The 144,179-nt window shown below is 44.8% G+C and overlaps 1 protein-coding gene across 1 annotated transcript; it reads right to left on the reverse strand.

Moving 5' to 3' along the window:
- Nucleotides 1–3,098: 3,098 nt before the first annotated feature.
- ONECUT3 (one cut homeobox 3) lies at nucleotides 3,099–82,171 on the reverse strand. Its single transcript, XM_058163368.1, has 2 exons — nucleotides 81,097–82,171; nucleotides 3,099–3,391 (listed from the first exon to the last, which is right to left on the reverse strand). Exons 1-2 carry the CDS (start codon nucleotides 82,169–82,171, stop codon nucleotides 3,099–3,101), a joined length of 1,368 nt encoding a protein of 455 aa, XP_058019351.1.
- Nucleotides 82,172–144,179: the final 62,008 nt, after the last annotated feature.

The raw sequence follows: 144,179 nt of genomic DNA on the forward strand, positions 1-144,179 counted from the left end.
GCATGTTCGGGGTCGTTCCTTTGATAGAATTATTCCTTTTCTTTCCTTTTATTTTTTTTCCTCCCCCTCCCTTTGGTTCTTCTACTAAGTTCAGGCCCCATTATTTCATTTCATTATTTCATTTCATTATTTTTTTCTTTTTTTTTCCTTTAGTGAGGCTTCTCAGCCCTTCAAATACTTCACAAAAATCAGGTAGGGAAATCCACCAGAGTCCTTCTCCATCATTCTTTAGCATCGACAACTCACAACAAGACAAGGTGATGCGGTAGGTTGGGGTAGATTTGAAGGGGATGGACACTCAGGGGGTCTGAGAGAGGTAATGAAGGGGCTGTTGTCCTCCTGGAGTATTCCCCCCCCACCTCTCTCTGTATGCATGTTTTGATAAAACATATCTCAGCATTTGCTATTTTCCCTTTTCCAGTTTTTTTTGGTTGGTCCAAGTAAGTTCCCACTCCATCCCACACCTTGATTGGCCGCACCCAACAGTCAAGACTGGGACAAAATGTTTTGCTGAAGATAGGAAATATTAACAGAGTCATTTAATTCTTCTTTTTTTCCTTCTTCCTTTTCCGCTCAAAGAATAAACTTTTGATGGTTCTGGGTTGTTGGTTTCTTTTTTCTCCTCTCTCTTTCTTTTTTTCTTTCTTTTTGTTCCATTCCCAAAGGTGCCTAAGGGTCGCTCAACACATTGTCTTCAACATAAAGTGAACGCATAAACCATTGCGCAAGGATGGTGCTCTATTACCCGCATCGATTTGATAGTGTCCCGTTAAAAAATAAAACAAAGAAACGACACACACACACAGACACACACGTACAAAGAATCCCACATTTAGCACGGAGAGGGCGAGGCTGCATTTCTGCCACCTCTCTACCCCCCCAAACGCCTTTTCTCTGGCTTCGTTGGCAAAAGGGAGGGGCTTCAACTTTGCCAGCCAGACATACAGGTTTAACTGGTGATGCTATTTCTCATCAAGCTGACCGTGTCTTTCTTTTTCTTTCTTTCTCTCTCTCTCTCTCTCTTTTTGCCTTGCAAACGCTCCTGATTCATGGCGCCAGACGCTGCTGAAGTCAAGTCCTCCTTTCCAAGCGAAAGGGGACGATCATCTGGTATCCATCTTCTATTTTTAAGGCAAGCTGTTAATTGGCACACACACAAAAAATAGTCACTTATCTTTCGTACGTTGCCAGGATTCCTTTTTTTTTTTAGTTTTTCTTTCTTTCTTTTTTTGTGTAGTTTGTTATTTTTAACAGGGAGGGTATGAAGCTGGGGCTGGAAAAGGATTGGGGGGGGCGCGCATGTCTTCCCCTTGTCAATCTATTGATCCATTTAGAAAACAGATTCATAATTTATCCCCCCTCTCAACTCAACTTGCCCAATCTGATTCCTATCACATATACTACCATGGTTTCTCTCCCCTTCTGCCATCCTGTATGTATTGGAGGCAGAAAATGGGGATAATAAGAGGCAAAGAAGAGGAGTGAGGATGGAAATCATTCAGCTGGGGCTGGCCTTTGGAATGAAACCAACATCGGATGGAAGGTCAGCTGCCGATCCAGTGTCCAGGAAATAAAAATTCAGCTCCTGCACTGTTTTGCTTTGATTTCTTTAAAGCTTTTTTTTTTTTTAATTACCCGATTTATGTACGTAAAATGTGCTTCATGACCCGCTTTTTCTCTAGGTGACACAGTGCAATTTCGCTTTGGATTCCACGTGACTAATTCAAGGGAGAAAAGAGGGGATCGTTTTTCGTCAGAGTTTCTGGTTTCCCCCTTGACACTTTGGCTTGGAATTCCTTGGAGAGGAATCGTCAAAAAAGAAAAGAAAAAAAAAAGTCGTCTTTTGAGAGTTGAAATTGGTTTTGGTAACTTTCAGACCGTGCCGTGATGCGCTTTGGCAACACCTCTGGTGGATTTTCACAGGGACCGCTTGGAGTGTGAAGACTTTTGTGGAGGACAGGAGATGGGAAAAAAGAGGGCTGAGCTGTAGGAAATGTATATGAGGACAACATGACAACATTTTGAAGATGTTTTTTTTTCCCTGGAATGGATTTTCATGCCTTTTCCCATTGTTACTAGGATGAAGGATATCGGTGGGACTGTGTGGTTTTTTTTTTTAAATCTCAGGCCCTGTATGCATCCTTGGCTTGCAAACTGAGCAACCCCCTAATCTACATTCACACATGTCATCGTCGCTGACTCTCATTTCAAGATAAACAATTACAGCTTGTCTCTGTATAAAGGCTAAATGATTCCCACATGATCCTCTCGTATGCCTTTTCCCATATCAGAGGCAGGCCATTCTCAGCTTCACAATAAATGACCTTTCTTTGAAATAGGAAGGTGAGACAGAATTGGATGTTAACGGGTCTTGGTATGAGTCTTAAAAATATCCCACAATTCACTTCTATCTCAGTGGTGAAAGATAACCCCAGTAGGAACGATTAGTCTGGAATTTAAAACCCAGGAATTAGACGAAGTCCAGTTACATGGACAGGTATCTAGAAATACATCTGAGGGAGCTGAATCAGCTTCACAGATTAATAAGTTGCTTGTGTCTTGCCCTCCCTTCAATTTTCCAGTGCTGGGCTTTTTTTTAAGGCATACACCACACATTTGCTCCTCAGATAACCAGGGCCTCTGGGATAAGCATTTTGTTCCCACGATGACAGCTTTCAAACCAACTTCCATGAAAGCTTCTGCTCTTAAACTGCTCCTTACAGATCCCTCCCCCTCAGGACCATATAATTACTCACTGGCTGAAACTTCTGGGGAGGAAAGACATCCCTCAGCTAAACCCAAGTCTAGGGAGAAGGTTGCTCACCAAATGAGGAGATGAAATGACCCTTTCACAAATGGGAAGGTCTGAGGGAGGTCAAAGACGGAGGCTGCTACGGGATGCCTCTGGAAGATCTGGGATATCCCAGAAGCATCCAACCGTGGATGGTTGTGAAGTGGGCACGGTGCGTTGTCGTTGCTCAACGTATATGCATATGCAGGTGAGGGGAGCACACACAGAGAAGGGTATGGACTCTCTTCTGGGTGAAGTTCAGGGGGGATGCAAGGGTTATGATAGGTGTATGAAAAATTAAGAGAAATCATGCTTTGGAAAAAGTGCTTGTGGATGAAGAGGGGACTCCGGGGTTGGTGCCTGGCTCCTCTTGCCAACGGTTCATACACCGCCGGCGAGCATTCATGAAGAAGTTGCTGACGGTGTTGAGCTCCAGGCCCAGCTGCTGCGAAATGGTCATCTGCATCTCCTTGGAAGGTCGCTTGTTCTCTTTGAAGATGGCAATCAGGGTGCGGCGTTGAAGGTCGGTGAAGACCAGGCGCTGTTTTTTCGGTTGCAGATTCCGGTCCTTTTGCTGCTCCTGCTCTTTACGTTTGCAGGCTACACAGGTGGTTTTTAAAGGAAAAGAGGGGGAAGGGAGGTGGGGGGAAAAAGAGAGAGAGAGAGAGAGAGAGAGAGAAGAAAATAACATGGCTATCAAATTCATGCACATCAAGCTCGTTTTCCATTTTTCTCCTCCCCACCGCCTCCGCCCCATACAACATTTGCAATGCCCCATCTCCAGATAAAGGAATACACCAAAGGGATTTCGTTAGCATTTTTTTTCCCCATCCGTTCAATTGTGTTAGATTCTCAGACAAATCCCTGAAGTTTTTTCCTGGCAAGGCTTTTCAGAAATAGTTTGCCATTGCTCCTTCCTAGGGCTGAGAGAGAGTGACTGGCCCCCAAGGTCATCCAGCTAGCCTTGTGCCTAAGGCAGGACTAGAACTAGAACTAGTCTTCCAGTTTCTAGTCTAATGCCTTATCCACGACTACACCAAACTAGCTCTCATTCATTAGCACTTCTTCCATTCAAAATTTTGTAATTTTTTTTTTCAAAAAACATAACCAGTGTACAGATAGTCCTTGACTTACGATCCCGATTGAGCTCCCAATTTTTGTTGATAAGCAAGATAGCTGTTGTCAATCTTGCCCCATTTCATGACCTTTCTTGCCATAGTTTTTAAGTGAATCACTGCAGGTGTTCAGTTAGCAACATGGCTGTTAAGTGAATCTGGCTTCCCCATTGTCTTTGTTTGTCAGAAGGTCGCGAAAAGTGATCACGTGACCCCAGAACCACACTGCAACTGTCATAAATAAAGAGTCAATTGCCTAGCGTCTGAATTTTGATCATGGGGATGCTGCAACGGTCGTAAGTGTGAAAAATGATCACAAGTCACTTTTTTCATTGCCATTGTAGCTTCAAACGGTCACTAAATGAACTTTTGTAAGTCAAGGGCTATCTGTATAGCGTCAGTGTGATGGAAGTGTCTTATTTGTGTAAAATATTCTGATTCCATTCCTCAAGCAGAAATTTAAGGTGAGATTTAAGGTAACAATCTCTGATCTCCCTCTGGACTGTAAGATTGCAACACTGCAACTATCCATCTGCTTTTTGTTGTTGTGAAGAGGGCTAGAAATGAGGTTTTTATACCTAAAAACCCAAATAGCAAAATGTCTGCACTCAAATTCTGTATTCATTTATCATGATTAGTTCACAGAGCTTTGTCTGAATCGAATCATTATGGCTTCCCATTGATATCACATGTTCCCTGACTGGCTACCCTGTGAGAGAGAATCATTAGTATTTAAATCGATTAAACGGTAAATCCTGCCTTGAGCTGAGACAGGCATAGTGAGTCCTGAAGGGAAGTCTGGAAAATCATGATTTTTTTTTCTTTAAAAAAAATAATGTTATGTACATTTGTGCATTTAAATTGGGGAGATGCTTTATGGCAGTTTTGAAATGCACTTCACTCCACCTGCTCCATTCAGGAGAATGGGTTGGAGGATGAAGGGTGGCAAAAAAAAAATCATCTTAGAGACACTTTAGCACAGGGGTTTCCAACCTTGGGAAAGCTGGCTGAGGAATTCTGGGAGTTGAAGTCCACAAGTCTTAAAGTTGCCAAGGTTGGAGACCCCTGCTTTAGCAGATCCTGTACTGGGGAGTTGCTAGACTTGATGATCTCTATGGGCCCTTTCAACTCTTAAGATTTTATGAAAACAGGAGGAATTGATCAGATACACCACCCCTGAAGGTCCCAATTAGCCCAGTAGCTAGTTTTGGACTACATTTCCCATCAACTCTGAATATGGCCAATAGTCAAAGATGATGGAAATTGTAATCCCCAACCTATGGAGGGTCAGGCTGAGAAAGGCTGGTTCAGGTGAGCGCCAGGCCCATTGGTGCAGAATGCATGATTTTGGCATAACATTGCTCAGAAAACAATCCAACTTAGGATAAAACCCAGAAATGGAGTCTCTGTTTTTTTGGGGTTTTTTTGCTTTGAAAAGTGTCATCGATCAGGCATCAGGAAAACGCCATGAAGAAGTATTAATACTAGTGGAAGAGAATATTTGCAGCTCAGGGTTGAACTGTGGAGTTTTTGATGTTCTCTGAGCTTGCTTGTTTTGTGGCAGATGTTTCATTACCCAGCTACTCAGTACTAGGGAAGTGTTAGTACCGAAGATGTTATCTAGCTGTGGCGCAGTGATTAAAATGCAGTATTGCAGGTTAATTCTGCCAACTGCCGGTTGCCGGCAGTTTGGCAGTTCAAATCCCATCAGGCTCAAGGATGACTCAGCCTTCCGAGGCCAATAAAATGAGGACCCAGGTTGTTTGGGACAATATGCTGACTCTGTAACCTGCTTAGAGAGGGCTGTAAAAGAACTGTGAAGGGATATATACAGTAGTGTCCAAAATTATGGAAACCTTTTGGGAAAAGTGTATTTTTGAGGTTTGATGGCTAATAACACCACTGTTTTTTTTTGGAGTTTCAAGATAATCATATTCCACTGCTGGAATGGCCTGGGAATAGGCCAGACCTTAACCCAATTGAAAATCTATGGAGCCGACTAAAGAAACTTGTTAGTCAGAAGCGACCCAGCAATAAAACCCAGTTAACAGAAGCAATCATTCAATCTTGGTTTCAAATTATAACAGCGGCAGAACTAAAAGACTTGGTTCACTCCATGGGAAGATGTTGTAAGGCTGTAATTTATGCTAAAGGTTACCCAAATAAGTATTCACTGACATGGTGATAATTTTTGTCTATCTCGTTTTTTCTATGGTGATAATTTTTGTATGTCTTGTTTTTTCCTACGTGTTTCACTTTTCTTCTTTATACTATAATTGCTATTCTAATAGCAAATCCTTCATAAAAGTTATTGCATTACATTCTTGATTCAATTATCTTTCCATTGGTATATAATTTTACGGTACTACTTCAAAAAAAAAAAAGTGGTGTTATTAGCTAATTTTAGAAAATACACTTTTCCCAAAAGGTTTCCACAATTTGGGCCACTACTTGTAAGTCTAAGTGCTGTTGCTATCTAGTTGGGTAATGAAATGTCTGGGGGGGAAAAACCAACCAAGCTCAAAGGGCACCAAGGACTCCACCAAGTATTAATACTAGGAAAAATGTCTCCAGAAGTCAATTCGCCTTTTGAACCCTCCCAAGCCCATACAGGAACGCTCTTAGAAAAAAAAAGAACCCACAATTTCTACATTTTGAAAATGAGATGGCTACTTCCCACAGTCTGCATCTGGCCATCATTCATGACAGGTTTAGTAGGTTTTTTGCATTGCACCAAAAACCCAGGAAATCAGTTTGATTAGGTACAACAGGAGACATCAGCATGGACAGGGGAAGACATTTTTGCCAAAGGCCTTGATATTCTCTTTCCGACTTCATGTGTCTCAACTGACATTTAATTCATGTAAAGATTAAAAATGTGGGCTGTGTACCTCCATCAAAACCCCCAGCAGATGAATGAACCACCTACCCTATGACCATCAGATGCTTGCAAGGAAAACAAACAAAAATAAGCCTTTTTTTTTTTTTTGGCACAAAAACATTAATATTTTCTCTTTCAATTTTTTTGTTTAAAAAGATAGATACCAACATTTTTAAAGGAAATTAAAACCAAAGAAAAATAAACCAATAGCAACGACATAGATTTGCAAATCAAAATTTGGATCAAAGCATTCACTACAATATTTTTTTTTTAAAAAAACACCCTTTCATTTCCCCCTTCCTTTCCCCTTCCTTTCCCTTGCTGGCTTCCCACTGCACAAAATTGATTCGGTCTGCAAATACATTGATGCTGTAGAAGCCAAGCCAAAAACAAAAATCCACCCAATAAATTCAGCCTGTGGCAGGTGATGAGCAGAAAACAGACATGAGAATCACACAAGATTTAGTTTGAGAGCGTTCATACCGGCAGAGGTCAATACTCTTCGGAGAAGGGCGGGATATAAATGTAAATAAATAAAAAAAAATACTGAAGTCCAGGCAGGGTTGAAAGAACAAAGGGGTAGAATCTATTCTGCAATATTTTAGGTTATAGACCAGTGGTGGGTTTCTACCAGTTCGGCCTGGTTTGGATGAACCGGTAGCGACGATGGTTAGCTGAGAGTGAACTGATTCTCTCTGACAGTTAGGTTGCCCTGCACCCTCCGCCCGCCCCTGCGTTATACATATCTTATATTTAGTCTTTTTTAGGCCAGCTGAAAGGCGTGGCAGAGTGGATTGCCACGTCTCAGCTGCTCCGTAATACACTGCGCTTGCATGAAGCTCAAATTTGGCGTGCGAGCGAGTGAGGCAAAGCGCGTGCATGAAACGAACCGGTGGTAACATCAGTTGAAACCCACCACTGTTATAGACACAATTGGAACCAGCAAGAAGCTGCCAAGGAGCTGACTTCCAGAAGTGGTATTCAGCCGGTTCGGATCGGTTCAGGTGAACCGGTAGTGCTGACCTGCAGGTGGCCACCCCCGCCCACCCGCCGGAGCACAATCCCATCCTATATCACTGTGTTTTTGACGCTGCATGTATGTGTGGACGGCACGCGTGTGTTAATTGCCATGTTTTGTGATGCTGCACGCGTTTGCGGATGACGTGCACAAGAGCAAAGCAAGCCCACATTTCCAGTGGTCGGTGAACCAGTTGCTACAGTAGGTGAAGGCCACCTCTGCTGACTTTGCCAGGCTTCTGAGCCAACATTTGCAGGTGTGCCGATCTGCTAGTATCTGAACCAGCCGGGAAGCTTTTGAGTTCATTTAAATCAGAGGGCAACAGAACGGCTCAAGAACAAGAGAGGCCCCATTGCCATGTTTAGAGATTGTTCAAAGTTACAATGGTGATGAAAAAGTAACTTTACCACAGTCCTCACATTTATGACCTTCACATGTCTGTGTAAAGCAAAGGAAGGCTGAAATAAGATTATAAACCCAGTTTCACTTAATGACTGAGTTGCTCGTTGGAATTGTGGTCGCTAAATGAGCATTACCTGTGCTTTAATTATTCTTGTGGCTATTCTATTCTATTCTATTCTATTCTATTCTATTCTATTCTATTCTATTCTATTCTATTCTATTCTATTCTAATTCCATTCCATTCCATTCTGATTTGAAAGAGGATGCAGTACCCTAATGGTGGCAAAGGCAGTTTCAGTTCAAGGAAAAAAGAACCATGAAAAACTGTTCGCAAGCTGCTAAGCAGAACCTCCATGTTCCAAGGTAGTATACCTTAGAATATCTGATGTTGTTGTCCCTTCCCAAACATTTGGTAACTCCTGCTAGAAAGGGGGTAGTAAATTCATTGGGTCTTTGCCCCAACCAGCAGGACTCTTCCACGTGGAGCCTAGATCTTTCAGATTTGCACAATCATACCACATTCATACCCACACATATGAAGATAGGGAGAGGTTGTTAACGTACAGAGAGGGGTGTGTGCTTTTGAGTCCCCAGTTAAGCTTTGCTGCGTGTTAAACCAAGACAGAGGGATAAACAGAGGGATAGAATCAAGATCACGTGAAGTGTTAATACCACTTTATAATGCCTTGGTAAGGCCACACTTGGAATATTGCATTCAGTTTTGGTCACCATGATGTAAAAAAGATGTTGAGACTCCAGAAAGAGTGCAGAGAAGAGCAACAAAGATGATTAGGGGACTGGGGGCTAAAACATATGAAGAACAGTTGCAGGAATTGAGTCTGTCTAGTTTAATGAAAAGAAAGACCAGGGGAGACATGTTAGCAGTGTTCTGATATCCCAGGGCTTGCCACAAAGAAGAGGGAGTCAAACTATTCTCCAAAGAAGGTAGAACAAGAAGCAATGGGTGGAAACTAATCAAGGAGAGAAGCAAGTTAGAATTAAGGAAAAATTTCCTGACAGTTAGAGCTGTCAGTGTAACAATCAGTGTAACAATCACTGTACAATCAGTGTAACAACTTGCCTGCAGAAGTTGTGAATGCTCCAACACTGGAAATTTTTAAGAAGATGTTGAATAACCAATTGTCTGAAGTGGTATAGGATTTCCTGCCTGGGTAGGGGGTTGGACTAGAAGACCTCCAAGGTCCCTTCCAACTCTGTTGTTGCTGTTGTTGTTGTTGTTGTTGTTGTTGTTATTAAGAGCTTGAGAGCATGTGCATCCCCCCGTTAATAAAACGGCCATTATTCTCTGTGTGTAACACTGATAAATACACATTTTAAAGAGATTCTTCATTTCTTTTAAAAGGTAAAAAAAAAAAAAACACGAAGGAGAAGAGAAAGCTTTCCGCAGCTTAACATGTCTGTTCACAGTTCAATATAATTACTGTTCCACAGAGTAGGAATCAATAGCTGCTGTACTTGAATTTACTACATACTGTGGATCTCCAGAGCGGCAACAGATGGGGCTATTTCATATGCTCCTCTCCCCACGGATGATTGCCTAGGCGGTCTCCATCTCATCATCAGGTGAGAGGGATGGGGGTTGGGAGGCAGCGATGTTTCTCCAGATGGAACCATGCAGGTAGGCCTTGGATTACCATCGCAATTGGGGCCTGAATTTCCATGGCTAAGCAAGGTGGTTGTTAAGGGAGCCCTGTCTAATTTTACGATCTTTTTTTTTTTTTGCCATGGCTGCTAAGCGAGTCATGTGGTCGTTAAGCACATACGGCTTCCCTTTGGAGTTTGCTAGTATGGGAAGCCAGATGGGAAGATCGCAAATGGAAATCATATGACCTGGGACGCGCAACTGCTGGAAATACATGCCAGCTGCCAAACAACCAAATTTTGATCACGTGACCATGGGGATGGGATGGGGTGGGGTGGGGTAGGGTGGAGTGGAGTGCAGTGGAATAGAATAGAATAGAATAGAATAGAATAGAATAGAATAGAATAGAATAGAATAGAATAGAATAACAGAGTTGGAAAAGACCTTGGAGGTTTTCTAGTTCAACTCACTGCTCAGGCAGAAAATCATATACTGAGGTGAAGTCCAGCAGGTTCTGATAAGTTTTGGAGAACCAGTAGTAGAAATTTTGAGCAGTTTGGAGAACCGACAAATACCATCTCTGGCTGTCCCCAGAGTGGGGTGGGAATGGAGATTTTGCAATATCCTTTCCCAGGAGTGGGGTGGGAATGGAGATTTTGCAGTATCCTTCCTCTGCCACGCCCAACAAGCCACACCCACCAAGCCACACCCACAGAACCGGTAGTTAAAAAAATTGGATTTCACCACTGCCTTATAACCTTTCAGACAAATGGTTGTTCAATCTCTTCTTAAAAACTTCCAGTGTTGGAGAATTCACAACTTCTAGAGGCAAGTTGTTCCCCTGGTTAATTGTTTCTCCTTAGTTCTAGGTTGCTTCTCTCCTTGATTAGTTTCCATCTGTTGCTTCTTGCACTGCCCTCAGGTGCTTTGGAGAATAGCGTGATCTCCTCTTCTTTGATGCTATATGCTGTAATGGTTTGAAGTGCGGGCAACATAATTTCATTTTTAGTTTGCCAGTGTAGTCAAAGTAAAAAATGACAACAAAGATTCACTTATCTTATCTAAGTGCAAGGAGCGGTTTATAAATCATTTTTGTCAGTGTCAGTGTCACTTTTAACAATAATTAAACTAATGGTTGTAAGTCTAGGACTACCTGTACTGGATTTCAGTTGTGATTGGCATCTTTCACCAGTACAGGTAGTCCTTGGCTTATGACCACAATCAAGCCCAAAATGTATGTTAAGTGAGAAATTTGTTAAGTGGGTTTTGCCTCATTTTACGACCTTTTTTGCCACTTTTGTTAAGTGAATCACTGTATTATTGGATTATTAACATGGTTGTTAAGTGAATCTGTTCCCCCATTAACTTTGCTTGTCAGAAGGTGCCAAAAGGGGATCACATGACCTTGGAATAGTGTAACCGTCATAAATACGAGTCAGTTGCCAAGCACCCGAGTTTTACTCACATGGCCGTGGGGATGCTGCAACGGTCATAAGTGTGAAAACTAGTCATAAATCACCTTTTTCAGTGCCGTTGTAACTTTGAATGGTCACTAAACAAACTGTTGTAAGTTGAGGACTATCTGTACTGTCTACTCTGACAACAACCCAGAAGCTGAGTTTTGACTAAGAGCAACTTCTTATTGGGATTCTTAGAATGAGCTACTAAGACGCTGGAACAATTTTTCTCAACCTCAGCCATACAAGAAGTATGTGGATTTCAACTCCCAGAATCCCCCAGCCCATGAATGGACTGGAATGGATTCTGGGAGTTGCAGTCCACATACTTCTTGAAATTCTGGGATTCTGGGAGTTGAAATCTGCACATCTTAAATTCACTGAGGTTGAGAATCAGAGATTTAGGAAATGACAGGAATGCTGTTGGTGCAGGCCCCAAATTTGCCCTGTTTAGTGTTCAAGTCATGTATCGAATAGAACAGCTATAAAAATCAATCAATCAAACCAGGGGTTCTTAAACTTGGAGTTTTCAGGAGTATGGACTTCCGCTCCCAGAATTCAATAGCCAGCCTGACCATTGATGAGAATTCTGGGAATGGAAGTCCACATTCCTGGAAGCACTGAAACAAAATCCAGCCATATGTCTCCAGGAAGCCTACAAGCTGGAGTTGATAGTCCCATGTTTGATCTTTGGTAGCATCATCATCGTGGTTGCCATTGTCGTCAACATCATCGTATATTGAAAACCTCATCCTCCATAGATTTATCTAATTCCCTTTTACTGTATTCATTGAGGGCCGCATCAGGGTTGTTTTTGACCTCAGGGGGCCAAGTGAGGGGATCCAGGTGGGCGTGGCCACAGTGAGCGTGGCCAGCTTGACGTCACTCATGTCGGGGGCACCTCTTGTGGCCTGGACAGGGCTGGCGGGATCCACTTTTGCTAGTAGTTTCTTTTGTTAGCATTCCTGCCAGTAAAAATGGAGCTCAGGGGTGCCCACGCACCCCTGCCCGGGTTCCATTTTCAGCTGTGATGACCTCCTGCAGCCCTCTGCCAGCAAAAAGGATCACCACCCGCATCCCTCCCAAGCTCCGTTTTCGCTGGCAAAGGCATCGCGGGTTGGTCCTTCACTGTTTCCAGGGTGGCCCCTTGGGCCAGATCTAAGCACCCCGAGGGCTATATCTGGCCCGCAGGCCTCAAGTTTTACCCCCCTGGGCTAGATCTTTAAGGCATTTGTAAAGGCTGTTATCTTTGTACTGAATCCTGGTGTGAAAGAGACAGTGGTGGGATTCAAATAATTTAATAACCTGTTCTCTGCCCAAATGACCAGCTGGGTGGGCGTGGCCATGTGACAGGGGGTGTGACAGGCAGCACTCGACCACCTGCACCCCCCTGGGAGCGAAAACAGGCTCGGGGGGAGGAGACGCTGCACCCCCCACACTCCATTTTGGGTCTAGTAGGCCTTCCTGAAGCCTCCTGGGAGTGGAAACGGGCCACAGGGAGACTCCTGGAAGGGGAGGGGAGGGGCCAGCCAGCAATTTAACTACTGGTTCGCCCGAACCGGCCGAAACTGGCTGAATTTCATCACTGGAAAGGGATCAAGGTCATTGGTTTCCTCCAGGAACCTCTGGTGCTGCATCTTGATCATCTTTTCCAGAACCTTCTCCACAATGGGAAAGTTGGAAAAACGCTAACATACAGTAGTTGGTCCCAGTGGTAGCCTTTTGAGAAGGAAACAGACCACCACTTCCTTCGAGGCATGCAGAAGCACCCTCTCACACAAGGATACTTCGCCTCTGCTTGGACCCAACCATATGCTCTTCCGTAGGAGGCCGTCAACAGTTAGGAGAGGCATACAGGTGACCATCCAAATATACAGGTGACCGAATATACAGGTGACCATCCAGGTGACATACAGGTGACCATCCAAACAGCTCCTGTCCATCTCCTTTAGCTTTATAGAATAATTCTGCCAGATGTCAGAGCAAGGCTGTGCCTCATCCAGCTGTCATAAATTGAGGACTATTCTGTAATGTAATCCCTAATATAGGCTCTAGCATGTGTTGGGTCAGATTCAATCTTTGTCTTTTTCCATATCCTCTGTTGAGTTCCTCAACAAACCCCAAAGCTTTTGGGTCAATGTACAGGAAGAGGTCACTCAGGAGCCATCTGATCCTCCTTCTCCCTCACTTCCCTTCACCTGCCTTTCTTTTCAATGAGAGAAGTCCCTAGACCTTATGACCTTTCCTTATAGAGGGGTTACTTCAGCTTCCCAACCATCTGGCCCCATAGTCCGAGATCCTTCCCCCTTCTGAGAATCTGAATGTATAAAACATGCCATACATACTGGCTCACTCATGTTTACACCCACTGTAAGATAAATGCAGACTTAATGGGGATTTGGAAGGCAAAAGATATACCAGTCATAGTCTAAAGTTTCTACAGAAGTGGATTTGTGAGAGCCATCAAAACAAACTCCAGCGTAATAGAGCTAGTCCTTGATTTACAGCATTCATTTAGTGACAGTTTGAAGTTACAACAGAAAAAGTAGCTTGCAACCATGAGGACCCAGATTGTTGGGGGCAATATGCTGACTCTGTAAACTACTTAGAGTGGGCTGTAAAGCACTGTTAAGCGGTATATAAGTTTAAGTGCTATTACTATCATGACTCATCAAGCAAATGAAGCTTACCGTGTTATCTGAGGAATCTTCTGTCTCAAATTGTGTGGCGGAAAGTAGTCTGGATTCCCAGGAGAGAGGGGCTGCATTCCAGAGCAGGGGTCCCCAACCTTGGCAACTTTAAGCCTGGTGGACTTCAACTCCCAGAATTCTGGGAGTTGAAGTCCTCCAGGCTTAAAGTTGCCAAGGTTGGAGATTCCTGTTCCAGAGGACCAAGAGACACGGGTCATGTGGATCACCCTCTTTGACCTTGTGACAAGCAAAGCCAGATTGACTTAACAACGGTGTTATTAACTTAACTCAGTGGTGGGATTCAAATAATTTTACAACTGGTTCTCTGCCCTAATGATTTCTTCCAACAACCAGTTCACCAAACTGCTCAGAAAATTAACAACCGGTTCTCCCGAAGTGGTGCAAACTGGTTGAATCCCACCACTGACTTAACTGCAGGGATTCACTTAACAACCGTGGCAAGAAAAGTCGTACAATGAGGGCAAACTCCACTTAACAACCACCTTGCTTAACAACGGAGCTCTTGGGCTCAATTGTGGTCGTAAGTCGAGGACCATCTGCCATTGCAACCTGAATGGGCGGTTCTTTCAAGAAAAAGCCTGATTATGATTCACTATTACCAATTGCCCGGATTGTTTCTCTTTCAGGTTTTATGGCAAGCAAAAAAAACCCCACAAAACCACCCTAAGCCTCCCTGGAATTGTTTCTAAAAGAGAAGGATGGTATAATAGAGACAATCAAGAGTCTGGCTGTTGAGAGGACGATTATCTCCCTGCGGGATCCCTTCTAAGCATTCCACTAAATAGCCCTGATTTTAAGGGCAAAGCAATTTTTCCATTGTGCCTGCCTAGGCGCTTGTGGTGGTGGGTTTTTTTTCCCCCTCCCTCTCCCCCCTTGAGGCAACCAAAACCTGTAATTTTTTTCTTCCTCCCCCCTCTTTTATTTAAGTGCTGGTGGCTTGGAGCAGATACAAAGGATAGCCAGGGAGGGGAGCGTTGAGTTCACACCTGCTGATGGTAACTGGGACGAGGGAGCGACAGGCAGGAACAGGCCTCATCTTTCACTCTGTAGATTGACAAAAAGAAAAAGAAAACCGGGGCAGAATAAGAGGGAAAATGGAGGATCCTTTTTGGATAGTCCACATTTTAGACAGAGAGAGGGGGGTTTGAAAGAGGGCTAAAAGCAGGGGTGAAATGCTCCCGGTTCGGACTGGATCGTCTGATCCGGTAGCGATGGCAGCGGGTGATTCGAAGAACCGGTAGCAAAAATCTCTGCCCCCCCCCCGCCCAGCTGAGCCACGCAATCATCAGAGTTTTGGGTTTTTTTTACTTTTAAAAGCATTTTTTCTTCGGCTGAAAAAATGCTTTTAAAAATAAAAAAAAAGGCTCTGATGATCGCGCGGCTCAGCTGGGATCGTCAGAACCTTTTAAAAGCATTTTTAATACAACCTCTTCGTCCGAAGAGGTTGTAAAAAAAATGCTTTTAAAAATAATTTTTTAAAAAGTTGGCCATGCCCACCCAGTCACATTACCCCCACCCCCACCAAGCCACAGAACCAGTAGTAACAAATTTTACAATTTCACCGCTGGCTAAAAGAATCCGTGTTAGAATTGAACACACTTCTCTCAACAATGAGGGAGGAATAAGACACCGCCTATCTCCAGTTTACAATGCAGCCCTTGTAACAGTTCCACAACCAATGGCACCTTGATTCAGGAGACCCTGAGGGCATAAATAAACCCCCAAATGGCCTCAAAGAGCTCTCAGGGAGAGTGCTAACGACCAGATGACTGCAAAGAAATACAATTAGGCTGTTGGTTTGAGCTTGGCAATTTGATTGTAAACCAGTGCTGGGTTTTGACCGGTTCGCCCCAAACCGGTAGCGGTGGTGAGAGGCTCCGCCCACCTGCCTGGATGTCATCACAGACGCTCTGCACATGCGCAGAAGCACTGCGTGCAAGTGAAGCACACACACACCCCGCACGTGCTGAGAGTTCCAAATTGGTAGCGAAGGTAAGTGAAACCCACTAGTATTTCAAACGTTTCGTCACCATTCGAGAAGATATCGTCAGTGTGTTTTGAATTGTGCTCATCTGCCATCTGGACAAGTTACAAAAATATAATTTAAATACTATATATCTATAGTATAGTATTTGGGGAGGAAGGTGGGAAGAAGAGAGAGAGAGGGAGACAAAGCAAGAGAGAGGGGATGTCCCAAAAGTCAGGCTTGTGAATTGTGCTCATCTGTGCTTGAATTGTGCTCACCTGCTATCAGAAAGATAATCCTTCCATTCCCTCCTCCACCCTATCAGAACCTACCCTTCCAGCCCCCCACATCAGAACTGATGAAGCTTCTTGGATGAGAAGCAAAATGTCTTCTGCCTCAAGAAAAAAAAACACAACCCAGTTGCCTTTTGAAGAAAAAACAAAAACTATGATCTAGATCGGGGGTCTGCAAACTTGGCTCTTTTAAGACTTGTGGACCAACTCCTAGAATTCCTCAGCCAGCTTTGCTGGCTGAAGAATTCTGGGAGTCGAAGTCCACAAGTCTTAAAAGAGCCAAGTTTGCAAACCCCTGACCTAGATGACTGAAAATCTCCACAGACAAATATCCAAGGCAGAAGTTCGCAGTGTGGTAAAAGAGTTAAATTGACTGCCTGGAGCAAATAAATTGCAGATCAGGTCTGAATTTATGAGCTTCACAATTCGCCCAATCAGCTCGGGCCTATATTTCTGAATTCTGTCAATAGATACAGCAGAGGAGTGGAAGGGTCATGGAACATATTTTTAACCAGGTTAAAGAATCTAGCAGGTACAAACACACCAATGTGAAATGTGGCTAGTGTTAACCTTTTTTTTTTTTAATGGTGTGGCATGTGAGAGTCCCAAGTGGCTTGATTAGAGAACGATTCAAAAGGTTGCAGAAAAACCAGATTTATTCAGTTGGATTTATGCAGGACCAACAGGCACAAGCCTACCTTGTAAAATCACCAACCGCAATGCCATCTGGTCTTTAAAAAGAAAAGAAGTTTCTCTGATAGGTGGGAGAAATTCAAGGCAAAGACCAGGATATCAACAGAGGTGTACTAACAGTCAGGGTCCATACACAGTTTATCATATAAATCAGGGGTCTCCAATCTTGGCAACTTTAAGCCTGGAAGACTTCAACTCCCAGAATTCCCCAACCAGCAAAGCTGGCTGAGGAATTCTGGGAGTTGAAGTCCTCCAGGCTTAAAGTTGCCAAGGTTGGAGACCCCTGATAGAAATCATATTCAGTGTCCAATGTTGCCATTTTTTCCTAAATACTTCTTTACTTCTTGATGATACCTTTGAATATTCCTAAATAGTTATATATTTTTTTAAAAAAAAACATATTAATTAATAAAACATAGTGATTCGACCCTGGTGCCTGACTTTTGGGACGTCCCCTCTCTTGGTCTCTCTCCTTACCCCCTACCCCCTCTCTCTGTGTATAAATATAGTATTTAAATTATATGCTATTTTTTTGTAACTTGTTCAGAACAAACCTGGGCATTTTATAGCCTTTGGGACACATCTGGCCCCTTCACCATCCCTGTCCAGCCCAGATGAGGTCAATAGGAAATTAAAAATGCAAATAAATTAAAAATCAGCTGCATTGATTTTATTTTGAAGGCCACTGCCATTCCCACACCCACACCCCAATTTATGTAGGAGCATGCACGCATGCCTCCCTTTGCAGTCCCAATTTCTCAGGAAAATTAATTGCCCACCCCTGATCCAGAGTCACACTGGTGAGATGGCAGCCATATGTATCTACATAAATAAGTAAAATTTGGATTGCAAACATCTTTTTCAAAAAGTTATGACTTCTGTATTTTTGCTGCCATCTAGTGATCACCGACAGCATCGCACCCCAGATCAGGTAACTAGTCTAATGAGTCTCAAAATGTGGCCTGTGGACTCTTGGAGTCTCTCTGAGACCTTTCAAAAGGGTCTACACAATCAAAAATCTTTTCATAATAATGCTAAGATATTAATTGTGTTTTTTCCACTCTAATTCTCTTGCAAGGATGCAGTGGAGTTTCCCAGAGGCTGCGTGATATCATCGCTCTGAAAGCTAATAGAATGCATGCTTGTGCATTTTAAGATAGTAGATTTAAGGCGAGAGTATTCAAACTTGGTAATTTTAAGACTTGTGGACTTTGATTCCCAGAATTCTTCAGCCAATCATTCTGGTTGGGGAATTCTGGGAATTGAAGTCCACAAGTCTTAAAGTTGCCAAAGTTGGACACCCCTGGTTTAGGGTATGCACATTTTCAGAGATTTTTCTGTTTTAGAGTTAGATCTGTTTATCTGTGAGGGAAGTCACCCCTCCTAGAAGAATGAAATATTTTGAGGAATATTTTAAAAGGCACAATATTGTATTTCCCTAAAGGAGAAAAATGCTCTTTCTTAATAGCCCTTGCAGGACTGGGCCAGCCTATCTACAAGACAAAAGACCTTCAGCTCCAGAGTGATGGAATTAAGACATGATCCTCCAGGACATAATAGGATTAACCCTCTACCATCTAGCGGCAGAGCTCACCACATGGCACAACAAGCCCCTTCACAGCATCACCCAGCAAGCTTCAAACAAGCTTGACTCAGAAAACCTACAAGGTTAGCTATGACCCTTACTACAGCCAATAGCTTGCATGGGAACAGGAAGCTCAAGTTCAAATCTCATGTCGTGTCCCACTCCTCCGCTGACGGCCGTGTCAGGGAAATCCAAATCAGGCTTGCCTCTGCAGCTCTGCCCAAAGTCCTAGCAAAGTCCTCAGAGCAGGCAGGAGACCAGAAAGTGACTTCAGCAAGATAAGTTCGACTTTGCCTGACTCAGAGACTGCCAGAAAGCAGATCCTTTATATAGGCCATGGGGTGTGGCTCCATGACTCAGCACTCATTAAGGCCTGCCCCTCCCTTCCTTCTGTTGCCTCCGCCTATCCAGTCTTCTGATGCGAGGGTCACTCCAATCAGCAGCTGTTGGAAATAAACTTTCCTCAGGCTCACATGCTGTGGAGGAGGGGGAGGGGTCTAGCTGCTCCGTTTGCCTGGGCATGGAGCCAGGGCTGGGGCCGGGGGGTGCTCCCTCCTCTGCAGCCTGCTTGGGCATGGAGCCAGGGCTGGGGCCGGGAGATGCCCCCTCCTCAGCCTGTCTGGGCATGGAGCCAGGGCTGGGGCCGGGAGGACATTCTTCAGCGTTCGGAAGCAGATAAGCAGACCCCGGCTGTGGTGAGAGCGGGCAAGACACAACATCTCAAGAGAGGGTATAAATAACCCTCTCTCAACTCCACATGGTCAACTGCACCAAGACCATGTGCTTGATGGTTCTGCTTCATTAAATCACCTTTCCAATCCGCCTCCACGTTTCCAGTGTCTTTCTCCCCACTTGGAACTGAACCAGATGGACATTTCTTCCAGCATCTGTAATGAGTTCATTGATATTTTTAAATTAACTAATAAATACATATTTTTAAAATATCTCCCTTTTAATATCTAACGTGGTAAACATTGATAGATATATATCCCATATAAACAGAAATTCCTTGTGGTCTTCATCTATTTTTAAGAGTCTAAAGAGGTCCTGAGACCAAAACATCTGAGAACCGCTATCCTGGATGAACAGTTTTGTTCACTGTTTTACCTCAAGAGTCGAATTCTTTCCTGATGTTTCAATGAGGGACAAATTAACTGTGAGATCTCCTTAGCTTGGCTTGCCCTCCCTCCCCACCAGGCCTCACCTGGAGATGAGAAAGTCAAACACTGCTCCTTGCTTGGATTGGTACAGGAGAGACAGATTATTCTACCACCTTTCAGGTTGGTGGTCGGCTTAACATTGCTGTTGGCTTTACCTGTTTTTTTTTTTAAATATATCATGTTTCCCTGAAAATAAGACCCCGTCTTATATATATATATTTGCCACCAAAAAAAAAGGCACCAGGTCTTATTTTCAGGAGGGATGTCGTCCACTGACTCATCTCACTTGCATGCCCCCAGCCCAGTGGTGAAATCCAAATTTTTTTACTACCGGTTCTGTGGGTGTGGCTTGGTGGGCGTGGTGTGGCTTGGTGGACGTGGCAGGGGAAAGCTACTGCAAAATCTCCATTCCCACCCCACTCCTGGAGGAAGGATATTGCAAAATCTCCATTCCCACCCCACTCCTGGGGGAAGGATATTGCAAAATCTCCATTCCTACCCCACTCTGGAACCAGCCAGAGGTGGTATTTGCTGGTTCTCCGAACTGCTCAAAATTTCCGCTACCAGTTCTCCAGAACCTGTCAGAACCTGCTGGATTTCACCCCTGCCCCAGCCTCCTTTTCGTTGTCAGAGGCCTTCAGGAACTTCTTCTATGGCCAGCAAGTCTTTCCTGCAGACCTCTGCAGCAAATAACAGAGCTCCAGGCTTCAGAAAAGCCTTGCTGGCCATAGAAGAAATGGGTCGGCAAGGCAGGTGTCGAGGTGTGCGAGGCCTGGCTGCAACTGTCTGAAGGTAAGTAGTAGGGCAGCTCCACCACCCCCATCCCCACCCTAGCTTAATTTTTACCTGTGCACCCTGGAGTGGGTGGGGTCTTAATTAGGGCTTATTTTGAGGGTAGGGCTTATATTGGGTGCATGTGTAAAATCAAACTGGAACTTACTTTCAGGGTAGGCTGTATTTTCGGGGAAACACAGTGATGGATAGATGTTAGGTCAGATTGGTTGGGTAAACAGAATTGTAGAAGTCCATAAATTGAAGGCCTGCTTTGCAAGGTGGGGGGTGGGGAAGGACTATTATTCTTAAAATATATTTATCAGTATTCAAGTGGGAGGGATAACCTAGGTGTATGAGGTTTTTTTTCCCCATGCACATTTTTGTTTAATGTCTTGTTTAGTTTTGCTTTGTTCTTATGTATTTTTTTTCCTCTTTTTTTGTAGTTTGTATTTTAACGTTGTGAATAAAATTTAAAGCATTATTTTTTAAAAAAAATCCCAGTTGACAGTGAAGATATCAGAGTGGTATACAGCGTCTGCCTTTTAGGGTCAAGGAACAAGCAGTCAAGAAATACACCACAGACCAACACTGGGTACAGCAGCCATGAAGGCCTTAGGAAAGATAGTTAGTTGGAGTGATCAGTGTTCCAATATTTAAGGAGCTGCCACAAAGAACAAAGCACCAGAAGGCAGAACAAGCCGTGGATGGAAACTAATCAAGAAGAGATACAACCTGGAACTAAGGAGAAATTTCCTGACAGGGGAAATCAGTGGAACGGCTTGCCTTCAGAAGCTATGGGTGCTCCATCACTGAAGGCTTTTAAAAAGAACTGGACAACCATTTGTTTGAAATAGTATAGGGCCGTGATGGCGAACCTATAGTACACGTGCCACAGGCAACACGCGGAGCCATATCTGTGGGCACGCAAGCATTGCCCTAGCTCAGCTCCAGTGTGCATTTGTGTGCCAGCCAGCTAATTTTCGATCCTTCTGGGCCCACCTGAAGATGGGAAACGGGATATTTCCAGCCTCCAGAGGGCCTCTGGAGGGGGGGAAGGCCGTTTTCGCCCTCCCCAGGCTCCTAGAAAGCCTCTGGAGCCTGGGGAGAGAGAAAAACGGGCCTTCCGGGCCCACCATGCCATCGCGTGCCAAAAGCAGGGGAACATGAGAGGGGTCGCGTGTGCATGCGCGGGGGCGGGTCGCATTGAATTATCGGTGTGGGCACGAGTGTGCGTGCCCCCCCCCCGCGCTCTGACTTTTGGCATGCAATGGCAAAAAGGTTAGCCATCACTGGTATAGGGTCTCCTGCCTGAGCAGGAGGATGAACTAGAAGGTCTACAAGGTCCCTTCCAACTCTGTTATTTCTGTTACTCTGAATATCATGGATAAGCAAAGAAATGAACCGATGGATCACTGAACAAATCAACTCAGAGTTCTCACTCAAGCACAAATCTCCAGGCTTAAATTATTCTTAAATTATAAATTAAATTACAAATTAAATTAAATTATAAGGGGCGTGCATAAGAGCACCAACGTGCCTACCATTCCTCTCCTACCGTTCCCTTTGATTGTATCCAATTTTATATAATCATTACATTATTATGATTATATATATGCTTATATATCGTATAGGTATTTCATGCTTATGCTTATATATACAGTTGTGACAAAAATAAATAAATAAATAAATAAATAAATAAATAAATAAATAAATAAATAATTCTATTTCAGACACGTTATGGAGAGACCCAGCACTCTGGAAAAGGCCCTGATGCTGGGAAAGATGGAAGGAAAGAGAAGAAAAGGAAAGACCAGGAGCAAGATGGATGGATTCAGTAACAGAGGCAATGAGTACACCATTGGGAGATGTGAAATAACAGGTTAGGCCTAGATCGTCTTGGAGAAAAATCTATCTATGCGGTTGCTAGGAGTCGAAAACGAATTGATGGCACATAATCAATCAATCAAAATGTTAGTTTGGGAAAAGAAATAGCATCACTCACCCTGCTCTATTATAGCTTATTCTAGTGGCGGCTGTTGGGATCTAGGAAGCACAATGGAAAACAGGCCATACCCATTTACTTTACATGCAACAATACGATTTTAATACCAATTTGAAACAAGAGTGGGGGGAAAACAAATCCAATTGCTATATATGCTCTTGGCCAGTAGGGGGCAGAATGGCTTCACAGACGCGCAATTATTATTATTTTCTTTTTTCACACCCAATCCGTCCTTCTCTTACACAAAGAGAGCTGTTGTACATTTAAATTTAAATTTTTAACTCAGTAGAAATAATACCTTTTAATAAAACTCCTGCACCTCTGAACCTCTACATCCCCCTTATTTTGCTGGATTGGCCCAGATGTTACTGCTGCTGTTTCAAAGGGACTTCTCAGGGCAAACCACCCTTAACAAAGTTATTTTTTCTTTCATCTCCAATCCTTTTTTTTTTTTTGGTAAAGATGCTCAGTGAGGGCCCAATGTTACATCCAAGTTCTAGAACTGCATTTCTCTTGGAAATCAACCATTCAGAAGGAAACCAGTAGCACCTTTTCAGAGTACCTCAGAGTATTCATATCAAATGATCTAAGTGCCAAAGCCCACTGTAACAACATCGCCAAAAAGGCATTAATCTTGTGTAGCTTCTTCTCCAGTAATATTACACTACTAACCAGAGCATACAAAACATTTGCTAGACCAATTCTTGAATACAGTTCATCTGTCTGGAACCCGCACTGCATATCGGATGTTAATACAATTGAACGCATCCAGAAATATTTCACAAGAAGGGTCTTCCACTCCTCTGCTCGCAACAAAATACCTTATGCCACCAGACTTGAAATTCTGGGTTTAGAAAATTTAGAACTACGCCGCCTTCGGTCTGATCTGAGCATAGCTCATAAAATCATCTGCTACAATGTCCTACCTGTCAATGACTACTTCACCTTCAACCACAACAATACATGAGCACGCAATAGATTCAAATTTGAAGTGAACCGCTCCTATCTTGATTGCAGAAAATATGACTTCAGGAACAGAGTGGTCAATGCCTGGAATGCACTACCAGACTCTGTGGTCTCATCCCAACCCCCCCAAAAATCTTTAACCTTTAAGACTGTCTACTGTTGACCTCACCCCATTCCTAAGAGGTCTGTAAGGGGCGTGCATAAGAGCACCAACGTGCCTACCGTCCCTGTCCTAATGTTTTCTTGTATTCGTATCCTTTACATATATTTATAATTATGTTTACACTTGTATCTGTCATAAAATACATGCTTGATGAAATAAATAAATAAAATAAAATAAAATAAATTGGCAGTGGTGAGTTGGCCATGGCAAGATGGCCGTGAATTCTGGCTCCTGTCCGAGTCTCGTTATCCACTGAGGCAGAGTGAGCAACCTGTCCAGCCTGGGTCTCCAAAGGCCCTTGGGCTAATTGCAGCAGCCCTCTGAGAGCAATCAGTGAAGACCCCAGGCACTTGGGAGCTGCCATCTGCCTTTTCCTTAATCAACTGTGGGGGGGAGGGGAATGATTTGGAAGGAAAGAGAGAAATATCCTTTCTCAGCAAAAAAAAAGTTTCTTGCCTTTGATTAAGAACTGTACAGTAGACTGAAAGGCAGCAGAACGTTTTCCTTGCTTGAGTTGCAACCGATCAACACATTGGGAAACACGTGTGGGAAGCTTTATTTCGCCCCCTTACACACTCAGGGCACGCTCCCCACACACCCCTATTAGCTTTGTGCTTGACACAGCAAGAGCAGCCTCTGGAGAATCGCCTGTGGTTCTTTATAGCGCGATGCCATTCTGCTTGCGGTTAAAGCTAGAAACTCTTTGTTGGCTCCTGCACAGCATTCCTGAAACTGACCCGGGAAATATTCTTAGCCTCAAAACTAAGGGAGGGAAAGTGGGAGAGCATGGATGAAGCAAAATTATTATTATTATTTTTTAAGCAGATGTTTAACCCTTGATAGAAGGGGATCCAGGAAAGGCTTGGAGGGGACAGATGTGTGATGTGTGCAGAATTGAAAAAGAGATTGTGGTTTTGTAGCCACAAAGATTTTACCAACAGAATTTATTTTGATAATATATACCAGGGGTCTCCAACCTTGGTCCCTTTAAGACTTGTGGACTTCAACTTCCAGAGTCCCTCAGCCAGCAACCCCGTACTCTTCCTCCATACTCTGAATTGTCAGTCAGGCCAGTTGGCACAAAAGTGAAATGGAAGGGAGGTTTGGTCTGTGACTTCTGCTGCAAGGGTACGGTTGAGCTAGCAGTGAATGGCCACCATTTTTAGTTGACAGAAATAGTGCATTGGGGGTGGGGGGACAGTACAGTACATTGTCCAACCTTGGCAACTTTAAGATTTGTGGATTTCGACTCCCAGAATTCCCCAGCCAGCATGGCTGGCTGGGGAATTCTGGGAGTCGAAGTCCACAAGTGCCCATAGTTGCCTACTCCTGCCTTACGCTGTCCACTATCTACTCTGTTTCTACCTCCATCGGAATTTGACTCTCCTTATTGAAAGAATGTAATCCTGACCCAGGGGTGAAATGCTCCCTGTTCGGACTGGATCACCTGATCCGGTAGTGATGGTGGTGGGTGGTTCGGAGAACTGGTAGCAGAAATCCCTCCCCTCCCCCGCATGCCCAGCTGAGCCGCACGATCATCAGAGGGGTTTTTTTACTTTTAAAAGCATTTTTTCTTCGGCCGAAAAAATGCTTTTAAAAGTTAAAAAAAAAGTCTCTGATGATCGCTCAGCTGGGATTGTCAGAACGCTTTCAAAGCATTTTTTCTACAAGCTCTTCGGCTGAAGGAGCTGTAAAAAAATGCTTTGAAAGGGTTCTGACGATCAGGCAACTCACCCGGGATCATCAGAATCCTTTCAAAGCATTTTTTCTACAAGCTCTTCGGCTTTACTTTTAAAAGTTTTTTTTTTAAAGTTGGCCACGCCCACCCAGTCACATTACCCACCCCCCAAGCCATGCCCACAGAACTGGTAGTAAAAAAAATTACATTTCACCCCTGTCCTGACCTATAACCAAAGTCATACCAACTTGAATGAAAAAGGATTTCCATTTCAGTGGGATGATCCCGGAATGTCAGAATGTTGCAGGTTCTTAGGAGGCTTCATGCCCCGCTGGGTTGGGCTAATTGTGCCACATTATCTGCCCCCAGGAGCAAGTAAAGAAATCCAATCAAAGGGGAAAGTGGAAGAAATAGGACATGGAGTCTCTTCTTCCTAATCTCTCTGGGAGGCAGGAAACTGGGTTTGAAGCCCTCTGCCTGGCTATGGGGACTGGCTCCAGTAGAAAGGCAGCTGAAGATGGGCTTTCTATGTCCAGTAGTTATTAGTATGCAGCTGGTATGCCCTGAGAAAGCCCCGCTTGCCCAAGCAGACTGTCTGCCGCAAAGCAAATTAAATCTTCCTTTGAACTCAGCAAATTAGGATATAAGACAATACAAAAAGCTCCTGAGCCTATGGGCTGCCCTCTTGATCTAGGCTTATTTTGAAAGGAACTCGGTTGAAGATGGATGGATGGAAGGAAGGAAGGAAGGAGAAAAATAGAATAGAATAACAGAATTGGAAGGAACCTTGGAGGTCTTCTAGTCCAACCCCCTGCTTAGGTAGGGAATTCTATACCATTTCAGACAAAAAGAATGAAGGAAGATGGGAGGGAGGGAGAGAAGAAAGAAGGAAGATAATAGTAGAAAAAGGATGGCGGGAGGGAGGGAAGTGGCATCTAGGAAGGGAGGGAGGGAGGAAGGAAGGAAGAAAGGAAAGAAGGTGAAAAATAGAATAGATTAAGAGAATTGGAAGGAACCTTGGAGGTCTTCTAGTCCAACCCTCTGCTTAGGTAGGGAATCCTATACCATTTCAGACAAAAAGAATGAAGGAAGGTGGGAGGAAGGAAAGAAGGAAGATGATAGTAGAAAAAGGATGGCGGGAGGGAGGGAAGTGGCATTTAGGGAGGGAGGGAGGGAGGGAGGGAGGGAGGCTGGTAAGAATGGAAAAGAAGAAAGTAAATGGTAAAAATACACAAAGTCTTTCTTCTCTTCCCACTCAATATCTAATTCTTCTGAGTCAGCCTCAGTTAATACAACATGAAGCAAATACTCCTAATAAACTCCCACGGTGACACAACCTGGCAGTTGAAGTCCGCCTGGGTGCCAGAGGGTACCTGGAGAAATGTCTGACAGCTCAATTTATACCTGGTGCAAGGAGAAAGAGTGACTGGGGCTGGAGGGGAACATACTGTGGATGCAAGAGAAAGGCTGGATGGGGAGGAGCTGAGGGCCAAAACCTGAGCTGAGGAAAAAGGAAGGAAGGTTTGCGGCTTGAAGACTACATTCCACACCTGATTAATTACCTACACACACGAACAAACAAAAACACTTTTTAAAACAAAATCGTGCACATTTGACATAAAGCTATTTTAGCAATGGGGGAGAGAATTAAGTTGTTTTATGTGAAATAAAAAGAAGGACTAGGGGAGACATGATAGCAGTGTTCCAATATCTCAGGGGTTGCCACAAAGAAGAGGGAGTCACGCTGTTCTCCAAAGCACCTGAGGGTAGAACAAGAAGCAACAGGTGGAAACTAATCAAGGAGAGAAGCAACTTAGAACTAAGCAGAAATTTCCTGACAGAACAATTAATAAGTGGAACAACAGTTGCATTTTACAACTGTTTTTGCAATGGTCCTAAAGTAAACCCTAAGCAAATCAATTGAGGACCCAGATTGTTGGGGGCAGTAAAAGTTGACTTTGTATATAATATACAAATGGATGAAGACTATTGCTTAACACAATGTAAGCCGCCCTGAGTCTTCGGAGAAGGGCGGGATATAAATTCAAATTTTAAAAAAAATTGTTCGCTATCAGCCAGTTTTGTCAAAAACTGGAAGCAAATACCGGTTTTCTGCAAAAATAACACAAAACATGGTCATGTGACTATAGGACACTGCAAACAGTTGTGCATGTGGTCTGGCTGCCAAGTGCCTGATATGTAATCACACGACGGAGGTGTGTGGCCATCAGAACTGGGTCATAAGCTCCCCTAAGGAGGTCCATTGGAACTTTGAACAGTTGCTAAGCAACCAATCGTAAATCGAGGATTACCTAGATTGGCAATTCTTGGGAAGGCTTCCACCCTCCATCATTAAATCAATCAGGATTGTGACCGCGGCTGACTGTTGGGGGTGAGTCATTGGCCCCAATGGAGAGGGTGCGCAACTTGGGCGTTCTCCTGGATGGACGGCTGTCTTTTGAAGACCACTTGACGGCTGTCTCCAGGAGAGCTTTTTACCAGGTTCGCCTGGTTCGCCAGTTGCGCCCCTTTCTAGACCGGGATGCCCTATGCATGGTCACTCACGCTCTCGTGACGTCTCGTCTGGATTACTGCAATGCTCTCTACATGAGGCTCTCCTTGAGGAGCACCCGGAGGCTCCAGGTGGTTCAGAATGCAGCTGCGTGGGTGATAGAGGGAGCCCCTTGTGGCTCCCATGTGACACCTCTCCTGCGCAGACTGCACTGGCTACCTGTGGCCTTTCGGGTGCGCTTCAAGGTTTTGGTAACTATCTTCAAAGCGCTCCATGGCATTGGGCCGGGATACTTACGGGACCATCTACTGCCACCGATTGCCTCCCACCGACCCGTACGCTCTCACAGGGAGGGACTCCTCAGGGTGCCGTCAGCCAGGCAGTGCCGGCTGGCGACGCCCAGGGGAAGGGCCTTTTCTGTGGGGGCTCCCACCCTCTGGAACGAACTTCCCCCAGGACTTTGCCAACTTCCTGACCTTCGAACCTTTTGCTGCGAGCTTAAGACACATCTTTTTATCTGCGCAGGACTGGACTAGAATTTTAAATTTTAAATTTGGTTTTAATGGGGTTTTACTATTTTATTGTGGTTTTAATATTCGGCCGTATTTAATAAGTTTTTTAAATTGGGGTTTTAACTTGTATTTATGTTTATGTTTTACTTGGCTGTAAACCGCCCTGAGTCCCTTGGGAGATAGGGCGGTATAAAAATATGATTAAATAAATAAATAAATTTCTGATTTCACTGCTGGTTCACTGTTGACTCTACTTCAGGGATCCCCAACTGTGAGGTTTTAGGCCACAACTGGGCCGAGGGCCTATTCAAAATTGGGCCACGCGAGTGGCGGGCTGGAGCGTGCGCACACAACTCAACTTGTGCGAGTGGCAGGCCAGTGGCCACGGGTTGTGCAAGTTGAGCTGTGCACATGCCCATTGGCCCGCCACTCACACAAGGGCTGTGCATGCATGTGTCCATGGGCCCCACTGTGCTCATGCAGCCCTGTTTTCCACTCCCCCACTTGTCCCCCCATTTGTCAGAAATCGTCTATGAAATGTGCAAACAGTGATCACGTGGTGACTGTGGGATGCTACAATGGTTGCAAATGCAAAAACTGGTCATAGAGTTACTTTTTCAGCACCAGATTTTGAGGTCATTAAACAGGGCAGTTGTTAAGTGAGGACTGGCTGTATTCTTCCTCCCTTAACAAGTAGAATACTCGTGAATACAGGTGGACCCTCTTTTAATGCTCCAAATTAAAAGTGTCCCCTTTCTTGATCCCATGTGGCGGCTTAGAGACTTCTCGCTGAGTTTCATTTTTGCCAAATACAGGTAGTCCTTAACTTACGACCACAATTGAGCCCAAACTTTCTGTTGCTAAGTGGGACCTTTGTTAAGTGAGTTTTGCCCCATTTTATGACCTCTCTTGCCACAGTTGTTAAATGAATCACTGCAGTTGATAAGTTAGTCACGCAATTGTTAAGCGAATTTGACTTCCCCGTTGACTAAGAGTCATGGTGGCTCTGTGGTTAGAGTGCAGTACTGCAGGCTACTTCCACTGACTGCCAGCTGCCTGCAATTTGGCAGTTCGAATCTCACCAGGCTCAAGGTTGACTTTGCTTGTCAGAAGGTCCCAAAAAGTGATCACATGATCTTGGGACACAGCGACCTTCATGAGTATGGTATGAACCAGTTGCCAAGCATCTGCATTTTGGCCACATGACCATGGGGATGCTGCAAAAGTTGCAACTGTGAAAAACGGTCATAAGTCAGGTTTTTTTTCAGTGCCGTGGTAACGTTGAACTGTCACTAAACGAACTGTCGTAAGTCGAGGACTAACTGTAACCCCATCCTGGGAATAGACAGCTGAGTTTTTTTAAAACAAAACAAAACACCACAGATTTTCACTTCTGCTTTGGCACACAGCCTCAGCAGCCAGGGATTCTGATTACAGTTGGCACCGTCAGCCGGTGTGAACGTCCAGAAACAATAATTTTTACATGGATTGGCAAAGCCAAGGCTGACTGTGCTTTCACACCGTCTAACAAGTCATTTGGAGATATATAACAAGCCACAGGCGGTTGGGGTGAGGTTCTGATCGTCCTCAAGTGTTTGGCTCCAAACTCTGGAAGGCAGATTGATGGAGAAATATTTCCTCTTGGCACAGCCAAGCGAGCGAGCCCCAGCCACTGGGGCTTCCCAATAAATCTACTCGTGGCACGGGCCTCCAACTAGAAATACCCCAAGCCAAAGCTATTCATTAGAGAGACCAATCGATGGGCTTTTTCAAATTTATTATTATTATTATTCATTCGCCAAGTACATTCCAAGGCCGAGGAAATTTGACAGCGTAATTAGAAGCAGAGCTTAGAGTGTCTGCCCTGCGCTGTCGTTGAACTGGTATATGGGAAGCCATATGCAGAATCATTCCTATTTATCCTATTTTAGCAGAGAATGCTAAATGTTGCCATTAACAGTTCGGCCTTACCTGGGAAATGCCTGTCATACCTGATAAATATACCTCGAGCTCTCTCTGTTATGCTCCGTGCAGTTTCACATTGATCAACAAGAGTGTCATGGGAAGAAGATGGCATTTTGTGCACCCAATGGAACAATATTTCTCAACCTTGGCAACTCTTAAGATGTATGGACTTCAACTCCCAGAATTCCCTAGCCAGCAGAGCTGGCTAGGGAATTCTGGGAGTTGAACTCCACACATCTTAAAGTTGCCAAGGTTAAAAAAAACCCTGCTATAGAGTTACTTTCATTCTAAGCTACTGAAGTGAAATGATATTAAGTCAAAATGCTCTAGCATCACTGGCTCAACAAATCCATATTTTTCTGAACCATAAACCTTCGTGATGTCAGTATTCTGAAGCTTCAAAAAGAAGTATCTGTCAATTCAAGCAGAAAAGCGAGGGTCTTTTCATTTAATCTTTGAAACAGCATCAGAATTTTAGCCTACCCTCCCCCTCAGTATTTACTCATTTCTATTTTTATTCTCAGAGCGGGTTTTTTGGGGGTTGGGAAGGAGTGTAATATCCACAAATGCCAACTTGGTTTCCTTTTTCAGCAATGAAAGGGCAGGAGGGAGATCAAAAATTTGTTTTACTTCACAGATTACTAATTGCAGAACTTACGGAATATAGGACAATTGTTTATCGGCAAAATGGCAATGATTTTTTTTGTTAAAAAAATTAAATATTTTTTTAAATGGGGCAGACATCTTAGATTTTATGAGAAAAGAAGATGGAGAGAAACATTGTTTTTCAGCTTGATTTTCCTCTGTGTCTATTTAGAGAAAATTTAAGATTATCACAAATTCCTTGTGTGTCCAATCACACTTGGCCAATATAGAATTCTATTCTATTCTATTCTATTCTATTCTGTTCTATTCTATTCTATTCTTTAGTGCCTCAAAAGAGTGCTCTTGGACTCGCCAAAGAACACACTCAAGAAGGAGAATATGAACATAACAGCCATTTCTTGCCTTTATTTAAACTCCCAGCAACATATACTGAGAGGAAATTTTGGGAACTATTTATAGACATTCTAACAGGTAGCCAGACCCAAAGGCCAAGTTCCGTCTAGCCAAAATATCTCAGCAGCTTAATGAGACCAACCTGGGAATCATAAAAGAATACAGATAGTCCTCAACCTACAACAGTTAATTTAATGACCATCTGAAGTTACAACGGCATTGAAAAAAGGGATTGATGACCATTTTTCACACTTCTAATTGTTGCAGCAGCTCCACGGCCATGTGATCAAAATTCGGATGCTTGGCAACTGGCATGTATTTATGATCCTGGCATCATGGGATCACCTTTTGTGACCTTCTGACAAGCAAAGTCAATGGGGAAGCCAGATTCACTTAATAACCGTGTTACTATTTAAGAACTGCAGTGATTCACTTAACAACTGTGGCAAGAAAGGTTGTAAAATGGGGCAAAATCCACTTAACAACTGTCTCACTTAGCAACATAATTTTTGGGCTCAATTGTGGTTGTAAGTCGACTACCTGTATTGCGATACATATAAAAATGGCCAGTCCTCTCTCTGAACTGTACGAAGGAGAAAAGAGCAAACTACTTTTTAAAACACTTGCCCAAAAAACTGCAAACATTGATCTAGACAGTTTCCAGGAGTCAAAAATTGACTCGAAAACACAAGTAAAAAAAACCCCCCAAAAACGAAAGCACTGTATCAGCTGGAATCTGGTAGAAAAAAAATGAAGAGAAACTGAACTGCCTTTTTAAAGGCGTTCACAACTAACCTGTCTCTCTTATCTCTTGTTTTTTTAAACGGTAAAATCTAGTTTGAGTCATTTGATTGCCAGTGACTTCATGGAGACACCCAGGTAATTTCTTGGCAACAAGATAAGAAAATTGGTATGCATTTGAGTTTGGTTTATGTTTCTAGAATTGATTTATGATGTTATTATTATGTTTTTCTTTGTATGATGTATGTTTCCAAGAGTCCTACAGCACTGTAGATGCTGTAGATGTTGTAGACGTAGATGTTTCTCCCTCTCTCTCTTTCTTCCCCCCTTCCTTCCTTCCTTCTTTCCTTCCTTCCTTCTTTCCTTCCTTCTTTCTTTTCCTTTCCATTCCTTCCCTTCCCTTCCCTTCCCTTCTTTCCTTTTCTTTCATGGCTAGCTGGGAAATACTGGGAGTTGAAGTCCACTTAACTAAAAGTTGCCAAGGTTGAGAAACACTGGCATTGAGAAAGGATGTTTCAATAAAAAGGAGTTCCTTAGTTCTAAGTTGCTTCTTTCCTTGAAACTAATCAAGGAGAGAAGCAACTTAGAACTAAGGAGAAATTTGCTGACAGTTAGAACAATTAATCAGTGGAACAACTTGCCTGCAGAAGTTGTGAATGCTCCAACACTGGAAGTTTATAAGAAAATATTGGATAACCATCTGTCTGAGATGATGTAGGATTTCCTGCCTGGGCAGGGGGTTGGACTAGAAGACCTCCAAGGTCCCTTCCAACTCTGTTGTTGTTGTTGTTGTTGTTGTTGTTGTTGTTATTATTATTATCATCATTATTAAACATGGATAGAGTTTACCCTGCAGGACAGGAAACCTCTGTTTTTTATAGCTGGGAAAATCAGGAGGTTGAGAAAGTAAACATCTGAGCAGGTTCAGTCTTGAATTCTCCCTACCTCTATATTATTATCCCAATCCACCCTGGAAACCTCCAAAATTGCATTATAGCAGTTCGTTCCAAGTGAACTAAAATATACTTCCCCTTAGAGATGTCCTTCAAAACTGATTGTAGGTCTTATCCCCCCCTTCAGCCCCCCCCGCCCCCAAAATCTTGAAACTGGTTTCGAAGGTTGCATGGATCAAGCTGAGAACTGTAGATGGCTTGAGGATTTCCTAGTCCCTCAACAGTCTGATGGCAGGTTTACTCTAGCTTGAAATGAGCATCTTTTGAGCATCTCTTAATACACCGTCAGATGTTATTTAGCTCTTCTCCCTGCGGCATTTTCAAGAGTTAATTGTGGAGAACTGGGAGGAATTTGGTGGGGGGCAGGGCCAAGCAGGGCCTGTATTATATAATTGATGATGGTTTGGAGATGTTAAAGAGCTGGAAATGTAAATTTAAAGGGTGCAAAAGGCAGGCTCTTGTCTTCAAGTGTCAAATCTGTAGTGTCTGTAAGAGCGGCCTCAAAATGAGGCATGCTTTCTGGATGCAAAAATCGTTGAGAATCAGGGGTGCTACCAAGAAGATTCCTAACATAAGGAAGATGGCGAGGGGGAGGGGGTTCTACATATTTTTTTTCCTTGATAAGCACGTGCTAAAACAAGCTTTCCATCTCATTGTATTGCAAAAGCCTCCCACTATAGTGTATGTGTGTGAGGGGGGGAGGGAGGGAGAGAGAGAAAGGGAGAAAGAGAGGGAGGGAGAGAGAGAGAAAGAAAGCTAGAAGGGGGCAGAGAGAGGGAGAGAGAGAGAAGAGGAGAGAGGGAGGGAGGGAGAGAGAGAGAAAGGGAAGGGACAGAGGGAGGGAGGAAGAGAGAGAGAAATGGAGAGAGAGGGAGAGAGGGAAGGAGAGAGAGAAAGGAGGGACAGTGGGAGGAGGAAGAGAGAGAGGAGGAGGGAGGGAGAGAGAGGGAGGAGGAAGAGAAAGAGGAGGGAGGAGGAAGAGAGAGAGAGAGAGAGGAAAGGAGAAGGGGCAGAGGGAGGGAGAGGGAGAGGGAGGAGAGGAGAGAAGCAGGACAGAGGGAGGAGGAAGAGAGAGAAATGGAGAGAGAGAGAGAGGAAGGAGAGAGAGAAAGGGAGGGACAGTGGGAGGAGGAAGAGAAAGAGGGAGGGAGGGAGGGAGAGAGAGGAGAGAAAGGAAAAGGGAGGGCAGGAAAGAAAGAAAGAAAGGAGAAGGGGGGCAGAGGGAGGGAGGGAGAGGGAGAGAGGGAGGGAGAGGGAGAGAAGCAGGACAGAGGGAGGGAGGAAGTGAGAGGGGGGTCAGCTTAATAGATCCCTTAAGGACAGGTTGTGGAAACACACAACTTTGTCCCCCAAGGGAGAAGAAAAGCTCAGATGAGGGGTTATTAAATTATTAAAATTATTGAATTTTCATATGACACAAAGAAAGAGAGAGGAAAGGAGAAGGAAAGAGAATAGGGGAAGGAAGGGGAAGGAGAAAAGAGAAAGGAGGTCCGGAAAGGAGAAAGGAGGTTAGCAAGGGTCCTAAAAGGGTCATAGTTGCTGCCTCAGGAATTCTGGGACTTGAAGTCCACAGGTCATAAAAGGGCCATAGTTGCCTACCTCTCCTCCAAGGCATGGTAAAAAAAAGGCAAGACGGCAGCCACATTTCACACAAAAAGCAGGTGGAGGTTCAATTAGATGGCCATGGCCGCCATTTTGGCTTTTGGGACACCTCTGCCATTTCTCTAGTGATTTGAAAAGACTCAAAGGTACAGCTGAACAAAGCTCGTGTCCAAAGAAACCTCATTACGTCTGAACACCAAACCCCCGTGCACCAAACCCCCGTTTGTGCACTACGCAAGCCCAGGCGTTGTCCCACAATGAGGTTTGCAAAGAGCATTTCCAAACAGAAAAAAAATCCCTCCTTTTTAAGTCCAGGTAGTCTTTGACCTCTGACCACAACAGAGCCCAAAATTTCCATTGCTAAGCATAATAGTCGTTACGTCAGATTTGCCCCGTTTTATGACTTCTCTTGCCACAGTTGTTAAACGAATCAGTTGTTAAGTTAGCAACATGGTTGTTAAGTGAACCTGGCTTCCCCATTGACTTTGCTTGTCAGAAGGTCGCCAAAGGTGATCCCAAGACCTCAGAACGCTGCAACCGTCATAAATACATGCCAGTTGCCAAGTGAACGAATTTTAACAGGGATGCTGCAATGACCACAATCATGGGTGTGAAAAACGGCCATAAGTCACTTCTTTCAGTGTCACTGTAACTTCAAATAGTCACTAAATGAGCAGTTGTAAGTCGAGGAGTACCTGTACTTCGGCTCCCATCCAGTATTGGCAACATCTTCTCGGACCCATCAAAACCCTGTCTGGAGTAATGAGCAATCAATGTCCCTGTTAAGCTGTCGAAATATTTAACTGATATTATAGCTAATAGGCAAGGGAAAACCTCAGCCGCCAGCCAGGAGAAAAATGACACAACGGTGTTTTATCCCAGCAATGCAAATGAGCAGAGAGCTGCCTTCCAGGAGGCGGTGGAGAGTTTTGAATCCAGCCACAAGGAGACAAGGCCTCACAGACAGTATAAAGAAAAGGATCAGCAGCACTGCTGTTGTGAGGACAAACCGGGTGGTCTCCCTCCGTGACTATCGCCTAAAATGCAAAGAGGAATTGGGGGTTTGGTTCATTGGAGCTGAAGGTGTTTTTTTAGCCAAGGTTTTTCCAAGAACAAAATCCCAAGGGTTATATTCTCCTGGCTGCTAACCTGCAATCTTTGCAACAATTTTATCCTGAATATTCTGTGCCATTTCCCACCTTCCCAAAAACACTCAGAATGATGCAGGAAGAAATCAGTCAAAATCAGTGCAAAATGAGAGGTAGAAGAAAGCCAATATAGATCCTATGAGTTGTTTTTGTCCTTTTAAGGCAGCGGTCATCAACTGGTGGTCTGTGGACCACTGGTGGTCCGCGAGAAAATTTTGGTGGTCTGCAGAAAAATTATTTGCATTTTTTATATTGCACTAAATCAGAAGTCCTCAAAGTACGGCCCCTGGGCCGGATACATGCAATCAACATTTGCAGAGAGTCTTCCCCTTCAGGGTCTTTTTGTGTGGGTCAGAGGGGGGCAGAAATTATGACTTGGGGTCTGCTTCAGCGTCCTGGTGTGGAGCTTTGGGCGAAGGCTGGAGGGAAGTGCCACTGGTGGCAAGGAGTCAGAAGGCCTTGTTCCAGTGGGACTGCATCATGGCCTGGAACTGGCTGACCATCTCAGCCCACTGATGCTCCAGGCGCCGATGCTACCTGGCCTTGCACTCCCGCAGGTCTTCCCTCTGCTTGGAAAGCCTATACTCGTAGTCCTCAGTGAGGTGCTTCTACTGAGCCTCCTCAGTCAGATCCAATTTGAACTGAGCTGTTTTGCCAACTCTTTCTTGTGGTGGCTGTTTAGCTCCAACAACTGCTTCCTGTTGGGGCCCTAAGGAGCCCAGACGGGGAAGTGAGGAGTGGCTGGGAGGGGAGGGGCGAGTAGAAGCTGACGAGGTGCCCCTCGATGTGAGTGACATCGAGTTGGCCCTGCCCACCCAGTCACATGACCACCTAAACACACCCTCCCAGCCGGTCATTAGGCAGATCATATTAGTGGTCCGCAGGATTTAAAATTATGAATTTAGTGGTCTCTGAGGTCCGAAAGGTTGGGGACCCCTGCTTTAAGGAGAAGGCACCAGATCACTTCAGGTAGTCCTCGACTTACAACCAACCACAATTGGGATTCTGGGAGTTGAAGTCCAGAGACAGCTTAAAGTTGCCAAGATTGAGGAACACTGTAAAGAGGAGAATTTCTTGGGTTTTATTTCCATGGCCTTCCTATTTCTTTGTTCTAACTGTATAGCAGAAGATAGACTATATTTCCTTGCTCTTTGTACAAGCTTTTTTAACTTTCTTTTAACATTCATCTGGATTTTTTTTTAAAGAAAGGATGATGTACATTATTGCAATGGCTTGCAGATTTCATACTCTCTTGAATGACAGTGGAGCTGAATCTAGGCTTACAGAGTGCTGTGGGGTTGTGGGTCAGTGATTCTGCAAGAAAAAGGTCAAGAGGAGATTCAGTCTCTAATGAAGAGGGACCTCTGGCAGCCCGGCTGGGAAAAGAGATGCCTAGTGACCCTTAGAGTGGATAATGGTGGGCTACATGCACCCATAATTTCATTTGTTCATCAAGAGGCTATCTGTAGGTCAAGGGTGGAGCATATGCTTTGCTTGCAGGAAGTTACCAAGCATTTCCAGTTAAACATCGAATAACATGTCAAAAAATCTTGTCTTTCCCTAAGACTTTGGGAATTTGCAAAGTTAAAGTAAGCAAAAATGCCTTTAATATTCAGAACCAGTTTGGTTTAGTGCTTAAGGCTCCAGGTTAGAAACTGGAAGATAGTGAGTTCTAGTCCTGCCTTAGGCAAAAAGTCAGCTGGATGACCTTGGGCCAGTCATTCTTTCTCTGTCCTAAGAAGCAGACAATGGCAAACTCCTTCGGAAAAATTGTGGTCAAGAAAACTGCAGGGACTTATCCAGGCAGTTATCAGGAATCAAAAATTGATTCTCCAGATGTTGGGCTCCATCATCTTCAGACAGTTTAACCACGGGCCATATTGGGGGATGAAAGTCTTATCGCCAGCAGAATTTGAGAATGTTAGATTGAAGAATGCTAAACTGAACTATAAGCCAAAGGTAGATGATGTGGTGTCTAAGGAATTCCTTTCTCGACACCAAAAGGCTTCCTGCCACACCAGACTATTTTTCAAATAGTTTTTATTTAAAACTGAGTCCTTCGGGAGAAGAGCGGTATACAAATTAAAATATTATTATTATTATTATTATTATTATTATTATTATTATTATTATTATTATTATTATTATTATTATTATTATTATTATTAAAAGGAGTGAGAAATTGGAAGATGCCAAATTCCAAAGTCCCAACTTCTAGCAACTACTTTATCCACAAGTGATGTTTCTCAGCCTCAGCAACTTGAAGATGGATGGACTTCAACTCCCAGGATTCTTCAGACAGCACGTTGGGGAAAATAACATAAAAATATCAACGGCTATTATTATTATTATTATTATTATTATTATTATTATTATTATTATTATTATTATTATTATTATTATTATTATTATTATTATTATTATTTAATTTAATTTGTATACCGCCCTTCTCCCGAAGGACTCAGGGCGGTTTACAGCCAAGTAAAAACAACAATCAATAACACAATACAGATAAAACAATAACTAAAAAACTTATTCAAATTTGGCCCCAATTTAAAATACATTTAAAAACCATAAAACCCAATTAAAAATTAAAAACCCAATAATAACGTCTAAAAATTCTATGCCAGTCCTGCGCAGAAAAATAGGTACGTCTTCAGCTCGCGGCGGAAGATCCGAAGGTCAGGGAGTTGTCGGAGTCCAGGGGGAAGTTCGTTCCATAGGGTAGGAGCCCCCACAGAGAAGGCCCTCCCCCTGGGGGCCGCCAACCGACATTGCTTGGCTGACGGCACCCTAAGGAATCCCTCTCTGTGAGAGCGCACGGGTCGGTGCCCAGATCTTAATATTAGTGGGGAAAATGTTTCTTAAAACCATCTGGAGCCAAACAGAAAACATTGGCTGGGAGCACTGTGTGTATTTCAGCATGCATACTCAACTCATCAATCTGGTCAGGCCAAATCTAAGATGAATGTCCTGATGAACATCTTGAATTACAGGGTGGTCAAAAGACAGTTATCTAGTTATCCTATCTTGTACCTTCGTTCCAGTGACAGTAGGAAGCGTCCCTTTTAAAGGGAAGACAAGTATCCTGCCTATGATTTATTGTTCTTTTTCTCCTAATTCCATTTTTTTCCCTGGAATTTAAAGGAAATTTAAACTCCAAAAAAAAACATAAAAGAAAATTGCTAAAATCAGTTCCAGACGTGAACATTGGCTGTGTGTGCTAACTCAGAATTCTTTGTTCACATCTTTCAGCCTCCAACTTGCAGAAGGGAAAGCAGAAGATCGGTCAAACATTGCAGAAAAGCAGTAGCAACAAGGCGTGTGTCTTTGTGTGTGTATATTTGTGTTCCACAAAAGAGATCTAAAACAAGATGCAGCAACATGAGCACGTATTGCTGGCCCAATTGGCAAAAGAAAGCTCAGGATCGTACTGGTTGGACATGCGGAAGAGGCCTTCATCCTGTGGTGGATAGACAATGGCTAGGACAGTGATGGTTAAACATTTTGGTGACGAGTGCCGAAAATGCACACACGCATGCTCAAACTCCCAAAATGCAAAGTACGCCCCCCCCCCACACGCATGCGTCCCAGCCCCACCTACCCAATTTTGGGTTCCAGGGTGGTGCAGGCGGCCGAAATGGAGTAGAAAGGTAGGTTGCGGGAGGGGGGAACTTGCGGAGATCGGGGAAGGCCTCACCCCCCCGTGCATGCATGGCAGAGACCCGAAGACCATCTGGTTAGCAGGAGGCACATGCAAATGCGCAGTGGAGCTGGGCTGGAGCGACAGTTGGCATGCCCGCAGAGAGGGCTTGCGTGCCACCTGTGGCATGCATGCCATAGGTTCGCCATTACGGGCTAGGATGATGATGATGATGACAACGACGATATTTGTGTACGCATGCATGCTCTGTTTTTCAGTACACCTCACTGAAGAATGCCTGGCTACTCTGAAAGCCACATATTCCTATGGACACTCCTGAATATTACTAAACGAAATGTTACTAAGCTGTCTGGGAATTCTGGGAGTTGAAGTCTATTCAGCTTAAAGTTGCTATGGTTAGAATTTTTTTTTTTTAATTGGCCAAGTGTGATTGGACACACAAGGAATCTGAATATGGTTGAGAAAACACTGTATAAACTGAAATCAGCAGAACAGGCTGCGTAAGAGGCAGCTGGACTGTTGGAGATGTTTAATCACAGGCCAGCCAACCATCCCTTGGAGATGCTACAACTGCAAAATCCTGCGTTTTAGCTCTTGTGCTGAGCAAGGACCTCCAACGTCCCCTTCCAACACTCTGCACCCAAGAGGACCAAATACAGGCCCAACCAGTCATTTTCCTCCCCACCTGTCAAGAGCTGTCCCCATTTCCCATCACTCACCCGATGCCCCCCTCCACTTCCTCGATTCCAATCCTTCCCCCTCCCTCCCTAGATCTTTCACCAGGCTTCCTCTGCCTCCCCCACACCTCCCCTTCATCGTGTTGCAATCAAAGCAGGCCAGCCACAACATCCAACACTTTTGTTTCTAAAACTACTCCTGGGGGTTTCAATAAAATTGACAGGTTCGGAGATCAATTTTCCCTCCTGGAGGGTTTCTTTTCTTTTCTTTTCTTAATTTTATTTTACTCCACCCACCAGTGTGCACAGAAATCAGGATGGAGGTGGGGATGAGGAGGGAAGGGAAGGTGAGAACAAGAGCCTACGCCTGTAGCCGGGTTGAAGGGAGTTGTGGGAAGAAAAAAATTGATTGGAAATCTATCACCCACTCCCCATGATTTATAGTTTCTTCACCTAAAGCAAGAGCTTTGTATGGAGGTCATTTTTTAAAGGCAACGTCAGCTGGGAAGTTTTGTTCTCCTAAGGATGAGGACGGCACAAAGCAATCACCTATGGGATTTCCTAGGCAGGGATGGCTTTTTCCTTTGCACACCAAATAGTCAAAATAGCATGCATTTAAGGAGCAGACTGGAAAACATCAGCAGGATGATAGGCAAATGCGTTACAGCATTCCCCTCTTCTCCAATTGACTGAATTTCTCCAGGGCGGGGGGAGGCATTGTTTCGACAGAAAAGGTAGAAGAGATGAATGGCAAAGGAGAAATTAAAAGAGCTACAGGCTTTTCAAGGTATGCTTGAAAGGGAGTTCCATCAAAATGAATAGGATTTGAATCCAGAGAGAATTCACGGAGCAGTAAATAGCAATAGCACTTAGACTTATATGCCGCTTCACAGTGCTTTAGAGCGGTTGACAGAGCCAGCCTATCGCCCCCAACAATCTGGATCCTCATTTCACCAACCTCGGTCACAAAAGGTCACAAAAAGAGATCACATGACTCTAGGACATTGCAACCATCATAGATGTGAGTCAGTTGTCAACCATCCAAATGTAAATCACGTGACCATGGAAATGCTGCAATGGTCATAAATGTGAAAAACAGTCCAAAGTCACTTTTTTCAGCACCATTGTAACTTAAAACGGTCACTAAGGGAACTGTTGTAAGTCGAGGTATACCTGTATTGCAATCACAGAATTTGGATAAAGTCAGTAGGCAAATTAATATAGGCTCAAGTTACAGAAGGATCTTGACAGACTTGAACACTGGGCACTATCTAACAAAATAAAATTCAACAGTGAAAAAGTAAGGTTCTACATTTAGGCAAAAAAACCCAAAATGCACCGGTACCGTATATGTGGTACCTTGCTCAATAGTAGTACCTGTGAGAGGGATCTTGAAGTCCTAGTGGACAACCATTTAGATATGAGCCAGCAGTGTGCAGCAGCTGCTAAAAAAGCCAACACATTTCTGGGCTGCATAAAGAGAGGGATAGAATCAAGATCACGTGAAGTGTTAATACCACTTTATATGCCCTGGTAAGGCCACACTTGGAATACTGCATTCAGTTTTGGTCGCCACGGTGTAAAAAAGATGCTGAGACTCTAGAAAGAGTGTAGAGAAGAGCAACAAAGATGATTAGGGGACTGGAGGCTAAAACATATGAAGAACCGTTGCAGGAACTGGATATGTCTAGTTTAATGAAAAGAAGGACTAGGGGAGATATGATAGTAGTGTTCCAATATCTCAGGGGCTGCCACAAAGAAGAGTGTCAAGCTATTCTCCAAAGCACCTGAGGGTAGAACAAGAAGCAATGGGTGGAAATTAATCAAGGAAAGAAGCAACTTAGAACTAAGGAGAAATTTCCTGAAAGTTAGAACAATTAATAAGTAGAACAACTTGCCTGCAGAAATTGTAAATGCTCCAACACTGGAAAAAAATTTTTTTTAATAAGCCCATGGTATAAATGCAGGTAGAATAAGGTAGCAAAAATGTGGGTGGAGGAGACCCAATCTGGCCCAAGCCATCCACTAAGGAAGGATTAGGTGTGGGCCTTATCAATTTGATAAATAAAACTGCTTGTCCCTTTCTTGCCAGTTGCTCATAGCCCACTGCAAAATCAAACAAGACCAGTGGTTCTCAACCTGTGGGTCGGGACCCCGTTGGGGGTCGAATGACGATTTGCCAGGGGTCGCCTAAGACCATCGGAAATATGGGAAGTATACTTGTGAGTCGAAGAATCACGCTCCAATGGTTGACTCCACAAGCCAGCTGCAGGCTCTTCAAATCGCTAGCCAAATTCGGCTTCAGGCGCGATGAATTAAAAAAGAGAGAAATCTTTGCTCTGATGTCTCCCTCTCAAGCCAGCTGCAATCACTCCCAATCGCTAGCCTAATCTGGCATCAGGTGCCATAAACTTAATAGGGGAGGAGTCTCCGCTTTAATGCCTCCGTCCTCAAGGCAATCTCAAGCAGTTCAGATCGCTAGCCAATACAGCTTCAGGCGCAATAAATTCAAAACGAAAATAATTTTACGGTTGGGGTCGCCACATCGTGGGGAATTGTATTAAAGGGGTCACCACATCATGGGGAATTGTATTAAAGGGGTCGCAGCACTATAAAGGTTGAGAACCGCTGAACAAGACCATAACTTAGCAATTCCCATTGTTATGCAAGGCAACTAAGTCAATCACATCCAGTTTTCCAACTTTTTTTTGCCATGGTGCTTACTGTAAGTGAATCACTGCAGTTCTCAAATGAATCACACGGTCATTAAGTAAATCCTGCTTCCCTCATTGACTCTGCTTATTGGACTCCACTGGATGGGAGGTCACAAATGGCGATCATCACGTGACCCTGGGACATTTTAACCTTAGCAAGTACAAGCTGATTGCCAAATGCTGGAATTTTATTGGCATGACTGTGGGGATGCTGCGATGGTCATAAGTGCAAGGGGTGGCTGTAAGTCACTTTTTCCCATGCAGTTATAACAGGGGTCCTCAAACTTGGCAGCTTTAAGACTTGTGGACTTCAACTCCCAGAATTCTCTGGCTGGAGAATTCTGGGAGCTGAAGTCCACAAGTCTTAAAGCTGCCAAGTTTGAAGACCTCTGCGTTATAACTTCGAATGATTGCTAAATCCCTGCAACCTCCTTGCAAATGATTTCAAGTCGAGGATTACCTGAATTGCCATTTGTTATTAGCAGTTAACTGACCCAAGGGCAAGATATCAATCTCCTAAATAAATAAAAGCAATTGCCTTATGGATTATGCCAAAAACTCTGTTTTAGCCTTGATGGGCCTTTCTTAACGGAAGAGTGATGGGTTTGGAACGATGAGTGAATGAAATGGAACCAAAGAGGCCAAGTGAGTGGCTACTCCAATTATCACAGCAGGCAAAGGAGCCAGAAAATCCATCTTCTTGGTGGAGAACAGTGTCCACTGCTTTTTGCAGGTTCAGGCTGGACCTGAACTGTTGTGTCTTGTCCGCTCTCACCGCAACCGGGGTCTGCTTATCTGCTCCCGAACATGGAGGAATGTATGCCTCCCGGTCCCAGCCCTGGCTCCATGCCCAAGCAGGCTGCAGAGGAGGGAGCATCCCCCGGCCCCAGCCCTGGCTCCATGCCCAGGCAAACGGAGCAGCTAGACCCCTCCCCCTCCTCCACAGCATGTGAGCCTGAAGAAAGTTTACTTCCAACAGCTGATTGGAGTGACCCTCGCATCAGAAGATTGGATAGGCGGAGGCAACAGAAGGAAGGGAGGGGCAGGCCTTAATGAGTGCTGAGTCATGGAGCCACACCCCATGGCCTATATAAAAGATCTGCTTTCTGGCAGTCTCTGAGTCAGGCAAAGTCGAACTTATCTTGCTGAAGTCACTTACTGGTCTCCTGCCTGCTCTGAGGACTTTGCTAGGACTTTGGGCAGAGCTGCAGAGGCAAGCCTGATTCGGATTTCCCTGACCCGGCCGTCAGCGGAGGAGTGGGACACGACATGAGCTTTGAGTGACATGCCAGAGGCCATCCTCCAAAAGAGAATGAGTGGGACCAGGACAAAACCCAAAGAGTTGCGTATTTAATAGTTTCCCCCCCCCCTTCAATCACATTAAAAATTACAATTTAGTCAATTTATTTCATCTATATCCTGCTTCTCTGCTCCATTTGAGCACTCAAGGAGGCGATCGATCGATAAAATGCAGAATACAAAAAAAAAGAAAGAATCCAAGGGCATGAAGTAAAACTAATGCAAGCATTAACTAACAGATAAATTTTTAATGGGCCTGATTAAGAAATTTTTGAAAGTCTCCGCGGCCATCCCCCAGGGTCTGGGGAATCGCAAGTGGTCCTATGGCTTCAGGATCTGCAGCTCAACTCTAGCTTCTTCTGAAGTAGACAGGTTGCCTCCAACCGGTTTTCTCTAAGCAAAAACTGCCAACAACTCCATTGAGTTGCAAAAAAAGAACTTCAGCTGTAGCTGGTGAGAAGCAGATCAACCAAAGATGGTCAAGATAAAAAGATGACACCTTTATTAACAAATCTGAATCAGGGGTGGGCTTCAAAAATTTTAGCAAGAGGTTCTCTGCCCAGTTGCTGGGTGGGAGTGGCCATGGTAGGCGTGGCCTAGTCAGCCTCCTGCACCATAGTGGGTGGGGGGGCGTTTTTGCCTTCCCCAGGCTCCGGAGGCTTTCTTCGGAAGAAGCCTCCGGAAGAGCAAAAATGGCCTCCCCAGGCTCCGGAGGCCCTCTGGAGGCTGGAAATGGTCCCATTTCCAGCTTTCCCAAACTTCCAGTAGGCCCATTTTTCGCAGTGCTTGACCCTCGATATGCGCCCTGCACTTACCTGCATCCAAAACGGGCTGAGTGGGGACTCCTGGGAGGAGAGGGGCAGGGTGAGGCTAGCTAGGAGTGGGATTTGGGGGTTCTCTGAACTGCACAGAATCTTAGCTAGAGGTTCTCCTGAACCCCTGCGAATCCCCAGCAGCCCACTCCTGATCTGAATCTACTCTCTGCATCTAGTGTCAAACTTGATTTCATTGAGGGCCGCATCAGGGTTGTGTTTGACCTTGGGGGGGCAGCTCAACGTCACTATTGGGGGTGCTTGTGATGGCCCAAGTGCTCTGCCAGGGAAAATGGGCTCCAGAGCTCTGCTTTTGGCTGTGATGGCCTCCTGCAACCCTCTGCCAGGGAAAATGAAGCTTGGGAGGGCCGCCCATGGCCCTCACGAGCTCCATTTTCCCTGGCAGAGCCACCATGGGCCAGTCCCTCACTGTTTCCAGGGTGGCCCTGCAAGTCATATCTAAGCACAAACCCCTGGGCCTTGAGTTTGACACCCCTGATCTAGACCAATGTCTTTTAGCATTGACAATTTTAAGATGTGTGGACTCCCAAGCTGGCTGAGGAATTCCGGGAGTTGAAGTCCCCACATCTTAAAGTTGTCAAGGTTGAAAAACACTGGTCTAGATAACTTGCGATCTCACCCCTGGCTTTCCTGCGACTAAGGCAAGCTCCATTTTAGCTTTACTGTATGATAAACATAATTTAAAGATCCAAGAGGTGTTAAAACCCATCAGTCACTCCTTAGCCCAGTTTAAATCTTCTTCCAGATGATCTATATCAGTTGAGGTATTAACGAGTTTTCCGATTTCCATTCAATCAGCAAATCCAGCCTGTCTCTTGGCACACAGGCCCAGCGTTGGGTCATTAATAATTGCGATGGAAATCAGTGGCCACAGAAACACACACACACACACACACACACACACACACACACACACACACACACACACACACACACACATATACCCTGTGCTATTTATGGTGCAATTTCCCCTTCCCACCAATTACAGCCTGTTTGTTTCTAAACAACAGATTAAGCAGATTAAGCCCTCATTTCATTCTTTTATTGTTTGAGAACATCATTCAGAGCCACTCCTTTGTACTTGCCTTTATTGCAGCTTGATTAGGGACATAATTTCTAAAATTAGACTACGGCCATTTGACCTCTACATTTAAGTCCAGATGTAACTTAGGAAGGGCCCAGTTTCGGTTTCACTAGGAAATCCATGGTCTTATGCAGAGTCACTCTACAGATAATCCTTGATTTACGCCAACATGTGTGCCCAAAATTTTCATTGCTAAGCGGGACAGTTGCTAAATGAGTTTTGTCCCTTTCTACGACTTTTCTTGTTAAGTGAACTACCTCAGTCATTAAGTTAGTAATATGGTTGTTAAGAATACATGGCTTCCCCATTGAGTTTGGTGGTCAGAAGGTTGCAAAAGGTGATCATATGACCCCGGGAAACTGCAACCGTCATAAATACATGCCTGTTGCCAAGCATCCAAATTTTGATCCTGTGACCATGGGGAGACTGTAATGGTCCTAAGTGTGAAAACAGTCCCAAACTAGACTGAATTTTTGACCAAGGCCAGCAAGTCTCGTATTTATTAAAAGAGCCAACTTTTATCAGTGTGAGGAATAATGGAACTAGACAACTGTTTTATCCCCTTTTTGCAAGTTCCCACTTGACTTTATTGGATCGCTGTTGGAGCAACTAGACTCAACAGAGTTTGAGGCAGACCCAGCCAACTCCTCTGCTCAAAGTTTGCATTCAGACAATATGCTTAAACCAGTCCCTGGGTGTTTTGGGATGTGAACAACATATCTGAGCCACAAACTAATCTAAAAGGGTGGGTCTTTTAGATTAGTTTATCATTTGTTTATTATTTAGTTTACCCATTATTATTAAATTTACTCGCCACAATAACTCCACCAAGTTTAATGTTAGTCAAACATTTTCAAAAATGCCTACATTTGCTAGACAGTTAAGGTTGGTTATGTCAACCACCTGACTTGTTCAAGTGTTGTTGTGAACACAGCCCAAATGTGTAACAAAAGTGAACTAGGTTAAACCTTAAACCTTCACCTGCTGCACAAAAGAAAAGAAAAACTTTTAATTTTGGTTATTTTGGATGCTTGCTAGATGGTGTCAATATGGTCAGTTTAAACACCTGACTTGATTCAGCGTTGTCTGAACATAGCCAAAATGTGAAACGGGTTACACCTTAAAGCTTCACCTGCTGCACAAAAGGAAAATATTTCATTTTTATTTTTATTGGAATTATTTTTATAGAAATCCTGAGGTTTCTGACTTTTTTCTTCAACGAAACCTATCCTTACTCTTAAAACTTTTCTAAATAAAAAAAAATATTGAATTTGCTCAATATTCTGTCTCCAATTCCTGGGGGAAATGAACGGTTCCTGGCCCAGCTTCTTCCATTAAAATAGAAGAGGAGAAAGGCCTTTGTATCCTTCAACCTTCATAACCCTCATCCACCCCCCACTAAAAGTATAATTTCTTTGTTGACCATTTCTGCCAATGGTCCCGGCCAAGAGCAGACAGAGTGGCGGGTGGTGAAATTGGCGACAGCCTCCCAGCCCTGCTCAGGCACCAGCGATGGGATTTTAATAGATGTATTTTCAAATTAGTTTTGTGGCTTTCAGGACTTATCAGTTAAATGAGCTTTTTCAAATTGATTCAAAGGTCACCAGAGAAGTTTCCACGTCTCTGTTATCTCTCCAGTAAGGTACCAGTGGCAACGGGCAGCAGGGAAGGCAAAGCTCAGGGAGAGATGAAACAGGTTGGGGAGGAGATGGGAAAGGTGAGAGGGGAGGGGAGGGGAGGGAAAGGAAACGAAAGGAAAGGAAAGGAAAGGAAAGGAAAGGAAAGGAAAGACATTTTAGTAGATAAATAAAGAAGTACTACTTAATAAAATAATGACAATAAAAGGTGTGTTTTGCAAAGAAACAAACAAGATCAGGGGAAGAAAGGATCAGAGGAAGAAAGATAGGGTCTCCTGCTTGAGGAGGGGTTTGGACTAGATGACGTACAAGGTGCTATTCCCTAAAGGAAATTTGAAAACTCTGCGCAAAAACAATGAGCAAGTGGAAATACATGCAGAGAAAAAGCAGGAAGACGGAAAAACCACTACGTTTAAAACCTGTTTAATTTTAATAACATTCATACAATTTCATTTTATGTTTAGAATGCTAATTCTATTTTTTGATATTTGTATCTTTTTATATTGAAAGATGTAAATAACAGTTGATGGAACTAAGAAACAAGGACTTTAAAGAAGCAAGAAAAATGGATGAGAAAGAGAGGGAAAAGAAATTGAAACTAACAGAGCTCAAGCAAGCAGAGGGGAAAATATTTTATTTTGCTGCAAGGGAATTAAATGGAAATCCTGATATGAATTTAACAAGGCCTCTGGAGTAGCCAGCAAAGATTTACCTGTTAATTATTTATCATAATTAAGTCCTGCTAATAGATAGGGCAGCTGTGGTTCTGAGGATATTTCTATTTATAATTAACACATGAAGTAGTAAATTAGAAGATGTTTAAGTGGAAGCTTTCCTTTCCTTCTCCCATCTTCCTTCTTTCCTTCCTTCCTTTCCTTTCCTTTCCTTCCCTTTCCTTTCCTTCTTTCCTTCCTTTTTTTCTTCTTCTCTCCCTTCCTTTCAACCTGATATTAATGAAACAAAACAAGTTGGGAAATCTTAATCCTAGAAAAGAAACAACCATGATAATTTCTCTACAGATTCATTTGATGCCACTACCACTCCAGCACCCAGTTCTGGCTGCAAATTCGAAGTAGCTTCTAAAATATTAGGAATCAAGGCGCAAAATCAATTATGTGGTCCCTTGAAAATGTTATTTTTTAAAGTCATGCTTGCTTAAAATCACCTCCTCCTTTTAACCCAAAACCTTTTTCAGCAATTAAATATACCTGGGAAAATATTTTAAACACCCTGCATTTATAGCTTTCCTCCAGTTCACCACCAAATCTTTCTGACTTTGTTGTTTTTCCTACACTTTGCATGTTGGCTTATGATCAGGAGTGAAATCCAGCAGGTTCTGACAGGTTCTGGAGAACCGGCAGTGAAAAATTTGAGCAGTTCGGCAAACCGGCAAATACCACCTCTGGCTGGCCCCTGAGTGGGGAGGGAATGGAGATCTTCCAATATCCTTCCCCTGGAGTGGGGTGGGAATGGAGATTTTGCAGTATCCTTCCCCTGCCACACCCGCCAAGCCACGCCCACCAAGCCAAGCCAAGCCCACAGAACCGGTAGTAAAAAAATTGGATTTCACCATACGCTTATGATGCGTATCTTTTTGAAAGTAAGCCTATTAATTTCTATGGTGTTTGTATCCAAGTAAGTTGAAAGTCCTTTCACTTGGGCTCCAAAGATTTGAGGGTTTCAAATATTCTAAGAAAAGGAAGGAAACAGAGCCCATTTGCTTGGTGAATAGAATAGAATAGAATAGAATAGAATAGAATAGAATAGAATAGAATAGAATAGAATAGAATAGAATTCTTTATTGGCCAAGTGTGATTGGACACACAAGGAATTTGTCTTATATCCATCAACCCAATGGAAAAACACGATGGGGAAATGAGGACACCATCTTTCTCATTTCCCTAGTCAAAGTTCATTCTGGGAACTTTACAAATTAATTAATAATTAAATATTAGGGATAATGGGATCCTAGGATTATCCCAGGATCCACTTATCCTCATGCAAACAGAAATTCAAATATGTTAAAGGAAGTCAGTGATGCAGCAAACAGCATTTTTTTCTTGGTGAGGAACCATCAGTGACCATACAAACTGCAAAATGAAGGCTTAGATAGAAATCATATTTTTTTTTAAAAAAAAGGTTCTTTTATACTTTCTTCCTCTACTCAGATCTTAGAAATATGTTCAGGGTTGTTGTTGTTTTTAAACATCTTTGCAATGTTATTTTCCTTCCTCTCCTTTCCTTCCTGCCTCCTTGCTTCTTTTCTTGCTTCAAGAAAAGATCATGGGGGAAGGGGAAGATCCACAATCCACTTGTTTGCTTCTCCAGGGCAGGCTGGGTGGATTACTAAAGGCTCAACTGCTTTTACAGGAGAGTTGCTGGAGTTGCAACTTCACATGACGATTGTAAATCAATCACAACTTCAACTGCCCCCCCCTCGCTCTCTCTTTTTAAGGAAACGGGTACATTTATGACTAGCAGAACCTGCAATTTACTTTTGATGTACTGTGAGATCCCAGAAAATGGATTTATTCATTAACCAGGTTGAAAGTGTTATGGGTACAAAACCATTAAATAGAGACCTTGCTTTGTCTTGTCATAAAGAAAATAAATTGGGGGAAATAAAGCACCCTTTATGAACGCATGTAATTGATGACAGAAAGAGGGAAGGAAGCTGAAATTATTATGAAATCAGCTACAATGGTTAACTCTTTTCTTCCATATCATATGCTGAAATGTTAATCCCAGGTTCAAGTATGGCATATATCTTTATATGGAAAGAAGCCATACTCTTTGGATATACATTCAGTTAAAGGGTTAAGCCATGTTTTGGCTTCCTCCTCTGCCTTACTTTCTTTTCAAAACTTGAAATATTTTAATTGAAAACAGGCATCTAGTGAGAATAGACTGAAATCCTTATCCAATAGCAGGGATTCAGCAGGGAGTCATCTTCCACTATCTTTTATTTGGACATCCCCACACCTATTTTCCAAGGATGCTACCTCTTGGATGCTATTGTGCATTTACTCAGAAATAAGCCGTTTTCTGTCCAGCGGGCCTTCCAGTTCAGTGTGACTGTCCATATTACAGAGAGGATGGGGAAGAAATGCAGACCTATCTCACGGGATTGTTGTTGCAGTAATAATGATGCAGGTGAAATGGCAAAAGTAAGTGGGATTCAGAGACTGACGGTTTAGTTGAATTGTTATATTAAGATGCCTATTGGAAGGATAGTTTTCGACTGATAAATTATATGCTTTGATACAAGATACCTAGAACTCCAGGTTAAGACAGGGCATAAAATATGAACCTATCTGATTAGACATCAGCATAAATTATTTGGCTTTGCATAGCCAGGACTCCCTTTGCATTCAGACATCAAGTTCCCACTGAACTCACAAACACCCAAAAAGTACATGGATACACTATATTTTCTTGGAAAAAATTGAAGGACCGACTTGAGCGTCTTTAAGAGGCTCCTAAGGATTATTTTCATAGCTATGCTTTATAAAGAAAAACTCGAAGAGCAAAGCCAAGAAAAACTATACAAAATGCATATTCTGATAAATATATATATACATACATACATACATACATACATACATACATACATATACATATACATATACATATACATATACATATACATATACATATACATATACATATACATATACATATACATATATATACATATATATATAAAATTAAACAGCATGTGTACATTGATTTTAAAAGACAAGCCAACTTCCCTATTTATTTTTTTCATATGAATGTGAAGGACTTGCACATTAAGTGGTACAGTAAAAGTTAAACGACCAAAGTAGAGGACATTAAGTCAGTGTTTGTTTGAAAAATAAATAAATCTAAAGACCAGCTTTCAGAAACAAAGCGTTCCACGGTATAATAAAGGCTGTGCACTATGGGCACTGCACCCCAAAGCCAAGGTTTACCCAAGCCACCTCCCCAAGCTCATCCTTTCACAAGGTCGCCAGTCCAGAAGTTCGAGCAAGGACTCCCCACCACCACAGCGCCCCGCCCAATTTGCCAAGCGGCAGCGCCCCGCCTCTTTCTCTCTAGGCCCCGCCCCTTGGCACATCTCCAGCTCGGTAGTCTGCAAATTGCAGGTTTATTCTTTTCAACTTGGGTGCTTGGGGCTCATGAACAAAGTACGTGGGCGTCGGTTGGGAGGCAGGCTCTAGGATACCCTTGCATGAGAGTAAATGGGGGGGATTTCTGAGTAGCTACTACCGGTACATTCTAGCATTGCACCACGGTCGCAATCTGGCAAATGCAATTGCCTTGAGAAATCCGCTGGGTTGCTCAAGCGGGCAAGCGGGCCCCTCCCAACATGGCGCTCGCTGCCCGGGGAATTATTATTATTAATTATTATTTTGGCACGCTTTTAAAAAGAAGACTCGCCGACCTGCAGGGGACGCCTTTACTTCTGCATTAATCGATCCAAAAGTTTCCCATCGGTTCAACTACTAGACGAAGAATTAATTAACGACACCAGCTGTCTTCTCCATTTTTCTCCGCCCAGGATTAGAGAGGAGACCGAGCCAAACCTTAAAAACGGCTCTCCTTACTAGAGTTGGCCTCGTTCCCACATAAATGTGCACGCGTACGGCCGCGAGCCTAGCCTTAAGTCGTGTGTACAGTTATTCCCGGGGAACGCGTGTTCCCAAGGAACAGAGCTACTATTTCCACCTACCCGCATTTCTAGTTTTCTTCCTTCCTTTAAAATGTTTCCATCCTGGCTTGCTTGGGTGTAGGCAAGCGTCAGGGGATCCCGATCGTCAGAATGTAAATACATACTACATGCGCTGGAAAGCAATATAAACTTCCCAAAAGGAAGTTGAAATAGAAAAAGAAGCCGTGGCTTAAATGTACTCTCAGCAAAGCTAGGACAGCCCTTCCAGCTTCAAGATGAATTATTAAAAAAAAAAAAAAAAAACAGCGGAGCCTTCTTTTCCGGATAATAGATGACCATAAGGGGCGTGCATAAGCGCACAAACGTGCCTACCGTTCCTGTCCTATTGTTTTTCTTTTCTTCTTCCTATATATATATATATGCTTATACCTCCTAACATTTACTCATATATATGTTTATATACTATATAATCTTTTTGTATGATGTTGTGACAAAATAAATAAATAAATAAAGTAGCAAAGAAAAGGATGAAAACACAGACCCAAGTTTGCCAAAAATCTCTCTCTCTCTCTCTCTCTCTCTCTCACACACACACACACACACACACACACCCCTCAAGGAGCAAGCCCAAAGGGTGAGGAAGCAGAGCAAATAGCAAGGAAAAGGGTGAAAACACAGATCCAAGGTTGACAAAAATCACACGCACACACCACAATTCCCCAAAACGGGAATTAACCCAACTCGTAAATTCTCAATTAGGCTTCCAGTGCGGTTTTAATTCCTCACTTCCTTTGTGCATTTTTCACGAGCAGCAGAGACCCCTGGGTGTGTCAATTTGGTTTAGAAGCAAGCGGAAGTATGGAATGGGTGCCATTTTCACGTGGGATGGTGGTGATGATTATCCCGTATATTCACATCTTGAGGATTTGCACAGAATCGCAGTGTGATTCCAAAACAGAGCAATTCTAGAGAGGTATTCTTTGAATGTGCAAAACTAAACTAAGAGAATCCTCTTTGACGCGCATGTTTTAGAATTTATGCAGTCTCTGTTCTGCATCTCGCTAATGCTATTTAATGGCTGTCAAGAGTTTTCCAGCATAGATTTAATAGTGCTATTTAATAGAAATTCATCACTGCCAATGGCAGCCTGGAAAAGTTACAAGGCCTCTCTCTAACAGGGAGGGAGGGAGGGAGGGAGGGAAGGAAGGAAGGAAGGAAGGAAGGAAGGAAGGAAGGAAGGAAGGAAGGAAATTATTGAGATCTTTTAAATTGGGTTCTTCAAATAGTGTTTTTAGGGAGTCACACAATCCTTTTTCCATAGCTTTTTCCACCAGCATCCTGCAGGGAGTCTAAAAGGTCCCTATTTTTTCATTGTTATTTTTATTATTAATAATAAAATCCCCAACAGTCATTTTGAAAGAGATCATTAGAACAGCCACTTTTTTTTTGTAATGGGAAAATGGGGGTAGGAATATTCTTTGCATCTTAAATAGCTTAGTTTTCATTTCTCTAAAATTGTTTTCTATCAAAAGTGAGCTCCGAGGAAGAAGATTGGACAGGCAGGAGCTACAAAAGATCTTTGCTAACATCAAAGAGCCTCCTCTTAATCTCAGGATTGCAAGTTCCTTTCTTTCTTTCTTTCTTTCTTTCTTTCTTTCTTTCTTTCTTTCTTTCTTTCTTTAATAAATGAATGAATGAATGAATGCAATAAAAGTAAGTTATGGCAAGAGGTCAGTGTTATAGAAATTATGCCACAGAAGCAAGATCTTCTGAAAACTGTAAGAAATGGTGTCCCTTGACTGCTTTCTTATAAATGGCCAGAAATTATAATAAAGTGCCTGGTTTCTGTCCCTTCCCTCTCCATTTTTCCGTTGCCACCCATTCTGTTCCTGGCAGAGAATGCTAAAATGTTAAAATATTGTTCTTGCCTGTGTTTTGGGGGGCTATGCTGTGAGTTTATTTCACTGGATTTGAGGGGGGGGGAAATCCCCAGAGGTGGAGAACTCTCTGATCTGATTCATATGTGTTCACGTTCATGTATATTACTATTTCACTCCATTTGTCTACATCTTCTAGCCTTCCAGCTTGTGGCTCAGGAATTGCATCCCCCTTCATAGTAGTATAGGAGTTTGCAAATCATCTGTGAGCGTAGATTCCAGATGGAGAGGTCTCCTTTTCTATAGATCCCCTTGCATTTCTAGTCTCTTGGGAGTTTATACTCACAGCCACGTATTTACAGACAGAAAATATTTTAGGTGGGTGTATATGACACCCATATTTCACAGGCGTACAAGACCTAGATTCTACTCTCCGCCTCTTCCACCTTGGTGTCTTTCTCTCTCATTTTCTTCTTCCTTTGTCCTCCCAATTCTTCCCTTTCCCCCTCTCCACCCTTCCATTCCCTCCCAGATTGGGGGGTTGAGGAGATGTATTTGTCAATACCACGCTTGCTGTTTTGTGCTTGGAATCGATCGATCTGCTAGGCTGATTTTTTTTTCTTTTATTTTTTTTTAGATTTCTGGCCCGTTTGTTTCATCTGCCGTAGCTGAAGCTTAGCAGTCTGATTTCTTCTTCCTTTTTCTCTCCCACCCTCGATGACTCCATCTCTTTAAAGAGAGGAGGAATTGCTGAAACAAACAAACAATGCTTCCTTCGCTGCCCTGGCAAACGCCTTCAAAACCCTTAACCCGCTTCTGCTTCTGTTCGTGGGAAAATAATCTCAACAGGAAAGACAGCAAGGACAAATTAGGCAGCCTGCAGTGACAACTGATTGTAATGGGGAAAGGGAGGGGAAAGAGAAGGGGAGAAGAAACACCAGTTTAGAAACTCTCCAGCACGCTGAGTAGCAACCACAAAATAGCCTCACATTTGACCTTCCAATACCATATGGATGAAAACCTGTAGACTGTGATGTGATAATAGAGAGGTTAGATTGGAATATCCTACCAGGCTCTTTAACAGAATAACCGAATTAGAAGGGACCTTGGAGGCCTTCTAGTCCAACCCCCTGCACAAACAGGTGATCTTATACCATTCTAGACAAAGGTTGTCCAATCTCTTCTGGAAAGCTTCCAGTGTTGGAGCACCCACAACTTCTGCAGGCAAATTGTTCCACTGATTAATTGTTCTCACTGTCAGGAAATTTCTGCTTAGTTCTAGGTTGCTTCTCTCCTTGATTAGTTTCCATTCATTGATTCTTGTCCTGCCTTCAGGTCCTTTGGAAAATAAGCTGATACCTCCCCTCCTCTTTGTAGCAGCCCCTTAGATATTGGAAAACTACTATCATATCACCCATAGTCCTTCTTTTCATTAAACTAGATGTATCCAATTCCTGCAACTGTTCTTCATTTCTTCTAGCCTCCAATCCCCTAATCATCTTTGTTGCTCTTTTCTGCACCCTCTCCACAGAGTCTTTGCATGTTTTAACATGTTTTCTGTAAAACTGACTGCTGGCAGACTCAAGCCTTTTGGAGATACAAGCCCACTACATTTTAGCACATGTCTGAACGTATATAGACAGCATATTCTCTCAACTTCCCTTGATTTATCATATGACTGAGAATGCTTTTAAATGGAAAAGAACTAGCAAAGGGTAGGAGAACATTTTAGCCCCTTCCCTTATAGGCAATTTCTATAGAGGATTAATCATGATTAGCTAGTCATCAATAATAGTAATAAAACCTGATAATGAAATAAAACTAATATGTACTGGGCAAGAAACGCTATGGGGATTTTCTTCAGAAGTCTATTGACCCACTGCAAAGCCAAGAGTATCTATATTTAGCATTCATCATGGGCTAATCCACCCAACACATTCGCTTTTAGACTGAATATGTTTTATTTATTTTTATTTATTTTATGTTAGGAAATTTATATTGCCTATTCATACACGGGGACACAAGGAGGTTTACAAGAATATAAAAACCTCATATATATAACAATAAAGCTAATAAAAGAGAATAATTGTATAATAAATTAATAATAAAATAAAATAAAATAACCCCCTGCCCCAGTGACAATACATCACACAAACCATTTAATGCAGGGGTCTCCAACCTTGGCAACTTTAAGACCTGTGGACTTCAACTCCCAGCTCCCAAAGCTGGCTGAGGAATTCTGGGAGTTGAAGTCCACAGGTCTTAAAGTTGCCAAGGTTGGAGACCCCTGATTTAATGGACTCCGACTTTTTTGCTAAAACATTTCCCATACAAACCACAATATATGAAAGTCCCTAATTTTAAAAAACTCAGTATCTGAATGAATACCATATGCTTACCAAAATTGGGAACAAACCTAGCAGTTGCATTCACAAAATATGTTGAACCTCACTGCATTTAAACTTGGTCAGTGTGTCTGTGTGGTGACCTTACTACATGTGGGCTTAATATGCTCTATAAATCAAACCATTTGCTTAATTTTTGGTTCAATCTGCTATGCAAAGGATTAAAAAAAAAAACTAATTCCATGACCATATTCAGTTAATTGCGCAAACACAACCATTGGCTGCCCATAGGATAAACAAAGATGTTGCTGTCACAGTAGATTATGTGGCCATATTACAGGTGGTCCTCAACTTAAAATAGTACATTTAGTGACCATTCAAAGTTAACGGCGCTGAAAAAAATGACTTATGCTAGCTTTTCACAGATTCGACCTTTGCAGCGGCCCCCATGATCATGTGATCATAATTCAGTTGGCTGGCAACTGGTTCATACTTATGACGGTTGTGGTGTCCTGCGGTCGTGTGATCTCCTTTTTGCAACCTTCTGGCAACCAAAGTCAGTGGGGAAGCCAGATTCACTTATCAACTGGGTTACTAACTTATCAACTGCAGTGATTCACTTAACAACCGAGGCAAGAAAGGTCGTAAAATGGGGCAAAGCTCACTTAACAAATGTCTTGCTTAACAGAAATGTTGGCATCAATTGTGGTCCTAAGACAAGGGCTACCTGTATGTGGCCCTGAAAAGGTACATAGAGATATATAGTATTTCTGCGGAGGTACCCTTTAGAGCAGGGGAGTCCAACCTTGGCAACTTTAAGACTTGTGGACTTCAACTCCCAGAGTTCCTCAGCCAGCAAAGCTCTGGGAGTTGAAGTCCACAAGTCTTAAAGTTGCCAAGGTTGGAGTCCCCTGCATTAGAGATAGTCCAAAAAGTCTAGATGGCAGCCAAACCTCATACCAAAGTCATGTGTGATGCCTGTAATAGAGGGGTGGGATGTTCTGTCCCCCTTGCCTCAGTCCGAGCGATGACTTAATTAGCCGGCACTATCAGCTCTGGCAGTAAACTAGCGAGCATCTGCCAAGTGTCTCTGTTATCTCTCTTGATGCCGATGAGTCAACAAACAGTACTTCAGCTCTAGTCAAGCAGTTGATTTGCCTGCTACGAAGAGGCATAACAGCCCTTGCTGCTTTTATATCCTGTGGGTGTGGCTCAGCACTTCCTAGGCCTGCCCCACCCCTGCTTCTGTTGTTCCCGCCTCTCCTGCCTATGAAACCTAGGGTCCAGCCAGGCCTGATTGCCATCAGCTGGGTCTGGAGGCGTGGCCTGGGGGGGGGAAGAGTCAGGGGACGGAGGCCTCGTTATCTCCTCCACCTGGCTTGCCTCTGGCTCCGGGAAGCCGGTGCTCCTGAGTTAAGTCCTGATGGCCCTTCCCCCTCACTTTCCAAGTCACTTTCCGGCAGGGGGCCTGGCTCGGGGGGCGCAGACACAACATGGGACACCTATCACATGATCATAGCCACCATCATAGTCACCATCAGCTGATCCAATTCTACAGAGGAATTATTGAGTCTGTCATTTGCACCTCTATAACTGTCTGGTTCAGTTCTGCAACCCAACAAGAAAAACACAGACTTCAGAGGATAATTAGAACTGCAGAAAAAATAATTGCTACCAACTTGCCTTCCATTGAGGACCTGTATACTGCACGAATCAAGAAGAGGGCCGTGAAAATATTTGCAGATCCCTCGCATCCTGGACATAAACTGTTTCAACTCCTACCCTCAAAACGATGCTATAGAGCACTGCACACCAGAACAACTAGACACAAGAACAGTTTTTTCCCGAAGGCCATCACTCCGCTAAACAAATAACTCCCTCAACACTGTCAGACTATTTACTGAATCTGCACTACTATTAATCGTTTCATAGTTCCCATCGCCAATCTCTTTCCACTTATGACTGTATGACTATAACTTGTTGCTGGCAATCCTTATGATTTATATTGATATATTGATCATCAATTGTGTTGTAAATGTTGTACCTTGATGAACGTATCTTTTCTTTTATGTACACTGAGAGCATATGCACCAAGACAAATTCCTTGTGTGTCCAATCACACCTGGCCAATAAAAAATTCTATTCTATTCTATTCTATTCTATTCTATTCTATTCTATTCTATTCTATTTTATTCTATTCTATTCTATTCTATCTTGGTCTTTTTTCCCCCCAAATAAACCGTCCCTTTGCTTTTCTGAAAACTGAATCCTTTCCTGTTTTTTAACATCCAGAGATCAGCTTTCTGAAACTGGTCTGAGTTTTCAAAATAAGCTTAATTAAATTACTGAACAAACTCAATTTGAGAGACTCACACTTTACATAGGACCCTAAATAAGCCTCCTTGGTGCAACATGCTAAGCCATACTCCCCCCCACATCCCTTCCATTGCATTGTTTCTGACTTTTGGAGATGGTTTGGACAAGTCCCTGCAGTTTAATTGGCAAGGATTTTTTTCAGAAGTGATTTGCCATTGCCTCCTTCATAGGGTTGAGAGAAAGAGTCTGGCCCGAGGTCACCCGGCTGATTTTGTACCCGTGGAAGCACTGGAACTCCCAGCCTCCTTGGTTTCTAACCTGATACTTTAATCACTACATCAAACTGGCTCTCACAAGCCATAAATCATCCACATTAAAACAAACAAGTGAAAGAAAGAAAGAAGGAAGGAAAGAAAGAAAGAAAGAAAGAAAGAAAGAAAGAAAGAAAGAAAGAAAGAAAGACGAGCAGGAGGGAGGGAGGAAAAAAGAAAGAAAGAAAAAAGAAAGAGAGAGAGAGGAAGGAAAGAAAGAAAGAAAAAGAAAGCAGAGGAAGGAAAAAGAAAAAGAAAGAAAGAAAGAGCAGGAGGGAGGGAGAAAAAAGAAAGAAAGAGAGAGAGGAAGGAAGGAAAGAAAGAAGGAAGGAAGGAAAGAAAGAAAGAAAAAAGAAAAAAGCAGGAGGAAGAAAAAAGAAAAAGAAAGAAAGGAAAGAAAGGAAAAGAGACAGAGGAAAGAGGAAAGGAAAAAGAAAGAAGGAAGGAAGGAAAGAAAAAGAAAGAAAGAGAGCAGGAGGGAGGAAAAAGAAAAGAGAGGAAAAGAAAGAAAGAAAGAAAGAGATGAAGAGAGGAAGGAGGGAAGGAAAGAGAAAGAGTAAGAGGCAGGGAGGAAAAAAGTAAAGAAAGAAAGAGCAGGAGGAAGGAAGGGAAAAAAAGAAAGTAAAGGAAAGAAAGAGACAAAGAGGAAGGAGGAAAGGAAAGAGAAAGAAAGAGTAAGAGGGAGGAAGGGGAAAAAAAGAAAGAGACAGCAAGAGAGGAAGGAAGGAAAGAAAGAAAAAGAAAGAAAGAAAGAAAATAGAAAAGAAAAGAAAGCTACTGGGTCTTAAAGGGGTCGGATTAAGCTCATGCAGCTTCTGCCTCACCCCAGATTCTCAGCTCTGCAATTCCAAGGAGGGCCATTAAGAAAATTGGCTGATGTAACCACACTGTTACTTGTATTTAGACTAATTAACATGCAAGCAACCAAAGACCAGGGTCACCATCCTGAACCCTGCTTGGCACTAGGTTTGGCCTAATGGCTAAATCCCCTCCCCCCCCCACAAAAACCTTCCAAACCTTCCTTGAACCAGCTTCATGCACTGCATTATAAACTATCTCCATAGTTTACATACACACAATACACATATTAAATCCACTAAAAAAAAAAAAAGAACGAGCAAGCTAACCCTTAGGGAGTTCAGCAATTCTACAAACACAGCCATTAGATTCACAACTGCCCTTTATGTTGACCCCAGAGGTTTCTTCTGGCCCCCATCAATACTTGAAATATTCTGCTCCGTTCTTGGAAGTGCATGGAAAGAATAGAATAGAATAGAATAGAATAGAATAGAGTAGAATATAGAAAAAAAGAATAGAAAATAGAATAGAAAATAGGAATAGGAATAGGAATAGGAATAGGAATAGAATAGAATAGAATAGAATAGAATAGAATAGAATAGAATAAAAATAGAATAGAAAATAAGAATAAAATAGAACAGAATAGAATAGAATATAGAAAAAAGAATAGAAAATAGAATAGAAATGTAATTTAAAATTAAATCTCTAAAGCAGGGTGTCCAACCTTGGCAAAGTTAAGACTTGTAGACTTCAACTCCCAGAATTCCATTGTTTAACGTTGCCAAGGTTGGATACCCCTGCTCTAAAACATAGAGAGAGAAGAAAAATCCAGGTTCTACAAGGGCATATTTATGGTGGGGGAAGCATTTGATCATCCGGGGCACCTTTGATTCAGGCAAACTACATTGCTGGAAAGAGATCTCAAATATGTCAACACACAACACACAGAGGCCAGGGTTGCACATCACCTTAAGCCTCAATGTTGTTCGCTTTTGACCTGCATTAAGTCAGCTGCTGTGGTTAGTAAACCATGAAAAATGGTTTAGGGTGTCACATGAACCCAGTAAATTGTGGCTTATTGAATGCCATGTGGTTAATTAAGCGATCGCTTGGCAAATGGGCAAAACCATCAATTATTATGTGCTGCAACTTAAGTCTTGTTTATAAATGGAAGTGCGGTGAAACTCATAAAGTAAGAATGAAGACTGAGCGCAGTCTACGGAGAGGCTACAGACAACCCAGCTGGGGTTTTAAAAGAAGGCAGCTGTGTCTTTCCTTAACAGCTGGAACCCAGGCTGGCTGCTTGATCTGAATAGGAAAAATGAACAGGAAAAAAACACCAGGAAGAGTGCAGAGAAGAGCAACAAAGATGATTAGGGGACTGGAGGCTAAAACATACGATGAACGGTTGCAGGAATTGGGTATGTCTAGTTTAATGAAAAGAAGGACTAGGGGTGACAGGATAGCAATGTTCCAATATCTCAGGGGTTGCCACAAAGAAGAGGGAGTCGAACTATTCTCCAAAGCACCTGAGGGCAGGACAAGAAGCAATGGGTGGAAACTAATCAAGGAGAGGAGCAACTTAGAACTAAGGAGAAATTTCCTGACAGTTAGAACAATTAATCAGTGGAAAAAATTGCCTCCAGAAGTTGTGAATGCTCCAAAACTGGAAGATTTTAAGAAGAGGTTGGACAACTATTCGTCTGAAATAGTATAGGCAGGATTTCCTGCCTGAGCTGGGGGCTGGACTAGAAGGCCTCCAAGATCCCATGCATGTGTTTGTCAGATCTCCAAATTAGAACCATAATGGAAATAAACGTCTCATTTTTTGTCTTTTTTCTGGGAAGCCTTTGTAAGGGGAATAAATGTTTTGACGTTTGCAATTTCATTTTTTTCCTGGCTTGATTTGCCATCTCCAGGTTTTGTCAGGGCTCCTGAGTCCCTAGAGAGAGGGGCGGGGAGGCAAGTCGCATCCTCAATAGGCGCCCTTTTCCTTTCCCCAGACAGCGCTCAAAGGCTGAATTCACACAACCCGCGTCCCTTGATTATCGATTTCACGTTTCTGGCTCTTCTGCAGAGATGGAACTAAGCCAATAATAGACCGGAGGCCTGAGCCAGCCAAAGCAAACCCAAGGCGAGGCATTGCTGTGCCAATAAGCACCCCCCGGGCGAAAGCAGTGGCGACTCCTGAGCATACGGAGAGTGCCGCCTTCCGTCCCGCCCCCACCTTCCTGCTCAGCCCGGACTCTCTCGTTTTGGAGGGTCCGAAGAAGCTCTCCGGACTCTCCAAAGCGAAACAGTCCCCTCCCTCGCCGGAGTCAGGACGGCCCGGGAGTCCCGGGCGAGGGGCCACGGCGAGCAGGAGCTGCAGCTGAGAGGAAGCCAGGGGATCGATAGATCGATGAATCGATCAGGGACATGCTGATGAATTAGGGGGGCCTAAACCACCTCCCCGCGCCCGGCCGCCCTCACCCGGGATAATGACGCGTTTAAAGGCAATCAGGCAAATGGGAGCCCCGCCGGCTGGAGAAAGATCCGGGGCGTGGGGGGGGGGCGTGGAGGAAAGCAGGAGGAGGCTGGCATGGCTAGTCTAGGGAAGAGAAGGACCAGGGAAGACATGGTAGCATCTTCCAATACTTGAGGGGCTGCCGCAGAGAAGGGGGATCAAGCTGTTTTCCAAAGCACCCGAAGGCCAGGCAAGGAACAATGGATGGAAACTGTCCAAGGAGAGTCAAGGAGGAGAAATTTTCTGACAGTGAGAACAATCAACCCATGGAACAGAAGTTGCCTTCGGAAGTTGTGGGCGCTGCATCACTAAAAGCTTTCAAGAAGAGACTGACAGGCATCTGTCAGAAATGGTGTAGGGTCTCCTGCTTGGGTGGGGGCGGGGGTTGGACTAGATGACCTACAAGATCCCTTCCAACTCTGTTCATCTGAATCCTTGACTTGTAAAGGCGGAAGCAGATCCCTGAGAAAATCGGGGCTGGGGTTGGTGAGGAGTATGGAACCAGCGAGCCACGCTCCGCAACCCCCTTTGCCTACCCCCCTACTTCCCCCACGCCCCCCGCTTTCTTAGTCCCGATCGCCGCTATTCTCGCCTCCCCCGCAAAGGGCCGGTTTCTTTCCGCCTCTCGTTTCCTTTCTCTCCCCCACCCATCCTCTTCCCCTCCGCACGTGTCTGTAGGGGAGTGCGCAGCTCTCCAGACACAAAAGGTGCCGACGGAGGAAAACGGAACCTTTTCCGGCTGGGTTCAACGGCCGGCGTCCTCTGGGACTCGCCTTTCGCTGCGCGGCTTCCCTCCATCCCCGCCCTGGCCGAGCTAAATCAGAAATGCCAAATCTGGCAGGGATGGATCCCCACCCCCCGCAGAAGGGCCAAGAGCTTCTCAGCCTGGGTCCCCCTGCGCTGAGTTGGACCGCTTTTTTCTTTCTTTCCCCCAACCCCCCTCTTCCCTCATCCGTCACTTTTCCCCCGTTTCTTTCTTTGACTTTCATTCTGTATCTCCTTCTGGATATTCCTTCTTTCTCTGAGAGATATATTGTCCCATCGTCTGTCTGTATTTCCTTTCCTTTCCTTTCCTTTCCTTTCCTTTCCTTTCCTTTCCTTTCCTTTCCTTTCCTTTCCTTTCCTTTCCTTTCCTTCCTTTCCTTCCTTTCCTTCCTTCCTTCTTTTTCTTTTTCTTTTCTTTCTTTCTTTCTTCTCCTGCCTGCCTGCCTTCTTTTTATATCTCTCTCTCTCTCTCTGTGTCTGTCTGTTTGTCTTTCTGTTTCTCCCTCCCTTTCTTTCTGTCTCTTTCTTTTTCTCCCTCCCTCCCTCCCTTCTTTCTGTCTCTTTTTCTGTCTTTCTATGTTTCCTTCCCTTTCCTTCCCTTTGCAACCCTTCCCTTCCCTTCCCAAACCCCCTTTCCTTTCTTTTTCTCCCCCTTATCTTTTCTTTCTATTTTTTCCCCTCACAACTTGGGCCCTCTGGAATACACGGTCACTCTGAGAATGATGCCAGAATCCCTCCAACAGATCTAGGATCTTGTAATACAACTCTCCTGCGGAGCCGGTGGCCCAGGCTGGATTTTCTCCCTGGGAGGGAGGTGTCGAAAAAGAACAGCCTCAGGGCAGCTGGCTTTCCTGCTACTACTCGGGAGTAAATCCCTGGCGACCAGCAACAGCCGCTGCCGAAGAGGGTCTGGAAGAATGACTGCTTCCACGTTTTGGTCGGATGGGGGTGGGTGGGAGAAAAGAGAAGAGTTTTAACGTATGCACATGATCTTTATTCATTCACAAATACTTTGGCGTCCGTGCCGGCCTGCTGAAATTGGGAGTTTAAAAACAATAAACTACCCTTAAATTTATCTGTGATACTCTGCTACCTGCAGTCCACCAAGTACTGAACAGGTCTGCAAATGAGTTTATTTTACCCCTGTAGCCTGCAATAGGTTAGGATATTACTTTGGCTTCACGAAGTTATTTTTTTAAGAACTCCCTTTTCATTTTCATTTAAAAAAAACCCCGCAAACCCTAGTCTCCCGATCCCTAAACATTATTGCAGGCCTTTAGGAGAGTTTTGTTTCTCTGCCGATAGCCAAAAATCAGAAAACATCTAGTAGCATCTGTCAAGAGGAAATACTTCATTATAAGCTGTAAGGTTTATACCCGTTATTATATTGCCTTATAATGAAATTTGCTGGCCTTAAAAGTGTTACCGGACGCTTTCTGACGATATTTCCAAAAGATGCATTCACTGAATTCCCAGTGAATTTCAAATGCTCCGCACATCTTGCTTTCTTATCATTTTAACATTCAGCGCCCCATCCTCAGGCCACGGCTTCCTCGATCCTATCTGCGATTTAATTGGCATTTAGTCCCAAGTAAATAAGCGATAAACGCCAATCGAATGAAACCTTAGCCGGGCACTAACCCAATTTACCGCGAGTGTAGGACTGAGCTGCTAGGAATATATACAGTTTCTATTAGTGACAGTAGTAGCCGTTCGTAGCACGGTAATAGCAAACCGTAGCTGCCACCTCAACTGGTAGCATTTTAATTCCTGCATTTTCAAGGTAATGAACTCAATGTTATTACTAACGTTCAAATACATTTTCAATTCAGTATTATATTAATCCGCGTTGCTTTCTCGCGGCCTTCGCTTTGCAATTCCGTTCGCATGTATTTCCCAGATCACAGCAAGCCCTATGAAAGTCAGCGGACTTCACTTCTGAGCAGTCTGGCCTGTGTAGGCTTGTAGTAAGTAAGACGGTTTCCCCACAATCGCTATAGAGAAAGTTAGTATTTATTCATTCAATTTATGGGATATACCCCACCACCATCCCAAATGCAAACGCGAAGCAGAGACGCTGGGCGGTTGTAATAATTAAGACCACCAGCAAAACAACAACACAAAGAGAGAATGGGGACACCAGGTAAAGAAAGTAGCGGGGTCTCATACTATTACGCAGTAAGACGGAGGCGCCTGAAAATGAATAACTTCTGGTCGCATAGAATCAACAGACTACGTGAATGGTAACCCTGCTGGGTTTTAGCCTATATATAAGATCGCCCCGCTCCACAGATCCTTAGAGGAGATTGTGAACGCCAGGTGTATGCATCTTGCTGCGCAGAAAAGGGGCTGCCGAGATTTTCAGCAATCTCGGACATTTCCGCCCCGAGAAAGCCCCATTTTTTCTTTGGGGTGGGTAGGTGAAGAAGTATCCCCCCCCCTTAGAGGAGCTGTCCGATCCCGGAGCGCTCTGCTTAAGATTCACTCCCGTCGCATTCAAGAGAGGCCTATTCCCGAGAAAGCGTGCCCAGTATATCGAAACGTGCGGAGAAGCCTGTGTTCGTACCTCATGCTTAATTTAACCGTGGCTTATTCAATTAAACCAATTTTCTGGGTGGACCAATGGGGTGGATAAAACCATCCACGGGGGCTGGCTGGGTTCACCCAACGGGCTAGTTTGTGCCTTAGTGATGGCGTTCTACTGAAGGTGTGTGGTTATGTGTTTTTGGTGGCGGCAGTGTATTCTTTTTTAAAACAAAATGAAAGTATTTTAAAAGTCAGCGGTTTTTAAACTTCGCTTTCTTCCGGAAAAGGATGAAACATCCTAGTGACATCTTTTCGTCCTTGTCCTAAATGCATTTATCTGGGAGCAGACGCGGGGGGGGGGTGTCCTTTGAAATTCTTTCTGGGTGGGACGAAGGAAGGAGAGCTCGGCATTTTGAAGTCTATTGGCTCATCCAAGTGGTGGGGCCCCAGGTCAGTGGTATCTTCTGGAGGCAAGTCCCCAATAGGTAATTGTGCGGAGAGGATGGAGAAAGAGAATAGAATAGAATAGAATAGAATAGAATAGAATAGAATAGAATAGAATAGAATAGAATAGAATAGAATAGAATAGAATTCTTTATTGGCCAAGTGTGATTGGACATAAAAGGAATTTGTCTTGGTGCATATGCTCTCAGTGTACATAAAAGAAAAGATACCTTCATCAAGAATTCTAAGGTACAACACTTAATGATGGTCATAGGGTACAATTAAGCAATCAGGAAACAATCAAGTGGGCTACAAACTGAGGGGAGGCTGTGAAAGCTGGTGGAAGGAAGGAAGGAAGGAAGGAAGGAAGGAAGGAAGAAAGAAAGAAAGAAAGAAAGAGTAGGTAGGCTGGTTGGGAGTGAAAGGGAGAGAGAGGAGGAGGGAGATAAAACAAAACAAAACAAAATTTAATTAAACTATAAAATATATTTGATTTGACTGCCCCAATGGGTGTACTACGAAGAAAAAAAGAGGGGAAATAATAGGAGGAGGTTGGTTCATCCTTTTCAGCAATATTTCTTTCTACAGAGGCGGCCCACCGGTCAGAACCCTTTTCAAAACAAGAATTCTCTACGAAGCACCCCTAAGGCTCTGGATTCGCATTTGGTCGTGGGACGGGAGTAGCATTTGCAGGACTGGGGTGACTAAGAAATGCCTGGCATCGGACCACTTCTCTCCCATCTGGGGAGGGATTGGAACCAGGTTCCATAGGCCGGTTTTAGTTTCCTTAGAGCAGGGGTCTCCAACCTTGGCAACTTTAAGCCTGGAGGACTCCAACTCCCAGAATCTGTGCTGGCTGGGGGTTTCTGGAAGTTGAAGTCCTCCAGGCTTAAAGTTGCCAAGGTTGGAGACCCCTGCTTTAGAGATCGCAAGGAAGGGGTCGGCGGTGTATTGTGTCTCCGTTTTATTTGGTATTTATTCTTTTGTTTGTTGGATATAACTTCAAACCATGCCAGGTTTCTTAAAACGCGATGGGGAGAAATTCCCTTTAAGAATCGAGCAACGTCGGCACATAAATCTAGGAAATCGGAGCTTACTTAATTCGCTGTTTTACAATATTTAAAAATGGCTTTGTTAATAGTGATTGCCCGGTTTGCTTTCGTTTCGCTTCAAGCCCTTCAATTTTCCAATCATTCCGCCCCCAGTTAAAATTAGATACCTATAACATCGCGGGGTAGGTAAGACCCAGAAAAAATCAGAAACATTGTGTGTGTGTGTGTGTGAGTGAGAAAAGAGACAAGTGGGGAAATACGATTTTTAAGAAAAGGAGGCACTGTTTCTTTGGCTTCTTCATCCAAATAGCTTGGCGTAGAGAGGAGCTGGTTCGGATTTTTCTCTTGGAAATTGGAAGTCCGCTTCCTTTATTTGCTCCCAAGTCACCAGCTGGGAAAACGCCACCTGGGATATCAAAGGAGGAGCTGCCAGTTTGCGGAGGTGAAACGCGAGGGTGAAAATGTAAGGCCTGGAAGTCCGAATTGGCTGGCAAGTCGGACTTCCAACCGACTTTCCAAAAACGACCAAGCAGTTTTTGCTTCCTAGTAAATCTGACCGAGTCAAAAAAGGATCTTCCTGGAAAGCGAGCTAAGAATCGCGGTCCTTTTCGTCTGTTCTAAGCCCCATCCTTCAAAAGTGCAAAATTCGGGGATGGGGGAGTGGGGAGAGGGAGACTTCCCCCCAATTATAGTATCACGGAATTGCAATGTTTATTCACCACGAATAACACCTGGATTGACAAGCTTGCTTATTTGCCTCTACTTGATTTTAATTGATGCGGATGAAATCAAATGCGGTTTGTGTTTGTTTTTTTATCCCCCCCCCCCACGACGACTCCAATCGTTCGCTGCAAACCGCGATTCTTGGCCGAGAAAACGATGCCCTAAAGGAACTAGAGACTGCAAAGCGAAACTGTATTTATATCTAAAGGCAAATACAGAAATAATAACTATTCGGATTTGCTGATTCCCAGGCCTGATATTAAAAAAGTAGGGTGGACATAATCTTTTAAACCTACACAATTCCACATTTTTTTAATGTATGTCTAATTCTCCCCATACTCAGGATCACGACTACTCAAGAATAAAGCGGTCCAGGCTGATTTCTTGAATCCACGCAGAAACTCGGGGACTCCGGGTGTCCATGGGTGGGCGAGAGCATTCAAAATCCTTTTCTGTCGCCTCCAGTTCTTCAATGTCTCTTTGGATCACGAGCCTCCACTTTCCTCCTGGTTGGTGTGGGTCCCCACTCCTTCCCTCCCTCCCTCCTTTTCCTCTCCACCTTTTAAATTATTATTTATTTAGCAGCATCGGAAATAAAACAGGACGGTCAATTAGAGTGAACAACGGGGGTACTTAAAGAGCCAATTGTGGCGAGTGTTTAAATCTTTATTTACCAGAACCTTGTAAAAGGCTGGGGGACAATTTGCATGCTATTAACGGCTTTTCAATAGGGCATCGACTGGAACTAAAAGATGCCACTCGCCCGCCCTAATTAAACACCACCGGCAGCGCTCCCGACACGGAGGCCGAGGGAAAGACGCTGCCTTCGCCCCCCATAAATAATCCGCTTGAGACACCTGGAAGGAAAGGGAGGCCGGTCCCAAGAAGCGCCACTGGCCTAGCGCGCCCCGCAGCCCAAGTCTCCGCCGGTCCGGGCTCAGCTCGGCGCCCGCGGCTGGTGGTGCCTCGTGGACTCTCAGGAGGGCCACGCGCGTTTCTAAAAGAGGGAAGAGAGGAAAACAGGGGGCGAAGGAATGGCGGGGAGTCCCTCCCTTCCTTCCTTCCTTCCTTCCTTCCTCCCTCCCTCCCTCCCTCCCTCCTTTTTTTTTACTTTTCCTCTTTCTTTTTCATCTATATATCCATTCTCTTCACCCTTTCCTAACTCCCCCATCTTTTCTATTATCTCGTATTTCTTTTTCCATAACCAATCCTCTTCTTTTTTCTTTTCTTTTCTTCCCCCTCACTCTCTATCTTTCTCTTCTCCTCTCCTCTCTCTCCCTCCCTCCCGCCCTCCTTCCCTTTTTTCTTTTCCTCTTTCTTTTTTGTCTATATATCCATTCTCTTCACCCTTTCATAACTTTTCCCCCATCTTTTCTATTATCGCATATTTCTTTTTCTGTAACCAACTGTCTTCTTTTCGTTTCTTTTTTCTTTTCTTTTCTTTTCCTTCCCTCGTTTCCTTTTCTTCCTCCCACCCTCTCTTTCTCTTCTCTTCTCCTCTCCGTCCTTCCTCTTTTTCTTTTATCTTTCCTCCCTGGTTCCTTTCTTTTTTCTTTCTTTACTTCTCTCCTTCTCTTCCCTCCCCCCTCCCCCCCACACGCAGCCTCCCGGCTAAATCAACGGCCATTTCTTTTCCCGCCGAGCCCCACCTCATTTCTAAAGAACCGCTTTTATATATATTGCCTCGCGCGCCAGATTGGCTCACTGACACCGCGGCCTACGAACTCCCAACTCCTGATTAAGCCGAACGTGGTTAACAGCAAGGCATATCGCTTGCTTGCTCTCTCCCACCACCTCTTCACCACAGCAGTTAAATAAATTCCGCTAGAATCGATGTGGATTGCTTCTACATAAATTACTTCGGGAAAACCTGGCTGGTATATGTGTGTATGTGTGTGCGTGCTGAAAGATTTTTCTTTCCTCCTCCTTCTCTTTTTCTCCAATCTGTTCTTCTTGTCTTCCTATCGATCACTTTCTGCTTGGACATCTGTTACTTTTTTCCTATCTTCCACAAAACAATTCTGATCTAGCCCTTTTATCCTTTAAAAAAAAAAAACCGAAAATTCTACCAAATCTCTACTCATAATGAAATAAATAAAATTAAAACATGGTCCTCCAGTTGTCTAATCCACCACACTTCACAAAAGACAATCCTTCCAAAAAATATTCCAAGCGATATTGGAATTATTCTAATATTCTAGAAATATTTGTGAGATTCACATATGTTTCATTCCCTTTAAATACACAAGCACCTATACAGACACATTCTTGCTTCTCTGTGTAATTTTCAAAATAAACTGTGACATTTGCAGTATAAATATATAATATTTATAATATATTATAAATACAATATATAATTATATATAATTAACATTTATTCATCTATAGCATTTTTATACTTTCTCTCCCAAGATTCACAATAGATCAAGAAGATATGTTCGACTATAAATTACAGATTTATTTCCACCTGTTACGGGTGATAGTAAATACAGTGCTACGTAATAAAGATAACTCTAAAAATAAATGTAAAAATAATAAATTTATGGAATATAAACGTAGTTCCACAAAAAAAAAAAAGTTTGAAGTCCATCAATCCATCCACCAAAAGGGACAGATTTTGAGTTACCATTTCTGTTCATATTTGTTAGATATATCTCAGTAAATCTTGGGGACTTATTTTTGAATGGGTTTCTTTAAGTGTCGTCTGAAGCCTGTTTCTACTGGATGGTCTCTAGTTCAGGGGTCTCCAAGCTTGGCAACTTTAAGCCTGGAGGACCAACTCCCAGATTCACATTCTAGGAGTTGAAGTCCTCCGGGTTTAAAGTTGCCAAGGTTGGAGACCCCTGAGCTAGATGACTTTCTCTTGAGTTCTTTGGTTTTTATGAGACAGGAATCATACAAAATGAGGGCAAATGATCAGGTGGGTTATTCGGATGATATCCCATTTCTAGGAAATTTGTTCTGTGAATGAATGGCAAGTATGGAAACCACTATTTTTTTTTTCAAACTTGGCAACTTTAAGATGTATGGACTTCAACTCCCAGAATTCCCCAATCAGCAAGTTCACCAGGGAATTCTGGGAGTTGAAATCCATATATCTTAAAGTTTGAAAAACACTGACATAAACTCAAGGACTTCTATGCATTCTTGGATACCTTGGTGTCAAAGGTATGCTTTGAAATTCTGCTGTAGACTTCTCTTGATGGGGGTACTCAAAAAAAAAAAAAGGTCAAGACAGAGACTACAGTGGTACAATCCCCGCACTATTCTCACCACCATCTTGACTTTTTTGACCACACCTTGACGTGTGGTCACTACCCCTGTCAGGAGGGAGCTAACACCAATTGGTTTCACTCTGTTTGGACAGAAGTCCTGGTGAGAATCCAGTGGAATCAAAATGGAGGGTTTTTTCCCTCCTTTCTCAAATCAGAGAAAGTGATACCAGAAAAATTCCTATGTGATACCATTTGTTTAGTGAATTAATCCATTTTGTGGATTGCACAATGGTCCCAAATTACCAACAGGTAATAGTGTAAATCCGCTAAACTGATTTTTCTCAACCTTGACAATTTGCAACATGTGGACTTCAACTCCCAGAATTCCCTGGTGAACTTGCTGACTGGGGAATTCTGGGAGTTGAAGTCCAAATGTCTTAAAGTTGCCAAGATTGAGAAACACTGTGCTGGTCTTTCAACTAGTCTTATTTAAAACACAGCTGGCCTTTCTAACACTGGGTAGAAACAACCACTGTTCTTTATACAACAGGCATATACCCAGGTATAGTACAGTTGGTCAATTACATCTAGCTCTTATGGGGGTATCTTCCTAGCAAGTTACACGAACCAAACCCTCACCTCAACTAAGGATAAGGTAAAGGTAAAGGTTCCCCTCGTACATACCTGCTGGTCGTTCCCAACTCTAGGGGGCGGTGCTCATCTCCGTTTCAATGCTGAAGAGCCAGCGCTGTCTGAAGATGTCTCGGTGGTCATATGGCTGGCATGACTCAACGGCACGGAACGCTGTTACCTTCCCAACAAAGGTGGTCCCTATTTTTTCTACTTGCATTTTTTGCATGCTTTCAAACTGCTAGGTTGGCAGAAGCTGGGACAAGTAACAGGAGCTCACCCCGTAACACGGCAGCACTAGGGATTTGAACCGCTGAACTGCCTTTCGATCTTTCGATCGACAAGCTCAGCGTCTTAGCCCCTGAGCCACCGTATCCCTTCAACTCAGGATAAGAACTACATATTCGACCAAGCACAGCAATCAGATTTTGTTAAACTGGGTTTAGAATTCACCAGTGGCGTGAACCCAGATAACGGGTAGTAGACACCCATAGAGGAGGGAGCGAGCCTTGTGAATCTCTTTGTAGATTCACCATCTGAAATTCCAACTAGCCTGAATAAGAAATACTTTATTTAGCCCACTGTACCTCTTATGTGCATGGATGTAAGAGCATCATTCAGTCTGATGGCAGAAAAGGACAGCACAATAAATTAGCTCTGCATTGGAAGAGTTGTCCTTTGTATCTCTGCAAGAGTACCAAAAATCAACCCAGATGGGTGACTCCTAGGAAGGGAGTCTATGGGCTGTAATTCTTATTATACATTTAACAAGTAAAATATTCCACTTGACAAGCAGGAAACGCATTGCCTTTGCACATCATCATGCATACCTCTCTATACACTTTGGAACAGTGTTTCTCAGCCTTAGCAGGTCAAAGAAGGGTGGATTTCAAGTCCCAGAATTCCCCAGCCAAGTGAACTGGCTGAGGAATTCTGGGAGTTGAAGTCCACCCATCTTCGACCTGCTAAGGTTAAGAAGCATTGCCTTAGAGAACGATATCACCACAGCTTCTCTGTATGTGTGACTACATAACAACCAATTTATGTGGCAGGCAACAGATTGCAGAAGAAAAAATTAAACAATCTGTAGATTCACAGGCGTCGATGGGTCTTCTTTGCTAGCTGTAAGAATGCAACAACCATACCTGGGAGGGCACCTTTAGCTCCAGACCCAGCCATCTTTCTATTGTTGCAGAAGAACAATAGAACCTAACAAGAGATTAATGTTACAAATCTCTTGGCATATGCACTTTAAGCACCTTATTGCAGGCTTCGCAAACTTTCAATTGGCCTGGTGCACCAACAGTTGTGGGCTTGAATAGGAAGTTTGGCCCCAGCATCATGCTTTCCCCCTGCATTAAAGACAGAGCCCTGAGATGGTGGGCTATGATCCAAGCCAGGCCCTGCAGTGAACATGTCAAGGTGTTGGTCTAGAACAGGGAGATCCCCTCTCAACCACAAAAGTTCATTAGGGGAGTTTGAACCAGTCTCTCATGCTCGGTCTGTTCCACCTCGCAAGGTTGTTGTGGGATCAATGAGAAAAAGGGTGTCATGTACATCTCTCTCTCTCCCTGTGTACATCTCTACCTCCCTCCCTCTCTCTGTCTCATATCTACCTACCTACCCACCTACCTATTATCTGTCTGTCTAGCTATGTATCTATGTATCATCTACCTATTGTTTGTCTGTCTAGCTATTATCTGTCTATCATCTAAGTATCTATGTATCATCTACCTGTCTGTCTGTCTGTCTATCTGTCTATCTACCTACCTACCTGTTATCTGTCTGTCTATCATATACGTATCTATGTATCATTTACCTATTGTCTGTCTGTCTAGCTATTATCTGTCTGTCTATCATCTATATATCTGTATCATCTACCTATTGTATGTATGTCTGTCTGTCTGTCTGTCTGTCTATCATCTGTCTATCATCTATGTATAATCTACCTATTGAATGTCTCTGTCTGTCTACTATCTGTCGGTCTATAATCTATGTATCTAGGTATCATCTACCTATTGTCTGTCTCTGTCTGTCTGTCTGTCTGTCTGTCTGCCTGCCTGCCTGCCTGCCTGCCTGCCTGCCTGCCTGCCTATCTGCCTATCTGCCTATCTATCTATCTATCTATCTATCTATCTATCTATCTATCTATCTATCTATCTATCTATCTATCTATCTATCTATCTATCTATCTATCTATCTATCTATCTATCTATCTAATTTATAGAACAGCCTAACTGTCCCAAAGTGGATTTCTGGCAGCAAACAGTCACAGATAAAATAGCCAATATAAAACTGATGAAAATTTTAAAACTCACAGTAATAAATAGCATAAAAAGAAAAAAATACAAAGCCTGGGCAAAGGGAGCATAATAGTGGCTCCCTCAGCAATGGAGGGTCCGTCTTGGATACTAGGGAGGGGGAATTCAGTCCCACCAATTGGCGATTGGGGTGTGTGGGGATGACTCAGATTGGCTCAGGGAGCTGAGAGACCAAATTCACATCCTCCCATTTTCAAGACACCCATTTCCCTGTGGTCTATGGGAAGCCTTGGAAAACCAGAGACTCTCCCATTACAAGAAAAGTGTCCAGATGTGCGGTGGCTTATACAGTAACTCATTCCGTAATGCAAATCTTCGCATCTGTACAGAATGCATAAGTGTGCTGAGAATTCTTGTGCATTCTTTTTCCAGTCATTATTTTTTTATCCAGTGAATTATTGCTTATCTTGAAGGGCCCTTAACAGATTATGTGCTAGTTCTGGGCTTCATGTTAGGCACAGCGTAATATCAGCTTTCCATTTATATTCATTACCCTGACTGATCTGTCTTTCTAAATTGTACACAAGGCCTGGGAATAAGTAACGGATGTCACTATTGGCTTTATTTAGTTCTCTTTTACCACCTGAGCATGACAAGGCCCCTATTGAAAGGTAATTGATCCGCTTCAAATGATATTTTTGAGGATGAAAGGAAGGAAACTACTGAAAAGGTTACAGGCTACAGCTTCAAAGTAGATCCCGCTGAATTCAGGGCAGCCATATTTAAGGCAGATTGCTTTGAACCAATGAGGGTTCTTGACTTATTTAAAGCCGGGACTATTCCGCTCTTTTCCTTAACAGTGGGCAGGATTGGACCAGCATGGGGGGGGGGAATGTGTCCAATCCCTCAAATCTAAGCATGCAAATCATTTCCCACATAAAATCTGAAATTCTGAATGGTTGGAACGACCTCGCTGGCTTTTAAATCTGAATTCTCTGTGTGTCTGTCTCTCCCGCTCCTATTTCTTTTAGAAAATCGCAAATATCTCAGTGGTATTTCTTTTACATCCACCACATATCATCTGCAGCCAAAACCGGTGTTGCTCTCTTGTATGTATTTGGTTATATATAACCCATGATTTTGATTGTTCAGTCATCAAGCTTTGGCTTTCTACATTTCCTTACACAAGATGGATGTCATCCTATAGATAAGGAATTAAATAAAGTCCCGATTTCAAGGTTGACTTTCCTTGGAATTGCCCTGCTTTTGATGTCTTAACGGTTTCTATTTTTTACAACATTTGAACATGCCCCTCTTCAGGCGACAATGCCTGGGTGACAACCCTGCAATGGATAAACATCATTTCAAGCCCTCATCTTTTACTCGCTTCTTGTTTTTCCTCCACCGTCTACCCTCAAGCTAGCTACACCTCGAAACGAAAGGAAAATCCTCCCGGTTCGCAGAAAACTTAGAAACCGAATTTGCAGGAAGAAAGTAGGAGAACAAAATGAAAGGGAAGGTGAAGGGTTGAGGCAGAGCTGGATTTTTTTTAAATTTGTTTTTTAAAAAAAGAGTTTGCACGCCTCTTTGTCTGCATTTGCTCGGTTCTAAGAGAGCGAAGATAAAGCGATGCTTACACGTTGATGTGATGGAACACCGTCGCCACCAGAAGAAGGGAAAGAGACGGTGAATGGAGCCCTGATAGGAGAAGACAAAGGCAGGAAAGGCAGGAGGGAGAAGGTGGAGATGGAGTTAATCGGCCATGTTATCGATTGGGTGGGGGGGGTGAGTGAAGGGAAAGGAGGAAGAACAAAAATTCTGTTCACAAACCAGATAAGAAGGTGCCAAGTCCTTGCAGGCTGGGGTGTGTGTGTGCGTGGAAATGGCAGTTGTAGTCCAACCTTCCTGGACACCAGATTGGGGAAAGTGGCCTGAGAAATGGGTCACACGTAAAGACACCCCCCTCCCCAACTTCTTCATTTATCCTAGAGGAAATTTCTTGTCTGGAGAAAGAATTCCTGACTGGCATTTTGGATCAAGCCCTTGTCGCTGTGTGAGCCTGGTACTTTTCCTGCAGAAATTTTTGACAATTGTTCACACTTCGTTAGCACCACAGAGGACCCCCCCCCCGTTAGTCTGCCTTCCGACATCAGCTTGCTTAACCTGGGATTTACTCGTTTTCCAGATTCACACATTACATGGAACCATCTGTTAACTTAAGAGGCTGGGTTTGCCCAAATGGAAAAGCTGTTTTCACCTGCCCCAAAATCCAGGAAAGGTTAAGAAGTTATAAGAATGCAGACGCTGGGTTGGTGCCTGATTAGCCACACAACTAATGTGTAAGGAAAGCCTTTCTTACAGTGTGTTGACTGTGTAATAACAATAGTGTGATGATGTTGTGTTGCAGTGACAGTTCTCTCAGGTGTATATTTTGGAGTGCTTGTGTTTAAAACAGGGCATTTATGAAGGGGGGGGAATGTGTTTTTCCTTACAGTTGAAGAACTTGGGGTCAACCCAAGATAATGATTATATGTGCTACCTTGAGGTGTACGGAAGGAAGGAAGGGAGGGAGGGAGGGAGGGAGGGAGGAAGGAAGGAAGATAGGAGAGGAGGAGGAGGAGGAGGAGGAGGAGGAGGAGGAGGAGGAGGAGGAGGAGGAGGAGGAGGAGGAAAAGAATAAGGACAAAAGTAAAAAATAAACTACGGAACTCACTGCCACAAGAAAATGTGACAGTGATAGCTGGGAATATTGAAGGCCAAGGCATGAGGAACTGGGGCAAGGAGAGAGAACTATTGCCAGCTAACAGGAAATAAAAGATTCCTAACAATGGTATTAAAATATTGTTTTTCTCCCATTGATAGGTAAGCTGGTAATGCAATTATAAAGCCAACCCTAAATTTTCTGGCTTAAAGACTGAGAGTCAAGGAGAAGAGCTCCCTGATTCCCCAAAATGAGCCCAGGTGAGATTTCCCTGAATGAAATCACACGGAAGAGGCTCTTTTATCAGCTCCTGGGTGGAATTGGTTTCTTCCTCCACAGAAGTGGCCAAAATGTTGCTGTTGTTTCCTTTTAGCCAAGTTTGACTTTCCTGCCGTGTGTGTGTGTGTGTGTGTGTGTGTGTGTGTGTGTGTGTGTGTGTGTGTGTATGTACATACATCGAGAGAAAGAGAGAGAAAGAGGGAGGGAGGGAGGGAGGGAGGGAGAGGGAGAGAGTGGTGGGGAGGGGGAACGAATTGATCTGCGCTGCCATTGATAAAATCTGGAGTGTCTGCATGCTGTGGTCAAACAAGTCAAGATGGTGGCCACCACCGGTGTGACCAACGCTCATTAGTCCACAACTTGCTGAGACCTGCAGGAAGGAGCAAGAAGGCTGAAGCTTATCTACCTGGAGGGAGAGGAAAGGGAGAATGGTGGGGGATGGGGTGCGGAAGGAGGCAGGGGAAGAAGAGGTCAAAGGCAAAGGTGGCCTTTGGACCAGCAGGCCTGTGCATGGTTAGGCCTGGTGTGTTTGTGGGTAGCAAAATCGGTCAGGTTTGTTCCGTTTTTTTGTGGGAGGGGGGGCAACAAAGGAAGGAGAGGGTGGAGGAAGGAAGGAAGGAAGAAAAAAAGGACAGAAAAAAGGAAAGAGGGTTGGTTACGGAAAAAGAAATAGTAGAAACGATGGGGGAAAGATTACGAAAGAGAATGGGTATATAGATAAAAAAGAAAGGAGAAGAAAGGAGAAGAAAAAGGAAGGAAGGGAAGAGAATGAAGGAAAGGAAGGAAAGGAAGGAAAGGAAGGAAAGGAAGGAAAGAATCAAGGATTGTAGGAAAGAAAGAGATAAGCCATCCTCCCCCTGCCCAAAATCCCCCCTCCCCCCAAAAAAACAGCAACTAAAGCAAGGGGGGGGGAATCCCTGCATTGGAGGAGGGAGGGGAGATTATGTCAAGAAAGAGACTGGATCCCATAAGCCCCCACTTTTGAACTCTAGGCTTCCAAATGACAACGGGGGTGGGGTGGGGGCGTATTTCCCGCTCCCATTCCACAGGAATTCCATCTCATCCTCGGCATCGACCTGGCAACAGGTTCAAAGAGGGGCAAAAGGAGGCTAGCTACTCGCTCTCCCGACAAGACAGAAATCAAGGCGACCCCGCTCCTCTACCCGGAGCCAATGTGGCTTTACGGCTTTAGAAAGCCCCGGATGGGTGGGTGGGCGAGCAGAACAGTCTGCCCATCAGGATCAGGTATGATAAGGCAGTCGAGCCCCCCTGCCCCCCATGTTCAGGGGCAGTATACCTTAGGTGTGAACAAACAATAGGCCCATCCCGCCACTTTCCTGCCTTTCTAGACGACCTGATCACTGTGAGCGAGGAGGGAGCAAAAGTAGTAAATTGGGTTTGCGATCCAGGATACTTTAAAGCAGGGGGTCTCCAACCTTGGCCACTTTAAGCCTGAAGGACTTCAACTCCCAGAATCCCCCAGCCAGCTTTGCTTTTACTGGCTGGGGAATTCTGGCAGTTGAAGTCCTCCAGGCTTAAAGTGGCCAAGGTTGGAGACCCCCTGCTTTAAAGGGCCGGCCTCCAATCTTTTCTTTCCCAGTTCCTACTTTAGTAGAGGGAGCAACCGCGTACGAACAGCCGGCTGGCCGAAGGCAAGATTGGCGTTTGGGCCAAGGCAGAGAAAGGCGAGAGATTTCAGGCCCGGAGATGCCCGTTACATCTTCCCATTAGAGAGATCGCGAAGGCTGAGCATATTTGTAGCTCAGGGTTGACCCGAGTGGTTCCCTGAGCTTGGTTGTTTTCTTGCAGACTTTTCATTACCCAAATTAGGTAACATCGTCAGTGGTCTAGCAAGAAAACAACCAAGCTCAGAGAGCCCCCAAGGACACCTCCCTCCCCCATCCAGGTATTCCCTTTCATTCCTTCTCTCTCACACACGCACCTTTAACACCTAATAATAGGGGAATGTGGATTTTTAAAAATAAAGCTACGAATAGCAATAGCACTTAGACTTCTATACCGCTTCATAGTGCTTTTGCAGCCCTCTCTAAGCGGTTTACAGCTTATTGCCCCCAACAAACCTTCCCTCCCTCCCCCTCTCTTAAAAATGCATTGAGGCCACAACTAATAACCAAAGCACCACACACAAAATATCCTTACTATAAATGAGGTGATGCCCATCTTCTTTCTTTCTATATATATATAAAATTACTATAAATTAACTATGGCCCTTCCTTCCTTCCTTCCTTCCTTCCTTCCTTCCTTCCTTCCTTCCTTCCTTCCTTCCTTCCTTCCCATTTTTTAGCCAAGGATAAATCCTTCAAAATGTAAACCCCACCCCCAAGTCCCACCTAGGTCTTTTGGGTCTGAGAAGACAAGAGCTACAAGTTTGCATGCTTTTAAGAAGAGGTTTTTAAGAAAGAGATTGGGCAACCATTTGTCTGGAAGGTCTCCTGCTTGAGCAGCGGGTTGGATTAGAAAACCTCCAATGTTCCTTCCAACTCTGTCCGTCCGTCCGTCCGTCCGTCCGTCCTTCCTTCCTTCCCTCCTTCCTTCCTTCCTTCCTTCCTTCCTTCCTTCCCTCCCTCCCTCCCTCCTCACGACTGGCCATGGGAATCGGTTGTACACAGGGCACTCTGATTTCCCCGTCTAAAGAGGTGTTCCTTCACTCACCCTGAAAGAAACGAACGCTAAATCCAGCAGCACATGAAATAAGTTTTAAAAAGTAGCCGAGATCAGCCGAGATCCTGCCGCTTACTTGGCGAGCGAAGCTGTTGTGTGAAAGAGCTGCGCCATGAACCTGTAAGGGCCGATATCAGCCACATATACCCCCCTTCCCCCGAGGTCTTTCTAGAGCAACCTATTTGGGTAACTACAAGCGCACGCACACACGCACCATGCACAATACACACACACACGGTTCGTACACCCCGCGCTAAATCTTAAAAGCCAGTTCACCCAAACACAACTGCAGCTGCCGTGGCAAGAGCGCGCGGTGTCCGAACAAAGAAACCGGCTCGAAGTGGATTCCCAGTTCTCACAACCTGCTAAGTCTAAGACAATGGCTGGGTTCCCTCAAGACCTTGAACCGTTGGGCGATCCAGCCACGTTCGAGACTCCTTGGAGCGTATTTGTGGAACTCAAGCTAGAGAGAAAAAAGAATCTCGAATGGATGGAGGGGCGGATGCGTGGATGAAAACACAAGCAGAAGCTTCCATTCAAACACGATCTTTTCGCCTGGCAGTGGGTTTTAGTAGGAACGCCTCCACGTATTGTTAGGCGCGTGTGTGCCTGCACCCGTGTATACATACATACGAACATATTGTGCATATATTTATGCCCAATAATGTACACCCGTTTTTCCCTAACCTGGATCATTCTAGGTGGGTTGGTTTTCAACTCCCGCCATCCCAAGGCAGAACGGAAGGGATTCCAAATTACGCAGGGCAAGTCATTCCTCAACCACTAGCATTTTAAACAACGAGATTTTCTTGCAGGGGTGTGTGTGTGAGAAGCATATTTGCTGACCAGTCCGCGGACGAACTCCTTTCACTCAGCTGGGCAGCGCCTGACATTTGCGAGTTCAGGTGCTTCTCCGGGGCATCTTCGCCTGGCGAGGAACGCCGAGAGCCTCGGGGACACCCCAGACTGAAAGAGGGAAAGAACGAAGGGACGTGCGGTGGAAAGGAAGATTTGATGGCGCTCCAGCAAAAAAATCGATCCCGAACGCGGTGTGCGCCCCGTGGATCGGCATACTGCACACATACACACAGGCAACACGCGCACGCCTTGAAGAGGGTGAGCCAGGGGTCGGCTGAAGCGCCAAAACAAAGGCTTTGCGTGCTTGGGCGCAAGCTGAAATGTCCTGGGCGCCTGGGCTACCTCGCCCCCGGTTCCTGACTCGCAGAGCAAAGCGCTTCGCCGCGTTCCCTTCCTCCGCTCCTTCCCGGCCTCCTGCCCCCCTCGCAGTTTCTGCCTTGCCCCGCTCCTCGCTTCCTGCCTTCCCGCTGCCAAGCTGGCTGCACCCGACCTCCCGCGCCACTCGCGGTCCGTTCCCCGCAGCCCGGCGCTTCGCCGTCCGCCCAGCCCCCTTACCGGCCAGCCTGAGGGCAGACATGCGCTGGAACTCGGGCTCCTGCAGCCATTTCCACATCCTGCGGAAGGTCTCCCGGCCGGACTTGAGTTTACTCCAGGGCTTGGGGTTCCGCAGCAGGTCGGAGAGGGTGCCCTGCGAGCGGCACAAGATCCGCTGGGCGAAGATGGCCTGCGGGATGCTGTAGCGCTTCAGCTCGGCCGTGATGCGCTGCGCCACCTCCTTGGTGTTGATCTCCTCCACCTGGCCGGCCCCGCCGCCGCCGCCGCCCGCCGCGCCCGAGGCCGAGCCCTGCCGCTCCCGCTCGGCCAGCAACGAGCCGTTGGCCTGGGCGTGAGGGTGGGCGTGCGGGTGGAGGCCGTTGAGGGCGGGCATCATGCCGGCGCCCGGCGCGCCCAGCCCCCGAGCCAGGTGCTCCTCGCTGCGGGAGAGCAAGTGCGGCTCGAAGCCGTTGGGGGAGAGCAGCTTGTCTCCGGCCAGGTGGCCGCCGGGCCCGTAGGGGGCCAGGGATTGCTGCCCGTTGTGGAGGCCGCCCAGCCCGTTGGCCAGCGGGGAGAGGGGCTGCCCCATGGCGGGCATGTCTTTGGGGTAGTGGCCGTAGAGGTTGCCCATGGAGGCGGCCAGGCTGCGCTCCTCGCGCATGAGAGCGAAGCTGCCGCTGACGTTGCCGGCCAGGCGCTGGTGCGGCGGGTGATGGTGGTGATGGTGGTGATGGTGATGATGGTGCGGATGGGGAAACTTCTCCGAGACGGTGGAGATGGGCGGCAGGTGCTGCAGCGGCGTCAGCGTGGTGTAAGTGCTCATGCCCGACGGGGACTCGCAGGCCATGCTCATGGCCGGGTGCAGCGGGCCGCCCAGGCTGTGCTCGGCCCGGTAGTCGCCCGCCCCGTCTAGGATGGAGGCCATGCTCGAGACCATGGCCGGCCGGCCGTGCGAGGAGACCAAGTTGCGGTGGGTGGACGGCGGCGGCGGGGGAGGCGGCGGGGGAGGCGGCGGCTGCCTGGCGTGCGCCCCGGCGGGGCTCAAGAGCTCCCCGGCTTGGTGGAGGTTGCCCAGTCCGTCGAGGTTCAGCTCCATGGCTCGCTCGGTCTCCCCCTGGCAGCCGATGGCCCCCGCCTCCCCCACCCCTCCCTCCCGCCCCCTCCGGATCTCCGCCTCCCGCCTCTTCCTGCCCCGCCGCCTTAAGCCAGATGGCCAGCCATCTCAAGAGATCGCCATCCGCGGGGCCCGACGCCCGCAGCCTCGGCGGCCAGAGCGACAGCAGCGGGAGCGACAGAGGCGGCGGCGGCGACAGCTGGACACGCGAGCGGCGGCGGCGGCGGCGGCTGCTGGTCCCCTCCTGCCCGAGGCTGCGGGGCTGGGCGCTCGCTTCTCGCTTCGCCCTCCTGTTCGCCTCCGCCTCCTCCAACGTTCGCCGGGGCTGCGAATCGCCGCGCTGCCTCTCAGCTCTGCCTCCCTCTCGCCTTGACGTCACGGCTCTCGGCACCGGGCAGTCCTCCTCTCCCGCCCCGCGGACGCGCGCCCGCGCCCACGGACGCGCGCCCCCGAAGCCACAGGGGCGCGCCGGCGCGCCTCGGACCCTCTGCTGCCGCCTCCTCCTCCTCCTCCGCCGGGGAGGACCGAGCGCCCACCTGCCAACCTCGCCTGCCTGGCTCGTTGGCTCCTGTGCCCCAGCAGTGGTAGGGCTCTCTGCCTCCACCTCGCGCGAGAAAAATGGGAAAGTTGAAGGCAGCGCTTGGGGCGAAGGAGGCGGAGATGGAGAGACAAGAGGCGGCGGGGGCTCGGGGAAGGCGGCTGGAGAAAAATCAATTCTGGCTGCTGGAAGGTTGAGCCGAGCGCAGACTCGACGCCAGCCGTCCCCAACCTGGGGCCCTCCGGGGCGGGCTTGAGCTACGTCGCCCGCTACTGGTTGGGAACGGGAGGCCGACCCACCCGGAGTTGGCGGACTGGAAGTGCTGGGAAAAAGCTGAGATTTATTGGTGGGAAGAGAGTGTGGAGAGGGAAGGGAGGGAGGGAGGGAGGGAGGGAGGGAGGGTTAGAGAGGGTTAGAGTGGGAGGGAGGGAGGAAGGAAGGAAGGAAGGAAGGAAAGAAAGAAGGGAGGAAGGAAGAAAAGAAGGAAGGGAGAAAATAAGGGAGGGTTAGGGAGGGAGGGAGAGAGGGAGGAAGGAAGGAAAAAGAAAGAAAAGGAAGGGAGGGAGGGAGGGAGGGTTAGAGAGGGTTAGAGTGGGAGGGAGGAAGGAAGGAAGGGAGGAGGAGGAGGAAGGAAGGAAGGAAGGAAGGAGGGAGAGGAGGGAGGGAGAGGAGGGAGGAAGGAAGGAAGAAAGAAGGAAGGGAGGAGGAGGGAGGAGGAGGAGGAAGGAAGGAAAGAAGGAAGGATGGATGGAAGGAAGGAAGGAAGGAAGGAAGGAAGGGAGGGAGGGAGGAAGGAAGGGTGAATGGAAAGATGATCGATCGGTCCCTGGAGAAAGAAGAGAGAAAGAGATTTGCAAGGAAGGTAGGAAGGAAGGAAAACAGAGAAAGCCAGAAGTAGGAAAGCCTTGGGACAGGTTGGGGAGGTGCGAGGACGGCGCTCAGTTCTTTGCCTGCCGGCCCCTCCGCCCCGGACTGTATCAGCAAGCCATACATCACGGCACTCCATCGCGCCTAATCTCCCGGTCCATCTATCACGGGCGTTTCTGCTTTATTGCTCGATCCATCCAGGCCGGGGAGTGCGCCTGATGTCCACCCAGCAGCCTAGCAGCCGCCACTGCGCTCCCCGTTTCCCCCCGTCTTGTTCCAGTTCTGCCTTTGTGTGGATCGCTCCTCCGTCCGCCAGCCTCTCTCTCTCTCTCTCTCTCACACACACACACACACACACACACACACAGAGAGAGAGAGAGAGAGAGAGAGAGAGACCAGTCCCAAACTGTTCTCCCTCCCTTCCCCCCCCACCGCGTTTCTCCGCTTTTGGAGCTAGCTGGCGGCCGCTGAGAGAGGGGGCTTCTCCGGCCTCCGCGGCAGGGCCCCCTCCCGCGCTGCCCTTATCGATCGTGCAGCTCGCTGGGAATGGAGGAAGGGGGATGAAAAGCTTTTATTTCAGGCTGCAGATGCTCTGTAGGCAGCCTTCAGGGAGGGGGTGGAGGAAAGATGCTTAGTGAGGATTGGGGGGCATCTGAAATACACCCCCCACACACAAACACACACAGTACACGCGAGCGCGCATACATGTGAAAAGCACAACTCCCTGCGCCAGGCCCTTGCGCTGTATCCCAAGGCTCGCTTTCAAACAGGTCTTTCAGCTCAAAACTCAAGGCGGACAAAAGCCTAGCCATCGCAGGCTGGAAGGAGGAACCAACGCCGGCCGTTGCTGAGCCCTCGCCGACCTGTGAATGTTAGAAGCTGTTCAGTAAGACCCCGTGTCCTTCCCTCTCCCGCCACCCACCCACCCACAGCCAGCCAGCCTCTGAGTAGCAGCTGCCGAAATCCAGCCCCGACTTCCCTGTTTTAATATTGTGGTAGTGAACTTTGACAAGTCCGACAGTCTGGCTCGGAAGGGAGAGTGGGTGAGTTTGAAAAGACAAAGAACCCTCCTTCCAACAACAACAACAACAACACAAGCAGACTGTCAAAAAACTATCACAGTAAAGATTCGAGGTCCCCACAATGATATTTACCTTCTAGGTCAGGGGTTTCCAATTTTGGCCACTTTAAGCCTGAAGGACTTCAACTCCCAGAATTCCCCAGCCAGCTTTGGGTGGGTGGGAGAGCAGAAAAGTCTGCCCATCAGGATCAGGTATGATAAGGCAGTCGAGCCCCCCCACCCCCATGTTCAGGGGCAGTATACCTTAGGTGTGAACAAACAATAGGCCCATCCCGCCACTTTCCTGCCTTTTTAGAGGACCTGATCATTATTAGCGAGGAGGGAGCAAAAGTAGTAAAATTGGGTTTGCGACCCAGGATACTTTAAAGCAGGGGTCTCCAACCCTGGCCAGCTTTGCTTTGCTGGCTGGGGGATTCTGGGAGGTGGAGGACTCCAGGCTTAAAGTGGGCAAGGGTGGAGGCCTCTGTTCTAGGGAAAGCAGCTGCGGTTTCTTTATTTGATTTACACCTTGCTTGCTCTCCACTGGGGAGGATTCAAGGCTGCTAACGACTTTTTAAGAACAAAAGTCATTAATGACAATTTAAAAAAAGGTTTGGGTTTTTTGTTTTTTTTTAACTTGTCGAGACTGACAGCTGTCCTTATGGCCAGTTACTGAATGACCCCATTTGTCTTAAGTCCGCACAATATTTTGAATATAAGCTAAGGCAATCTATCCAATATAAGGCAACCAATTCTCCCTCGGGGTTCTCCAGATGTCATCCCTATGATTAAGGATTGTATCTCTGTAGGGATTCGCAGTCATCCCGGTCATAGTTGTCCCAAAGGTGCTTTTTTCAGGAGGCAACTGGACTTTCTCTTCTTTTTTTTGAAGAAGTTTCGCTTCTCATCCAAGAAGCTTCTTCAGCTATGACAGGATAGCGGGGAATGGAAGGATTTATATTTCTTATGTTTGTGACCCTAGGACACAGATATACCTCCAAGTGCTTCAATGACCCTCTCTAAAAGGATGCTAATGACTAGCTGTGCGAAAGGAATATAAATCCTTCCATTCCCCACTATCCTCAAAAGAAAAAAAAAAGAAAAAAGTCCAGTTGCTTTCTAAAAAAGTACGTTTGGGATTGTATCTCTAGCTTTCTCTCTCTCTCTCTCTCTCTCTCTCTCTCTCTCTCTCTCTCTCTCTCTCTCTCTCTCCCCCATCTGTCATCTATTACACCTTTTCTGTCTGCCTGTCTGCCTGTCTCTCTCTCTGTCTAACATCATCTATCTATCTATCTTATATTCACATCATGATTTGGATGTCGTAACTTAGCTTAGAAGCTAAGTAGAGTCAGGCTAGGTAATATCTGGTGGGAGACACCAGAGGAACCCGAGCCAATAGATAAAAGCGGGAAGCTCGAAAACTTCTGGGCAGAAAACCATGGCTGCTTCCCTTCATCCTAACTATTGCCCTGGGACTCCCTGGTGTCTCCCAACCACACACCGCCTTAGCTTGTGAAGTTCAAGCCCAACACAAAGGTAGCTCAAATACCTTTGCTCTTCAGCAAAGCCTACCTTACTTTCATCTCAGAGATCAACTCTGGGAGGAAGTTAACATTAAAGACTAAGAACCCTCTGAGCAAAGAGGAGGTTTGTCTTTCCACCTGAACCTTAGGAAAAACTCCCACCTGTAAGGCTCTTTTGATATTTTCTGGGTTGTCCTCAAGCCAGCCTGGAATGTCACCTATCTGGGATGGTTTTGATTTGAAGCCTTGTCCTGAGCAGGGACATGTCAGCCCAAAGATATCGCAATCTTCCAGAGCAAAATGAATCATCCTGTAAAAAGAGGGCTGTGAAAATATTTACAGACCCCTCACATCCTGGACATAAACTGTTTCAACTCCTACCCTCAAAACGATGCTATAGAGCAGGGGTCTCCAACCTTGGCAACTTTAAGACATGTGGACTTTAAGACATGTGGAGTTGAAGTCCACAAGTCTTAAAGTTGTCAAGGTTGGAGACCCCTGCTCTATAGCATTGCACAAGAACAACTAGACACAAGAACAGTTTTTCCCCCCGAACACCATCACTCTGCTAAACAAATCATTCCCTCAACACTGTCAAACTATTTACTAAATCTACACTACTATTAATCTTCTCATCATTCCCATCACCCATCTTTTTCCACTTATGACTGTATGACTGTAACTTTGTTGCTTATACCCTTACAATTTATACTGATATTGATTGTTTCCTGACTGCTTATTGGTAGCCTACGACTATCATTAAGTGTTGTATCATTAAGTGTTAAATTTGTAGCTTATGACTATCATTAAGTGTTCTAAGTGTTGTACCTTGATGAAGGCATCTTTTCTTTTATGTACACTGAGAGCATATGCACCAAGACAAATTCCTTGTGTGTCCAATCACACTTGGAAAATAAACTATTATATTCTATTCTATTCTGTGCTGTGCTGTGCTGTGCTGTGCTGTGCTGTGCTGTGCTGTGCTGTGCTGTGCTGTGCTGTGCTGTGCTGTGCTGTGCTGTGCTGTTCTATTCTAATACCAGAAACAGTAGAGAATATCAGTAGCTCAGTGTTGGGGGGGGGGGAGCCAATGCAATTCTAAATTGCATTAACAGAGAGATAGAATCAAGATCAAGTGAGGTACTAATACCACTCTATAAAGCCTTAGTAAGACCACGGCATCCAGTTAGTAGAATACGGCATCCAGTTTTGGTCACCGCACTATAAAAAAAGATGTTGAGACTCTAGAAAGAGTGCAGAGAAGAGCAACCAGGATGATTAGAGGACTGGCGACTATAACATATTTTTAGTTTTAGTTTTAGTTTTATTAGATTTTTATACCGCCCTTCTCCCGAAGGACTCAGGGCGGTGTACAGCCGAAATAAAATACAGAGTATATACAATTAAAAGAAATTAAAAGAAACTATTAATAAATGGCCGATAATTTAAAAATTAAAAAATTTACAAATGTTTAAAATCTCTAAAACCCCAATTTAAAATCACTATTTATGCCAGTCCTGCTTGAATAAATAAGTATGTTTTTAGCTCACGACGGAAGGTCCGAAGATCAGGAACTTGACGTAAGCCAGGGGGGAGTTCGTTCCAGAGCGTCGGTGCTCCCACAGAGAAGGCCCTACCCCTGGGAGCCGCCAGCCGACATTGTTTGGCGGACGGCACCCTGAGAAGGCCCTCTCTGTGAGAGCGTACGGGTCGATGGGAGGCATACGGTAACAGCAGGCGGTCTCGTAAGTACCCGGGTCCTAAGCCATGGAGCGCTTTAAAGGTGGTAACCAGGATCTTGAAGCGCACCCGAAAGACCACAGGAAGCCAGTGCAAGCTACGGAGCAGAGGTGTTACGTGGGAGCCTCGAGCGGCTCCCATTACCACTGCAGCTGCATTCTGACTAACTGCACCGTCCGGGTGCAGCTCAAGGGCAGCCCCATGTAGAGAGCATTGCAATAATCCAGCCGAGACGTAACCAGAGCGTGAGTGACCGTGCATAAGGCATCCCGGTCAAGGAAGGACGAACTGGCGAACCAAGCGAACTTGGTAAAAGCCCTCCTGGTGACGGCTGCCAGATGTTCCTCAAAGGACAGCCGCCATCCAGGAGGACGCCAAGTTGCGAACCACCTCCTTTGGGGCCACTAACCGCTCAACAGTCAGCTGCGGATGCAGCTGACTGTACCGGGTGCCGGAATCCACAGCCACTCCGTCTTGAGGGATTGAGCTTGAGTCTGTTTCTCCCCATCCAGACCCGACGGCTTCCAGGCACCGGGACAGCACTTCGACCGCCTGCTGGGGTGGTCCGGGTGGAAAAGTACAGCTGAGTGTCATCAGCGCACAGATGATAACTCACCCGAACCCACTGATGACCTCACCCAGCGGTTCATGTAGATGTTGAACAGGGTAGGCGAGAGAATCGACCCTGGGTACCCCACAAGTGAGGCCCCTCGAGGACGACCTCTGCCCCCTGTCAACACCGACTGCGACCGGTCAGAGAGATAGAGGAGAACCACCGATAAACGGTGCCTCCCACTCCCAATCCTCCAACCGGCGCAGCAGGATACCATGGTCGATGGTATCAAAAGCCGCTGAAAGATCTAATAGGACCAAGGCAGAGGAACAGCCCCTGTCCCTGGCCCTCCAGAGGTCATCCACCAACGCGACCAAAGCCGCTCCGTGCTATAACCGGGCCGGAAGCCGGACTGAACGGGTCTAGATAGACAGCTTCCTCCAGGTGCCGGGAAGCTGCCATGCAACCATTTTCTACAACCTTCGCTAAAAGCCAAGGTTGGAGACTGGACGACACTTTCCCAAAATAGCTGGGTCCAGGAAGGCTTCTTCAGGAGAGGTCTCACCACCGCCTCCTTCAAGGCGGCGGGAAAACCCTTCAGCTAAAGAAGCATTTATAATCCCTGAACCAGCCTCGTGTCACTTCCTGAGCAGCCAGTACTAACCAGGAAGGACACGGGTCCAGTAAACACGTGGTCGCATGCAACCTCCCCAGCAACCTGTCCACGCCCTCGAGCCACAGAATCAAACTCATCCCAAATAACCTCAACAAGACGAGTCTCTGTCACCTCAGCTGAATCATCGCAATCATGGTCCAAACCATCACGGTTGAACGATTTTATCGTATAGATAACCGTTAAACTCCTCGGCTCGACCCTGCAGGGGTCATCCCGCCTCTTGTTGAAGGAGGAACCAACGCCGGCCGTTGCTGAGCCCTCGCCGACCTGTGAATGTTAGAAGCTGTTCAGTAAGACCCCGTGTCCTTCCCTCTCCCGCCACCCACCCACCCACAGCCAGCCAGCCTCTGAGTAGCAGCTGCCGAAATCCAGCCCCGACTTCCCTGTTTTAATATTGTGGTAGTGAACTTTGACAAGTCCGACAGTCTGGCTCGGAAGGGAGAGTGGGTGAGTTTGAAAAGACAAAGAACCCTCCTTCCAACAACAACAACAACAACACAAGCAGACTGTCAAAAAACTATCACAGTAAAGATTCGAGGTCCCCACAATGATATTTACCTTCTAGGTCAGGGGTTTCCAATTTTGGCCACTTTAAGCCTGAAGGACTTCAACTCCCAGAATTCCCCAGCCAGCTTTGGGTGGGTGGGAGAGCAGAAAAGTCTGCCCATCAGGATCAGGTATGATAAGGCAGTCGAGCCCCCCCACCCCCATGTTCAGGGGCAGTATACCTTAGGTGTGAACAAACAATAGGCCCATCCCGCCACTTTCCTGCCTTTTTAGAGGACCTGATCATTATTAGCGAGGAGGGAGCAAAAGTAGTAAAATTGGGTTTGCGACCCAGGATACTTTAAAGCAGGGGTCTCCAACCTTGGCCAGCTTTGCTTTGCTGGCTGGGGAATTCTGGGAGTTGAAGTACTCCAGGCTTAAAGTGGCCAAGGTTGGAGACCTCTGTTCTAGGGAAAGCAGCTGCGGTTTCTTTATTTGATTTACACCTTGCTTGCTCTCCACTGGGGAGGATTCAAGGCTGCTAACGACTTTTTAAGAACAAAAGTCATTAATGACAATTTAAAAAAAGGTTTGGGTTTTTTGTTTTTTTTTAACTTGTCGAGACTGACAGCTGTCCTTATGGCCAGTTACTGAATGACCCCATTTGTCTTAAGTCCGCACAATATTTTGAATATAAGCTAAGGCAATCTATCCAATATAAGGCAACCTATTCTCCCTCGGGGTTCTCCAGATGTCATCCCTATGATTAAGGGTTGTATCTCTGTAGGGATTCGCAGTCATCCCGGTCATAGTTGTCCCAAAGGTGCTTTTTTCAGGAGGCAACTGGACTTTCTCTTCTTTTTTTTGAAGAAGTTTCGCTTCTCATCCAAGAAGCTTCTTCAGCTATGACAGGATAGTGGGGAATGGAAGGATTTATATTTCTTATGTTTGTGACCCTAGGACACAGATATACCTCCAAGTGCTTCAATGACCCTCTAAAAGGATGCCAATGACTAGCTGTGTGCAAGGAATATAAATCCTTCCATTCCCCACTATCCTCAAAAGAAAAAAAAAGAAAAAAGTCCAGTTGCTTTCTAAAAAAGTACGTTTGGGATTGTATCTCTAGCTTTCTCTCTCTCTCCCTCTCTCCCCCCCCCTCTCTCTTTCTCTCCCATCTGTCATCTATTACACCTTTTCTGTCTGCCTGTCTGCCTGTCTCTCTGTCTGTCTAACATCATCTATCTATCTATCTTATATTCACATCATGATTTGGATGTCGTAACTTAGCTTAGAAGCTAAGTAGAGTCAGGCTAGGTAATATCTGGTGGGAGACACCAGAGGAACCCGAGCCAATAGATAAAAGCGGGAAGCTCGAAAAATTCCGGGCAGAAAACGGTGGCTGCTTCCCTTCATCCTAACTATTGCCCTGGGACTCCCTGGTGTCTCCCAACCACACACCACCTTAGCTTGTGAAGTTCAAGCCCAACACAAAGGTAGCTCAAATACCTTTGCTCTTCAGCAAAGCCTACCTTACTTTCATCTCAGAGATCAACTCTGGGAGGAAGTTAACATTAAAGACTAAGAACCCTCTGAGCAAAGAGGAGGTTTGTCTTTCCACCTGAACCTTAGGAAAAACTCCCACCTGTAAGGCTCTTTTGATATTTTCTGGGTTGTCCTCAAGCCAGCCTGGAATGTCACCTATCTGGGATGGTTTTGATTTGAAGCCTTGTCCTGAGCAGGGACATGCCAAAGATATCGCAATCTTCCAGAGCAAAATGAATCATCCTGTAAAAAGAGGGCTGTGAAAATATTTACAGACCCCTCACATCCTGGACATAAACTGTTTCAACTCCTACCCTCAAAACGATGCTATAGAGCAGGGGTCTCCAACCTTGGCAACTTTAAGACATGTGGACTTTAAGACATGTGGAGTTGAAGTCCACAAGTCTTAAAGTTGTCAAGGTTGGAGACCCCTGCTCTATAGCATTGCACAAGAACAACTAGACACAAGAACAGTTTTTCCCCCGAACACCATCACTCTGCTAAACAAATCATTCCCTCAACACTGTCAAACTATTTACTAAATCTACACTACTATTAATCTTCTCATCATTCCCATCACCCATCTTTTTCCACTTATGACTGTATGACTGTAACTTTGTTGCTTATACCCTTACAATTTATACTGATATTGATTGTTTCCTGACTGCTTATTGGTAGCCTACGACTATCATTAATTGTTGTATCATTAAGTGTTAAATTTGTAGCTTATGACTATCATTAAGTGTTCTAAGTGTTGTACCTTGATGAAGGCATCTTTTCTTTTATGTACACTGAGAGCATATGCACCAAGACAAATTCCTTGTGTGTCCAATCACACTTGGAAAATAAACTATTCTATTCTATTCTATTCTGTGCTGTGCTGTGCTGTGCTGTGCTGTGCTGTGCTGTGCTGTGCTGTGCTGTGCTGTGCTGTGCTGTGCTGTGCTGTGCTGTGCTGTGCTGTGCTGTGCTGTGCTGTGCTGTGCTGTGCTGTGCTGTGCTGTGCTGTGCTGTGCTGTTCTATTCTATTCTAATACCAGAAACAGTAGAGAATATCAGTAGCTCAGTGTTGGGTGGGGGAGCCAATGCAATTCTAAATTGCATTAACAGAGAGATAGAATCAAGATCAAGTGAGGTACTAATACCACTCTATAAAGCCTTAGTAAGACCACACCTAGAATACGGCATCCAGTTTTGGTCACCGCACTATAAAAAAAGATGTTGAGACTCTAGAAAGAGTGCAGAGAAGAGCAACCAGGATGATTAGAGGACTGGAGACTAAAACATATGAAGAACAGTTACTAGAACTGGGCATGGCAAGGGAAGAGAAGGACCAGGGGAGACATGATAGCAGTGTTCCAGTATTTGAGGGGCTGCCACAGAGAGGGGAGGGTCAAGCTATTTTCCAAGGCACCAGAAGGCCAGACAAGGAATAATGGATGGAAATTGACAAAGGAGAGATTCAACCTAGAAATGAGGAGGAACTTTCTGACAGTGAGAACGATCAATCAGTGGAACAGAAGTTGCCTTTGGAAGTTGTGGGAGCTTCATTACTGGAGGCTTTCAAGAAGAGATTGGACCGCCATTTGTCAGAAATGGTGTAGGGTCTCCTGCTTGAGCAGGGAGTTGGACTAGATGACCTACAAGGTCCCTTCCAACTCTGTTAATCTGAGCCAACTGTTGGGTTCTTGGTTCCCTGAGCTTAGAGTTTTCCTGCAGATGTTTCATTACCAGGCTAGGTGTTATCATCAGCAAACACTACTGGAAATGCTATATCTAGCTTTTGGAATGGAAGAAAAGGGGCTATCCTTGATCTGAGGCATAGTCGTAGAACATGTTTTTCAGTGCTCTTTAAGCCTTAAGATGTTTGATGGGTTGGTTGGGTTGGCTGGGGAATTGCTGGGAATTGTTGGCTGGGGAATTCTGGGAGTTGAAGTGCACAATCTACAAGTTGCTGAGATTGAGAAACGTTGGCTTAGAACAGAAGTCTAATGAGTTCTGGCTTATTAGAAGAACAAACGGTGGCTAGCACAATGAATCATGCTATGTCAACCTTTGTAGGCTTAGCTGTAGCTAGAGATTGAAGGGAAGTGATGAGGCAGAACTGTACACCAAAAGAATTATTCTGGGGTCCATTTAAAAATAGTATTTTATTCAGATTCTTGGAAGTCTTCCAGTCTGTCTGTCTTTCTAGTTTCAGTAGGAAGTTCTATGCAGGATCTTGCAAGTATACAATTTCTGGTAAATGATATGCAGATTCTGTTTAAATGCATTCAGTGAAAGAATGCTAACTATCTCCTACTCTAATTCTATTCTATTGTCCAATAACTTTTGTGATATGGAAGTGTCCCCTAATGTTTAATGTGAATCTGTTTCCTGCAACTTTTGTAGAATATAGAATAATAAGGTTGAAAGGGACCTTAGAGGTCTTCTAGTCCAGCCCCTGGCAGAGATCTGAAGACCAGCTGGCCGGTGGGAGGTGTGCGTGCTTGTGTGGCAGAGCTGAACTGGGGCCATGGCTCATGTGCCCATAGAAAGGGTGCTGCATGCCACCTCTGGCATGCATGCCATAGGTTCACCATCATGAGTCTAGACTCTATGAGAAGGTTCTTGAGAGACAGGAGCAGTAGAAGCAGCAGCAGACAGGGCAACAGTGAGATAAGAGACAACTCAGCCCTCAGAAGCAATGGGGGTTGGCAAATGTCTCAGCTGGGACCCTCCCTAGTTTCTTGTATGTAAAGGTGTCAGGAGAAATGTACTTTCACGCTTGCAAGATTCCTTTACTGTTGTCTTACCATAAAGGTAGTATATGTACTCATGGCTGGATTTTTTTGTCCAGACTATCTATCTATCTATCTATCTATCTATCTATCTATCTATCTATCTATCTATCTATCTATCTATCTATCTATCTACACACACACACACACACACACACACACACATATACAGTATTTTAGCTGATAATGCACTCTCCTTAAATTTTAGCCTTCCTCAGAATACTGGGCTTTGCAAGTGGAAAGAGAGCTAGGCTGAATCAGAATGTTATATTCCCTAGAAGAAGCCCTGGCAAGAAAGAATATCAAAGTATTTATATCAGAAATGATTTTGTTGTTCACTTTGTATGGTTAAATAGGAGATATTTCAATAAGAGTTTGCAGATGGGTCTCCCTCTTTTCTTCCACTTCAGAGAATAAGCACTCACCCGTTTGTTTGAATAGCTAGATTGCATTTTGTTGTTGTTGGTTGTGAAGTCGTGTCTGACCTACCATGACCCCATGGACAACTTTCCTCCAGGCCTTCTAATCCTCTACCATCCTCTGGAGTCCATTTAAGCTCATTCCTACTGCTTCAGTGACTCCATCCAGCCACCTCGTTCTCTGTCGTCCCATTCTTCTTTTGCCCTCAATTGTTCCCACCATTAGGCTCTTCTCCAGTGAGTCCTTCCTTTTCATTAGGTGGCCAAAGTATTTGAGTTTCATCTTCAGGATCTGGTCTCCTAAAGAGCGGTCAGGGTTGATCTCCTCTAGAACTGGTTTGACTGATTTGATAGCCTTGCAGTCCAAGGGACTCTCAGGAGTCTTCTCCAGCACCAGAGTTCAAAGGCCTCAATTCTTTGACGCGCAGCCTTCCTTATGATCCAACTTTCACAGCCATACATTGCAATTGGGAAAACCATATCCTTGACTATGCACACTTTTGTTGGCAGGGTGATGTCTCTGCTTTTTAGTATGCTGTCTAGATTTGCCATAGCTTCCCTCCCCAGGAGCAAGCGTCTTTTAATTTCTTGGCTGCAGTCCCCATCTGCAGTGATCTTGGAGCCCAGGAAAACAAAACCTGTCACTACCTCCATTTCTTCTCCCTCTATTTGCCAGGAATTGAGAAGGCCAGGAGCCATGATCTTAGTTTTCTCAAGACTGAATTTTAGAGAAGCACAAGAGATATATAAAGGCCTTCCAGTCAAACTCCAGCTCTGATGATTCTAAGCATGCTGTTCTCTTGACTCTTGTACAAACATGGTTGACTTCCACTCCACCCCTCCACCCCGTTTTGTTGTTGTTCCTAGTTCCCTAAAATTGTCTGCTTATTCCAGCCAGACAAAGTTGGCCAAGGGCTGTCTCCTGCTCAAACTTTAGGGATGTGGATGGATCAATGTTGTAGGGGTTCTTTGGCTACCACAGCAATGGCCTGCTTAATACTGTGCTGTTCCTTGAGGAATACTTTTGGATCAGTCTTTGGCCTGTCTGGAGACAGAAGAGGCATCCTTGAAGACTGGGACTTGGTGAATTTAAATAGAGGAGCTGTCCTGGGTACTGATATTTAAATCAGAAGACAACTCAAAAACCTCAGATCTGATCATCCTTATCAATCACAAGCTAAAACTTGAACCGGCTGTGGGATGCAGTAATTGTTCTATTCTCATTTGCATTGGTTCAAATTTCACTTGGAGAACTGTGCCCACTTTTGGCCAACATAGTCCTCAAAGGACAGCAACAAACAGGAAGAAATTCAAAAGAAGGCTACCACAACGGAGAAGAGTCTGGAAACCAAGGCTTATCAAAAGTACTTAAAAGGAAGTTTGGCCTGCAGAAGAAAGTCTAAGAGGCAATATGATAGTAGTCATTTTATATACATGAATGGTTGCCCCACAGAAGGAAAAGTGGACAGTGGAAGGACCAGAAACCCAATGGAAGGAGCTTCAGGTAAGACATCAGGCAGTACTTCTTGACCACATGATGTGTTGGCCAATTAAATAGGCTACCACAAAGCACAGTGAGCTCTTTTTTTGTTGGACATCTTCAAATGGATGCTGGATGGCCATCTATCAGAGATACTTTAGGGCAGTATTTCTCAACTTTGGCAACTTTAACATGTATAGACTTCAACTCCTAGAATTCTCAGATAGCTTCGCTACAGTAGGTAATTCTAAGACTTGAAGTTCACACATGCTAAAGTTGCCAAGATTGAGAAACAGTGTTCTAATGGATTCCACGCTGAACGTGGGGATTAGATTAGATGATCTCTAAAGTCATTCCCAACCATGGTTCTCTTTTCAACTGTAGACCTCATAGTTGTGGGAAGCCCACAAGTAGAGGAAGGCATGCAAGTGGTGCTTTCCATTGTTCCTTGTGGCACCTAATAGTATTGCACAATACGATAACATCTCCACTGAAGACAGAGAATGAATAGAAAAGTAAAGTCTATTGGAATTAACTCCTGGTAATTTCAGGGAAAGGTCCATGTGGTGTTTTGGCCACAGTTCACAAGTGCCTTCTTCTAGGAAGTTATTTCCACTCTACAGTTTTGATGTTTTCTGGTCAATTTTCATCCAATTACCGACCAGGTTCAATTCCACTTTGCTTTTTGAAATCAGTTAACATTGACTAGGTTGTTCAAGGTGCATTTAGATATTCCATGATTAGGGGGAGAGACACAAGGTTTTAGTAGTGGTTAAGATGTTGGACTAGGACTTGGGGGAACTAGGTTCAAGTCTACTTTTAGCCATGGAGACTCACTGGAGATTTTAAAGCAGTGACCCTCTCAGTCCAACCTACTCAGAGGTTTGCTATTGTGGGGTAAACTAAACAGAGAAACTGATGTTTGTCACCTTGAGCTCTTGACAGAAAGGTGGACTATAAATCAAATAAATATGATAAACCATGCTGCAATATGTAGAATCAAAGTGGGATAACATCGGATGTGAGACCACCAGTAATTTCATTTTTGTAAGATAGGCTGGTGTTAACAGGGCTGGAGGAGTGTGGAAGATTTCAGTCTAATTTATTCATTTATCTGGAGAGATTAAATTTGGGAGCTCAAACTGGCATATAGAAGCACTCTTCCTCCTGTTTTGCACAAAACTTGTTAAACGGGAGGGCAGGAATACAATGCATGTAAGCAAGCACCCATCAACAGTTACCTAAGAGGAAAATCGCACCCATTTCTGAAAGCGATAGAGCAAAAGAGTGCAAACGCTTCAGATCTGACCCAGTATAAATCCCCAATTACTATTTCCTGACAACTGATCATTTCCTGGAATACAATACAGCTACTATTTCCAGCCAGGAATCTCCTGGGCCTTGGTGGAATCTGTCAATCATGTTTGAAGTAAAGCAAGTCCCTGTTGCTGCTAAAATCACTTTATAAAAGTGACCATGTAATCGCTTGAATCTGAGCTCAATCTGAGGGTGTCTTTATTAGCAGAAGCACTAATGGATCGATTTATGGAGATTCTCAGTCATCCAGGTCATGGCTGTCCCAAAGTGCCTCTTTCTCAAGAGGCAACTGGACTTTCTGGTTTTTTTCTTTGAAGAAGTTTCTTGGATGAGAAGCGAAACATCTTCAAATAATGGGTTCATTAGCCCTTCCTAGATGATTCCCATTGAGGTTGGTTGAGTCTGCAACCCAAGTGGAAGAGGAAAACAGTTTCTTTAGGAGATTCCTATCTCTTATTCAGATGCCAACGCCCAATGGACATGAGCAAAATAGATGATTGCCCATGGATGCTTGTCAAACTGCCCAAAGGAGCTGCTGATTCAGTTCTACAGAGGAATTATTGAGTCTGTCATTTGCACCTCTATAACTGTCTGGTTCGGTTCTGCAACCCAACAAGAAAGACACAGACTTCAGAGGATAATTAGAACTGCAGAAAAAATAATTGCTACCAACCTGCCTTCCATTGAGGACCTGTATACTGCACGAATCAAGAAGAGGGCCGTGAAAATATTTACAGATCCCTCACATCCTGGACATAAACTGTTTCAACTCCTACCCTCAAAACGACGCTATAGAGCACTGCTCACCAGAACAACTAGACACAAGAACAGTTTTTTCCCGAAGGCCATCACTCTGCTAAACAAATAATTCCATCAACACTGTCAAACTATTTACTAAATCTGCACTACAATTAATATTCTCATAGTTCCCTCACCAATCTCTTTCTATTTATGACTGTATGACTATAACTTTGTTGCTGGCAATCCTTATGATTTATATTGATGTGTTGACCATCAATTGTGTTGTAAATGTTGTACCTTGATGAACGTATCTTTTCTTTTATGTACACTGAGAGCATATGCACCAAGACAAATTCCTTGTGTGTCCAATCACACTTGGCCAATAAAAATTCTATTCTATTCTGTTCTATTCTATCCTTTCTTTGCTGGTTCAATCAAATCAAACCTTTATTGTGTACAATGAGGTTGAATGAGCCTCCCTTGGTGTAGCCCCCCAAAACACAGAATGTTGCGACGCTTCCCTCTGGGACAGTGTTGGAAAGGACCTTGGAGGTCTTCCAGTCCAATCCCTTCACTCAAGCAGGAAATCCTACACCCATGATGGCAAACCTATGGCATGTGTGCCAGAGGTGGCATTCAGTGCCCTCCGTGATGACACGAGAGCCGTCCTGCCAGTTCAGCTCTGCTGTGCATGCCTTCTGCTGGCCAGCTAGTTTTCAGGTCTCTGCCGTGCATGCACGGTGGGGCGGGGCGCATCCTGGGGTGGGGCACGCATGCACAAGGTGCAGGGTGCATGAAGGTGTCCACACACATGCGCAAGAGGCAGGGCACGTGTGCATGTGGGGGGAGCATGTGCTGAGCCCATGTGAGCATTGCATTTTGGGGGTTCGGGCATGCATGCATTTGCACATGCGCACATTTGCATGCTTTGGGCACACGGTCTGGAAAAGGTTCGCCATCAGTGCCCTATACGATTTCAGATAAATGGTTGTTGAATCTTTTCTTAAAACAAGTGATGGAGCATCCACAACTTCTAGCCTCCCATCGACCTGTGCGCTCCCACAGGGAGGGCCTCCTCAGGGTGCCGTCAGTCAAACAATGCCGACTGGCAGCCCCCAGGGGGAGGGCCTTCTCTGTGGGGGCTCCTGCCCTTTGGAATGAGCTGCCTCCGGGGTTGCGTCAACTCCCCGACCTCCGGACCTTCAAACGTAAGCTCAAGACCTTTTTATTCCACCGTGCGAGGCTGGCCTAACTAAATTTTAATGGGGGTTTTATGAAGGTTTTTAGGATACTTTTAACTTATTTTGGCCAATCTTAGAATTAGTTTTTTAATATGTTTTAATTTTTGTTTATGTCCATGTTGTTTTTATCTTGGCTGTAAACCGCCCTGAGTGCTTCAGGAGAAGGGCGGTATAGAAATCGAATAAATAAATAAATAAATAAATAAATAAATAAATAAATAAATAAATAAATAAATAAATAAATAAATAGAATAGAATAGAATAGAATAGAATAGAATAGAATAGAATAGAATAGAATAGAATAGAATAGAATAGAATAGAATTTTTATTGGCCAAGTGTGATTGGACACACAAGGAATTTGTCTTGGTGCATATGCTCTCAGTGTACATAAAAGAAAAGATACGTTCATCAAGGTACAACATTTACAACACAATTGATGATCAATATATCAATATAAATCATAAGGATTGCCAGCAACAAGTTATAGTCATACAGTCATAAGTGGAAAGAGATTGGTGATGGGAACTATGAAACGATTAATAGTAGTGCAGATTCAGTAAATAGTCTGACAGTGTTGAGGGAATTATTTGTTTAGCAGAGTGATGGCCTTCGGGGAAAAACTGTTCTTGTGTCTAGTTGTTCTGGTGTGCAGTGCTCTATAGCGTCGTTTTGAGGGTAGGAGTTGAAACAGTTTATGTCCAGGATGCGAGGGATCTGCAAATATTTTCACGGCCCTCTTCTTGATTCGTGCAGTATACAGGTCCTCAATGGAAGGCAAGTTGGTAGCAATTATTTTTTCTGCAGTTCTAATTATCCTCTGAAGTCTGTGTTTTTCTTGTTGGGTTGCAGAACCGAACCAGACAGTTATAGAGGTGCAAATGACAGACTCAATAATTCCTCTGTAGAATTGGATCAGCAGCTCCTTGGGCAGTTTGAGCTTACTGAGTTGGCGCAGAAAGAACATTCTTTGTTGTCCTTTTTTAATGATGTTTTTGATGTTAGCTGTCCATTTGAGATCTTGCGATATGATAGAACCCAGAAATTTGAAGGTTTCTACTGTTGATATTGTGTTGTCAAGTATTGTGAGAGGTGGAAGTATGGAAGGGTTTTTCCTAAAGTCTACCACCATTTCTACGGTTTTGAGTGTGTTCAGTTCCAGATTGTTTTGGTTGCACCACAAGGCTAGTCGTTTGACCTCTCGTCTATATGCGGATTCGTCATTGTCTCGAATGAGACCAATCACTATAAATAAATAGAGGCAAGCTCTTCCAATGGTTAATTGTTCTGTCAGGCTATTTCTTCTTATTTCTAGAAGAGGTTGTAGAAAAAATGCTTTTAAAAAGAAAAAAAAGGCTCTGACGATTGCGCGGCTCAACTGGGCATGCTCCCCCCCCCCCGCCCAGGGATTTTTGCTACTGGTTCTCTGAACCACCTGCCGCCATCGCTACCGGGAGCATTTCACCCCTGGATCTCTCCCTTAAAAGCTACTTCTTCCTGTCTTTTTGCTTTGAACTGCGTTAGTCTCCTCTCTTGCTTTTTGGAATCCCTCTTTATAGTTTTTATTTTATTTTATTTGCATTTATATCCCACCCTTCTCCGAAGACTCAGGGCAGCTTACACTATGTCAAGCAATAGTCTTCATCCATTTGTATATTATATACAAAGTCAACTTATTGCCCCCAACAGTCTGGGTCCTCATTTTACCTACCTTATAAAGGATGGAAGGCTGAGTCAACCTTGGGCCTGGTGGGACTTGAACCTGCAGTAATTGCAAGCAGCTGCTGTTAATAACAGACTGTCTTACCAGTCTGAGCCACAGAGGCCCTTATAGTTATATAGTTCATATATTCCATCTTCCCCAGAGCTGCAACCCCACCCAGAATCCTTCAAAAACACATTGTAGAAAGAAAGCTACTTGCTATGATAGCAAATCAACAGCAATTCGATTACATTTTTTTCCAACTAGCGTGTTTTATTAAGAGGCATTAGCTTTCCTTGCAGCTCACAAAAGCTTAGGCCTTTTAATAACATTTGTTAATGAGAAAAGATGTGACCAGACAATTTATGATTGCAAGGAAATAAATAAATTGATATGCTTCCAGTGTTACTGTCTGTCCAGTTTTGGTCGCCACGATATAAAAAAGCTGTTGAAACTCTAGAAGTAGTGCAGAGAAGAGCAACAAAGATGATTAGGGGACTGGAGGCTAAAACATATGAAGAACGGTTGCAGGAATTGGGTTCGTCTAGTGAAAAGAAGAGCTATTTGTGACATGACAGCAGTGTTCCAATATTTGAGTGGTTGCCATAAAGAAGAGGGAGTCAAACAATTCTCCAAAGCACCTGAAGGCAGAACAAGAAGCAATGGATGAAAACTAATCAAGGAGAGAAGCAACTCAGAACTAAGGAGAAATTTTCTGATAGTTAGAACAATTAATCAGTGAAACAACTTGCCTCCAGAAATTGTGGGTGCTCCAACATTGGAGGTTTTTAAGAAGAGATTGGACAACCATTCGTCTGAAATGGTATAGGTTTTCTGTTTGAGCAAAGGGTCTCCAACCTGGGCAACTTTAAGACTTGTGGACTTCAACTCCCAAAGCTGGCTGAGGAACTCTGGGAGTTGATGTCCACAAGTCTTAAAGTTGTCAAGGTTGGAGACCCCTGGACTAGAAGACCTCCAAGGTCCCTTCCAACTCTGTTATTCTATTCTGTTCTGTTCTGTTCTGTTCCCCTATGATTGTTGCCTTTTTCCATATTGATTATACAGGCTACTCTTTGACTTACAACCATTTGTTAGCAACGGTTTTTGTTTTTTTTAATTTGCATTTATATCCCGCCCTTCTCCGAAGACTCAGGGCAGCTTACACTATGTTAGCAATAGTCTTCATCCTATTTGTATATTATATACAAAGTCAACTTATTGCCCCCAACAATCTGGGTCCTCATTTTACCTACCTTATAAAGGATGGAAGGCTGAGTCAACCTTGGGCCTGGTGGTTTGAAGATACAACGGCGCTGAAAAAAGGGACTTATGACAGTTTTTCACAGTTATGGCCGTTGCAGCATCCTCACAGTCATGTGATCAAAATTCGGGCACTTGGCAACTGGCAGGCATTTATGACCGCTGCAATGTCCCGGGATCGTGTGATCACCATTTGTAACCTCCCCAGCTGGTTTCCGACAAGCAAAGTCAATGTAATGGGGGAGCGAGGTTCAGTTAAGAATTGCAATGATTTGCTTAAGAACTGTGGCAAAAAAAGTTCAAAATGGAGTGCCACTCACTGAACAACTCAAGGGTCTTTGAGTGGCGCAGACTGCTAAGACAGTCTGCTATTAACAGCACCTGCTTGCAGTTACTGCAGGTTCAAGTCCCACCAGGCCCAAAGTTGACTCTGCCCTCTATCCTTTATAAGGTAGGTAAAATGAGGACCCAGATTGTTGGGGGGGCAATAAGTTGACTTTGTATATAAATATACAAATGGATGAAAACTATTGCTTGACATAGTGTAAGCCGCCCTGAGTCTTCGGAGAAGGGCGGGATATAAATGCAAATTTTTTTAAAAAAAAACTGTCTTGCTTAGCAACAGAAATTTTGGCCTCAATCAAGGTCATAGATCGAGGCTATCCTGTAGGCGTCTGTCTTACAACTTTTGCAAAGTGCAAGCAAACAGCTGAGTGTAAATAAAGCATTCGTCCTTTAGTAAAGCATTGCTTTTATTTTTTTTTTTTAAAAAATCCACCCTGGAAATCCCCTCACCCGCTTACCCATCCTCCTCCACCACCAGCCCTTTATAAAATGCCTGAATTGGCCGCAATAGATCTTTGGCTTTCTGCGCAGTGTTAGCTGGACTGTCCTTCCCTCCGCTCTGTAATTAATAAAATATAATTGAGCTGTGCTTGCCTGTTCGCCTTTCCACTGGGCAGTGACACCCCGTTGCTCCAATTTAATCAATACAATGTCATTAGGCAAAGGGGAAGAAAATGTGCTAAAGCATGGAAGGGGGAGGGCTGGTTGAGGGAGGGAGGGGGAGGAGCGCTCTTTCCCAGAAAAAGACACGAAACAATGGAAGGATCTTGAGTGCTAAAGGATGCCTTTGGAAGAAGTTCCTTTCCTCTGTAGCCTTGGCATGTTTCATTTTTTTCTCTTCTTGATTGATTAATTACAGACTTTTGGGGCGGTTTCAGGGGTGGGCTGTTGGGTGCTCACAGGACTTCGGGAGACCCTCTAGCTAAGATTCTGTGCAGTTTGGAGAATCCCCAAATCCCACTCCTGGCTGGCCTCGCCCACCTCGCCCCTCCCCTCCTAGGAGTCCCTACGCAGTCTGTTTTGGATGCAGGTAAGTGCAGGGCACGCACAGAGGCTCGGGGATGGCAAAAAATGAGCCTCCTGGAAGTTCGGAAACACTGGAAATGGGCCCGTTTCTGGGCTCCGGAGGGCCTCCAGAGCCTGGGGAGGCCGTTTTCGCCCTCCCGGAGGCTCAAGAAATACCTTCTAGGCCCGGGGAGGGCAAAAACTCCCTCCCCCGTGGTGCAGGAGGCTGACTAGGCCACGCCCACCATTTTTTATTATTTATTTATTTATTAATCGTATTTATATACCGCCCTATCTCCCGAAGGACTCAGGGCGGTTCACAGGCCAATAAAAACACATAAATACAGATTAAAATAACAATTAAAAAACTTATTCTAAGTTCCATGGCCATGCCCACCAAGCAACTGGGCAGAAAACTCTTTGCTAAATTTTTTGAAGCCCACCCCTGGGCAGTTTGTCTTTCCTCTTTTCCATGTGGAATACAATTGTTTTCTCTGGGGCATATTATTTTGCAATCCCACCACCTCAGTTTAACCATCCCCCCCGGCCCCAAATATGAAAAAGGAGGCCATTCAGGACAAAGGTTAAATTTCAGAATTTTAGCGAGGATAGTCCCTGACTTACAACAGTCGTGTTTAGTGACCATTCGGAGTTACAATGGCTCTGAAAAAAAGCAGCATGACAATTTTTCACACTTTATGACCGCTGCATGATCACCCGATGGTCACATGATCAAAATTCAGACGCTTGGCAACCAACTCATATTTATGACGGTTGTGGGTATCCCCGGGACATGTGATCACCTTTTGTGACCTTCTGATGAGAAAAGGCAATGGGGAAGCCCGATTCACTTAACAATGGAGGCGAGTTATTGGCCCCAAAGGATAGGGTGCGCAACTTAGGTGTCCTCCTGGATGAACGGCTGTCGTTTGAAAATCATTTGACGGCTGTCTCCAGGAGGGCCTTCCACCAGGTTCGCCTGGTTCGGCAGTTGCGCCCCTTCCTTGATCGGGATGCCTTGTGCACAGTCACTCATGCGCTCGTTACCTCTCACTTGGATTATTGTAATGCTCTCTACATGGGGCTCCCCTTGAGGTGCACTCGGAGGCTTCAGTTAGTGCAGAATGCAGCTGCGCGGGTGATAGAGGGAGCTACGCATAGCTCCCATATAACACCGCTCCTGCCTAGACTGCACTGGCTACCTGTGGCCTTTCGAGTGCACTTTAAGGTTTTGGTCACTACCTTTAAAGCGCTCCATGGCTTAGGGCCTGGGTACTTACGGGACCGCCTGCTGTTACCTCATGCCTCCCACCGACCCGTACGCTCTCACAGAGAGGGACTTCTCAGGGTGCCGTCCGCCAAGCAATGTCGGCTGGCGGCCCCCAGGGGAAGGTCCTTCTCTGTGGGGGCTCCCACACTCTGGAACGAGCTTCCCCCGGGTTTACGCCAAATACCTGACCTTCGGACCTTCCGCCGCGAACTGAAGACACATCTTTTCATTCGCGCGGGGCTGGCTTAAATTTTATTGATTTTAAATTATCTATTATTAATTTTAATGGGGTTTTAGTTTTATATATTTTAAAGTTTTTTAGGCCAATTATAAAATAAGTTTTTTAATTTGTATTTTAAATTGTATATTGTATTGTTTGTTTTTATTTTTGGCTGTACACCGCCCTGAGTCCTTCGGGAGAAGGGCGGTATAAAAAATCGAATAAATAAATAAATAAAATAAATGATAAAATCATGGCAAGAAAGGTCATCAAATGGGACAAAAATCACTTAACAATGGTCTCACTTAGCAACAGAAATTTGAGGGTTAACTGTGATCATAAATCGAGGGCTACCTGTTATAGCAGGGGTGTCAAACTCGATTTCATTGAGGGCCGCATCAGGGTTGTGTTTGACCTCGGGGGACCCGGGGGGGGGAGGGGGGAGGCCAGGGTAGATGTGGCCAGCTCGGCATCACGTGTGTCGGGGCCGTCTGTGTGGCCCCAGCGCTCTGCCAGTGGAAACAGAGCTCCGGAGGGCCACCTGTGGCCTTCGCAAGGTCCGTTTTCGGCTGCAATGGCCTCCTGAAACCTTCTGCCAGCAAAAATGGCGCTTGGGAGGGCCGCCAACGGCTCTCTCAAGCTCCATTTTCACTGGCAGAGGCACCATGGGCCGGTCCTTCACTGTTTCCAGGACAGCCCCGTGGGCCAGATCTAAACACCCTGTGGGCTGGATCCGGTCTTCAGGCCTTGAGTTTGACACCCCTGATGTATAGGAAGAGGCCTGTTGGATCAGGTGTCAGGTTGATTTAATCTAATATTCTTTTCCTCAAATCAAGATTCCCCCCCTAAGCAGGAGATCTTCCATTGTGGAAGTCCTATTCAAAATTGTTATACGCACAACAGTGTGAAGTCACAGTTGCCGGTTCTTAGCTGGTATTGGCTTTCATATGCATTGAGTTCTTTCCAAGAACCTAAGATGTCGTAATGTATCGGTGCACCGTGTGCGCAGATCCAAGTGGTGTGGCCTTTTGTAATTGACAGACGGAAATTTTGTCAACAAGCAGATTTTCAAAGTGCTGTCCAAGATTTTTTTGGAATGGCACCCACTGTGCCAATAATTATTATAATATCAATATGCTATAATATTTATATCTCTATCCCATCTTTTTAGAAATTTGGTCTATTCAAGGCATTGAATGCACCTAATACCTTTGCCTCCTATTTTCCCTGCAACAACCCTGCGAGGTGGGTGGGTTAAGAGAGATTTATTTATTTATTTATTTATTTATTTATTTATTTTGTCAAACAGTATATATAAGCATAAGCATGAAATAATTATACAATATATATGCATATATATAAGTATGAGTATGTAATAACTATATTAATTGGATATAGCGAAAGGAAACAAAAGGACAGGAACGGTAGGCTTGCTTGTGCTCTTACGCACGCCCCTTACATTGACTAGCCTAAAGGTACCCAGACTTTCATACCTAAGTGCGACTAGAACTCATCATCACCTGGTAATTGGCCCAAAGTCACCTATCCATCTTTCATGCCTAAGGCAGAAATAGAACTCACCGTCTCCTGTGATTGGCCCAAAGTCATCCATCCATCTTTCATGCCTAAGGTAGGAGTAGAACTCACAGTCTCTTATGATTGGCCCAAGGTCACCCATCCATCTTTCATGCCTAAGGCGGGAGTAGAACTCACCGTCTCCTGTGATTGGCCCAAAGTCACCGATCCATCTTTCATGCGTAAGGCAGGAGTAGAACTCACCGTCTCCTGTGATTGGCCCCAAATCCCTCAGCTGGCTTTCAAGCTTAAGGCAGGACTAGAACTTATAGTCATCTGGTTTCTAAGCCAGCATCTTAACCACTACACCAAAATTGCAGTGAACAGCTGTCATTAGACATCATCACCATGAGTTCTTTCACTTCTGACCAATAATGGTCATCTCAGCTGGCAAAGTGCACCATATCTTGGAGCAAATCACCCACCAGGCCTATGAAAAACTCAGTGTTTATTGCTGTAGGAGAGCCGTACTAATCTAGTTAACAAAAAATTGGAAAGATTCCAGCGTCACCTTTTCTGACTGGCACATTTTAAATGATTCATGAGCCTGGTACTTAATTTTACAATTTAATGCAATCTGTCACTTGGGAAAGGTGCTGCCAGATAGTTTTGGATTTTTGGATACCAAAAGCTCAGAAATCTTCTAACTGCCTGATTTTGCTGAGTGGGAAATGGTCAGGTCAGAGGTGAGATGCTGAAATGAATTTGAGATCCTTGACTGGCAACCAAATGGGTAGGTGGGACAAGTTGCCTCTCTTCTCTATTTTTTTGTTAATATTTTTTTTATTTTTTAACAAAAAAGAACAAACAAAAATCAACAACAATACATAACATACATTGACATAAAACATATATTCCTTCTTTACATCAGCTTCGTTTCCTTATTCTTCTCATATTTACATCCTTATTTCCCCTCTCGTTTCGCTTAATTATACTTTTCTTTTTGTCCCATTCTCCCTTGTTTCTATATATCTTCTATCCTATTTATCCTTCTAACTATTCATTTTCTTTCATACATTGCCATTTTATATGCATGTATATATAAGCTTTTCACCATTTTCATCATTTACCTTTTCTAGTCTCTAGCCAATTATACAATTTGTTCCATGCTATATAATATTCCGACCCTTCTTTTTCTTTTTCTTTGAACTCCTTCGTTAATTTGTCCATCTCAACACAGTCCAAGATTTTCTTTATCACTTCCTCCTCCGTTGCTATATTCTCGTTTTTCCACTTCTGTGCGTATGCTATTCTGGCAGCTGTTATTATATGTAGAATTTATTTTTTTTTGCATTTATTTATTATTAGATAATAATAAACTTGGCATCTTTAAAATGTGAGGAGTTTAACTCCCATAATTCCCCAGCCAGCCATTCTGGAAGTTGAAGTCCACACTCTTAAGGTTGCCAAGATGGAGAAACACTACTCTACATTATTTTATAAGACTTCAAACTATGAAAAACAAAAGCTTTAGAGATTTAAGCAATCTTGTTGTTGTTGTTGTTGTTGTTGTTGTTTTATTTGAATTTATATCCTGCCCTTCTCCGAAGACTCAGGGCAGCTTACACTATGTCAAGCAATAGTCTTCATCCATTTGTATATTATATACAAAGTCAACTTACTGCCCCCAACAATCTGGGTCCTCATTTTACCTTCCTTATAAAGGATGGAAGGCTGAGTCAACCTTGGGCCTGGTGGGATTTGAACCTGCAGTAATTGCAAGCAGCTGTGTTAATAACAAATGTATTTCTTTACTGTATTTCGTGTTGAGTATTCCCAACAGGAAGGTCTCTGGACTCCAATCTATATGTTGATCAGTTATTTCTTCCAGCCACTTTTTAATTTTAACCCAGAATTTTTTCGCTGTTGGACATGTCCACCATAAATGGTAATTTATGGTGCCTCTCTTCTCTAAAGCAGAGTTTCTCAACCTCAGAGACTTTAAGGTACGTGGACTTCAGTTCCCAGAATTCCCCAGTCATGCTGACTGGGGAAACCCACACGTGGGCAACTATGACAACCTTGCAACCTGTGGACTTGTGGCTGGCTCAGGAATTCCGGGAGTTGAAGTCCACAGAATTAAAGCTGTCATAGTTGCCCACCCCTACTCTATAATCATGTCAATAACCGAAACATGTGCAGTTCCCTGTGTAGGGCAGTGTTGGTATGTCACACATGACTAAAAGTTTCCAGTTGCATTTGCACAACATAGCAATAGCACTTTCCTCCCCATAGTGCTTTACAGCCCTCTACAAATAGTTTACAATGTCAGCATGTTTGTTGCCCCCAACAACCTGGGTCCTCATTTTACCAACCTCGGAAGGATGGGAGACTGACCCAACCTTGAACTTGTCAGGATCAAACTCCTGGCTGTGAGCAGAGTTCATCTGCAATACTGCATTCTAACCACTGCGCCACCAGGGCTCTTATGCATGCAATGTATGGTTAGTGTTACCCTTGATTCATTTCCCTGCAACTTAGCCTAATACATGAATCCCACCCAAGCAGCACATTGTTTGAATCCATAAAATGGGTTACTTCACTGGCCAAGTAGAATATGCCATCCATCTGTCGCAAATAATCCCTAAAATAACCTGTTTTAAATGACAATAGGTCTTCTGAGTGGTGAGTAGAGAAGACTCTTTCCTACCTCCTTCTAGTATGGTTGGCAGAGACTTCTGCAGACTGAATCTGCTCTTCTATCAAACCAGTTTGGCCTAGTGGTTAAAGCACCAGACTAGAAACGGCAGGACCATGAGTTCTAGTCCCACCCCGCTTTAGGCATGAAAGCTGGCTGAGTGACTTTGGGTCAATCACCAAGAAAATGTGAATTATTATCCTGCCTTAGACATGAAAGCCAGTTGGGTGACTTTGGACCAGTCACTCAACCCCAACCCACTTCACAGAGTTGCAATAGTGGGGAAAATAGGAGGAGGAAGGAGTACGATGTATGTTTCCTTGAATTATTTACAAAAATAAAAAAGGTGGAAAATTTAGATAGAAAGGAGAGAAAGAGAGAGAGATAAATAGAGAGAGCTAGAGAGATAAATATATAGAGAGCTAGAGAGATAAATAGAGATAGAGAGATAGAGAGATAGAGATAGAGAGATAGAGATAGAGAGATAAATATATATAGAGAGACAGAGAGATAAAGAGAGATAGAAAGATAAAGAGATAATAGAGAGAGAGAGAGATTGAAAGATTGAGAGATTGAGAAAAGAGATAAAGAGATTTAGATTAGAGATAGATAGATACCGTAGATCAAAGATAGATAGATAGATAGATAGATAGATAGATAGATAGATAGATAGATAGATAGATAGATAAAAGCAGTTTTCCAAACCCACAAAAAGGAACAGAAAATAAATTTTCTTATCCCAAAATGTGGGAGAGCTTCTAAACACCAACATCCCACCGCTGAAGCTAACCTACTACGCTTTGCATTGGCCATCCCGGGACCCCTGTAATTCCCTGTCCTGGAAAGCCAATGCAAAGGTCTCAGGGTCAAGGAAGCAGGTCAAGCTGGGGAAACCACAGAGGTCGAGCCAGATCAATTGATCGATCGATCGATTAGATTTATATTTCACCTTACAGTCAGGAGTTCAAGGCACCCCACGGTCAGCAATGTAAGGCTCTCTCTTCCTATTTGCTTGTTTCCATGACAGCTTTGCAAAGTAAGCTGGGCCTAAGAAAGAAGGGCTGTCAGCAGTGGTGGGTTTCAAATTTTTTTACTACCAGTTCTGTGGGTGTGGCTTGGTGGGCGTGGCATGGCTTGGTGGGTGTGGCAGGGGAAGGATCCTGCAAAATCTCCATTCCCTCCCCACTCCAGGGGAAGGATACTGTAAGATCTCCATTCTCACCCCACTCCAGGGGAAGGATACTGTAAAATCTCCATCCCCTCCCCATTCCAGGGGAAGGATACTGTAAAATCTCCATCCCCTCCCCACTCCAGGGGAAGGATACTGTAAAATCTCCATTCCCTCCCCACTCCAGGGAAGGTTACTGTAAAATCTCCATTCCCACCCCACTCCAGGGGAAAGATACTGTAAAATCTCCACCCCTCCCCACTCCAGGTGAAGGTTAGTGTAAAATCTCCATTCCCACCCCACTCCAGGGAAAAGATACTGCAAAATCCCCATTTCCTCCCAAACAGCTGGGACTTGGGAGGCAGAGAATAGATGGGGGCCAGTCAGAGGTGATATTTACTGGTTCTCGGAAGTACTCAAAATTTCCGCTACCGGTTCTCCAGAACCGGTCAGAACCTGTTGAAACCCACCTCTGGGCTGTAAGTAGCAAAATACAATTGGGAACTTTGAGAGACTAAAACTTGGGTCAGCCTGTTCCTCATCAAGGAACTTCGCCACTGCACCATGTTGGGTCTCTGACAAGGTCGCCTAATTTTGGTGTGTGCCTGGATGAAACATCTGCATAACTGACCCCTAGTTGTCTCTGCACGTGGACAGCAATTGATGCTGAGTTTCCAAGGCTATGCCAAGAGTCACTTCACTCTTACAGATAGTCCTCAACTTACAACAATTCATTTAGTGACCATTCAAAGTTACAGGGGCCCTGAAAGAAGGGACTTATGACCAGTTTTCACATTTACGACCATTGCAGCATCTCAAACAATCGTGTGATCACAATTCAGGTGCTTGGCAATGGACTCATATTTATGACGGTTGCCATATCCTGGGATCACGTGAAAATAAGAGTGTTCTCGAACACACGCCCCAAATGAAAGTGATCCCCAGTAGTCTGGGGAAGGGGGAAGCCAGATTCACTTAACAACCGTGTTTCTAACTTAACAACTGCAGTGATTCACTTAACGATTGTGCCAAGAAAGATCATAAAATGGGGCAAACAGACCTAAACGTTTCACCTAGCAACAGAAATTTCGGGCTCAATTGTGGTCGTAAATTGAGGACGACCTGTATTTATATTTTTACAGTTTGGACACTTCTGTCTCATTTTTGCATCATACATCAAGAGTGATCTCAAGGCAGAACTATCATGGTTTTTAAAAATTTTTTATTTTTATTACGATTTTCCTTTTTCATAACATTGGTGCATATTCAACGAACAGTGGCATTATTGTATATTTCGGATCTTCGTTCCATATAATTTCTCTCAATAGTTTCTCTTTCCATATTGATTGAACATTGCTATTCATTTCTATAGGCCTGGTATTAATTTGTTTGGATCTTGTATTCATCGGGACTTGGATAGCATATTCATCTGTGTTCCAGCACACCTACTTACCTTATTTCATTGCCTGGCCCTACAATGGGGGTGTCAAACTCAAGGCCAGGGGGCCGGATCTGGTCCGCGGGGATCCGCGGGGTCACCCTAGAAACAGCAAAAGATTGGCACACAGTACCTCTGCCAGCAAAAGCAGAACTCGGGAGGGCCGCATATATCATTGCAAAACGTATGGGACACCAGTAAAGCATATATAAGAGGTTTGATAATGACTTATGCAGGGAAAAGAAATAAACAGAATAAACAAACACAAATGAAAATAGAGGAGGAATATAAGAAACTAGAGAAAGATTTGCAAAAAAATCCACAAGATAAAATAATTAAAAACCCGAGCTCCATTTTCACTGGCAGAGAGTGGCAAGAGGCTGTCCCAGCTGAAAATGGAGCCCATTTTCACTGGCAGAGCGCTCTGGCGACCACAGCCACCCCCCCACAAGAGTGATGTCAAGCGGGCCACACCCACCCTGGCCACGCCCACCCTGGCCCCTGAGGTCAAACACAACCCTGTTGTGGCCCTCAATGAAATCGAGTTTGACACCCCTGACCTACAGCCTCACTTGGGAGGGTTTTTATTTTTTTTTAATCTTCTGAATATAGAGTCAACCACTCAAATCTAGTTATAAATGTCTGAAGAAATAAACTTTGGCAATGCAGTGTTCTCACTCTTTCTAATGGACCGTATGTGTTAGCGCATCTTTTGTTAGCTTTAAAAATGCTGCAGAAATTCACATTTTACCACACATTCCCTACATTTCAAACAGGAAGAGGAAAAAAAATGCCCAACCATCTCAAAATGTCATGGCTTCAGTTCCTTCCCTTCCCTTAAGCACAACTTTCAAACTGGTTAAGAAGCAAGTCAGGAAACGTCCTGGCCCTTATCCAAGGTGGATTAATTTATTATTAATCGCCCATTAATAGTAATAATTTATTTCTTTGCAAAAAAAAATGAATTATTAAATAGGTGCAGCCTTGTTGTTCAACGTAGCACTGCTGAATAAAGTACACATCGAAAGTCCTTCATCCCGAACTCTGCAGGATTCAACAAGATGGCTCTAAGATGCAGTGAAGCAGCACGTTGAAGGCCGAAGCCTCTTCTGTGGTGGATCCTCACAGCTCACAAGAGCTACAGAAGAATGGGATTGCTTTTGAGACCAGCTGGGAAGCGGCTTTGCACCAGGTAGCCCACATTGCTCACAACTGGCAAGAGGGAAGGTCAGCAGCTGATCAAAATTTCAGGCAGGAGATCTGGAGGAATATTTTCTAACTGCAGAAACTGGGACTTGAACATATAGATTTTGCATATCCAGTCTCTGGCCCAGGTAGGTAGCTCTTGATCCCGGTTGTTCCGTGGGTGGGGGAAGATACTCAATTCTTGAAAATACGCACCATTTTGTTTTCAGGGGCACACAGGAGAAAAGTAAATGACTAAATGAGATGAGGGGAGGGGAGAGAGGAGAGGAGAGGAGAGGGAAGGGAAATGGGAGGGAGTGAATATTGAGAGAAGAGGGGAGGAGAGGGAGGGAGGGAGGAAGGAAATGGGAGGGAGGGAGATTGAGAGGAGAGGGAGGGAGGGAGAGAGAGAGGAAGGAAATAGGAGGAGGGAGAATTGAGAGGAGAGGGAGGGAGGGAGGAGGAGGGAGGAGGAAGGAAATGGGAGGAGGAGTATTGAGAGGAGAGGAGAGGAGAGGCGAGGAAGGAAGGAAGTGGGAGGAGGGAATATTGAGAGGAGAGGAGAGGCGAGGAAGGAAGGAAATGAGAGGAGGTAGTATTGAGAGGAGGGGAGGGGAGGAGGAGAGGAGAGGAAGGAAATAGAAGGAGGAATATTGAGAGGAGGGGAGGGAGAGGAGGGGAAGGAAATGGTAGGGAGAGAGTATAGAGAGGAGAGGGAGGGAGGGGAAGGGCGGGGATGGATGGGAAATGGAAGGGAAGAGGAGGAGGAGAGGGAAGGGAGGGAGGGAGAGGAAGGAAATGGGAGGGAGGGAGATTGAGAGGAGAGGGAGGGAGGAGAGAGAGGAAGGAAATAGGAGGAGGGAGAATTGAGAGGAGAGGAGGGGAGAGGAGAGAGAGGAGCGGAAGGAAATGGGAGGAGGAGGAGTATTGAGAGGAGAGGAGAGGAGAGGCGAGGAAGGAAGGGAAGTGGGAGGAGGGAATATTGAGAGGAGGGGAGAGGCGAGGAAGGGAAGGAAATGAGAGGAGGTAGTATTGAGAGGAGAGGGAGGGAGGAGAGGAGAGGAAGGAAATAGAAGGAGGAATATTGAGAGGAGAGGAGAGGAGGGGGAAGGAAATGGTAGGGAGAGAGTATAGAGAGGAGAGGGGAGGGGAGGGGGAAGGGGCGGGGATGGATGGGAAATGGGAAGGGAAGAGGGAGGGAGGAAGGGAAGTGGAGGGACAGAGTAAGCAGAGGCGAGAGGAGGGATGGGAAATGGAAGGGAGGAAGGGGAAGGGGCAGTAAGGAGAGGGGAGGGAGCAGGGGAGGGGAGGGGAAGGAAGGGGAGGGGTGGGAAATGGAAGGGGAGAGAGGAAGGAGTGGGAGAGGGAAGGAAGGGAGTAAAGCGAGGGAAGAGGAGGGGAGAAAAGAAAAGGGAAATACATAGAATGCACCCATATTCAAACAGGAATGTGTATATTTACATTTACTGCTCTACCAATCCCTTTTTTAACTAAGAAATATTTTTATAAAACTTAAAAGATGGAAGAGATGTGACCACAATTGGTATCAACACTTCTATGTCCCTGTCATTCTTAACCTCAGGCCTATTTATTTATTTATATCTAGGCCATCCTCTGGAAATCGCCATTTGCAAGAGGTCATGGATGCTGGTTTTCCAGTTCACCCTTCATCCCTGTACTCAAAGCAGGTGCTGGTAAGGTCAGGAGTCTTCCTCCAGATCGGATTGACTGATATTAATTCAATGCTTGCGTTTTGTGCCTGCCTTTCCTCTTCCTCAAGGACGACACTCTTGTGAGGTAGATCAGAGAGGAAAAAGTTGGTACTAAGAAGGCAGGGGATTTCTCTGCCTCAGATACTGCCAGAGTAACCAGACCAGGTTTGGGGTTTTGTGTGTTAGTTACCTCTTTAGAACGACTGATACAGTCCCCTTCTGTAATTCAGCTTTTGATAGAGAAGTCAGGATTTACATGCTACTTTGAACCATTGTTTCCTTTAACCATGCTTTAGTAACCATTGCCTTGATACCTCCAAGATGCCAAGCCAAAAATCAGAGATGCACAATTTGAAGCCCTAAGACACCATATCCACTCCCCCCCAAAAAAAGAACCTAGGCAGCCCCCAGAAATATACTGAATCTATGACCAAATTGTAGTTTTTTAAAACGCAGAGCATGCTCAAGTTGGTTATGCTTCACTTAAAATGAAATTAAATCAATTTTTCAGTTTTAATCCTAGCTTCCTGCTACTTTTTAAATTATGCCACTGGTATGCAGCTCTCATGGTATAACTAGCAGGCCCTGGTTCAAGGAGCAGCAAGCTGCCTCCCTTAATTTGCAAGATTTATATCCTATAATATCCTTTGCATTCATCAACAGCCCTGTTGATGAATAGGACCGGGCTATTTACGGGCCTACTGCCACAAACAGCCTCCCACCGACCTGTGTGCTCCCACAGGGAGGGCCTCCTTGGGGTGCCGTCGGTGAAACAATGTCGACTGGCGACCCCCAGGGGCAGGGCCTTCTCTGTGGGGGCTCCTGCCCTCTGGAATGAGCTGCCTCCGGGGCTTTGCCAACTCCCCGACCTTCGGACCTTCCGCCATGAGCTGAAGACTCTTTTATTCCATCGAGCTGGGCTAGCCTGAATAAGTAATTTTAAATGGGGTTTTAGTTTTTATATTGTTTAGTTTTTTAATATTTTGGCCACTATTTATATAAATTTTAGTCTGTTTTTTAATTTGTATTTATTGTATTTTTTAACTGGCTGTGAACCGCCCTGAGTCCTTCAGGAGAAGGGCAGTATACAAATGCAATAAATAAATAAATAAATAAAATAAGGCAGTGGTGGGTTTCAATTTTTTTTACTACCAGCTCTGTGGGTGTGGTTTGGTGGGCATGGCATGGCTTGGTGGGTGTGGCTTGATGGGCATGGCAGGGGAAGGATCCTGCAAAATCTCCATTCCCTCCCCAATCCAGGGGAAGGATACTGCAAAATCCCCATTTTCTCCTGATCAGCTGAGACTTGGGAGGCAGAGAATAGATGGGGGTGAGGCCAGTCAGAATTTTTAGTACTGGTTCTCTGAATACTCAAAATTTCTGCTACCGGTTCTCCAGAACTGGTCAGAACCTGCTGAAACCCACCTCTGCTGTAAGGTAGGTTGAGCTGGGAAGCAAGGAATGGCCCATAAACTTCTGGGTTTCCCCACTCCTTCCCTGCTGCACCTGATTGGCTCTTTGGCTGAGGGGGAGGAACTACCCCAAAGTCAGCCAATGAGGAGGATTTTGTCCAGCATTTCCATCCATATATCTGACTGGCTCAGGGCAAATTATGGTGCCTGGGTAAAGCCAACATCCTCAGCCCCAACCAACATAATATATAACATGCAAAAATATGTGGACGTAGCCAAAATATCTGGGGTAGGTTCTGCCTTTGTTTATGTTTCAGGGTATATCAATAGCTACATCTATAGGTTAGGTGGCTTATATATGTAAGTAATTTCTGGGTTAAATAGCTTATATTTCTTTATTTATAACTAGTACTTTTTTTCAAAAGAGTTATTACACCCAAAATTATGAGCTAGGAACAGCAGAAATTAAAAGAGTTGACTGAAATAATTTAAAGCATATTTTTAATTTTCCCACCATGTTAATAGATCCTTGAACTTGGTATAATATTTGATGTAATTCTGACTCTGGGGTATTACTGGGGCAATGAACATTTTGTCATTTGTTGCAAACTCTCTGAGGCAGATATTCAATTCTCTTCACAGAAAATATCTTTCAGTGAAACAAGTTCCTATAGCAAGGCCATCTGGGCACAAGGACCTCTCATACAAATACTCCCCCTCTGCAAATAGGGCAGTTCTTTGCTTTCCCATCCTGTGTGATTCCAAAGCCCCCCATTTGAGCTTTTGCTCAAGAATCATTGCTAAAAGAATCATTTTAGCTTCTCAGGTAGGAAGCAGGTTGTTTTCTGGGCTAGAGACTATGGGAGGTTAATTCTAGGAAAATTCAGGAAGGGAGACGGAAGGGAGAAAAAGAAAGAAAGAAAGAAAGAAAGAAAGAAAGAAAGAAAGAAAGAAAGAAAGAAAGGAGGGAGGGAGGGAGGAGGGAGGAGGAGGGAGGGAGGGAGGAGGAGGAGCTGCAGGGATAAGGGATAAGAAAAAGAAAAGGGGAGGGAGGGAGGGGAGGGAAAGGAGAAAAAAGGGATTAGGAAGGCAGGCAGGCAGGAAGGAAGGAGCAGAGCAAGGGAAGGGATAGGAAGGAAAAGAAAAAGGGAGGGAAGGAAGGGGAGAAAAAGAAAGAAAGAAGGAAGGAAGGAAAGAAAGAAAGAAGGAAGGAAGGATAATGAAATAAAAGGATAAGAAAAGGAAAAGGAAGGAAGAAAAGAAGGAAAGAAAGAAGGAAAGAAGGAAAGAAGGAAAGAATAAAGGATAAGAAAATGAAAGGATAAGGAAAGGGAAAGGAAGGGAAGGGAAGGGAAAGGAGGAAGGAAGGAGGGAGGGAGGGAGGGAGGGAAGGAAGGAAGGGAGGGAGGGAGGGAGGAAGGAGAGTGGCAGAGAAAATGTACAACTAAAGTATTAAAACGCGAAAGGAATGAAAAAAGCGGGGAGAGGAAAGAGGGAAACCGGTTCTTTTCCGCCGCCCCTTTCTTCCCCGGGTCCTTCTACGGGCTCCGCTGGGTTCCTTCCACCCCTGCCTTCCGCACAATCAGATCTATCATAAACGCTCCAGCTCCGACATGTAAAGGTTTGTTTTTTCTCCTGGGCAATCGATGGATGCCCGGGGAAAATACATCCCGGCGCCTCTCCTGGCGCCCCCCACCCCAGCCGACACGAGGGCGGCCGGAGCCAGATTTGGGAGAGGCCGAGAACTTTCCCAGACCTCCGCCTGGGAAATATCCGGAAAAGTCTTGGGCTGAAGGAGAAGAGAAACTGCGGCCGAGACTGGGGTCGGTGGGGCTCCCGAGTGGGAATCATTCTCCTACACACCACTGATCCCCTAACAAGGCGGGTTCCTGGTGGCCCTTAAGACGTTCAGGGGTCCCAGAGAAAGATCTCGGCCGCGAAGGAGGTGCAGGAAAAGCGGGGTCCGCAGAGATGTTTCGCCCGGGGCTGGGAAACTTGGCTTCCCTTGAGCCTGGAGCAGATTCTGCCTCGGAATGCCCTACCTCGCAGCTTAGAGGGAGGGTCGGCTTCCGGGATGCGTTTCTCGCTTGGAAGCACCTGTTTAAAAAGGTGGAATATCAACGTAGAAATACGGAATTTATCAAATTAAGATATGGGAAACAAGAAAAGGAGCACAATGTCCTTCGCACTTTGCCAGGCAGAGATTTTTCTCGGTCTATCATCTCTCTCTCTCTCCTCTGTCTCTCTCTCTCTCTCCCTCCCTCCCTCCCCCACCTCATCTGTCTATCTAGCCTGTCCGTCCACCCACCCACCCATCATCTCTCTCTCTCTCTCTCTCTCTCTCTCTCTGTCTATCTATCTATCTATCTATCTATCTATCTATCTATCTATCTATCTATCTATCTATCCATCCATCATCTCTCTGTCTGTCTGTCTGTGTATCTATCTATCTCACCCATCCATCCATCCTCTATCTCTATTTCTATCTCTATCTCATCTATCTGTCTGTCCGTCTGTTTGTCCATCCATCCGTCCGTCCATTATCTCTATTTGTCTGTTTGTGTGTCTGTCTATCTATCTATCTATCTATCTATCTATCTATCTATCTATCTATCTATCTATCTATCTATCTATCTATCTATCTATCTATTCTTCTTCCTCCTCCTCCTTCCCTCCCTCTCTCTACATACAAACATACAGAAAAGTAAATGGCATTGATTCCACGAATTATAATATTAACTCGAGTATCATAAAGGACTCCCATATAAATTCTAATTTTAAGTTTTTCCTTTCGTGGAGAAGGAATGGTCTTTGGTGACGGTCAAAAACCAGAAGGGCGCCACATCCGGATTTTGAGAAGCCATATAGAGAGGACTTGGGAAATGCGGAATGCAACTTATTTCCTTCAGATATTCTATTTTCCCAGCCTTAGAAAGGACAAAAAGTCGTTGTCAGCCGATCTCGGAGCTGGAGAACTGAGCCGTCAGATACCTCCTGAAAAAGCGAAAGGGAGGGCGGGTTAGATTCCCACGGCCGTCTAATTCCGCATCCAAGTTCGCTGACGTTGAGCACGGCGCTCAAAGAAAACACATCACCAACTTATGCGAGGACAAAATAAGTGGAGGCCATTTTTGCAAGCTTTGGTCTTATGGGTTTCCCAGCCAGAAATGGGTCGGACGTTTGTCGGTCTGGGAAAGTTGTGAGGGCACCGTCGCGGAAGGAGAGCTCCGGGCCGGTGCGAGTCCAACCCGAAAGCTTAACGGGGAACCGAAATTCCCCCCTCCAGTTTGTATATAGTGGGGAAGAAGAGGGTGAAGATTAAAAGGCTGCTTTTGAAGGCTATCCTTGATCGGTGGGTATAAGGCAGTAGGGAATTTTTACTCAAGAGTAAACAACAGCGTGCAATCCCGGAATGCAGGAATACAACAACAGCAACAATAATAAATACCATCGGCATTGACAAAATCACTATCAGTCAATTGCAAAAGGCAGCTTTACTCGGAACAGCTTACCTTCTGGTCAAACATCCCCATCTGCCTTTCCCAGGTCCTTGGGAGGAACTCGATAGGGGGACAAAAAATGCCAAATCCAGTCCGAACATCTGGCTGACTGTGCGACCTCTAATCTTATAAATAATGTATGCAATACCTACAATATTCCTCCCTCCCTCCCAAGTTGAAGGCTGAGGTTCCCTTCTTTTGAAAAGCCTGAAGTTTCTGATCCCAACCGTACAAAGTTAATAAACAAGGCAGGACGCATTAAAAAGGGAACACCTCCTTCTGTCCCTACCCTCAATTGTATTAATTATACACAGTTAATTTCCTCACCTTCCAGATCGGTCTCCTGTGATTTAGGAGGGTTGTTTTCCGAAATAATTCATATATGAGTGTAAAATTCTGGACATCAGAAAAATACTTTCCTGCAGTTGCCTCTAACTTTTTAGAATTCAGGCGGCTTTTTCGTATTGTGTTTCCGTGTATGGTCTGCGAATGCGAGTATATTTCACGCAGACAGATCCGTGGATCCTGTGGTCATCCCTTGTATCCTTTATACCTTTTTATTAGTGTGTGGATATAGTATAATATAATATACGGATGTGGAAACGTTCGTTTCCTAATTGTAGAAAGGTAAAACAAGAAAATTTGCTCTGGCGCACTCTCCCCCTTTCACTTTCACTTGCTCTAAACTTTTACAGAAGAAGGAGAAGAAGGAGGAGAAAGAGAAGAGGAGGAGGAGAAAGAGGAAGAAGAAGCAGAAGCAGAAGCAGAAGCAGAAGCAGAAGCAGAAGCAGAAGCAGAAGCAGAAGCAGAAGCAGAAGAAGAAGAAGAAGAAGAAGAAGAAGAAGAAGAAGAAGAAGAAGAAGAAGAAGAAATTAAACCGCTTTAATAGTTTTGGGAGGAGGAAATGCCTGTATGATTTTCTATTTCCTGGCTAGCTTCAAAAGTGAAAAGCTTCTAAATTTATTTTAATCGGTTTTATTCGCACGTTTTTTAAAAGGAGGCGACATTTCCTTTATTTATTGTTGCATCCACCACAGGATGCAATATTTTATTCGCATTTCAATACGTCTTTCAAATTGATTGGCTTTCCCCCCCCTTCCTCTACGAGTTATTTTATGGATTCTCCGTTCCCTCCCCAAGACATACACAGGACAATCATTTTTGCCGCAAATTTCAATATATTTCTTAGGGATAAGAAGATCTAACTGAAGAATACAGTAACCTTGAGTAGGATCGGGGGATTTAACATAGGCTGGAGATAGTCTGTGGAGATTCTCAGTCATCCAGGTCATGGTTGTCCCAAAGGTGCTTTTTCCAAGAGCCCACTGGACTTCCTTGGGTTTTCTTTGAAGACCTTTCGCTTCTCATCCAAGAAGCTTCTTGGGTGAGAAGCGAAATCTTCAAAAAAATACCAGTGGCCACCTGGGGAAAAAAAAGCACCTTTGGGGTAGACTGGAGTGGCTCCCCAAATGTCAATTTCGAGGGTGGAAAAGGCTGGCACTAAAGCTATCAAAAATGGAAGAAATGAGCACCTCGAGGTAATGGCAGCGCAACGCGATCCTATAGCCAACTCTTCAACAGCCTGTTTTACTGCGCTCCGTCAACCAAACGGGCTGAAAAGTGGGTCCAAACTGCAATTCACACTTTAACTTTGTTCGGCTTACTTTTTCAGTAAATCTGGTGGGGATCGCGCTAACAAAGAACAGGTGGGTTTTTTTACCCCCCTCAAATATTCAGCTGGTTGACGCGGAGGCCAATGGGACAATCCGCGCCTCAGCTGCACCTTATTAAACGCCCAAGTGAGCAAGCTCAGAATTTACTCCGTTCCGCTCTTCGTTTTGCTCCCTTCGGCTAAAGGCAGGAATCCCACAGGTGCCGTTTTATAGACTATTCGATTTGTGCCAAAAAAAAAAAAAATCCACGTTCGTTTGCAGTTTCTGCCTCTTCGAGGTGAGCCGGCCTTTCCTCAAACAGGGTTGGAGGAGGCGGAAAAAGCCCCAACACCGAGAAGGGAGATGTACGGAGGTGTCAGAAATAATTTCGAAAGACAAAGACAATTCATGAACCAAACTTGGGAGGCCGGCAAAATAAAGAGAAAAAGCGGGGGGTGGGGATTGAGAGAAAGTACGGACATAGGTTTACCCACGGAGCATATAAGACACCCAGAGAGAAAGGTAAGGCAAGCGTGTAAAAACAAACATTTCTCCTTCCAGAATGAAATAGGGCATTTTTCGCTGCTGCCTCCTTAAAAAGATAATTTCCCAGGTTCCTTCTCCCCTCCTCGCGGCCCCCTTTTCCTTTCCCCAAGGGGTGGCCCCTGGGAAAAGGAAGGGCACCCAAAGTCCGAGATCTTAAGGGAGACGCATCCCCTGAAAATAAAAATTAGCTGCAGAATCTAGACATAGATTATTATTCCGGTCAACAGTGAAGCCGCTGAACTTTTCAGTGGGGGAGAGAAAGAGATGGGCGGAAGCTGTAGCCATCCAGTCAACTGAGATTAATCCTGCGACCTGTTTTTCGGCAAAACTAGATTTGAGTGGCGCTATTAAGGTAGGGAACTGGGGCTCCTGGCTCGACCTTGGCCCAGGCCTGCTTCGAGACCAAGGACGGCAGAACCCGTCCGGCAACTCCGTCTCTTACTAAGACGGGCGCGTTGTTCTGCGTGGAAAGATCCCCCCTATCCTCATTCCCCCTAATTTCCAACCCTACGGAAAGTTGGCTCGGCGCAGCAAAGCCGTCGAAACCAATCAAATTCCCGTGGCAGGCGGAAGGCAGCAAATCCCCTTCCCTAAGTGATTCTTGGCACTTAGGGAAGCAGATTTGCTGTCTTTCTCCTGTCACGGAAATATTGGATTTTATTCGGTTAGACCCAGAGAGAAAATTTAGCTTTGTCTCACTTTAAATTCGGGGGTTTGGCTTTACGTCTTTTGAAGGGGGGGTTGGGTTATGGGGTGGCTAATACCCCAATCAACAATGCCGAAAGCTGCGATTTTGATAGCAAATAACAGGGCGCTCTGCGAAGGCGTCCCCTGAAGTTCTTTCCCTTCGAAAGGGAACGTGGTTTAAAGTTGGGGACCCGGGTGGGAATTTCATTGGAGGCGGCGGGGCTGGTGCTCCAGATCTGAGGCCGGGAGCAGTGGAAGAAAAGGAAGATATTTTCAAAGGGAAGGTTACCTCCAAGAGAAGCGGGGTGTTAGAGCCAGGGTTGTCTGGAGAATAATAAAAAATAAAAATAAAGGGCTTGTCTCCAAACCGCCCTTTCTAGAAAGGCTACTTCCCCTGCACCGTGGGCGACCCTGGATGGCAGCTGGCGAAGTCCAGCGCCAATGGACTGCAGCTAGGTGTGTGTGTGTGAGAGAGTGTAAACAGAGAAAAAAACGTAAGTTTTGAGAGTGCAAAAATTAAGGTGCACACATACCTTATACACTCATCTATTCTATAGGTCCTGAAAGTAGCTCGGATGGGATCTGCGCGGTAACTGATGCAGATTGAATAGCGAGTGCGCGAAAGCACTTTTCGAAGGAGGATGCTTAATCCACAAACTAACCAAATAGAGCTACACGCCTTGAACTGGCCACTTTCGCCATTTCTCTACTCCAGGCTATCCGGAGGGGAGGGAAAACTGCTGGAGCGGGCAGGGGAATGGGTAGGAACCAGGGTTCAGCCTCACTCCTAGACCCGGAAGCTGCTAGAGATATTTTAAATTTCATCCAAGCCAAAGAGAAAGAAAAGAAAATTGGTTTTGTCTGCTTTAAGTCCGCCTCAACCCGGCCTTTAAGTGACGCCTCCATTCATTGTGAAACTCCAGCCCCTGCATTGAATAAGCATTAAGGCCAAGGGCTGCTTTCCCCACCATTTTGTTGTTGTTGTTGTTGTCTTTTAAAAAAATGTATTTCTTTCGCCTCTGACAACGCCTGGCATATCTTAGGGTGGCCTCGGCTTGGCAGGACCTTCCCCCTTTCTCTAAACCGGGTCAAAGTCCGGGTTTCCCCAGGTTGCAGGCTGGTTTAAAATCAAAGGAAATCATTCTCCTGTTCGAAACAGGTTCTACAACTTCGCCTATTTGGGATTGTGATCTTTATTAACACCCTTGTTGGTTTCGTTCTTTCGAGCAGCTCTCGCCTGAAAATAATTTCTTTCGGAAGTCCCCTTGTCCATCGCCGCACCGTTTTCAACAAAAAAAAGTTTACGGAAAGGTTTGGCGGGAAATGCGGCGAGGAGGCGACGCCTGTGGGCTTCTGTATCTCTATCTATCTATCTATCTTTAATTTATTTACTGAAATTGTTGCCCCCCCTCCTCAATTCCCAAGATGTGTTTGCTGTCTCCCCCCACTTTTTTGTGTGCATTTTATTCTTTTGGTTAACTGTTTTATTGTCTTTATTTTGCTTGAAAGGGTCGAGCGGGCGGATAATTCTCCGGGCGGTGTTTTGGAAATACAAACCTGCCACTCCAACCTTTGAGAAAATGGAAACGGAGCAAGCTGCGATCCATTCCTCGACCGTCTCAAAAGGTGCCCGCATTGCCCAGTTCTAGGCGTTTAAGCAAGGCCTCTAGATGTGGGCCACAGGAGACAATTCCTGACAGCGGCCAAGAGGTTGAAGAAACCTCCAACTTTTCTCTGCCATATTGTAGAAATCCCAATCTTTGCAGTTAAAATCTGAATATCCTTTCCATTTAATCTTTCGGTCTAACCCCGCCGATGAAAACTCTCCTCTTCCCTGCTTGCGGAGGCTGCTCCATCAGCATTCCGGGCTAAACCCTCCTTCCTAACGACCAAGAAAAACCCGCGTCCATTTTCCCCCCTCCTGTCTCTTGCTTTTTCTTTCCCTTAAAATAAATCCCCCCACCCCGGCTTGTCTGTACGGACCTGGTTCTGCAAAAAGCGACCTGCTTCCGGCTCTCCGGTTTCTCACGCCCTAAAAAACAGGTCTCTGGCGGGCGCTTGTTTTATCGTGCCAGCCAGGATGACTCCGGAGCCCAATCCTTGGCCTATTTTCTCCCCTTCTTCTAAGCCGCGCCCGGCCTCTTTCTCTCCGGGTTCCCCCCACTACCATAACCCCCGATCCAGCCCGGCTCGGCCCAGTCTCCAGGCCGAGCTTTAGGCTTTGAGATTTCCCACTAAACATCGCTGAGAGATCGCGTTGCGAGACTTAGCAACAATTCCTATCGTATCTCTAGATTTTGCGATGCCTCCCCCGCTTTTAAATAAATAAATAAAAAAAATGCGTTTCGTCCCCTTTCTCTGCCCATTTTGCCAAGCTGGACTTGAACCGTCTTATTCTCTTTTCCGGCCTTCTTCGTTTAGTGCAATTCTCAGTCCAGAGCATCGGTAGGTAAAAGCAGGGAAATTAGCATGGCCGCTTCGCTACTTAATTCGCCATGACGCCGGTGGTGCGGGCTTATGTCTATGAGCAGCTTCTTCCTATGTATATTCTTCTCTCCCACCGCCCCCAACACAGGCCTCTAAAGACCAACTGAGCCAATCTGTAATCTGATTTTTGCTATTAAGTCCCCTTTGAGATTCCAAAGGTAAGGGACTCTGAAGGACGTAAAAAATGAAAACAACAACAACAACAATACGTCCCTTTCCTTTTCAACCAGCCAGGCCTCACTTCCTAATTTCTAGCTTAATGGTTCATTTAAAGCCGCCCCTCCCTTCCTCCCCATCCATCTTTTCCCATCCCGGCCCAGTGAAAAAGTGCCAAGAACCCACAGCTTTTGTTTGAAGGCAGCCCGGCTGTAGCCTGCTCCGCTCTGCTCCCCGCGCCAAGCCAAAAAGGTCGGATCCTGCGCCAAATTGATCGGAATGGGAGTTTAATTGATCGGGCTCGCCATTGATCGCCATCGATCCCTTCCCGCCGCTTAGCAAGCCTGGCGCGAACCCCCCCCCTCCACTCCATTGCAGCAAAGGACGGGGGTTGGGGGACGGGGTGTGGGGGGGGGAAGGAGGTAATCCATGGGAGGGTTGGTTTTCGCTATGTACAATTTCTTTCCACGGGCCACACCAACCCCCTCCTTCAAGCCATCGGGCCTTTTGGAGGAGGCGGTTGAAGTCTTAAAAACAAAATAAATCAAAATAAGCGATCGAGACTTTCGGCTGAGATACGTAACGGCAGAAGGGGGGGGGGGACCAAAAGAAAATGAAGGCGAGAAAGGGAAGGTGACAACGGAGAGGCTGCCCCGCCAGCCTCCGGATGAGTCCTCTTGATTTCAACGGGAATGTACAATATTGGAGAAAATGGCTTTTGAAGTTTTAGCCCCCCAACGGGGCTCCAGGAGTGAAAGAACGAGAACACTGAGCGATTTTCTCTTTTCCATCACTCAGAGGTTTCCAACAAGAGCTGCTTTGGCTCAGAATACGCGCCAGCATCTCCATTGCTAGAGTAAAATCGGCCTTTTATGAATTTATCCTTCGCTCCATTCCCGATCTGCCCCTTAAACTCTTCTCCTTTCTTTGCTCTCTCCTTCTCCCTCTGCCTCTCTTCCTTCTCCTCCTTCTCCTCCTTTTCCTTCCTCCCCCCCTCTCTTAACCTTTTTTGTCCCCAGTTCATAGCGAGGAGGGTCAAACAGACTTCTTTTACACCCACAATAAGTTTCCAGCGCTTTGGGCCCTTCGATTTTTTTAATCAGTTGGAATTATCCGGGGAAAAGTGAAGGGAAAGGAACCCACGACGGGAGGCATGGCTTGTGGGACAGAGGAAACCCCTGCGTTCCCCTAAAAGCATTTATTCGGGAGTAAGCTGGATCCCCACGCAAACAGGCTCCCTTCTGGGCAGCCAATTGGGGGAAGCTGGATCTGCTTTAGCCTCCCTTGAAAACCCGACCCCATGTGCTCCTCTTCCCCTCTCTGCGTCGCCTTCCCCGGGGCGCAATTTCCCAGAAATGCCTTAGATCAGTTGCCCTGGAAATCCTTTGCTCGGGGATCGTAGGGATCGCTTTAGTTCCGGCTGATGCGAACCGTCCTGCGTCTTGGCCGGATAGGGCACGTGCATATGGGCAACCCGCAGCCTTTGCTGGAAGCTGGAGAATTCACCCTCCGACCTTGGTTCCCCATCTCGTTGCAGGCAGCCACCCTCACGCCACCCCTAAGAGGAGAGTGCAGAGTTCAGCAATAAGCCGCCTCACTTTTGGTAGCGATCACAAGTCCTTTTCGTCCGAAAAATCCTACTTGGCGTTCGTTCCACCAGGCTTTCGTGCTACTGTCTGGCTACTACTAGGCTTCGAAAACCTCATGGATCTACTCTAGCTCCCCAGTGATCGACTGATAAATCCGTTTCCTTTCCATTTCTATTTTTCTACCGCCAGATACCTTTGTTCCTTTAAAAAGGGCATAGGAAAAATCCATCTGTAGAAAGAAAGAAAGAAAAAAGAAAGAAAGAAAGAAAGAAAGAAAGAAAGAAAGAAAGAAAGAAAGAAAGAAAGACAAGGTAGAGATGATAATGATAGATCAGAGAGATATGATAGACATAAATGATAGACAGACAGACAGAAATTCTGCCTTGAAATTCTGCCTTACTAGATGAGGGAAATCATCTAGTAGTAAATGTAATGTAAATATGACCATCTCACCCTCTACTGCTATGTTTCTTGGCACTTTATGTGGACTTCAACTCCCAGAATTCCCCAGTCAACATGCTGAACTCCAAACAAAGGGTCAGGCGCCAGTTCCCATCATTCCTAAGTATTGCTTCTGCTGCTAAGATAGGGAGTCCTACAGTTAATATTTAATCAGATCCCTGGTTTTAAACATGTCATAAAGGTTGATTAATTTCTAAATAAACTCAGCCAACTCAGAACTGACAAAAAGAAAAGCCTGATTAGGGGCAGCAAAGCAATGTTTTCTTGGAAGCCATCAGCCTGAAGAAGACAGGATGGATTGAACTGAAGCAACTGTAAAGCAAAAAGTAGATTGTTGTTTCCAGGGCGACCCTGTGGGCCAGATCTAAGCATCCTGCCGGCCGGATTCTGGGTTCTATCATATCGCAAGATCTCAAATGGACAGCTAATATCAAAAACATCATTAAAAACGGACAACAAAGAATGTTCTTTCTGCGCCAACTCAGAAAGCTCAAACTGCCCAAGGAGCTGCTGATTCAGTTCTACAGAGGAATTATTGAGTCTGTCATTTGCACCTCTATAACTGTCTGGTTCGGTTCTGCAACCCAACAAGCAAAACACAGACTTCAGAGGATAATTAGAACTGCAGAAAAAATAATTGCTACCAACCTGCCTTCCATTGAGGACCTGTATACTGCACGAATCAAGAAGAGGGCCGTGAAAATATTTGCAGATCCCTCGCATCCTGGACATAAACTGTTTCAACACCTACCCTCAAAACGACGCTATAGAGCACTGCACACCAGAACAACTAGACACAAGAACAGTTTTTCCCCGAAGGCCATCACTCTGCTAAACAAATAATTCCCTCAACACTGTCAGACTATTTACTGAATCTGAACTACTATTAATCGTTTCATAGTTCCCATCACCCATCTCTTTCCACTTATGACTGTATGACTGTAACTTGTTGCTGGCAATCCTTATGATTTATATTGATTTATATTGATATATTGACCATCAATTGTGTTGTAAATGTTGTACCTTGATGAACGTACCTTTTCTTTTATGTACACTGAGAGCATATGCACCAAGACAAATTCCTTGTGTGTCCAATCACACTTGGCCAATAAAATTCTATTCTATTCTATTCTATAAGGATCTGGCCCCTGGGCCTTGAGCTTGACACCCAGATGTAAAGGATGCACCACATCTTTGGCCTCCAGGAGCTGCATTTTGACCTGCAGGTTGCATTCCCATAGCACACTTACCTTGTTGCGGAAGGAATCCATTCAGGAGTAAAATGCTCCCGGTTCAGACCGGATCGCCCAATCTGGTAGTGATGGCAGCGGATGGTTCAGAGAACCGGTAGCAAAAATCCCTGCCCACCCCCACCCCACCCCAGCTGAGCCACACGATCTTCAGACTTTTTTAAAAAAACTTTTAAAAACATTTTTTTCTTCCGCCGAAAGAATGCTTTTAAAAGTAAAAAAAAAAAAAAAAGCCTGTGATGATCGTGTGGCTCAGGTGGAATCATCAGAGGCTTTTAAAAGTATTTTTTTACAACCTCTTCGGGCGAAATGCTTTTAAAAGGCTCCTCTGGCGATCCCAGCTGAGTTTTCTGATCATCAGAGGCTTTTAAAAGCCGAAGAGGTTGTAGAAAAAATGCTTTTTTTAAAAAAAAAGTTGGCCATGCCCACCCAGTCACATTAGAATAGAATAGAATAGAATTTTTATTGGCCAAGTGTGATTGGACACACAAGGAATTTGTCTTGGTGCAATTACCCCCATCAAGCCACGCCCACAGAACTGGTAGTAACAAATTTTACATTTCACCCCCGAACCCATTGCCAGAGTTTGCAAACTACACTGAATCAAAACCAGAGCAAATGGCCTAGGGTCACGCACCATTCTCAGACACAAAGAAATAACTAACCATGATTTATCCCAGCTAAGCTTAGGATGCTATGTGAATGAGGCACTAGATACTCAATTGAGTGAGTGAAGTCTTTTGGGTGCATCTTACCTGACTGCTGAGAGGGACGGAGGGAGGGAGAGAGAGAGAGAGAGAGAAGGATGAATTATGATTTCCAATTGTTCTTTAGAACAGGGGTCTCCAACCTTGGTCTCTTTAAGACTTGTGGACTTCAACTCCCAGAGTTCAGCAAAGCTGGCTGAGGGATTCTGGGAGTTGAAGTCCACAAGTCTTAAAGGGACCAAGGTTGGAGATCCCTGCTTTAGAAGCTTCCAGCTTTTTAAAATGCCTGTTGAGGAAGTGAAGCTGAGAGTGATCTGCTCGTTTCGTTTTGTTCTTAGAAGTACAGGGACTGTGTTGTTCAAGAAGCAGCTCTCTCTGTGTGTGTATATGTGGATGTGTGGGTGTGTATGGTGTGTGTCCTTAGCATTTGTTGATCAAAGATGCCTAGGACGAGGTTCTGTATCAAACAAGGAAATGTAAGAGATTAGGTCTTAGTGCTGGCTTTAGAATTGCTGGGTTTATCCCAGGGGTGCTGGGGGAACTTCGCAGAGGTTTGGGAGAGCCTCTAGCTAAGATTCTGTGCAGTTCGGACAACCCCCAAATCCCACACCTGGCTGGCCCTGCCCACCCTGCCCATCCCAGGAGTCCCTATGCCCTGCAAGTAAGTGCAGGGCGCGCACAGAAGCTCGGGGAGGGCGAAAAAAAGGCCTACCAGAAGTTCAGGAAGTTTGGAAAACAGGTCCACGTTCAGCCTCCGGAGAGCCTCTGGCACCTGGGGAGGCCATTTTCGCCCTCCTGGAGGCTCGAGGAAAGCCTCCGGAGCCTGGGGAGGGCAAAAAGGCCCCCCCAACCTTGGTGCAGAAGGCCGACTAGGCCACACCCACCATGTCCACGCCCACCCAGCAACTGGCCTTGCTAAACTTTTTGAAGCCCACTCCTGGTTTATCTACTTGTTGTGGTTTCCCAAGATCCTGAACCTTTAATCTGCGTTCACAGAACAGATACCAATAAAGGAGAATATTTGCAGTTCAGGGTTGAAATGAGAGGGTCCTTGGTGCTCTCTGAGCTTGGTTGTTTCCTTGCTGACATTTCATTACCCAAACTAGGTAACATTGTCTAGCACTGAGGATGTTACCCAGTTTGAGTAATGAAACATCTACAAGAAAATAACCAAGCACCAAGGACCTCTCACAAACAGAATCATTGTATTCACATAGTATGCTGTACCCCTAAAAGACCTACATTACTGCATAACACATGATTGCCTGTTTCTACTGAGACCATGGCTGGATATCTTCCATATAGCTCAGTCACAATGATGCTGCCTCAATGAATTCAACCTCTCTGGGGCTATTCCAATAGTCCCTTCTCTAGTCTTTTTAAAAATATTTTTAATATTTCTAAAACAGGATTTCTCAACGTTGGCGAGTTGAAGATGTATGGACATCAAAACCCAGAATTCCCCAGCCAGGCGTGTTGGCCAAGGAATTCTGGGTTGTCAAGGTTGAGAATCACTGTTTAAAAGCCATCGGATGTTGCATGACATACATTAATAGTGTACTAAAAAACAAAGCAGGCTCTGTAGCTCAGGCTGAGTACTTCTGTGGTGTTATTTTGCTTTTACTGTACAATGTTTTGCTTCTTGTGCACTTCTCTAATTTCGTTTTCATGTGATTGCTTTTTAATCTCCTTGTAGGTCATAAACTAAGAAGGCCAAACAACCTAATTTGGCTGCCAGCAAACAAAACGGAGTACATACTGCTCAATGACCGGCCATTTTCTCTCCGACTTCCATCATCCTTCCCCACTGATGGGAATCGGAGTCATTCCATTCCATTCCATTCCATTCCATCTGCCATCAGGCACTCCACAGCTTTGTCACCACCAGCTCTTTCCTTCCCTTTTCTTTTATAAATCTACTCTACCGTCCTCTTTTTTTTTGGTCTTGAGGATTAATTAAATAATCCATTGGCTAACACGTTAAGTTAAGATCCACTGCTAGGTTTAATGACGTGCACGGAAGAAGAGAGAGAGAGAGAGAGAGAGAGAGAGAGAGGTAGGGAGCAAAGAAACTGCTAATGTGGCCCTTCTCTACCTCTGTGAGAATGAAAAGGGGATAAAGCAGGGGTGAAATGCTCCCAGTTTGGACCAGATCATCTGATCCGGTAGCGATGGCAATGGGTGGTTCGGCGAACCGGTAGCAAAAATCCCTGCCCCTCACGTGCCCAGGGTTTTTTAAAAACTTTTAAAAGCATTTTTTCTTCGGCCGAAAAAATGCTTTTAAAAGTTAAAAAAAAAAGCCTCTGATGATCGCGCGGCTCAGCTGGGATCATTAGAGGCTTTTAAAAGCATTTTTTACAACCTCTTTGGCTGAAGAGGTTGTAGAAAAAATGCTTTTAAAAGGCTCCTCTGGCGATCCCAGCTGAGTTGCCTGATCATCTGAGCCTTTTAAAAGCATTTTTTAACAACCTCTTTGGCCGAAGAGGTTGTAGAAAAAATGCTTTTAAAAGTTAAAAAAAAAAAAGTTGGCCACACCCACCCAGTCACGTTACCCCCACCACCAAGCCACGCCCACTGAACCGATAGTAACAAATTTTACATTTCACCCCTGTCTAGGACGGCGGAGTCAAACTCGATTTCAATTAGGGCTGCATCAGGGTTATGTTTGACCAGGGGAGGGGGGGAAGTGTGGGTGGGCATGGCCAGCTTGGTGTCACTCGTGTTGGGGGCGTCTGTGATGTCACACAATCAAAATTTGGGTGCATATATTTATGATGGCTGCAGAGTTCCAGGTTCATGCATTCATTATTTGCAACCCTCCCAGCCATCTTCCAACAAGGAAAATCAGTAGGGGGCTGGGGGAGAGCCAGATTTCCTTAAGAACAATATGATTCACTTAACAACTGCAGTGATACAGTTAACAACCAGGGCAAAAAGGTCAGATCAGGCCGTGACTCATTTAACCACCATCTTGCTTAGCAACATAAATTCGTAAATCAAGGACTACCTGTACCCTAAATTCTCTTTCTAAGAGCAAATGGAGCCTCTAGAAGGGAAGGGGTAGACAGAAGAAGTCCCCCGTTCTCCTGAATCGCAGCTAGATTGTCTTGGCCAGCTGCCACGGTTCGTGGTCATTAATATTTCTGTACTGTTCCTTAAAAAAATCCATCCAATCATTTTGAAAAAGGGACCAAACTAGCAGTCTTAACTAGCAAAGATTTCCACATGCCATTTATTGACTTATTATTGAATTTATATTCTCCCTGTTTTTCCACACTGAAGGTACTTTGCAACCTTTCTTCCTGGTGTATTGCTTTTATGAGAATATATTCTGCATTGTTTTTATGATTTACTACTGCACGGACTTCGGCATGATATAAAGCACTTCAAATAAATAAACCCCGTCCTTTTGTCTGCCTTGTGTGAGGAGCAGCAGGAGTTCCACCCAAGCTACAGCATCAGCCTTCAAAGCCCAGGAGATAAAACAAGGGCAACCAAGAGACGGAAAAAAGGGAAATAAATGAAGCCACCAACTCAACAGGGAGGTTGATGAAAGGTTCTCTTTCTGCCCAGGGACTCCCTACCAAACTGAAAGCCCCGCTTTTGAGGGCCAATCTGATTCCATCCTTTGGCTTCTCCTCCATTAGCCAGAAATCAAGATCATGAGAAGTGGTGGCCCCACTCTATCCTGCACTAATTAAGGCCACATTTGGAGTACTACGTCTAGTTCTGGTCACCATGATACAAAAAAGATGCTGAAACCAGAGGTGGTGACCAGTTTTGGAGAACCAATAGTGGAAATTTTGAGTAGTTTGGAGAACCGGTAGTAAAAATTCTCACTGGCCCCGCCCCCATCTATTCTCTGCCTCCCAAATGCCAGCTGATCGGGAGGAAATGGGGATTTTGCAGCAACCTTCCCCTGGAGTGGGTGGGAATGGAGATTTTACAGTATCCTTCCTCTGCCACACCCACCAGTCCATGTCACACCCACCAAGCCATGCCCACGGAACCAGTAGTAAAAATTTTTTTGAAACCTACCACTGGCTGAAACCCTAGAAAGAGCACAGAAAATAGAAACAAAGAAGATAAGGGATCTGGAGGCTAAATCGTAGGAAGGGAACAGCTAAGGGAACTAGGTGTATTTAGCCTAACGAAGAGAAGGCTTAGGAAGACAAGATCTATTAAAGGTGTGGGCTGCTGGGGGTTCGCAGGGGTTCGGGAGAATCTCTAGCTAAGATTCTGTGCAGTTCAGAGAATACCCAAATTCCACTCCTGGCTGGCCCCACCTACCCCTCCCCTCCCCTCCCCTGAGTCTCCATGCAGACTGTTTTGGATGCAGGTAAGTGCAGGGTACATGCAGAGGCTTGGAGAGGGCAAAAAACAGACCTACTGGAAGTTCAGGAAGGCTGGAATGGGCCCGTTTCAGGCCTCCAGAGGGCCTCCGGTGCCTGGGAAGGCCATTTTCGCTCTCCTGGAGGCTCGAGAAAAGCCTCCAGAGCACAGGGCAAAAAAGCCCACCCCCTGCCGTGGTGCAGGAGGCTGACTAGGCCACGCCCACCATGGCCACGCCCACCCAGCAACCCGGCACGGAACCTCTTGCTAAAATTTTTGAAGGCCATCCCTGGGTTGGACTAAAAGATCTCCAAAGTCCCTTCCAGACCTATGATTTTATGAAAGCTTCTTGCTGCATCTCTGCAGGGGCTACCTTGGAAATAGGGAAGGGCCGGCTCACGGTGCCTCTGCCGGCTCCATTTTCATTGGCAGAGCACTGTAAGAGAATCCACCCCCCACCCCACCAGGGCCACCACAGGTGCCCCCAACACGAGTGATGTCGAGCTGGCCACACCCACCCTGGCCACGCCCTCCCCAGCCAACCGAAGGTCAAACACAACTCTGATGCAGCCCTCAATGAAATTGAGTTTGACACTCCTGCTATAGAGGGCCTAGAGTTGCATTCAGTGGGATTAGTCCAGAGGTGAGTTTCAGCAGGTTCTGACTAGTTCTGGAGAACCAGTAGAGGAAATTTTGAGTAGTTTGGAGAACTGGTAGTAAAAATTCTGACTGGCCCCGCCCCCATCTATTCTCTGCCTCCCAAGTCCCAGCTGATCGGGAGGGAATGGAGATTTTATAGGATTCTTCCCCTGCCACGCCCATCAAGCCACACCCACCAAGCCATACCACGCCCACCAAGCCACACCCACAGAGCCGGTAGTAAAAAAATTTGAAACCCACCACTTCATGATTCTTCATGCAAAATAGGATTGTTCCTCTGTAAAGGAGAGCTTGAAATGCTGAAGGAGGTATGGATTTCTGCTGGATTTTTTTTTTTTTGCAAAGATGAAATGTACTTTTGCTCAGTGCTTCTCAACCCTGGCAGCTCCCGTGGCTGGCTAGGGAATTCTGGGAGTTGAAGTCCATACATCTTAAAGTTGCCAAGGTTGCGAAACATGGCTTTGTTCTTTTTCTGACACCAATTCATCAGTATAATCCCACTGTGATAAAATGTTGCGTCTTTGAATTATTTCCTTGTCCAGGATTGTCTCCTTTCACTGTGGCGAGGTATACCCTGAGCTAAGCTAACACCACAAGCAACCTGAATGGAAGGTGATTAATTTCTGTATCTTCATAGTAAAGGCTAGAGGAATAAATCATAAGAGTTCCCAGTTGCCACAGTTGGGAAAATGTGGTTATGACACCTAGGAGTAAACCTACTTTTCTCTCTTCCTGCTTTGGTGGACCACAAAGATTTTGCTCCCTGAACATTTTTTGGATGTGTCTCATTGATTTTTTTGGCTTCTAATCAAGAAAACAAGCCGCAATTTTAACGTATCATGTACCGTTTTATAGAGATCTGATTTTACACAATGACATTTTTAAAAAAAACACAACTTCTGGGGAAAAAAATGTCTGGTTTTCACAGCTGAATACCAAGAAAAATCCTTTGGCTTTTTCCAAGGGGCGTGAAGGAAAATCATATACGCATATCGCTTTTAAAGGGAAGGCTGTCTTTGAAATCTGTCTGTGTGGGAGAGGGGAAAAAACAAGAAATCAATGCTTGCTATATTGTGAGATTGAGGGAGACAGCATCCATCTATCACTTAGAGCTTTGATAGGATTAGAAACGGTTTGTCAGCAATGAATGGCTTGAAGAGACCATCTGAGCAGCTACTACGGTACTCTCACCTGGCTGTAATATCATTTCTTGGTTCATCATTCACACAAATTTTCCGACTCAAAAGGGTAGATCTCCAATGAATCAGGGTCACAATCTAGAATTATCCTTATCATCTTCTTTTAATGACCCTATAATCTCTTGTGTGGTGAAGTCTGCACAACTGAATGGAGTTGATCTTTGACTGGCCAGATGCCCTTCCTGTTGCCAATGCAGAGTTTTGTTCAGCAGATAATTTCTCATTGTGCCTAGAGTGAGAAATATCTGCCTCTACCTAGGATCGAACTCACAGCCTCCTGATTATGAGGCGAGAGCTCCACCTCTAGGCCACCACACCACTCCTAGAATTGTCCTTATGTTCAGCCATAATTCTGCATAGAACATATGAGACATGAAATCCAGCTCAGTCTTCTACTGGGTCAGCAGATCCAATGCTGGGAAGAGGATAGGATTTAATTGGCTTGTTATGGTTTTCTGTACAGGTAGTTCTCGGCTTACAATCATTTGTTTAGCGACCGTTCAAAGTTGCAATGATCCTGAGAAAAGAAATGACGGATCTTTGCACTTACAACTGTTGCAGCAGCCCCATGGACACATGATCAAAATTCAAGCAACTCGGCAACTGGCATGTATTTATGACAGATGCAACATCTCAGGGTCATGTGATTGCCATTTGTGACCTTCCCAGTTGGCTTCCCACAAGAAAAGTCAATGGGGGAAACTGGATTCGCTTAGTGGCTACATGAGTCACTAATTAATTGCAGTGATTTGCTTAACAGCTGTGGCAAAGAGGTAAAAAAAATCAGATGTGGCTCACTTAACAATTGCCTTGCTTAGCAACATATTGTTGCTATTTGTGGTTATCTAATGAATTCAATTCAAACCTTTATTGTCAGAGTACAACATGTGTACAATGAGATTGGCTGAGCCTCCCTTCGTGCACCTCCCCCAACCCAACACAACTCACAGTGAAAGACAGAAAGAAAAGAGAAAATGTCAGAGTATATTCATGAACTGGAATGGGGCATAGCACCAGGTCAGCCAATGAGGGCTGTTTGGTAACTGAAACATAGTATTTGTTTTATGGGACTATAAGAGACAGTTTGGAATCTGGGTGTGGCTTAGACTTGCTGAAGTGTATATAAGAGTTGGTTTGGCCTCTGTAATGGGAGCCTCTGTACAATATATTAGCCTCCGTATCTCTCTACCCTGTAATGACTCGCTTCTATGAATATCGCTTCTGTGTTCCTGATATTGTATGCTGAATTCTCCTGTATGGTATTGTCTATAAAGAAGTTTATGTAATTTGAATCCTGCTTTAATTGTGTCTGATTGTGTGTGCTGCAACGAACTCTGAGAGAAAATCCCTAACCCAGTGAATTCTACTAACAAACACACAATCCTACTGCACCATGTGAACTTATTGTACAACGCGCTGGCCCCGCAAGTCAATCGTACGATGTTGTTGTAAAATTATTTTCCATTCAGAAGCCTGACAGCCCACGGGTATAAAAACTATTCTTCCGCCTGTTTGTGTGGCTGCCTATGCTTCAATATCTCCTTCCCGACGGCAGGAGAATGAAGAAGTGCTGATCAGGGTGTCTTAGTCGTCCCTGAGGATTTTCCTCATTCTTCTAAGGCTGCTAGCCCTAGCGATGTCATCTAGTGGTATCAGGGGACAGCCCATGATGTTTTGTGCAATAAATTGAGGACTACCTCCAAAAACAGAAACAGAAGTTGGTGGTAAGACATAGATCTCAGATCGGGGGGTGGGTAGGCCAACTTTCTGGCTAAGGCAGAGGTCTCCAACCTTAGTAACTTTAAGGTTTGTGGACTTCAACTCTCAGAGTTCCTCAGCCAGGAAAGCTTGCTGAGGAACTCTGGGAGTCTAAGTCCACAAGCCTTAAAGTTACTAAAGTTGGAGACCCCTGGGCTAAGGGGTCCATTTGCAATTTTGAAAACTGGCCGTGGACACGCTCACAAAAATGGCTGCCCTGTGATGCCTATCCAATCACAAAAGGGTGATTTATAAGAAACAACTTGACGAGATGATGCAGGAGTTTTCTTGTTTTCCATGCCAGCTTGACTCTTTTTCTTCTCACCATCCCAGGGCAGATGGGCACAGGGATGGGCCAAGTTTGAGGCTGTGACCTCTTATTATTATTTGCTATAAGTGCTTTTGGGGTGGGTGGGTGTCACATGGGCCCCAGAATTATTCTTGTAAGTGAAGGTGTGAAGAGCTGAGCCTTTGCTTCCCAACCTATCGGCTTCCCATTTAAAAAAAATTCTAAAAACCTAAAGTCTGGTGTGAAAAACATCAAGGGGAGGAAGACAACTAGATTTGTAGCTGTGGGCATCTGTGCAAAGGCAACGGATAATTCTAGACCAGGGATGAAGACATTTCATATCTCTTTTTCCTATTGTTCCATTGTTCACCTGTTGCTCTGGAATTGTCTCCTACTGATTCCTCCTCAAGTTGTTTTTAATGAGAGTTTCTAAAATTAATTCTCTTTTTTTAAAAGTTTTTTTTTACACAAACAAAAACATAATACACCAGTCCTTCCGTGTGTCATCTCGGTGTTTCTTCAGTAACTTCTTCTTCTTTTTGGTTACTCCTCCTATCTTCATTTCTTCCCTTATATTTTCCATTTCTCTATTACAATATTTCCCCCCCCAATAAAATACATTTACTATAATGTTCTCCTATTACAATATCAAAATCTTTATCTATTTCTCTTTTCTAACCAATCATAAAATTTCCCCCATATCTTAAAATATTCCGTATCTTCTCTCTCTTTAATCATCAAGATTAATCTATTCATTTCTGCACAGTCTAAGATTTTTTTTTAATTACTTCCCCTTCCCCAAAGGGATTTTCTCTGCTGTTGTGACCCAGGCCCAAGTAGTTAGTAATAAACTTAGTCCGTGGAAAAATAAACTTTATTCGAACAGCTGGGAATTACTTAATTCCCAGCATCGTTCAACTCAAAATAAAACAAATGCCTACCAACACAAATTCCTCTGCTTTCTCACAAACTTTAGTCCAATTAGGCAAACTGCCAAAGGCCCTTCCTGGCAAATGTCCAGAAGCCACAAAAACAAAGACATACATAAAGCAGAAGACGTAGCTACAACGTTGTTTTCCGGCAAGCTGAAACACCGGTGCTGGTCTGTTATTAAGCCTTATGTGAGGGGCCAATCATCTCTTGGCCCTGCTCCCGAGTTGTCCTCTCTGCTTGAGCTGCTCTTGCCTTCTGACAGCTCTTCTCATGCGTGCATTAGGAACAGGCTCCTCCTGTTCCTCTGCCTCACTACTATCAGTCTCTGGAGGCTCTGGAGTCCGCACCTCATTTCCCAATAGCCCTGGCCTCACCTCAGCCTCATCACTGTCCAACTCCATTGCCAGCTCCGCAGGCTGCTGACGGACCACAACATCTGCTTTCCATCTTTGTGCAAATACTATCTTCGCTGCAGTTATTATATGAATAATCAAATATACATTTTCTTTATTAATTTTCTCTGGTAGGATACCCAGAGGTAGGAACAGCTCCGGTTTTAAATCAATATGCTGTTGGGTCATTTCCTCTAGCCAAATCTTAATTCTGTTCCAATAAACTCTAGCTTTTGAACATGTCCACCACATAGGATAATAAGATCCTGGTATTTGATGACATTTCCAACATTTAGCTGATTTGTCTTTAAACACCTTTGCCAATTTTTCAGGGGGCATATGCCATCTATAAAACATTTTATATTGATTCTCTTGATATGCTGTGGACATTATTAATTTATAATTCCTTTCCTATAATGAGAGTTTCTAAAATTAATTCTCAAATTAGGGCTGCTCCAGCTTGATCCAGTTCTCAGGTTATTTCACCTTGCCTGAGCCTTCTAAATTACCAGGGTATACTCTGCATGGATGATGAAATTCTGCCAGAAGGCAAGAGAGGGAAGGGAAGGGAAGGGAAGGGAAGAAACCCTGTATTGATTCAATTGCTAGTTCAGTTTGTATCAAGAGTCCTTTCCTGTTGTGCTTTGCTAGTAGCCATGTGTTCCACCACTCCCAAAACCCTTGTGAGAAGAATCTGAATGTAGCCCAAATTCCACCCCCCCCCCATTCCAGTAGTGTTCTAGCTATGTATGATGGGAGCAGGGGTCTGCTTAACAACCATAGGGTTTGCTTTAGGACCACTGCAAAAAGAGTTGTAAAATGTGTTTGGTCACATAGATCAGGGGTCTCCAATCTTGGCCACTTTAAGACTTGTGGCCTTCAACTCCCAGAATTAGGCATGAATGCCGACTGGTTGACCTGAGGCCAATCACCAGGAGACTGTGAGTTCTGGTCCCACCTTAGACATGAATGCCAACTGGCTGAGGAATTCTGGGAGTTGAAGTCCACAAGTCTTAAAGTGGCCAAGGTTGGAGACCCCTGCACTAGAGAACCAAGCAATTAACAGTGGCCAACTGTACAATTTTTTTTTTTAAAAGGAAGATTGCTGTCATGGATTCAGTCTGAAGAAAGAGGACCACACCAATGAGGAGAATCAGGTTTATTGCCACCATCACTGGGTGCCTGCTTTAGAAGAAAGACCCCGAAGAATTATTTTTTTTAAATTTAATGTATTTATTTGCTTGTTTATATTATGCTTTATGATTTGTGTAAATAGTTCAAGGCAGTGAACATACTTAATACTCCTCCCTCCTCCTATTTTCCCCACAACAATTACCCTGTGAGGTGGGCTTGGCTGAGAGAGGGACTGGCCCAAAGTCATCCAGTTGGCATTCATGTCAAGGTGGGACCAGAACTCACAGTCTCCTGATGATTGGCCTCAAGTCATCCAGTTAGTATTCATGTCTAAGGCGGGACCAGAACTCAGTCTCCTGGTGATTGGCCTCAAGTCAACCAGTTGGCATTCATGCCTAAGGTGGGACTAGTAACAAGTCTCCTGATGATTGATCCAAAGAAACCCAACCAGCTTTCATGCCTAAGGCAGCTCTAGAACTCACCATCTCGCTAGTGCCTAGAAGTTGTGGGCTACAAGATGACAAATTCTAGGAACCTGACTGGCTGGTCAGTTTTGGGAAAGTCCCTATCATTGTACTTGAGGTGAGTCCTATTTAGGTAAAACCCTTTAAGGAAGGCTGCAGAACTGGGGAAGCCCATTGTTAAAGGAGTTAATACATTGAGGTCATCAGCTGACAGAGGATGGAAAGTTGAGTTTCTCCAGGTTGCAATTCCCTTGTAAGGTTTCTCCTTGGGCCATATCTGAGCTGGTGAAGAGGATTCTGTTCTCTGGTTTAGATGGGATTGCAGGGTTAATTTGGGTCTGATGGGATTAGGCAAAGGGATGAAGTGGGTTTTGACCCTTACCATATGTTAAATGGAGTTGAGAAGGATGCGGTCCCAGTTTTGTTTCTTATATCTATTTACCACACTGCAACTACATCAGTTCCACTTCAGAAATAAGCACAGGGATTTTGGAAACCTAAAATCAAAGAAGAAATCCAGACAAGGAGAGGTTCAGGAGTTTCTCTTTGACCCAGAACATTTCTGGAAAAGGCATAGCCCAAATGACACCATTGGGAATTACTGACCGAGACAACAGCTGACAATTCAATCTGACTCTGCTGAATGTCTTTAAAAATGTTTCTAGTCCCTGATTATTTATTCAGTCCATACTCTTCAGCCAAGAAGTTTAAAGCAGCAGTATCTAAGACCTTCTCTTCCTCCTTCACTCTGATTTTCTCACAGCTCCTGTGAGGCAGATATGAGACCACCCATTTCATGGCAAAATGATTATCTGAGTCCAATTGTCAGGGTTCCAATGGATGCCCTAATTAATTCATGAGCCTTGAGCCAAGTTTCAAAAGAAATCCAGTTATTTATTAGGAGCAACATGTCGGCACATACCCAAGTGGAATCAGCTCTTCCCCAAATAATTTATGTCCCAATTATGACCCTGTTTCCCCCCCTCCTCCCAGTGTGTGTCATAAATCACACTCTCCAATGGAGCACTTTTGCGAACTGTAGAGAACACGCCTCTCTGGCCAGCTCTGATATCCTAGGCTGCAGCCTTGAGAAAGGTATGCATGGAATATGCTTCAGGTTGCTGCCATGTTGCTCCCTCAGTTTTCCTCCTCCTGCCTATGGCAACTTGAGAGCAGGCCAGGAATGCTTTACGAGTTGACATTCGGCTCCCCTCACTTCCTGAAGGCGACCTATGCAAAGCAAAAACAATTTGAGTACAGGTATAGAATTTAGGGCTGTGACCACCCTCAAGGCTTCTTTGGATTTTCTGTGTGGAATTTTGCTATAAGGTGATCAGCCTGGATGATCCTACTCTTTACCCAAGATGCCTCTGATAAGGGGTAGCCCTTCCACTTGATTCCACAATGCTTTCTCCACCTGAGTCTTTGTCAGGTCCCAAACCAAGAATGGCACATGGCAGTTCTCCCAAGCTGAGTATTGTTTCCCATCTACAGACGAGGTCTTGCCAGACTGAGATTCTACTGTCTGCATCTACAATATATTTTGTGATCTATTAGGGAGGAGTGGCCTTCACCCTCTTTCTCTTCATACATAATATCTAGACCGAGTTGCCTCTTCCTCCTCCAGAATGCACCCCTCCCTCCTGGGAATCAACCTCCCCACTAGTTCCATTGCACTCTACAAGTCAGCCAGAGTTTTTATACTCTTCAGTTGTGATTGGGAAATGAAATGAAGCTAAAGCGTCAGCAAGTTCTGTAGAATCCCATGGCACCCCAAGACCGAATCAGAAGTCTTGTTTGTCGTAACTGGCTTTCACCGTAAACTTCATCTCTTCCTGGTCAACGATGGGCCTTTTTAGAAGTCCATAGCAGCTCTGTTTAGGAGAATCTAAAAAAAAAAAATCAAGGTAAATTAGAATATGCATGGGATTTGGGGGGGGAGGTTTAAGAGGGTACAGAACAAAAGAACAAACATGTATGTTATAGTTTGCTTGAAAAATGGGATTTATGTAGGAGATGCAGGATTTATATAGCAACAAGAACAATTAGGGGATTGGAGGGTAAAACACATGAAGAACAGTGAGAGGAATTGGATATGTCTAGTCTAATGAAACAGGGGACGCGGTGGCTCAGGACGTTGAGCCTGTCGATTGAAAGGTTGGCAGCTCAGCGGTTCGAATCCCTAGTGCTGCCGTGTAACGGGGTGAGCTCCTGTTACTTGTCCTAGCTTCTGCCAACCTAGCAGTTTCGAAAGCATGTAAAAATGCAAGTAGAAAAAATAGGGACCACCTTGGTGGGAAGGTAACAGCGTTCCGTGCGCCTCTGGCATTTGAGTCATGCCGGCCACATGACCATGGAGACGTCTTCGGACAGTGCTGGCTCTTCGGCTTTGAAACGGAGATGAGCACCGCCCCCTAGAGTCGGCAACGACTAGCACGTATGTGCGAGGGGAACCTTTACCTTTACCTTTAGTCTAATGAAAAGAAGGACTAGGGGAGACATGATAGCGATGTTCCAATATTTGAGGGGCTACTACAAAGATGAGGGGGTGTATGTGTCAAACTATTTTCCAAAGCACCAAAAGGCAAGAGAACAAACTATGGATGAAAACTAGCCAAGGAGAGAAGCAACCTAGAAGACAATTGTGTCTGCAACCCACAGCTCCAGAGCCGCATGCGGCTTTTTTGTCCCCCTGCTGTGGCTCCCTATCAGCTGAACCCACCACTGGCTGGCCCCGCCCCTTGCCCTCCCCTTCCAGTCACTCCTCGCCTGGCCTATGAGAGATGAGAGAGACAGAGACAGAGAAAGAGACACACAGAGAGAGATACCTGTTTCCCACAGAAAACACTGGGAGCCACAAAACCTGGGTAGGCGTGGCCGGGTGGTGGTGTCATGTGACTGGGTGGGAGTGAGTGATGTCAAGTTGGCCACACCCACCCAGGTTTTGTGGCTTCCAGTGTTTTCTTTCTGTTGGAAACAGATCCAAATCAGTGGTGGGTTTCAAATTTTTTTACTACCGGTTCTGTGGGTGTGGCTTGGTGGGCATGGCATGGCTTGGTGGGCGTGGCTTGGTGGGCGTGTCGGGGAAGGATACCCTAAAATCTCCATTCCCACTCCACTCTTGGGTAAGGATACTGTAAAATCTCCATTCCCTTCCCAATCCAAGGGAAGGTTACTGCAAAATCCCCATTTCCTCCCAATCAGCTGTGACTTGGGAGGCAGAGAATAGTTGGGGGTGGGGCCAGTCAGATTTTTTACTACCGGTTCTCCGAACCACTCAAAATTTCCGCTACCGGTTCTCCAAACCTGGTCAGAACCTGCTGAAACCCACCTCTGGTCCAAATGGCTCCTTGAGCGTTTAAGGTTGCAGATCCCTGGGTTAGAGCAATTAACCAATGGAACAACTTGCCATCGGAAGTTATGGGTGTTCCATCACTGGAGGCTTCCAAAAAGAAATTGGACAACCATTTGCTTGAAATGGCATAGGATCTCCTGCCTGAAAAGGGGTTTGGATTAGAAGACCTCCAAGGTCCCTTCCACCACTATTATTTTATGAGCAGGCTGAGCCCAAGAGCGGGGTCAAATGCATCATTAGTTCGGGGTCTCTATAACCCTGTAAGAGACCTAAATCCAGCCCCCCCCCCCGCGAAGTCTCTTGACTCTTCTCTGGTGCCAATTTGCCTTGACCGTTAATGGTTCAGAGTCTTGTGTGTGGGCAGCAGGAAATAAACTCATAGTACTTTTGAACGCTTCCTTGGTTCCTGACTTCTTGCACCTGACAATTTTGTTTTTAAGAATAGAGGTGCCCTCCCTCCCCCAATACATTAAAACATGTCGTTTTGGAAAGCCACAGCAAGCTGAAGATGAATAGAGGTGTGGTGAAGGGTGGGGGCAGAGAGGAA

This window comes from Ahaetulla prasina, chromosome 1, assembly GCF_028640845.1.
Source record: "Ahaetulla prasina isolate Xishuangbanna chromosome 1, ASM2864084v1, whole genome shotgun sequence".
NCBI lineage: Eukaryota > Metazoa > Chordata > Lepidosauria > Squamata > Colubridae > Ahaetulla > Ahaetulla prasina.

Coding starts and splice junctions, on each gene's coding strand:
- ONECUT3 (XM_058163368.1), bottom strand. CDS start 82,171: ATGGAGCTGAACCTCGACGGACTGGGCAACCTCCACCAAGCCGGGGAG. Junction 3,392..81,096: donor GTCTGCCCTCAGGCTGGCCG/GTAAGGGGGCTG, acceptor CCACCTGTGTAG/CCTGCAAACGTAAAGAGCAG.